We start from the raw sequence: 144,179 nt of genomic DNA, 5'->3' as shown, positions 1-144,179 counted from the left end.
GAACATCCTGGAGGGAACGAGGCTTGAAGCCCTGTGGGGGAAAGTACACCAGCCTAACTAGAGGAGGGAAAAAATAAAAGGGAAGTTATGGACACGATTCTCTCTCTCCAACACCTTACAAAGGTGTACCAGCTGACAGAGCAGGCGCCGTTTTGGACATATGTAATAGCTGTGCCAGCTTGGAGCTGTATCTGGCAATCTGCTGAGCAGAAAAACCTGACTCTGGTGGGGAGTAATAACAGGATACTGAGACCTAGTGAATGTGTGGCGCTTATGAACTGGGACCGTGAAAAAAAAAATAATGAGGGTGTGTGGGAGAACTCACGGTGTGGCTGAGACATGAGTAGTCTTGGTGGGAGACACCACAAGCTCAGGCGGCCCTGGCTACCTGGTGAGAGACATTGCAGGGAATCTGATCTTACACTGAGGACTGCACAGAACCCTGTGGTCCTTGGCACAGAGCAGACGAATATTATACCTGTTAGGGCTAGCACTCAGGCACTGATAGCCATCAAGGAGAAGAGCTCAGCTGAGCGGAATTACTTCCCTTCTGATTAAAAACAAAGAGAAAGAGAAGATTTACCATGCCAAACCTGGGTGTGTCACCTTAGGCACACCCTTAACCCTGAAGAACTGAACAGAGCTCTCTGGACACACCCACCACAAACCTCTAGAGATTCACTGAAAGTAGACAGTCCACTTATATACAGAGTCACAGTTATATACAGAGCCACAGTGGTGGTGGGGAATAAAAAAAAAGAAACCAACAAGTGTCTCCACAAATGACAAACAACAAACTCAACAACCAAGGAAACAAGAACAAGGAAGACAACATGATGCTCCCAAAAGAACACGACACTCCAATACAAGATTATAAAGATGATGATATGGAAGGAATGCAAGAAATTGACCTCAAAAAATTTATGATAAGAATATTTAGAAGTGGGGGCTGGCACTGTGGCACAGTGCGTTAAAGCCCTGGCCTGAAGCTCCGGCATCCCATATGGGCACTGGTTCGGGTCACTCCACTTCTGATCCAGCTTTCTGCTATTGCCTGGGAAAGCAGTGTAGGATGGCCCTAGTCCTTGGGTCCCTGCACCCGCATGGGAGACCAGGAATAAGCTCCTGGCTCCTGGCTTCAGATCTGCACAGCTCCAGCCACTGCAGCCAATTTCGGAGTGAACCAGCAGATGTAAGACCCCTCTCTCTCTCTTCCTCTCCTCTCTTTCTGTGTAACTCTGACTCTCAACTGAATAAATAAATCTTTAAAAAAAGAATATTTAGAAGTAATCTAAAACAAATGCATGAACTACTGAAATCCATGCAGGACATGAAAGAAAATATCTCTCATGAAAATGAAATCTTAAGGAAGAATCAAAATGAAATGCAGAATTTAATAGAACATGAAATTGAGATATTGAAGAGAAATCAAAATGAAATGAAGCATTCAATAGAACAAATAAAAAACACAGTTGAGAGCCTTCAAAACAGAATCAGCTAGGCAAAAGAGAGAATGTCGGACTTAGAAGACAGAGCACAGGAAAGTATACAGTCAAACCAAAGACAAAAGAGGAAATTAGAAATCTAAAAAATATTGTTGAGAATCTACAGGATACTATTAAAAAACCCAACATTCAGATTCTATGAGTTCCTGAAGGCATGGAGAGAGAGAAAGGATTAGAAGACCGTTTTAGTGAGATACCAGCAGAACACTTCCTGGGTTTGGAGAAGGAAAGAGACATCCAAGTATGGGAAGCACACAGAACACCCGATAAACATGACCAGAAAAGAACCTCACCGTGACACATTGTAATCAAACTCACCACAGTGACACATAAAGAAAAGATTCTAAAATGTTCAAGAGAGAAATGCCAGATTATTCTCAGAGGATCTCCAATTAGACTCACAGCAGACTTCTCATCAGAAACCCTACAGGCTAGGAGGGAATGGAGAGATATAGCCCAAGTACTAAGAGAAAAAAACTACCATCCAGAATATTATATCCTGCAAAACTCTCATTTGTGAATGAATGTGAAATGAAGACCTTTCATAGCAAACAGAAATTGAAAGAATTTGTCACCACTCATCAGCTCTGCAAAGATGCTTAAATATGTGTTACACACAGAAACACAGAAAGATGGTCATCAATATGAAAGAAGGTAAAGGAAGAAAATCTCCCAAAAAGATCAGAGCAAGTTCAAATTATATATTACAAATATCTTTGGAAAAATGGCTGGGCAAAGTCACTTCTTATCAATAGTCACATTGAATGTAAATGGCCTCAACTCTCAGTTAAAAGGCATGGACTGGCTGAATGGGTTAAAAAGCAAAACCCATCTATTTGCTGCTTACAAGAAACACATCTTTCCAACAAAGGTGCATGCAGACTGAAAGTGAAAGGTTGGAAAAAGATATTCCATGCCAACAGAAACCAAAAAAGAGCTGGTGTAGCCATCTTAATATCAGACAAAATGAACTTTAATACAAAAGCTGTTAAGAGAGACAAAGAGGGACACTATATAATGATTAAGGGATCAATTCAACAGGAAGATGTAACTATTATAAACATATATGCACCTAATTACAGGGCACTGGGCTATTTAAAAGATATGTTAAGGTAAGCCGGCGCCGCGGCTCACTAGGCTAATCCTCCGCCTTGCGGTGCTGGCACACCGGGTTCTAGTCCCGGTCGGGGCGCCGGATTCTGTCCAAGTTGCCCCTCTTCCAGTCCAGCTTTCTGCTGTGGCCAGGGAGTGCAGTGGAGGATGGCCCAGGTGCTTGGGCCCTGCACCCCATGGGAGACCAGGAAAAGCATCTGGCTCCTGGCTCCTGCCATTGGATCAATGCGGTGCACCAGCCGCAGCGCGCTGGCCGCGGCGGCCATTGGAGGGTGAACCAATGGCCAAGGAAGACCTTTCTCTCTGTCTCTCTCTCACTGTCCACTCTGCCTGTCAAAAAATAAAAAAAAAAGATATGTTAAGGGACTTAAAGGGAGACTTAGACACCAATACAATAGTATTGGGAGATTTCAATACTCTGCTTTCATCAATGGATAGATCAACCAGACAGAAAATCAACAAGGAAGCAGCAGATTTATTTGACACTATAGCCCAAAGGGATCTAACAGATATCTACAGAACTTTTCATCCTAGACTTAAAGAATACACATTCTTCTCAGCAGTACATGGAACCTACTCTAGGACTGACCACATACTAGGCCATAAAGCAAGTCTCAGCAAATTCAAAAGAATCGAAATCATACCATGCATCTTCTCAGACCACAGTGGAATGAAGCTGGAAATTATCAACTCAAAAATTCCTAGAGCATATGCAAACATATGGAGACTAAACATATGAATGAACAGTGTGACATAGAAGAAATCAAAAAGTGAAATCAAAAACTTTCTGGAAGCAAATGAAGATAATAGCACAACATATCAAAACTTATGGGATACAGCAAAAGCAGTGTTAAGAGGAAAGTTTTTAGCAATAGGTGCCTACATCAAGAAATTGGAAAGGCACCAAATAAATGAGCTTTCAATGCATCTCAAGGATCTAGAAAAACTACAGCAAACCAAAACTCAATGCTAGTAGGAGAAGATAAATAATTAAAATCAGAGAAGAAATCAACAGGATTGAATCCAGAAACAATTACAAAAAATCAGCCAAAGAGCTGGTTTTTTGAAAAAATAAACAAAATTGACACACCATTGGACCAACTAACTAAAAAAAGAAGAGAGAAGACCCAAATCAATAAAATTAGAGATGAAAAAGGGAATGTAACAACAGACACCACAGAAATAAAAAGAGTCATCAGAAATTACTACAAAGAGTTCTATGCCAGGAAACTGGGAAATTTATCAGAAATGGATATATTCCTAGACATATACAATATACCTAAATGGAACCATGAAGACATAGAAAACCTAAACAGACCCATAACCGAGTCAGAAATTGAATCATTAACAATAATAAAGGCCCTCCTGACAAAGAAAAGCCCAGGACCAGATGGATTCACTGCTGAATTCTACCAGACATTTAAGGAAAAACTAACGCTAATTCTTCTCAAACTATTCAGAAATCAAAAAAGAGGGAATCCTCCTAAATTCTTTCTATGAAGCCACCATCACCTTAATTCCTAAACCTGAAAAAGATGCAGCACAGAAAGAGAATTGCAGACCAATTTCCCTAAGGAACATAGACACAAAAATCCTCAATAAAATTCTGGCCAATGGAATGCAACAACACATCAGAAAGATCCACCCAGACCAAGTGGGATTTATCCCTGGCATGCAGGGATGGTTCAACGTTTGCAAATCAATCAATGTGATACACCATATTAACAAACTGCAGAAGAAAAACCATATGATTATCTCAATAGATGCAGAGAAAGCATTCAATAAAATATAACACCCTTTCATGATGAAAACTCTAAGAAAATTTGGTTTACAAGGAACATTCCTCAACACAATCAAGGCAATTTATGAAAAACCCAGGGCCAGCATCCTATTGAATGGGGAAAAGTTGGAAGCATTTCCACTGAAATCTGGTATCAGACAGGGATGCCCACTCTCACCACTGCTATTCAATATAGTTCTGGAAGTTTTAGCCAGAGCCATTAGGCAAGAAAAAAAATTAAAGGGATACAAATTGGGAAGGAAGAAGTCAAACTATCCCTCTTTGCAAATACTATGATTCTTTAGTTAGGGGATCCAAAGAACTCTACTAAGAGACTGTTGGAACTCATAGAAGAGTTTGGCAAAGTAGCAGGATATAAAATCAATGCACAAAAATCAACAGCCTTTGTATACACAGGTAATTCCATGACTGGGAAAGAACTTCTAAGATCAATCCCATTCATGATAGCTACAAAAACAATCAAATACCTTGGAATAAACTTAACCAAGGATGTCAAAAATCTCTAAGATGAGAATTACAAAACCTTAAAGAAACAAATAGAACAGGATGCCAAAAAAATGCAAAAATCTTCCATGTTCATGGATTGGAAGAATCAATATCATCAAAATGTCCATTCCCCCAAAAGCAATTTTTAGATTCAATGTGATACCAATCAAAATACCAAAGACATTCTTCTCAGACCTGGAAAAATGAATCTGAAATTCAAATGGAGGCACAAGAGTCCTCGAATAGCTAAAGCAATCTTGTACAACAAAAACATAGCCGGAGGCATCACAATACCAGATTTCAAGACTTACTACAGGGCAGTTACAATCAAAACAGCATGGTACTGGTATAGAAACTGACAGATAGACCAATGGAACAGAATAGAAACACCAGAAATCAATCCAAACATCTACAGCCAACTCATATTTGATCAAGGATCTAAAACCAATTCCTGGAGCAAGGACAGTCTATTCAATAAATGGTGCTGGGAAAACTGGATTTCCACGTGCAGAAGCATGAAGCAAGACCCCTACTTTACACCTTACACAAAAATCCACTCAACATGAATTAAAGATCTAAATATATGGCCTGACATCATCAAACTACTAGAGAACATTGGAGAAACCCTGCAAATATAGACACAGGCAAAGATTTCTTGGAAAAGACCTCAGAGGCACAGGCAGTCAAAGCCAGAATTAACAATTGGGATTACATCAAATTGGGACGTTTCTGTATTGCAAAAGAAACAGTCAGGAAAGTGAAGAGGCAATCGACAGAATAGGAGAAAATATTTGCAAACTATGCAATTGATAAAGGGTTAATAACCAGAATCTACAAAGAGATCAAGAAACTCCACAACGACAAAACACACAACCCACTTAAGAGATGGGCCAAGGACCTCAATAGACATTTTTCAAAAGAGGAAATCCAGATGGCAAACAGACACATGAAAAAATATTCAGGATCACTAGCCATCAGGGAAATGCAAATCAAAACCACAGTGAGGTTCACCTCACCCTGGTTAGAATGGCTCACATATAGAAATCAACTAACAACAGATGCTGCTGAGGATGTGGGGAAAAAGGCACACCAATCCACTTTTGGTGGGAATGCAAATTGGTAAAGCCACTATGGAAGTCAGTTTGGAGATTCTTCAGAAACCTGAATATAACCCTACCATACAACCCAGCCATCCCACTCCTTGGAATTTACCCAAAGGAAATTAAATTGACAAATAAAAGAGCTGTCTGCACCTCAGTGTTTATTGTAGCTCAATTCATAATAGCTAAGACATGGAAGCAACCTAAATGCCCATTAACAGAAGACTGGATAAAGAAATTATGGGATATGTACTCCATAAAATATTATACAGCAGTAAAAAAAATGAAATCTGGTCATGTGCAACAAAATGGAGGAATCTGGAAAACATCGTGCTGAGTGAAATAAGCCAGTCCCAAAGGGGCAAATAGCACATGTTCTCCCTGATCTGTGACAACTACCTGAGCACCTAAAAGGAAACCTGTTGAAGTACCTTTCTCTGAAGGGAGGAGAGAACTTCCACTTTGACTATGACCCTGTTGGAATAAGATTGAAGTTGGCGAACTCAAAAGGCTTCCATAGCCTTGGCAACTCATGACTACTGACGTCATAAACAAGAGTGTCAAATTGTTAAGTCAACAATAGAAGTCACTGTGTACTTACTTCTCATGTGGGATCTGTCCTTAATGTGTTGTCCAATGTGAAGTAATGTGATAACTAGTACTGAAACATTATTTTACACTTTGTGTTTCTGTGTGGGTGCAAACTGATGAAATCTTTACTTAATATATACTAAGTTGATCTTCTGTATATAAAGATAATTGAAAATGAATCTTGATGTGAATGGAATGGGAGAGAGAGTGGGAGATGGGAGGGGTGAGAGTGGGAGGGAAATTACGGAGGGGAAGCCATTGTAATCCATAAACTGTACTTTGGAAATTTATATTTACTAAATAAAAGTTAAAAAAAGGAAACCTGTTGAAGTGAAATGGACACTATGAGAAACAATGACTTGATCAGTTCTTGACCTGACTGTCAAGGAACAGCTTACTATTTTATTCCTTTTAGTATTTTTTTGTTCTACTTAATACCATTGGTTGAACTCTTTAACTAACACACAATTATTCTTAGGCACTTAAATTTAACTGAAAATTGATCCCTGGTAAATAGAAGAGTGGGAATAAAAGAGGGAGGATATGTACAGTTTGGCACATGCTCACTCAGACTTATCCCTAATGGTAGAGCCATGGGATTCCAAATCAATCCCATTAAGGTGACATGTACCAATGCCATCTTACTAGTCAAAGTGATTGGTTTAAGCTCATAATCAATTATAAAGATAGGATTAAGTGTCAAAGGGATCACATAAACAAGACTAGTGTCTGCTAATAATAACTGATAGAATTAAAAATGAGAGAAAAAGAAGAATTAAAAATGAGAGAACGATCCAACATGTGAAGTGGGATACATAGCAGACTGATAGAATGGCAGATACCCTCAACAGCACTCTGGCCTCAGAATCAGCCCTTAACGCATTTGGATCTGGCTAAAAAGCCCATGAGAGTTTCTCAGGCATGGAAAGCCAAGACACTGTCGCAAAAAATGACCAAAATGAAAGATCTCTGTGAGTGAGATCCCAGCAGAAAGAATGGGCCATCAAAAAGGAGGTACCTTTCTCTGAAGCGAGGAGAGAACTTCCACTTTGACTATGGCCTTGACTAAATAAGGTCAGAGTTTGTGAACTCAAGAGGCTTCCATAAGCCTTGGCAGCTCATGTAAAGGGCCTTGGGTGATTACTGACGTCATAAATAGGAGTGTTGTTAAATCAACAATGGGAGTTACTGTGCACTTATTCCCTATGTATAATCTCTGTCCTTAATGTGTTGTACTATCTGAATTAATGGTAAAACTAATCTTAAAACAATACTTTATACTTTGTGTATTTGTGTGGGTGTAATCTGTTGAAATCTTTACTTAGTAAATACTAAGTTGATCTTCTGTATATAAAGATTAGTAAAAATGAACTTTAATGAAGAATGGGATGAGAGAGGGAGTAGGAGGTGGGATGGTTGCAGGTGGGAGGGAGGTTATGGGCAGAAAAACCGCTATAATCCCAAAGTTGTACTTTCAAAATTTATATTCATTAAATAAAAGTTCAAAAAGATTAGGTTTATTTGGGTGCAAAATGTTTTAAAAGCTGTGCATAGTTCTTTCGTAATACACATTTTCTATGAACATTTTGAAGACCCCTTGTAACTTTCTGGAATGAATAAAAGCACAGTAAATGCATACAGTGTCAGAAAGAATATTTTTCTCTTGCCTCAGCAGTTTCGTCCAGGGCTAAATGGAGTGGACTGAGTTGCTAGATGATGACTGTCTGGCACTGAGGAAATCCAAGTAGTCTTATTACAGGTAGGGATCAAAGAGTGGGCATTCATTGTGGCTTGCTGTGGGGAGGGGTGTAAGAGGGCTCCACACTGGGGGTAGCATAAAGGAGAAAGCAGGACAAGTTGAATGATTGTCAGTGGTTCCTATAAACATGTCACCACCAACCCCACTGAGTGTCTTCAGTGGTTCTGCTGATGACCACAGGAAGTCACACTTGGCTAAGCGTTCACTATGTCCAACTCTGGGCATGCAAATCCTCATGCTAACCTTCTGAGACACGTTTTGTAGACACGTAAGTTGAACTTCAGAAAATTTAAATACCTTTCCCTAATACCCCATAATATTTGGACCCAAGGCTGGCTGACCACAAAATTCAATGCTTCCACTTACCTCCAGGTGATGATTTCTCTCCTACTACAGCTATTCCCAGAGAATGTGTAGGTTCTGGTGGACTACGCTTTGGGTCCCCAATGTGTTTGCCTATCTTCCTTGGATTTCATTAGGAAACTCTTTGTCTGTGACTCTTGAGGGCCATGATGAGGTGGTCAATTCTGATGCTTACCTAGAGTTTGAAAGTAACTGTATAATACAGGAGAGGAAAAAAGGAAAAATGCTCTCTCTCTCCTATCTCTCGATGTAGATTGTACATTGTAGGTTTGCTGGTAGCAAGCTTGCCTTCCACAAGGCTGGAACTCGCCCACATCAAGAAAAGGTCATGCCAGAAATGAAGAGCTACAGAGATAAGCAGAATCAGAGAAGGAGAGAGACCAAGGGAAAGTGAGACTGTGACATTGTTTGAGTCACTGAATCCTGATGTGGCTGAATTCCCTTGGAAGTCTCACTTCTAGGTGTTGGATAGTCCTTGTTTCTGCTTACATTGAGTTTCTGTTTCTTGCAATTGAGAAACTCAGGCTAGGTAGAATCTGAGATGTATGTGAGAAGCCCTCATGGTGCTTCAAGACACAACAACTTCTCTCACAGGAGTAAGGCAAGCAACCACAAAAATGGGGGCAAGCACAGCCACATTCTGGTTTGAGGCGGATGATTGACATTGCAAGCCCCCTCCCCAGCATCTTTGTCTGCCTGGAAGAGGGATGTTCCGAGCACAGCCTAGTCCATGTTGGTCCAGGCTGGGGTCTTTGGGGGATGCATAGAGCTTTTCCTTTTCATATCTGACACATCCTAATGTAGAGCTGAGGTCTCTTTCTCCCCTCCCCGAGAACCGCACTTGGTACACAGGTGACTTACACACAACATTAGGCAGTAACAGTGTCTCCTCTACTGCAAATCAGATTCTGCTCATGGGGGTGATTTGCTGGGCTGGCTTGACCACTGGTTGAATGAAGGAGGGCAGCTTATTGGAGTGGCCTTCTGGACAGCTGTAAGAATTGTGTCTTTTCTTCTAATTGGAACTATGTCCTAGCATTACTAGACCATGGAGTCTTTCCTTCCTTCTTTGTTCCCTTCTCTCCCTCCATCCCTTGCTTTCTTTCCTTTTCTCTTTCTCCCCCTTCCTTCATCTCCTTCCCTCAGTTTTCCTCCCCCACCCCAGCTTTCTTTCATTGTTGCCTAAGACACAGAGTATATTTTATCCAGGTGGATGCTCAGCCCCCTGAGAAAGCTGTCACTTGGGACGTCTGCAACTCCACATCAGGGTGCCTAGGTTCAAGTTCTGGCTCTTTCATCTAGGCCAGCTTCCTGCTAATGCACACCCTGGGAGGCAGTACATGATGGCTCAAGGTGGCTGGTTCCCTGCCACTGATCTCCTGGCTTTAGCCTGGCCCAGCCCTGGCTATTGTAGGCATTTGGGGAGTAACCAGCACACGGAAGATATCTCTCTGTCTCTCTCTTTCTCTCTCTCCACCTCTCTACCTCTCTCTGTCACTCTGCCTTTAACATAAATAAATATTTTTAGAAAGTTTAAAAATTCTGCTAATAATATGCACTTGTTTCTCCTGGGCAGGAAGCCCTGATTTGTTTATCCCCTTACAGCCATTCCCAAGTGTGAATTCACATGTGAAAAGGCGGCTTTGTTTACTCCCAGTTATACCCAGACAGGAAGCTGATATATATATTTTTTCCACTCCCTTAGCTTATAACAGCTGAGTTGACTAAAAGATGCCTGCCTTTAAAATGGGGTGGGGGCAATGCATTTCAGATGGGGAGATAAAGCCACCAAAAAACTTCTGTAGGGGAAAAAGAAGAACCATGAGGTACCCACTGGGGAAGTTTGAAAGGAAACCGTTGTAATCTGAAAACTCAGAAGATTTGGAAGCTCAAGATAAGCAGAGCTGCCCGGGGGCACGTGGGGGCTTTTCCGAAGGTGTTTTAAAGGAAGAAACAGCAGAATGTAGTGAGGGCCCCTACAAGGGCACTGTTCTGTGCTGGTGACCTCCATGGGAGGCCTTACTCATGAATACTTTTACACCTTCCAATGTTCTAAGTGTCTTTATTGTAGTTTTCAAACAGATCACCAACTGTGTTTCTAAAGTATTTTGAGTTGAGACTAATAAAGTGGTTTTGCATCTAAGTTGTCAAATATAGGTAAAGCCCTGAATCTTGAAACTAGCCCGATTGAGAAGTTAGAACAGATTTCAACACAAGACAATAAAATATACACCATCTTCAGTCTAAGGCTGCGTTGCCCTCATCAAGGTTCTTTCCTTCATGTAACCGTCTTACAGTGCAGGGTGTGTGAAGAGGACAGGGCACAGGTCAGAGAGGACTTGCTGGAGAGCGTTGCTCCTGAACAGTCCAGGGGCAGGTGGAGATGGCAGGTAAAATGAGGGGCGCTTGGAGAGGGAAGAAGCTCAAAGCCATGGGAAGCATTTGGAGCCCCACCAGCAGTTTAGCTTTCTTGGGTGCTGGTTCGAATCCCGGTTGCTCCACTTCTGATCCAGCTCCCTGCTTATGGCCTGAGAAAGCAGTAGAATATGACCCAAGTACTTGGGCACCAGCACCCATGTGGGACACCCAGAAAAAGCTCTTGGCTTCAGATCAGCTCAGCTCCGGCCGTTGTGACCATTTGGGGAGTGAACCAGCAGATGGAAGACCTCTCTCTTTGTCTCTCCTTCTTTCTGTCTGTAACTCTACCTGTCAAACAAATAAATTAAAAATCTAAAAAAAGAAAAAAAAAAAGAAAGGTGGGCCTGGGGTTGGGAAGGGGTCAAGGAACGGGACAGGGAGGGGACCCATGGGAGCCTGGAACAGAGTAGGACACAGATGAAGGAAACTCCAGATTTTTGATATGTATTACATTTTGATGAACATTTGGTGAATATATATACATTTTATCAATATATTATCATGAAAGGTTTTCAAAAGCTCATGAAAATGTGTAGTGAAAAAATACATAAGGATTTAAAAAATTTTTGTACCAAAATCAATTTATTATATTTATTATTCCATTTCCTGTGAAATTTTTGAAGTACTTTTTATACATATTGAATTATATATTTAATACATTTTCTGACTATAAATAGTTTGGGCTGGTGCTGTGGCACGGTGGGTTAATGCCCTGGCCTGAGGTGCCAGTATCCCATATGGGCACTGGTTCAAGTCCCGGCTGCTCCTCTTCCAATGCAGCTCTCTGCTATGGCCTGGGAAAGCAGTAGAAGACGGCCCAACTCCTTGGGCCCCTGCACCCATGTGGGAGACCCGGAAGAAGTTCCTGGCTCCTGTCTTCGGATTGGTACAGCTCCGGGCACTGCAGCCATTTGGGGAGTGAACCATCAGATGGAAGACCTCTCTCTCTCTCTCTCTCTCTGCCTCTCCTTCTCTCTCTGTATAACTCTGACTTTCAAATAAAATAATAAATCTTTAAAAAAATAGTTGACAAACATTTTTAATAAGCACAAAATAACAACGCTTTGCTATCGATGTAAACAATATTTTATGCTCTATAATGTGCTTTAACATCTGGCAATATAAACCACTGCTTATAATATTTTTAAAACACTTTTCTGATTCATTTTATTAATTAGTTTCTTATGTTTCAAAATTTCCATTGATATTTTAATTTAAAAGTTTTCTGAATTTATGTTAATTTATAATATTTTACCTGTTTAAAAACATGTAATAACTTTTTTTTTAAAGTTTTTATTTATATGAAAGGCAGAGTTAGAGAGAAAGAGAAACAGAGGGAGAAGTCCTCCATGGCTGATTCACTCCCCACATGACTACAATGACCAAGGCTGGGCCAGGCCAAAGCCAGGAACCAGGAGTTTCATCCAGGTCTCCTACATGGTTGCGGGGACCCAAGCCCTTGGGCCATCTTCTGCTGCTTTCCCAGTCACATTAGCAGGGAGCTAGATTGGAAGAGGAGTAGCCAAGCCATGAACCAGTGCCCATATGGGATGCTGGAGCCTTAGGCGGTGACTTTACCTGATATACCTCAATGCCGGCTCCTAACATATTTTTAAATGTCTCAATACAATTTGATATTTTTTTCTCCATATGGATCCTGGCCTAGGCTTCTTAAAGGAATTATTTTGCTGGGATTTCTATTTCCTGATTTTTCCTAGCACAATCAGGCATCACTTAATGACGGGATGAGTTCTGTGAGGTGTGTGTCATGTGATTCCACAAGGTGCACTTTACATATGTGCACTTACATATGTGTACATATGTGTAGTTGGTAGAAGTTAATCGCTCTGCCTGTCTCTTGATGTCATGCAGAATATAGCATTGTTTATTCTTTTTTTTTTTTTTTTAGCCTTTCATTTGAAAGGCAGAGAGAGAGAGACAGAGAGAGAGACAGAGATCTTCCATCTGATGTTTCACTCTCCAAATGCCTGTCTCCAAAAGCTAACGTTAGGTCAGGCAGAAATAGGAAGCCCTCCACAGTGGCTGGCAGGAACCCAGGGATGTGAGCCAGCACCTGCTGCCTCCCAGGGTGTGCATTAGCAGGAAGCTGAATCAGAAGTTGAGTAGCTGGGACTTGAACCAGGGACTCCACTAGGGGACAAAGGAGCCCCAAGCAGAGTCTTCCCTGCTGCGCCAAATACACACCCCTCTACATATGGTTTTATAGTCAGCCCCCTTTTTTTTGAAGTAGGAATACATTCTAAAACAATGACAAAAAGTATAATATGATTAATACATACAGCAGTAACCTAGGCATTTGTCATTGAGGATTATGTGCTGTGTAGTTTTGTGTGCTCTAATGATGTGCAGTAGGAGTGTTGACACCAGCATCATCACACCATGATGGCACAATGGCTATGATGTTACCAAGTGAGAGGGTTTTTTTGGCTCCATTCTAATCTTATAGAACCACTGTCATATACCTGTTGTTGACCAAAATGTCACAATGTGGTACATGACTATATTTAATTCCTGGCTGATATGATACTGCCGACTTTTGTATTTTTATTTTACAATTAGCCAACTGGTATGTCTTATTTTTTTTCATAGATTCAATTATTTTTTCTACATAGATCATCAAAACTGAAAATAAAAATAAATTTGTTTTTCTTTACCAGCTATTGTGATTTCTTCTTTTTGGTGTTTGTTAGAATTTCTATGAATTTCTTTAATAGATGTGAGAGTTGAGTTGAGTAGTCTCTGAGTTTCTACTCTTAGTTATGATGTTGGCTATTATCCATACAATTTTATTTTAAATTTAAATTGTTTAAAATTAAACTAACCTTTAGAGCTGGTTTACTAAAAGTTTTTATCAGAATAAACATTGAACTTTGTCAAGAGTCATCTATGATAATAATTACATACTTTTTGATGTGATAAAATATGGCAATGTAGTTTTGAAAACACATTAAAACATCTTTGTATTCTTGTGCTAATATTTGTAAATATATCTCATTTGTCTAATTTTACTTAGGATTTTATATTTACAAAGGAAACTCTTCTTTTTTTCCCTAGTTTTGTCCTGTAGAAATTATACTGGTCTTATAAGATGAATTATGAAGTTTTCTATCTTTTAATAGCTGAAACTCTTTCTTATAGATTTGAAGATTTTGCCCATGAACTGGTCTCAGTCAAGTACCATTTTGGGGGTGATTCTTAAATTACATTTGTTGTGTTTAATCACAGTTATTGATTCATTGCTTTCTTTTAAAAATTTCTTTCTTTAATCTAGGGGCTGGTGTTGTGGCAGCAGGTAAAGCCATAGTCTGCAACACTAACACCCACTATGGGCTCTGATTCTTGTCCTGGCTTCTCCAATTCTGATTTAGCTCCCTGCTAATGGCCTGGGTAAGCAGTGGAAATGATCCAAGTGTTAGGGCCCCGCAGAGCAGACCCTGATGAATCTCCTAGCTCCTGTCTTCAGCCTGGCCCAGCCCCAACTGTTGCAGCCATTTGGGGAGTGAACCAGCAGGTGGAAGATCTCTCTCTCTCTCTTTTTTTTTTTTTTTTTTTTTTTTTTGCAGGCAGAGTGGACAGTGAGAGAGAGAGACAGAGAGAAAGGTCTTCCTTTGCCATTGGTTCACCCCTGAATAGCTGCTGCGGCCGGCGCACCGCGCTGATCCGATGGCAGGAGCCAGGTACTTCTCCTGGTCTCCCATGGGGTGCAGGGCCCAAGCACTTGGGCCATCCTCCACTGCACTCCCTGGCCATAGCAGAGAGCTGGCCTGGAAGAGGGGCAACTGGGACAGAATCTGGCGCCCCGACTGGGACAAGAACCCAGTGTGCCGGCGCCGCAAGGCGGAGGATTAGCCTAGTGAGCCGCGGCGCCGGCAGATCTCTCTCTTTAATTCTTTTTAAAAAAATTAACAAATCTTCAAAAACAATAACATTAATCTAGTTTGGTAATTCATAATCATCCAGAATTGTGCATACACCATGATTTTTAAATTAATTACTGCAGACAGACATAATGTTGTCCTTCTTAAAGCATTTAATGTTCCAAATGTACACACCATTATTTCCTGTTCACCTCTGTCTTTGTCTACTTTCACTTTCGCCTTTGCCTCCTGGGACTTAACTGGCTGGAGATGTCTGTTTCACCTTCCATTCTCTTGGCCACTTGGATTTCTTAATGCGGACATCTTCTAAACCAGTAATTTTTTTTTATCTTTAAGTCCTTTTGACTGATCTTTTTAAAATTTTTTTTGTAATTGTTTTCCTTCATCCCAATGATCAAGGTAAGTACTTAATAACTTCCTTCAAATAGTACTTTGGTTTTTAAAGAATTAGTAGAATTTTGCCCATTCCAAAATGAGTTAGAAGACGGTGCCTTGGGTTTCAAAAGCCAGTTCATCCTGGCTCTTCAGATCCTTTCTAATGTGAGCCCATTGTGCCTTATCTTGCTCAAAATCCCACTGTGCATCTTTAGTTCTGTTGCTTGTCATGCAGTAGGAAGCGTATTGATGATCTGTGTTCAGATCCCAACTTGGTGACATAGTAACTGGTGGCCTTTAAAATACTGCTTCACCTTTGTTTCTTGATCTGTAAGATGTAGGAATGTCCTCTTGAAGATAAAAATAAGAGCCTGGGGCACGGTGGACTCTGCAGCTGCAGCTGTTCTGGCTGATCCCAGCCAACCTGGACCCCTTCTGGTGCTGCAGACAATACAGGATGCTCCCTCTCTGGTCTATTTATTTGTTCATGCTGATGCATCATCTTTAACGCTTTTCTCACCCACCTGCGCACTCTCTCTTCCAGACCAGCCCCCTGTTCCAGAACAGTGGTTCTCAACTGGGGTTTCTAGGGTACACAGGGACCTCCGGCAAGGTCTGGAGGGCTTTTTCTTTATCATAGCTGGGGAGGAAGTGCCACTGGCCTCTGGAGGTTGGGATGGTGTTGAACATCCTCCGATGTCCACACTGAGGAAACTCCAGGTCCCGATGCCAATGGCATCCACAGTGAGGAAAGGAAGCAGTCTCAAAACCAGTAAGGGAGTTCCACCAGATGATACTGATGTGCCCTGGTTCAGGTTGAGCGTAACTGTCCCAGACCACTCACCTCCTGAATACAGGTGCTCTGGCTCCTCCACACAACTGGTCACGCTTTTCCTTGGGCCTGATGGTTGCACAGGCAGATCATTTGTCTTTGGTTGTCTCCTACGCAAACCCTGTCTGCCTGGGAGCCCTCTCTTGAGAAGATTATGGGACTTGAGAAGCTTATAAAGTGCTGGCCTCATCATATTTCCCTCTCTGTGTTCTAAGCTAGTGGGTGCAAGGCCAGTCTGCACAGCTCACAACAGTGCAGGTAGAGCCCATCTACAGAGTCAACCATCCATGGATGATACTGAAGAATTAACTCTTCATTGCAATGTTGCAAGTGGTTGGGTGGATTTAGTGACAGATGATCAAAACTCTCAAAACCACAAGTAGCATATCTCCTGAGAATAGAAAACAGTAAAGTGAAAATCTTTGCTTTCTGAGAAGAAAAAGGTGTGAAAATCACTTTTTCTTGTAAAGTGGTAACTGGAAGGCAGCACTTTTTTAAACTGCTAATTCAGCTGCTCTCTAAATGATATTTCATCTTAGACATGACTCTTCAGCATCTCCACCTCCTCCCCACCACACACACTCACACTCACACACATAATTGTTCAAGCACAAGCCAGTAGCAATGACACATCACACAAGTTTACACTTTTTCTTCCAACTGCAATGAGTGCAGCCTAAAATAAATACAAAACCCAATAGTGTTTTACTGTTGTTCACTGAAAACTCTTAGAGCCATGGAGTTAGAGCATTCTGTTGCTACTGGAAAATATTTTTTTAATTTTTTTATTTGACAGGTAGAGTTATAGACAGTGTGAGAGAGAAACAGAGAGAAAGGTCTTCCTTCCATTGGTTCACTCCCCAAATGGCCACCACGGCCGGCGTTGCTCTGATTCGAAGCCAGGAGCCAGGTGCTTCCACCTGGTTTCCCATGCGGGGGCAGGTCCCAAGCACTTGGGCCATCCTCCACTGCCCTCCTGGGCCACAGCGGAGAGCTGGACTGGAAGAGGAGCAACTGGGACTAGAACCCCATAGGGGATTTGGGTGCCGCAGACGGAGGATTAACCAAGTGAGCCACAGTGCTGGCCCCTATAAAATATGTTAATTTACAATTGTACATTTTTCCCAATAATGAAACAGATTCTTGTACCATCAGGGTTGACTTTGTTTTGGAATAAGAAGGTTGGTACAGTGATTCTGAGGGCCAGTTTATTAATAGGTATCAAAAAAAAAAAAAAAACCTTAAGTAAGAGCCTAGCCTTTGATTGATGAGTTCTATTTGTTGACATTTATTCTTTGGTGACAATTACAGTTAGCCCTCCCATCTATGAATTCAACCAATCATAGGTCAAAATATTCAGGAAAAATATCACATCTGCTGAGCTCATATGGACTTCTTTACTTGTCATCATTCCCTAACAATACAGCAAAATAATTATTTTATATAGCACTTTCATTGTATTACTTATTTAGGAACTATAAGTAATCTAGAGGTGATTTAAAGCACAGAAGTGGATGTGTCTGGGTTACATGCAAATACTTCGCCATTTTATATAAAGAACTGGAGCATCTGCAGATTTTAATATCCACAGGAGACCCTGGAACCAACCTCCCGTGGATACTGGATGCTAAAGGATAATTGTAATGTTGTCCAAAATACTTGGTTTCAATGATGTTGACTCCAGGATTCTATAAACTAGAGGAAAAAAAATGAAAATTGGGTACTGTTTCAACAAATTTTGGTGTAACCGTCTAATGCAATAATATGTGAAAACAAAATAATGATGCCATAGAAAAACAGTTTATACCATATTAAAATGCTTATTGTATATCAAATGAAAAGTAGGTAATGAAATACTTTAATTTTTGATGAAAATCATGCATACAAGCATTTGTTGGGTTATAAAGCAAAATGATGACTCTGGTTATCTGCAAGTAGTAGAATTTGGAGTAATTTTAATTTCTTTTTGCTTATCTATATTCTTCTATGGCCATTGTGTATTACTGCATTTAATTGGGGTTATTTTAAAATTCTCTAACCTGGCTCCTTCCAGATATACATATTAACTCCTTAGACTCATCTCTTGGCTGTAACCCTTTGTTTACCAACTGCTTAGAGTGCTTAGCTACAAATATGGGTTTACCAGAAGTACTGAGTTCAAATCAACAAAAATGAGTGGGCTCCACTCTGTATCCTGCCCTCAGGTTAGTCTAAGTAAATGGAGAAGGCAGATTAAAATGGAGGAGATACAATTAAAACCAAAATAACCTGTGCTCAATAAACACGGAACCAGGATGTGGTGTTCAAGGGGAACTTCTGAGCTGAGGAGGGATGCACAGACCTGCCGAGCAAAGAACACTGAGAGGTGAGAGGGTTTTTCCCTGATGGAAAATGGGAGTTGTCTGCTGCAGAGACAATGGGGACATGAGCATTGAGTTATGAATGTATGTGGTATGTGTAAGGGAAAATAAATTGTAGTTGAGTGCCAAGTGTTGGGAATGATATGAATGTGTCAAAGAAGAAGCCTCAGCCCTGGGAAGTCTCACCCCTCCCTGTACCTTTCTGTGAAGTAGGGCAGACTCAGACTCTCCAAGGCCGTGGAACTGAGAGTGTTTGGAGGATGGGTTAGATTTGAACTTCCGCTTGCTCCATTGTCTTGGACACCTCTGTCCAACTGTTACCATGAAAGTACTGGGAGCCAAGGATCTAAGAGCTCAAGAAGGTAAACAACTTGTCCAAAGTCCCATTGCTCATTTGGAGCAGGGGTGTGCGAACAGAGTAAAAACTCCCTAGCAGTGATTTGGACCACATTCTATGGACTGAGTAATCCATCGCTAGTTTTTAAAGAGGGAACTCAATTCAGTGCACGGAGGCAAGCATAGTCAGTACCTAGAAAAGTACTGTTGTCATCCTGGTGAGAGATGGTAGAGCCCTAGCTGGCGCTGAGTAATGAAAGGAGTGGATGGTACAACGGGTGTGTGTAGGTCACCTGAGTGAATTTGCAAGTGGGGTGATGTGTGGAGGGGTCAGAAAAACAATTTTGATGTGGATTTCAAAGCCAACAGTGATGCTGGTTGAAGCTGTGAGAATCCAAGAAAGCAAAGGCAGAGCTTTAGGAAACGTTTACATTTATGAGGAATCAGTGTAGCGCAGAGAAGCCCACAGAGGGAAATGAGAGTGACGGGAGGGAAACCAAGAATGGACCCGAGTGTTATGGAGGCCACTAGTGGTGTATTGAAGAGGAAGTGGTCACAGTCTCAAACAGTGCTGATGGAGAATTAATGAAAATAGAGAGGATTGCTTTAGCAAGTCCGTCAAAGGCGTTTGGTTAACTTCAGTGAGCAGTTCAGTAGTCCCATAGGACTTGGAACTTAAGGGTCCAAGGTGTAGGTTTGTGGTGGGGTGGTGAAGACTGGAGAAGAGCTCTTTTGTAAGAACATAGGAGAGGAGCCGGCGCTGTGGGCTAGTGGGTTAAACCTCTGCCTCTAGTGCTGGTTTGAGTCCAGCTGCTTCACTTCTGATCCAGCTCCATGCTACTGGCCTGGGAATGCACTGGAAGGTGGCCCACATGTTTGGGCCCCTGCAACCATGTGGGAGACTTGAAGAAGCACCTGGATCCACCCAGTTCTGGCTGTTGCAGCCATTTGGGGAGTGAACCAGCAGATGGAAGCTCTTTCTCTTTTGTCTCTCCATCTCTCTGTCTGTAACTACTTCTCAAATAAATAAATAAATCTTTACAAGGAAAATATGGGTGAAGATCCTTGAAAATGTTGGATTGGGAAAAAAGAGCTAGTGATGGCACATTAGATAATCAGTTTCTCACGGCCAAGGGGTTGATGATGAGTTTTCTGATTGGAGCCAAGCAGAATATCTGAATATCAGAAAGGATGGGAAAGGACAGGAATTGAATTTTGGATAAGTGGGAGGGTGAGTCAGGAGTATGTAGGTCCTCCAACTGCGGTTGAAAGAGTCGAATTTGTTAGTTCATGAGAAGAGAGCCTGTTTATCTTGTTTTTCATTCCATTGCCATCGCATGACAGAGCTAGAACAGAGTGCCGGGCCAAAAGAGTATTTGCTCAATGAACACACTCTGTAATCATGCTGATGGGTAAAGCTAGCATTTATTTATGAGTCACTAGAGAAAACAGAGTTAGGGACAGGGAAAACACAGGGTCAAACAGGAACCTCACCCTGAGTCCTTCACCCAATGTCAGGCCCCTTTGTGATCATGCTGGTTAACTTCTCATTGTCTCTGAAGTGAGAGAAACAGACATACCTCATCCTGGGACCATAAACATTTTCCATAGCCTTAGTAACAACATATTGAGACTCCTGTTTTGACCTCTCCCTCTACCTCTTAAGGACATTATCCATCTACTGGTCCAGCTGACAATGATCCCTGGTTCTAGAAGCTTGAGTGTTATCACCAGTCTTCCTGCTAATGTCAAGGAGACCAGCAGAATGCCTGAGGGGCTAGCAACTAAAGCACACATAAAGGACTGTTGTAAAACACGTTCCTATTCCACATACACACCGGATTTGTAAATTCCCTGTGTGCTGCCCTGGATGGAAAAAAAAAATCTTGCTGAAGCTTGCGACTGCATTGTCTGTCCATTCAAGTCTGGGGTCCTGTTTGCTAGTTGTGTAGATAAACTCTTTATTCTCCTATGGAGTTTTTTCTCCATCCGATGTTGTCAGGATTCCCTCAGTTTATGTGTATCAATGACTCTTAGGGACCATTTTTCCTTTTCATCAGTTTTTTATTCTCAAACCTATTTATTTAGCTTGCTGCAGGCCATCATATGACAGATGATGCCTGTACTCTGGAGGTGTGGGCTGGTGCATGACTAGAACTGGTCAACTCGGGCAGGGCTGGGTCCCGGACAGAAGACTTCCTATTAGTGCAGCACAAGTGTGAAGCCATCGGGAACCTCTATCCTGGGACTGGACTTCATGAGTGGCTGCAGACCCTTCCTCTTTGCTAATAAGATTTCCCCCTTTTAGCTTTTCCTTTGTCTTTCATTTCTATCCTATCATTCTATGCCAATCTGTTCTCTTTGCCTCCATCACTTCTCCTTACTGCATACTTCCTCCATTTATTTTCTGATCTTTGAAGCATGAGGATCTCTTCCCTCTCTGGGAATCTATGTCTTACTGTCTTTGGCTTCTGGATACAACTTGTGTTCCGGGGACTTGTGACATCATGAATCAGGCTCATGCTCCCCATGAACTCATTTTACATGAAAATTTGCAAATTGCGTTTCCAGTAAGGAGCGTTCTCACTGTTTCTCATGTTCCCGGTGCTGGGTCACACATTTCCAAGACCCCTTCTGGGGTGTGATCTTCCTAGTGGAGTGTCCTGGGAGGCTCCTCCCCTCTAAGACTTGTCGGGTTCTTTCAGTCGCTTTTCCAGCTGTGTCTGAATCACATTTCCATCCCCAGCCCTCTCCACCTTTGGAAGTCCTCGAAAGGCAGTCGGCTTCCTTGGCTCATCTTGGAGCCTGCATTTTTGAATGTGCCTTAGAGTAAAAAAATTGGAGAAATTTTTATAATTGTTTTTACTGAAAATCAAAAACTTCACTATTAATGATGGCACCAACAAGTGCCATTGTGAAACATGGAGAAATATAGCAGACTTTCCTTCTAGGGGTGGGAGCTTACTTTTCAGGCTGTGGCACCTCCTCTGGGGGCTTTGCTCCTCTCTGAGTGCTCCGAAGCAGCAGGCTGAAGGCAGACGGTTCACACATGCTGAGTTTCTGAGCAAGGTTGCAGAAGGTGGGAATGCCCCAGGAAACCCCTGCTGTGCAGGACACTGTAATGCTGTGCTCATGGAAACTCATACTTTGAAATGTCTTCCATTGCCCGTCCTCAGGGCGAGCTTACAACCCACATCCCTGTCTGCATGATACACAAAGGTAGACTTCAGCAACCCCCAGCCTCCAAAGCTGCAATTGGGAGAAGCCAGTGTGAGAGCTCAGTTCTTCCCTGGAGAGACGCGAGCAGCCCTGTCTATGTCAGCTGGCGAGGGCTGCTGAAACGAAAGACCACAGAGGGGTAGCTTTGCCCGCAGAAATTTATTTGCTTATGGTTCTGGAGACTGAAGTCCAAGATACAGGTGTGGGCAGAGTTGATTTGGTCTTGTAGATGGTCACCTTCTCACTGCATCCTCCCAGATTCTTTCCTCTATGTGTTCATATCCCCAGCATCCCTCTCTGTTAGAGGGACAGCTGTTCAAGGGCCAGCCATATGGCAGTAGGGCCCCCTTTTCCTGTGGGATACAACTCAAGACTCCAGTGGTTGTGTAAAACCATGGTTTGTACAACATCCTGTATACAGTACATTTTCTTTCCTGTACACCCACACCTAAGTTAACGGTTAGGAGAAGTTTCAGTGTGGGGAGATGAAAACCTTCAGGAGATGGGTGGTGGGGATGGTTGCATATCAGTGGGAGTGTTCTTAGTACTGTTGTCCACTTAAAAGTGGCTAAAGTGGTTAAAATGGTGCATTTTATGTTGCATGTATGTGTGTTACCATAAGAATAAAAAAAGAGAGTGTAGGCTGTGATGTCAGATCTGAGTTTAAGACTCTTGTCCTCCCCTACAACACACACACACAGCCTTATTTCAATGTACAAGTTGAGCACCCCTAATCCAAAAATCCTACACACTACAAAGTGTGAAATGTTTTAAGTGTCAAACTGAGGCCACAAATGGAAAATTCCACTCCTGCCCCCATGAGCTGAGTGGCAGTCAAAGTGTGGGCACACTGGAAATAATGTATAAAATTACCTCAAGTTGGAGCCCGCGCTGTGTGCGGTGGGTTAAAAGTCCTGGCCTGCAGCATCAGCGTCCCATATGAGCGCTGGTTCGAGTTCCAGCTACTGCACTTCCAATCCAGCTTCCTGCTATTGCACCAGGGAAAGCATCAGAGGATGACCCAAGTCCTTGGGCCCCTGGACCCACATGGGAGACTTAGAGGAAGCTCCTGGATCTTGGCTCCTGGCTTCAGATCAGCTCAGCTCTGGCTGTTGCAGCCAAAAGGGAGTGAACTAGCAGATGGAAGACCCCTCTCTTTCTCTGTCTCTAACTCTGCCTTTCAAATAAATAAAAGAAATTTTAATAAATGAATTTTTAAAAAATCAGCTGAAGTTATGTATATAAAACATAAATAAATTTTGTGTTGATAGATTCCCATCTCTGAAATAACTCATTGTGGATGTGAAAATAATCTCAAATCTGAAAACATTCAAAAATCCAAAATACTTCTGATCACCCCAAGACATTCAGAAAAGGGATATTCAGCTTGTTTCATTCTACAGGTTTTTTTTATTTTTTATTATTTTATATTTATTTGAGAGGTGTTGCAGGGGAGTGGAGGAGAGACAAAGAGAGCTCCCCAGATGGCTGCAACAGCTGGGGCTGGACCGCAGCTGCAGCCTGGAGTTGGGAATGCAACTCAAGATTCTCATGGGGGAGAGACCCAGGTGGGTTGAGTCATCACTGCTGCACATACTCTCATCATGAAACCATCTGCCATCCTATGACACAGCTTGAAGGCCCTCACCGGAAACTCAAGCTGGTGCCAAGCTCTTGAACCTCCAGAACTGTGAGCTACGCAAACCCCTTTTTTATGTCACCCAGTTTCAGGTAGTTTCATATAACAACACAAAACAGACCAAGAGGAGTTGTTTCTATGGCATAAACAATTCAATGACATAAAAATCTGCATTTGTGGTGCAGTTACTATGAGGGGTTTTTACGAAGATTTCCTCATGTATCATTGCGATAATTAAGTGAAGTTGTATAGTAGATCTCTGCTGTGGAGACAAGGAAACTGAAGTTCAGAGATGCTATCTAATTTACCCAGGGCTGATGCTTCTGGTAAGCAATGGGGTGGTTCCTGCACAGGTGGTCTGGCCTCTTAACCACTGTGCTCATCTGCGTTCAGGCTCCTGCTGAGGCTGACAAAAGCTGTGAACCCCTGAAGACTTTTGCTGCTAGATTCTGCAAGAAGTCTTTGGAGGTGACTCATGAAATAGGTCAGGGAGCTGACTGTACAGGACATGTGATGTAATAGAATTAGCATAGGTGATGGGCAGCTTAAAAAAGAGAGAGAGAAAAGGGAAGAAAGAGAGTTCTCTGAAGAGCTTGCAGGAGAAGTCATGATCTGCATACGTCAAACAGCCACTTGGGTCCCTGAAACAACAGAAAATATCACTGTGTGTGCTTTGGGACTGCATCTAGTGTCTTGGTACCAAGGAGTCCTCTGAAGTTAAGAGCAATCCCAGATTATAAGAGGACATTTTAGAGGTAAGAGGGCTTTAATTCCTTTCTGGCATTCATTAATGGAGTGTAAATCACTCTCAGGTGAGATCAACCCCTCAACCCTTCCCCAGTAGGGATGGAAAAAAAGCCTTCCTTTTATTAAAAAAAAATCATGGTCTTTATCTGCCTCATGTTAAATCAAATAGTCCCCGTGGGGTTGGAGGCTCTTGTTTTATTTTTGGAGTGCATGCATCATGGAATTTCTCTACTTAAAGGAACCAACAGTATAACCCAAGGAGTTTCAGGCTATGTGTGTTGTGTTTTTGATGAAAGTATTAGGCTAACACTTACTGCCTTCCTGTAATTACCTGTGGGTGCATCTTTCAGAGACAGCGGCCATCTGTGGGGTGTGCTCCGCTGGCTCCTTGGGATTCATCTTTTCATCCTGAGATCTTCACCAGAAGATTCCTACCCACAAATGTCTGGGCAGATCCCCCCAGAGCACCTGCCAGGAGATTTTGGTGGTCTCTGCTACCACTTCATAATATTTACAAGATTCTACTCTAGATCTGTCAAAATTGTCATAAACCGCCTCTTACATATTTCAGGGAGGATTCTCCAGACATACTGACCTCAGTATTGTATCTTTCCCATCTTGAGTTTAGGAGAGTACCACCTGTGGTTCTGGGCTCTGAGATCCCTCCAGGATGTTGATCATCCCATTCTACCCTTTAAACACACACAAATCTACACATACATTATTATTAACTGACACATAAAATTGTACATATTTATGGGATAGCATATGATGCTTTGAGACATGTATCCATTGTTCAGTGTCCATTCGGGGTTAACCTAGCTATCTCCTCAAATGATTATCATTTCTTTAAGGTGAAAATATTCAATGTTTTCTTCTAATTTTTTCTTCTGAAAAATATACAGTATATTATCACTATCTATAGTCACACTGATATGGGCTAGGCAGGGAATTAGTGAGGGAAAAGGGAGCTGAGAAGTTTCCAACAGTCTTATGCCTTAGCCCTGCACAGTGAAAAAAATTCTATCCCCTTCCATGACAATTCAGTACACCCACTTTCCCACAATGCACCTGAACCTACTCTATCACGGAGGAAACTCCATGATCAACATGACTATTCTGAGCTCCACGTGGAGACGCCATAAAACCTTACCAGCAATCATTATGTGCACTGAACCATGCCAAACTCTGCTCCATCTGTATATTCAATTAGTGTCCCATGCCCTACATGATAAAGGGCATGGCCAAACCTGGGTGCTGGTGACTCTCCTCAGGGGGCTGCCCACAGTCACGTCTGAGTGTCTAGTATCTCTTTAATCTCTTGAAATGAATCCTTTATTACTTTATCCATGCCTCTGCCTTGAGTTCATCTCTCATGTTAAGAGAGTTCTGCCTTGAGTTCATCTCTTATGTTCTTATCTCAAGATAAGAACCTTGGGATAAATACACCTGGGGGACCCTCTTCCCACAACACTACTGTGTAATAGAACACCAGAACTCTTACTCCTATCTAATTATAATTCATTACCTGCTGAATACATTTCTCCATCCTTTCCTCCACCCCCTCCCCTACTCTGGTAACCACCATTATACTCTTAACTTTGATGAGAGCACCATTTTTACTTTATACACCTGAGTGAGGTCATGCAGTACTTTCTAAGCCTGGTTTATTTCACTTACCATCCACAGATCTACTTGAATTCCTGTTGTTGCAAGTACAAGATTCCATTCTTCTTTAGGGCTGAATAGTATTTCATTGTACACACACACATATATGTATATAGTGTATATATATATATATATATCACATTTTCTTATGTTCTTGGCCCATTTATTAGCTGAGGGACACTAGTTTGTTTTCTTAGCTGGGCAATTGTGAATAGTGCTTCAGTGAACATGGGAGTGAAGATGTCTCCTTGACAGACTGATTTCTTCTCTCTTGGGTGTATACCCTGTGGTGAGAGAGTTGAATTGCATAGCTCCATTTCAGCTTTTGGAGAATTTTCCTCAGTGGCTGTACTGCATACTATCTTCCATATTGCATTTTCCTCCTCTTCATTGTCTTTAGGAATAGTTGGGGCAATGCATCTTCATATCCCTTTTGTAAAGGTCTATGCTGTCTTCTGTGACCACCACCTTCTGTTCTAATATTGTCCCTCTCTTTCTCTAAATATGCATGTCTCCTTCATTTAAAAAGTAAAGTCCTAGCACTGCATCTGTTCTGATCCCAGAACTGACAATTCCTTTTCTCTGATTTGTTTTCTAGGAATACCATGTCTTTTTTTAATAATGATTTATTCATTTATTTGAAAGGCAGAGTTACAGAGAAGCAGAGGCAGTGAGAGAGAGAGAGAGAGAGAGAGAGAGAGAGATCTTCCACCTACTGGTTCACTCCCTAAATGGCTACAATGGCAGGAACTAGGTTGATCTAAAGCCAGAAGCCAGGAGCCAGGAGCTTCTTCCAGGTCTCCCACAGAGGTACAGGGGCCTGAGGGCTTGGGCCATCTTCTACTGCTTTCCCAGGCCATAGCAGAGAGCTGGATCAGAAGTGGAGCAGCCGGGGCTTGAACTGGCCCCCCTATGGGATGCTGGCACTGAAGGCGGCACCTTTACCCACTACGCCACAGTGCCGGCCCCATTATATCTTCTTTAGTGCCCAAGTAAGCAGCATTCTTAGGAACAGTGCAAATTCTTGGACTCTTGTTTGGGTTTCTTTGCTGAATTTTCTTGTTGTGCTTGTTTTTTTTTTTTTAATCACCCTAAAAGATAGCTGACCTACCACATGATAGAGCCTTCCTTCCCCCTTATTTTTTGTGTGATAAAAATCAGCCACCATTGCTGGGTGAACCCACAGGTTGGGTTGTTATGCAATTAGTGATCCAGAGTTACCATAAAGCTTCGAAGCAGAGAAGGTGCCAATCTGCTCAAGGACTGTGTTCAGAAAACCTTAGCCCACCAGGTAAGCACTGCAATAATACAGTCTTCAGTGCAGCATAAGGAGCAACTGAACGTGGACAGCCCCACCTTTGATGGCCCCAGAGGAAATCTCATATACAGGAGCTCTGCAGGTTTTGCAATTATTTCTTGATGAGAAATAGAACGAAGGGCAGAAAAATAGATGATGGGGGCGGAGGTTCAGCCTAAAGTCTCACACATTAGAAGTGGCTTCCAGCTTTTGCTTCCTATGCCCCAAAAAGAGCAGTGGGCTACAGATTTGAAGGCACTTAAAGACTCCCCCCACACCATTCTCTTGTTCATGAATCCTGCAGACTCCCAGCTGAAGTTTAGAAGCAAGGTCTCTATGGGATGGATTCCCAATCATCTACTCACCCAGAGCCCAGAGCACACCCCGCTGAGAGTCTACGAGCCTGGGAGCTGCTGTTGTCACTGGCCTGGCAGTTTCCCCCACCTAACACAGTATGTGTTGGACAGTTGGGAGTGGTATCCCACAGCCCTCCATCTGGCTAGCTGGTCAGGTGATAGGATAACACTATAGACTTGGAGTATTTTAGAAAAATAGGGTGCACAAAGGACAGAACTGGATGAGATGAACTGTAGGAGACCTCTGGTGAAAGGAGTGAGCTGATGTTGACGGAAGCCAGGGCTCTTCTGGCTGAGAATCAGAATGAAAAAGTGGAGAGAAAGTCATGTAGACCTGTGACCTTTAATTCAAGGTGGGTGGCCTGGGAACTGTAATTTCTCCTTGAGATTTTGATGATGGAGGGCAATTTAATTAGGGGACATTTTTGTTATTGTAGCTGAAACTGGATTATCCCCTTATTGTTGTTTTTTCTAATTTAAAATTTTATTTGTTTATTTGAAAGGTACAGTGTAGGAGAAAGAGAAGAAGAGACAGAGTGAGATCTTCCACTTGCTTATTCACTGCCCAAATGCCTGCAACATGGTTCCACCAGGCTGAAGCCGGAAGCCAGGAGCCAGGGAAGCAGAGGTGCGACTCAGTCCCAGGGACTCTGCTACGGCATGTGGGCACCCCAAGTAGAGGCTTAACCTACTGCACCACAGCATTGCCCCCCTGGGAGATCCTATTTTCTTTAGTCACTTGGGTTTGCTGTTCAATTTCTGCTGCTTATTTGAATACTGTAGTTGTATATAATTTGAGATTAGAAGGAGATGAGCTCTTTGGTTGCAGAAATGCATTTAATATCCTGCTTTGATCCACTGCAGAATGATTTGAGAGCTCAAGCTGGGTCTCTGTCCCCTGGCCCAGAGCAGTGGGAAGGACCTCAAAGCATGGGCCAGGGCTCCCCTAGTCTTTTCTCCCAATGATGTAGGCATGGAGAGAAGACCTGGCTGTTAAGCTCCATGGGTGAAGCCAACCAGAAGCAGGAAAATGCTATACAGCATCTTCTTCCCTCTTCCTTGTGTGTCTCTGGGGGGTCTTCTCTTCTGTTATTGATGAGACTGTGTGAGGTCCACCATTCAAGCATCCTCTTGTTTTTTTATGTGAACATTGAATCAGGCCAAAATGAGGAGTTGGGAACTCAAATCAGGTCCCCCAGGTAGATGGCAGGAACCCAACTACTTGAGCCATGCCCTGCAGCTTTCCAGGGTGCACAGTAGCGGGAAGCTGGAATCAGGAGTTGGAGGCAGGAATGGCACCCAGGCACGCCCATATGGGCCATGGAGGTCTCAAGCAGTGTCTTAACCTCTGCGTCAAGTGCCCCTTCTTCTCCACACCTCCCTGTCTCAACAGCACCTTACTGAGGGGGTTATGACCCTGGAATTCTGCCACAATAGGGCACACCCCTTCTCTCCCTCCTGTCCCACCCTCTTTTCCCCCAAGTCTCTCCAGGTTTTAACGTAACAGAGATAGGGCAACCTTGTGCCTATAATCAGAAAGGTAAATCGAGGTAAATGAAGGCTTGTGTTCAAGGAGCGAGCCAGGGCGCTCTGCTTCCGTCTCCAATCCAGCTTAACAGTAAACGCTGATTTTGTGTTTGATCCACAGCAGGTGTCCTGAGTGCATTCAATGGCCAGTACCCACAGAAAATTAGCACCCTGGCACTCGCGTGGAGATGGAACATGATGCTGCATTGGGCCAGAACGGTGACATCAGGGAAGGACTCTGAAGCTAGTCTGAGGAGACCAGGGTGAAGGGCAAACTCAAGTTCAGGCTGCACATGGTTTCAAGCACAAGGAATCTGATCGGAACAGGAAGCTTCAACATTTCTGAGCTGCTGCTGGAACTTCTTCGCATGTGCATCTGGTTGAGTGAGTTGTGGATATCTGAGAAATAAGACCCACCCCTGGAGAAAGGGGAAGACAGCCTGAGGTGTGGTCAGCACCCCACAGCCTCACGAGGGGGTTGAGCGGGGACCCCTGGAGGGGTGAAGCTGCGGTTTGGCAGGGCTCTGCTGGGGACTTAACTTGATGCTCACTTGCCTACCCGTGGAGCTGGTTGCATCTACAAGCTTACTATGCATGGAGACAGGAGGAATTTCTAGCTCTGCCTTTGTTAGAGAAGAGGGGGCTCTTCAAAAAACAAAGCCCTCACCGTCTCAGTTCCTCTTTGGTGCTGAGCCTGTGCGTGACAGACCTCTGAGTGTTAGCAGAGGCTGAGCTGGGCCAGATACATCGATTTCACCTTCAAGCTGTTCTCATTGGCTGAAACAGGGCAGAATGACTGGGCATTTTTATTTCTTCTTTGCATTTTCCATCCCTTGTCTTAAATTTGCAGGGCCAGAAGTGCTTCAGATTTCATTTTTTTTTTCTTTTTGGACTTTGAAATATTTACATGGACTTAAGTCTTAAATCCATAATCCAAAAACTCCAAATCGCAGGGCAGACATTTGGTGTAGCAGTTACACTGCCACTTGGGGATGCCCACATCCTATATTGGAGTGCCTGGGTTTGAGTCCTGGCTCTGCCTTTTGTTTCAGATTACTGCTAATGCCCACCCTGAGAGAAGCAGGTGACAGTCCAAGAAGTTGAGTCCCTGCTGGCCACGTGGGAGATATGAATGAAATTCCCTGCTCTCAATTTCAGATTGGCCCAGTGTAGGCCTTTGCAGGCATCTGGATAGTTAATCGGCCGATGGGAGATCTCTGTCTGTTGCTCTCTTTCTCTGTCTTTCAAATACATAAAAGAAATAAACAAATTTTAAAAAGGATTGAAAGAGCAGAAGTTAAGCCATATCACTTTCCAATAAATGTTAGTGAATTACATACTTCAAAACAGTCTACCAGAATGTGCATGCAGGCCTTTTCCTTGGGTTCAAACTACAGGCCTATTGATGTTCAACCTGATCCTATCACCAAGAATTGCATTGACCCAGTATTTGACTGACAGTTCTACCCTGTACCCTGCAGCCCTTGTGACTCTAGCACCAGATCTGGATGAACATTTGGAATGTTTCTTAACATGGCGCTCCAGGGCGCCATTGCCAAAGACCTGGAGTTGGAGACAAGTTGGAATCTATTAGTAATCCCTTATTTTCCTTAGAATTCCCCTTTCTGTATTAATCAACTGACCGCATTGTGGCATGGTCACATATTAAGAGACAGCTTTGATAAGCCTGGTGAGTGGTTCTGAGGGTCATACCTGGGTGACCCTGGCTCTGGGTCATTCCCATGACTCTAGAGCCCACTGGGGATCCAGGAGAATGCAGGAGGCTGGCCTGGGTGTGTGTGCTCAGGAGAGACAGGAAGAAAGGGTAAGTGCAGGAAGTAGGAAAGTGGCAACAAGTGGAAGATGACATCAGACTTTGAGCTTTAGAGAACAGAAACAGAGAAGAAGAACAGCAAGGCAAGTGAATAGGAATGGTTTAATTTAACTTTGGCTTCAGCAAGAAACTCATCTGTATCCAGCCTTCAAAACATCCAGAAATAAAAGGCTGGGGAGAGGAAGGAGCGCCTGCGATGCTGCTGTGCACCTGGGAGCCACCTCAAGTGCACTGTGCAGTCTCAAGGTGCGTGAGACTGTGGGAAGGAGAGGAGTGCGCTGACTGAGTAATGTTGGATACCCACAGGTAAGTGGTGGCCGTAGGAAGCCAGGCAACAAAACCAAACAGGTGAGTTTTCTGAAGAGTATGTGGATACTAAGAAACATAAAATGTAGAAGTGGAGTTACTTCTTTGATTTGTCAAGGGAGATTAGGGAGGCAGAGTGACTCAAAGTGACCACAGCAGCAACATCAGAAGAGAGAGGTTGAATTTGGTGAAGTCCAGGCCATTGGTGACCACAGAATGGGCTCTTTCCACCTCCTACTCAGATAAGCTTCCTCCATTTTCCCATTTTCCATTATGCACCTGTGAACTGTACAGAAACAACCTCAGGGTAGGTGGGAATCACCTCCTTGTCTCAGAATCCCAGATCTCCTCTCCTCTAGCCTTTCTCAGCATGTCATACCATGCATGCGCCTTTCTGGAACCTTTCTCTTTTTTTTGGTTTTGCACGTGGAAGCCACCCCATGACTTTCTGTTCCCTGACTACATTTCCAGGTACCTGTAGCCTCCTTTCCCTTGCCTTGACAGTTACATGTTAAAATTCTCCAAAGCTTTATTCTCATCTTCCTGTTCTTCCCACTTTGTATTCTCTCTCTGTCCCACCTGCATCTGCATTACCACTTAAGTACTAATAATTTCTATTTTTATGTCTCTACCTCCAAACTCAAAATTTTTTGAGTACATAGATTCAGCTACCCACTTGACTTGTTGTGTGAATGTCTCAAAGCATCTTCCTATTCTACACTTCAAAAGCCAAATTTAAGTTATCCTCCTCATTCAACCCATCAAGCAAATAAGGGTCCTCTCCTTCTGATCTGTAGCTCCGCACCATCCATTCAGAGGCAGAGAACCTGGAAGTAACCCTTAGTACTTCTGCTTTCCCCAGTATCTGTTTTATCAGAAAACCCTGCTAATTTCACCTCTTACATATCTTTCCTTTACCTCTACCACAGATTTGATAACCCTTATCTAAAATCCTTGGGACTAAAAGTGATACTGGAATTTAAAAAAAAAAAAATTTGGAGTATTTGCACATATGTAATAGGAAATTGTGGGGATGGGACCCCAGTCTAAATATGAAATTCACTTATCTTTCATATTCACCTAGACATATGACCTGAATATAATTTTGTACAATATTTTTAATAATTTTGTTCGTGAATGACTGAAGTAAAAAACAAATAACCATGCATTGTAAGATTTCAACATATACTAGGTTATTTCAAGTATTTTATAGAAAAATGAAATTAAAAGATAAGTTTATTTTGGTGCAAAAAGATTGAAATCCATTTATAGTTTTCTCACTACATGCATTTTCCCATGAACTTTTTGAGGAGTACTTGGAAGAGAGAACTTCCACTTTGGCTATGATCTTGTCTAAATAAGATTGGAGCTGGTGAACTCAAAAGGCTTTCATAGCCTTGGCAACTCATGACAAGAGCCTAGGGTGATTACTGATGCCATAAACAAGAGTGTCAATTTGTTAAGCCAACAACAGGAATCACTGTGCACTTGCTCCCCATGTAGGATCTCTGTCCTTAATGTGTTGTACAATGTGAATTAATGCTATAGCTAGTACTCTAACAGTACTTTACACTTTGTGTTTCTGTGTGGGTGCAAACTGTTGAAATCTTTACTTAATATACACTAAATTGATCTTCTGCATATAAAGATAATTGAAAATAAATCTTGATGTGAATGGAATGGGAGAGGGAGCGGGAGATGGGAGGGTTGCGGGTGGGAGGGAAGTTATGAGGGGGGGGGAAGCCACTATAATCCAAAAGCTGTACTTTGGAAATTTATATTTATAAATAAAAGTTAAAATAAAGAAATAACATGTATGATGGTAACAACACAAATGGAAGAGGGGTATAAATTATATTGTGCTAGTCTTTGTTCATCTTATTTATATGTACAATAATATTTGAAGGTAAAAAATGCATATTGTAAACCCTAGAAACCTGTGCAACAATAAAAATAAAAGGTTTAAATAATAAGAAAATAGAGAAGAAAATAATTAAATAAAAATTTTCCCAAAAGAAGTCATGAAATGATGAATAGAAAACAACGGGGCTGGTATAGTGGAATAGTGGGTAAAACCTCTACCAGAAATGCCAGAATTGGTGCCAGTTCACATCCAAGCTACTCTACTTCCTATCCAGCTTCCTGCTAATGGCCTGAGGAAAGTGGTGGAAGATGACCCAAGTGCTTGGGCCCCAGCCATCCAGGTGGGTGGCCTGGATGAAGCTTTTGGCACCTGTCTTTGGCTTGGTTCAGCCCTGGCAAGTACATCCATATGGGGAGTGAACCAGCAGATGGAAGATCTCTCTCTCTTTCTCTGTCTCTCCCTCTCTCTGGGTCTTTCCCTCTTGCTCTGTAACTCTGACCTTCAAATAAATATGTAAATATTTTTTAAATTAAACAACATCAATAAAAAGAAATAGGAGACAAACGGGGAAAAAAGCAAAATGGTAGACAAAAGCCAATAATATAGTTACATTAAAAATAAATGGACTAAAATATTCAGTTAAAGACAGAAATTATGATACTAGATAATTTGAGAAAATCGCAACTATATTCTGTTTATGAGACAAGCATTCAATAAAAAAGGTTGAAAAAAATAGAATGGAAAAAATACACCACGTGTACAATGCAAATTCTATTTATTACCCTGGAGTTGTTATATGAATACATTTTTTAAAGCTTTGTTTATCTATTTGAAAGGCAGAGAGTTACAGAGTGGCAGAGGCAGAGAGAGAGAGAGATAAAGAGAGAGAGGTGCATTCCATCTGCTGGTTCACTCCCCAAATATTCACAACAACTGGAGCTGGGCCAAGCTGAAGTCAATGAAAATGCTCTATATCATAATGGAGGCATCAGTTACACATACATCTGTGAATTTTGCAGTATGTAACTGTAACTAAAAACAAATTATGCTGTATGTAAAAAACATTTAGATTTGAAAGTTTCACCCAATGGAAGAGTACATGAAGAAATTACTATTGGTTTCTTAGGGACAAATTTGTGTAAAGTTTTCCATATTTCAGAATGTTCCAGAATGATGTATGAGTGGTTTCTCAAAAAATGCAGATGGGGTATTTGTGTGTAAGAATCCAACAGGCAACACTTGAGGGAAGTCCATAAAATGTGATTTTAAATGGACCAAAGAGGAAAAATCTTAGTAGGTGATTGATCCTCTAAGTGGCAGCTGTAATTGACTCCCATGTCTAGTGCTATACTCTGTAACGTGTGAGCAAATGCTTCAGTTCTATTTTCTAGCTGTTAGGTGGAGGAAAGAGAAATGTTTCTGAGATCCAGTAAACAATGTGAAAGCATAATTCTCAAACTGTGAAACTTCTAATTCTAATATAATAGCACATGTCAAAGTTTAATGAGGGGCCAGTGCAGTGGTGTAGTGGGTAAAGTTTGCTGCCTGCAGTGCTGGCATCCCATAGGGGCACTGGTTTGAGTCCCAGCTGCTCCACTTCTGATCCAGCTCTCTGCTATGGCCTGGGAAGGCAGTGGAAGATGGCCCAAGTCCTTGGGCCCCTGCAGCCATGTGGGAGACCCGGAGGAAGCTCCTGGCTTTGGATCATCACAGCTACAGCCTTTGCGGCCACTTGGGGAGTGAACCAGCAGATGGAAGACCTCTCTCTGGCTCTACCTCTCCTTCTCTCTCTGTGTAACTCTGAATTTCAAATAAATAAATAAATCTTTAAAAAAAAAGTTTAATGAAGGAAGTAATAGAGTGCCAGGACTGGTTCCATAAGAATATGAGAAACTGAGATTTATCTGGGATGGTGAAATAGTGCTTACATTGATAAGTTAGATACAAAATTTGCTTACTATCCTACAATGTAATAATGGTTAAGCCACTTCTGTACCACATAGGAATAAAACTTTATCTTATTTATCATTTTTCAGTACAATAACCTCTAACTTTACAGAATTCTAAAATAACCAGGCCTGCATCAATTATGAGTTAAAATTACATTTTTTGAGAGAAAATGTTGATCTTCAGATTGGCTGGTTAAGGAATGTTTTTGGAATTCATTTTTTGCCTTATTTTCAATATTTCCCAAGCATGGGTATACTTTATGCCTATTCAACATGGGAAATAATCTTACTCAAATTGACGATCCATAACTCACATTTGTCTGTGATGTTCCGTAGAATGAATTTGTTGGGGAAACTGAGTGCATTCCCTAGAGGGTGTACAGGAAGGGTGGGACCACTGACAGCACCTGCCAATGAGGATTAAGAGAAGCAGGCATACGAGGAAGATATGCATTGTTAAAATCAACAGGACTTGGCACTTGGTTGAATGTGAGGGTAAGGAAGAGGATTCCAGTGTGTTGAGTTAGGGAGTTGGGTTATATTAATGAAAGTAGAAACCTACATTTAGGGGCAGGGAGATGGAGTAGAATCAGAGTGGAGACATCAGTGAGGTACAAGGAGAGCCAGGAAAAGTTAGTAACATGACTTAGAGAGCCTTTGTCTAATGATTCAAAGCATGGGCTGTGCAGTCATAAAGATTGGGACTTGAAATCTCAGCTTAGCTGTGTTACATAATCTCTCCAAGCTTCACTGTCCTCTCTTTAAAAGTGGGAAGCAATAGCTTTCATCCAGAATCATCAAGAATGTTAAACTAAGATAGGACATGTCAATGTCCTAACATCACCTGCTACAGCAATAATGTAGATGTTACAGTGGCTGCAACTAGTATCTGAGTCCTGAGGACTGTAGCTGCTGTTACCAGGATCTGAGTAGCATGTACTGTTGCTATGGTGACAGCATCCTGAGTAAAACAACACTGCTATGGTGACCGCATCCTGGAAATCTAAACATGGACAGGGTGGGCCAGAGGTAGAGATGGCAAAGACAGGTGAAGGAGGGGAGAGACTGACAAGAGCCCACTGCAGTTGTCACAATGTTCACTGAGAAGAATTTTCAGAGAGTGGCAGATGGGATAATCAGATTTCAGGGTCAAGAAAAATGGCAACAGTGAATAGGGAAGAGAACCAGGATCCAACTGGTTAGGGAAGGGGGTGGGCAGGTGGACGAACGTTTTTCATGGCTGCATTTCTGAGAGCAGCAGAGACTGCAGACTGAGAGAGGCTTGTAGACTGAGGAGAAGAGTGGCATGAGGGAAAACCTGAAGATGGTACAGCAGAGGGGCAGTGAAAGGAGAAATAAGATTCTGAGAAGATGACAGAAGGATGGATTTGGAGAAATTTATTTTTAATAGAAGACGGGAAGGAGAAAACGGAATAAGACACAGAGCTTCTGGGCTGAGGGAACATGCAGTGAAATGCGTATTTCTTTGATGGCACAGTAAAGTGGCGGCACTCTTGTCTGCAGAGACTGGTGGTGTGCATGCTGGCTCAGGGTACGAGCATGGTGGCATTGCACAGGGGACATTGTGGCAGGGAGGCCATTAGAGGTGAGTGGACAGACGGAGCAGCAGGCACAGTGGCTTGTCAGCAAGGAGAGGAGGTGAGTGACTTGTGGGAACAGGGACAGACTGAGGAAGGGATGGTCAGGAGAAGCAGCAGCTGCAGGAAGAGTGAGCCAGTCAGAGGCCACAAAGACAGGAGGGACAGAGTTGGGTCAGCAAGCCCAGAGGCTCGGTCCCTAACTCAGCAGAGAGGAGGCTGCTCACACTCCAGGTGGGAACCAGTAGCACAAGCGGCTACCTCACACCAAACCTGCCTCCAATTCCACCCCTGAGGCTGCACACAGAACGGCTCCTTGAGGTCCGAGGAGGGCACAGGCCATGTTGGTCCCGGAGCCAGGAAAGACTGAGACTCCCTTCTGGGTTAGCTCCACTCAGGGTCAAGTTGCAGGGCAGCTAACACTGGCCAGAAAGAGATCTGTTGTGCCTGTAGCATCCCAGAACCTCCAAGCCCAGGGGGGAAGCACCACTCCCCCTTGAAGGTACCTTCCCATTATTCAACCTGGGTAGAGGACTGCCCATTGTTAAAGAGAGGAAGTCGATGTAGCCTCCGAGCTGTCTTCAAAACAGCGATGCAGTGCCAAGGTCACGAGTTTCCATTTGTATCTTGCAGGACTGCTTCCATCCTAGCAATGTGAGTATGCAACAAGCCTGAGAGCCTGCTAGGATGGAGAAGTGAGCCAGGAGTCTCCTTTTCACAGATGGACCCGGGGAGGGAGCTTTGGTTAATGTGGTCAGGGACTCACAGTGTGAAGAAATCCTGCTCTAGGAGCCCATTCTAGCTGATTCGTCGCTCACTTAAATATTAGGCAAGGAAATGAATGTGTCTGTATAGTAATTCATACTAGATCAGGAGTGACTAATAAGAAAAAATCGTGTTTAGCCTCTACTTTCCAGCTCCATTTTAGCAAGGACATATACTTCACCCAAAGTCATGATGGTGGCTGTGGGGCATCTTCCCAGGTCCTTGCAAATTACGTTGCATGGTAGAGGCATGTGAAGGGGTGAGCATTTGGGGCAGTGGGTTAAACATCCCATATTGGAGTACCTTGTTAAGGTCCTGGCTACTGTACTTTCTTCCAATCAAACTTCCTGCGAATGTGCACCTAGGGAGGTGGCAAATGAGGGCTCAAGTATTTGAATTCCTTTCGCCTATTTGGGAAACTTGAATGGAGCATCAAGTTCCTGGCTTTGGACTTGCCTAACCTTGGCTGTTGTGGGGATTTGGGGAATTAACCAGCAGATGGAAGATGGATCTCCCTCTCTCTCTCCCTCTCTCTCTCTCTTTCTCTCTCACTCTCTCTCTCTCTCTCTGGAGCTCTGCCTTTCCAAAATAAATAAATAAAATAAATAAACATTATAAAAAAGGGCTTGTGAAGAACATGATGTGTTTTGTAAGAGAGGAATGAACAAATGTTCTCTTGAACATGAGGAGTTTCTATTTGTAAAAGCTTCTCTATTCTACCCATGCGTCACAATATTTTTGTTGGTTTAGGGCGCTTTAGGTCAATGAGATCGGATTACTTAACTCCCAAGGGTTAAAGTGCTCTTCCTACAGAATCTCACTCAGCCCCTCCACAGGCCATTCGCAAATGGAGCTTCACAAAGCCCACTTTGCAGCCAAGACCCCAGGATCCGCCCTCACCAAGTCCTGGGGAACTCTGACTGGCACCTACAGAACACAGGTGGGATCACACCCAGGCCCTGTCTGCAGAGCAATAGCCACGAGGAGCTCTGGTTCTCAGAGGAGACTGTGAGCCTATCGGGTTTACACAGGCTAAGTGATGGAGTCAGTACCCAAACTCAAGTTATCTCATTTCCCAGTTCTTCCTCCTGCCTCTGACTTCAGAGCTCACCTTGCAAAGCCACTGCAGACCCCAACTCCAGTAGCATGGCCTGAGGACAGCAGCTTGGTCCAGGCGCCAAGCACCAGGCATCAGGCACCAGGCACTTCCTGCTCTGTGGGAGACAGCATTCCCCGAGCTTGTACATTGGTAGCAGATGTCTGGTTTCAAGGTGAGAAAGGATTTCTTTTTCCATTGGGAAAAATATTATTGTAACAGCAGTTTTTCCCATCTAGGAAAAGAGAGCGACACTTGAAGATGCAAAGCCAAACAGTGCCCTTGGCGAGTGGGCCGATGGATAGAAGGGATGTAGAGACAGGTCAAGAGGGAAGAGAGGCAACTGCTCAGAAAAAGGAGTGTGCGCAGAAGGGGTCAAAGGGGAAGGAAGAGAGGCTGGCAGGAAGAACGATTTCTTTCTGGATAAGAGAGTTAGGGCGGGGTACTGTAATCCTCAGATGGCGGGTGTCAAGTTTCTGATCTCAAGGACTCTGCAGAACTTAACCAGGGGGAAGTAGTGACATGGGGAGGGTAACACATTGCACCTTCCCAACTGTGATATGCACAGAGAGAGGCACTTCCTCACAAAGAGGTTTCAAACCCCTGTTTGTGAGGACCCAGAGAGAATCCATTATCCAGGCAGAGTAGAACATCAAGACCCTCTACTGAGAGTGCTGGTGGATGGGCTTCAAAAAGTACCTTTAAGGGCAGTTTTATGAGCAGAAAAGACTACTTAGGGATTTATTTTAGCTTTAAAATTAATATCCAATTTGTCACAGTTAGCAATTAAAAGATCACGGGGCCGGTGCTGTGGCATAGCGGGTAAAGACACCGACTGCAGTGCCAGCATCCCCTATGGGCACCAGTTTGAGTCCTGGATGCTCCACTTCTGATCCAGCTCTCTGCTATGGCCCGGGAAAGCAGTGGAATATGGCCAAGTCCTTGGGCCCCTGCACCCGTGTGGGAGACACGGAAGAAGCTCCTGGCTCCTGGCTTCAGATTGGTGCAGCTCCGGCCATTGTGGCCAATTGGGGAGTGAACCATCAGATGGAAGACCTCTCTCTCTCTCTCTCTCTCTCTCTCTCTCTCTCTCTGCCTCTCCTCTCTCTGTGTAACTCTAACTTTCAAATAAGTGAATCTTAAAAAAAAAAAGAAATTAAAGATCCCCTTCATTGTGGGTTGAAGGTAAAATCATATTATACCATTCAAATAAGCCAGTACAATTTAACAAACAGGTAAGTCCATTTACAAGTTGAGCAAACTAAATACATCCACATATTTTAAACTGCATTTGTAAGCCAATATATTTGATTTCTCTTCTTAAGTATTTTGACTGAAATCTTCCCAGGTAATGAATTAATTCTTAGAAATTAAGTTCTCTTAGGAATCCCAAATGCTACATATAAACTTAAATGCTGTATATTAACTCCATTTAAAACTGGAAGCCTAAATCAATGACTCAATTATAACTTTTCATAAAGAATTGAAGGACTGTTAGAAGTCAATGTTTTAGGCCCTCCAAGTACATAGTTTCAAAGATACAGATGCCTTAGGAAACACACAATATACATGTTAATTGTCTAAAGACTATTAATGGATATGAAAAGTGACCCAGTTTCTTACGGGAATCATTGATTTGCCTTGGTATTTGGTCACAGCTCCAAGGTGGCTCTCCCGGAAGATTGTATAAAAACATGCAAAATAAATGGAAGTACTTCTCATTTCAGCATATGTCCAGACTTTTTTAACAAATGTGTTTGAGGGCTGCAGCATCATCTGAGTTACAGAAGCCACGACCACTGTATAAAGAAACTGAGTTCATCATAGTCACGTATCTGCTGGATTCCTGTCTTCCAAGTGTCCCACAGTGATCACCAGGCTGGAACCCAGAGCACAAGGTGTTCCAAGCCAAAGAACCGCTCATGCTTTTATAGTGAGGGTTCAGTGAGATAATCTGTCAAGATGTCTCACAGAGGTTCTGTTAAGTAACAGTTGTTTTTGAAAAAACTTAGCTGAAAAAGGGGAATGAGAAGTAATGGAGAAAGAGAAGAAAAAATGAAAAGATCAAAAACAGTTTCAATTCCCTGTATGATCATTTCCTTAATCTCTGTCCTTCCCTTTACTCTTGCAAGGCTTATAAACATTCCCTAGGCAAACCCTACTTCGTAGTGCTAGTCTTGTTGACATCTCTTAGTCCTGGGATGCACAGGATACCTTATGCATTGGTTAAGGTTGGACTAAAAATACAGCATCTCAGACAAGACCCGAGTTTATTCCTCCTTCACGTAATAGTGTGTGGGGTGGCAGGTACACAAGGATGGTGGTTGGATCTGCTTCACGACGGCACACAGGACCCCTGGTGCCTGTAGCTTGCTGCTCTGTCCTTCCCTGGGGTGTAGTGCTCATCTGCGTGGTGGTAGTGGGTTCACCACTGATTCATATGGTGGCTCACCTGGAGAAAAACACATATGGCAACCTAGATGCCAAACTTGTGCTGCCGATACTGATGCTTGTATTAGATAGATTAGCCGAGAACCTTGGCATTTCTTTTGCAGGCCATATAATGCCTCTTTCTATAGAACTATGTAGTTTAAAATTGCACTGTGCCATAGTAAAAGCGTTAGGATAAAGGCTCAGATTGCAGAAACAGAAATTCTCCTAAGCTTAGGCCAAGTGTGCTGTTCATACACCCTGACTGCAGAAGACACCAGGAAGCAACCCTTAATGATCCTCTCCATATAAATTTTGACCGCTATCCTTTCTCTTCCAATTTTTCTTATTTCTCTGATAGAGAGTGTACATATAAGTACTAGGTTAACCAGTATAATCTACATTCCTAGATGATTAGTGCACAGGAGCTGTGCATGAGGTCTTTGAGGTTGGAAAGGAAATGAGTAGTTATTAAGGAGCTGTTACTGTCACTATGCTAGCTTCCTTCATCTTATAATTAATACCACCCAACAACTTGACAATACGCAATTTTTCAAAAACAAATAACATCTGTGACTTATATAGAACACAGGTGATTTTTCTAAAGGTTAACCAGTGGAAAGTCTTTTGGGTACAACAGAGATCCTAAGCCAGAAAAAAAGTCTAAAGACAAATCGGCTCCTCTGGCTTAGCAACGGCTGTCCCTGACTTTGTCACAAATCAGCAGCGTGGGTTTGGCTTATCCTGCCCCGTGATCAGGACTCAGTGTCAGCATTGATAAAGGGAGGGAGTTGGATGTAGATAGCCTTTAAATTATCTTTTGTTCAGAGTTTCTGCTGCTCAGGCCTCTCAGTGCTGACTTCTGAAAATTTGGGGTAAATACTGACTGATACAATGCATTTTACCAAGAAGACTATCTTTAGCTGAGTTTCTAGAAGGACCAGGAAGCCTTTTTGAACCAGTGCACAATCTCCTGTTGCATTTCCCCAGCTGACTTTTGAGCATCAAAAGTCGAGGTAGCTGTTCTGAGAAGCTCCGAATCTCTTAGCTGATGTCCTGGCGTCAGTTAAATCTCTGACTTGACCCTGCAACCAACTATTCATCCTGGAAAAACAGCTCATTTTTTTTTTTCAGAAGCCATACATTAGGATTTTTACCAACCTGGTACATTTTCATTTTTCTTATGTAATCTGTTGGCTTTATCAATTTTTAAAAGATTTTTAACAAAATTTTGGTATGGTCCCTTAATGTATTAAAGATAATAAAGACTGACCGGCAATGGATCCTTTCTTTGTTTCCAGTTTCCATATGCCTTTTAATTTGTTGAAGTATTTCTTACCTATTTTTTTCAGTACTTATTTATGTATTTGAAAGGCAGAATTATGGGGGCAGGGAGAGGGAGAGACATGAAGAGAGATCTTTCATCCACTGGTTCACTCCTCAGATGGCCTCAACATGCAGGGTGGGGCAGATTGAAGCCAGGAGCTCCGAACTCCTTCTTTTTGAGAGGGGCCCAAGCACACGCCATCTTCCCCTGCTCTCCCAAGTGCATTAGCAGGGATCTGAATCGTAAGTGGAGCCATCAGGACTTGAACTGACACTCATACGGAGTGCCAGCATTGCAGGTGGAGGCTTAACCCCCTGTGCCAAGATTTTGGCCCCAAATTGTTCTTTATTTAGGTTATACAATTTCATGTATTTCATATATACAGATTTAGGAGTGTAGTGATGCTCCTGCCCAACCTCACTCCTGCCCACACTCCAACCCTTCCCCCTCCTCCCTCCATTCCCACTCTCCTAATTTTTACAAAGATCTACTTTCAGTTTACTTAATGATTCTATAGTTAGCCCTGCACTAAGAGTTCAACAAATAGTATGTAGAAAAAAATCTCTTTTCCTCAACAGAAGAGACAAGGACTGTAAACAATCATCGAATCTCAAAATGTCCATTTCACTCCAATATATTACAATTTAGGTATTCTCTTAGTTACCTTGGATCAGGGACAACATACGATATCTATCATTTTGGGACTGGCTTATTTCACTAAATATAATAGTTTACAGTTGCATCCATCTTGTTGCAAAAGACAAGATTTCATTTTTTTCTTACAGCTGAGTGGTCCTACATAGTGTATATATACCACTCAATTGTTCTTTTGATTTAGACTGAAAGTGAGAAATAGATTTTTCATTCTTCCCAAATCTCAGATATCTAGTAGATATCTAGGAATCTACTATTGCTAAAGTTTTGATGGCATTGAAAGTTAAAAAAATTCCATATGACTAGAGATACATATTTCTTTGTGCTCTTGCATGTGTTGCCATGGTTATTAGTGTAGATAGCTGTCTGTTTCCATGATGATATATATTGTCTGTTATTCCATCTTATTCTAATACCTAACATATGATGTGAGATACAGAACCAGCATGGTAAACGTCTCTCAAATAAATAAATAAAAGCTGTGTGAGAAAGAAGTGTGCTGTTTGCAGGTTCCCTGGATCACCTTAGCACTGACTGAGTGATGAGCACATGTGTTCTTCCCTGCCCTTGGAGAAAGTAGCCTTGGACAACTTGGTGTAGAGATAGCTGACAGTTGGGAATAAATTATAAATGATTATAATTGATTACAGTAGGTTGCTAGGGGAAGAATTCCCCACAACGAGAGACTGCAGACCTCACAAGCTCTCACGGAGCTAAATATCATGTCATTGCTGTGTTATTGATGTTTGTCCTTGACAGAGGTTGTGTGCTGGGAGACTGGTCGCTAGGGTAGTGGTATTGGGAGATGGTAGGGACCTTTAAGACGTGGGCCTTGCTGCGGAGCATTGAGGGATTAAAGTGGTTCTCACGGAATCCCTTGGTCGTGCTCCCAGGAGTGCTGTTACCTGGGCCCACTCTGTCTGTGACCACCCAGTGTGTCTCTGGCTTCCTGTTTCAGAATCTCATCTTCCCTCCCACACACGCCTCCACCATGGGGCCCTTACAAGAGCCTGGGCCGTGATGCTTGGACATTCAGCCTCCAAGACTATGAGTTAAATAAACCTCTTTTCTCTGTAAAGTTAACTTGCTCGGGCATTTCAGTACAGTGATGAAAAACTAATACAACCATAACTCCCTTTCTTGCAACTTTAAAATAAGAGGATTCGGGGCCAGTGCTGCAGCTCAATAGGCTAATCCTCCGCCTTGCGCCGCTAGCACACTGGGTTCTTGTCCTGGTCGGGGCGCCAGATTCTGTCCCAGTTGCCTCTCTTCCAGGCCAGCTCTCTGCTATGGCCCAGGAGTGCAGTGGAGGATGGCCCAAGTGCTTGGGCCCTGCACCCCATGGGAGACCAGGAGAAGCACCTGGTTCCTGGCTTAGGATCAGCGCGGTGCACCGGCCGCGGAGGCCATTGGAGGGTGAAACAATGGCAAAAGGAAGACCCTTTCTCTCTGTCTCTCTCTCTCACTGTCCATTCTGCCTGTCAAAAAAAAAAAAAAAAAAAAAAAAAAAAAAGAGGATTCAATGTCTAAATTAAGTTAGATGTCATATTGCCTAGAATTAGAAGAAAGATTGCATGGCCTCTTATATTTATCTGGAATATGTCTTTCTGTGCACCTTACAAATCTCAGAGCCAAAATTCAGAGCCTTGCCAATGCCTTCTCATAGAGAATATATTAAAAGTGTGTGTGTGTGTGTGTGTGAGAGAGAGAGAGAGAGAGAAAGAGAGAGAGAGAGACACTCACAGAGAGAGAGAAGGCTTGAAAGAGGGAACACCGGCCGGCGCCACGGCTCACTAGGCTAATCCCCCGCCTAGCGGCGCCGGCACACCGGGTTCTAGTCCTGGTCGGGGCGCCGGATTCTGTCCCGGTTGCCCCTCTTCCAGGCCAGCTCTCTGCTGTGGCCCGGGAGTGCAGTGGAGGATGGCCCAGGTGCTTGGGCCCTGCACCCCATGGGAGACCAGGAAAAAGCACCTGGCTCCTGGCTCCTGCCATCAGATCAGTGCAGTGCGCCGGCTGCAGTGCGCCGGCCGCAGCAGCCATTGGAGGGTGAACCAACAGCAAAGGAAGACCTTTCTCTCTGTCTCTCTCTCTCTCACTGTCCACTCTGCCTGTCAAAAAGAAAAAAAAAAAAGAAAAAAAAAGAAAAAGGGAACACCGTGCAATAAACAGAGATATCTGAGGCTCATCTTTTGCCTCCCGGCATTTGTCTTGAACCACATTTTAAGTCTGTGCTATCCTTGCAGGGCTGTATCTGACTTTTGAGCAGCCTAGACTTTTGAGTTTTTATGCTCTAGGTTCTTTCTTTGCAGGAATAGATATTTTTTCCCCACACTGGGGACTGGTGTGTTTATCATCACTATCATGTAGACCTAATACAGAAATATAAACCAATATAAAAGAAATACTGAACAATAAAAGAAAGAAACATGTTATATATGTTCACAAGTAGTACCTTCATTGTAGGAAATTCAGAAGAACCAAAAGAAAGAAAAAAGATTATTTGCAATCCTACTCAGGCAGAAAACTATTGATGCAAATTACTAATGGGGTTATTGTTTCTGGAACATTTTTCCTATGTCTCTGTGCGTTGTGTATATGCATGTGAGTGTGTACATGTGCATTTGCAGGTGTGAATATTTGCCCTCATACATTCAGATCATAACACACACTTTAAATCTGCTGTTTCTTGTAGATTTATTAAGGAATAGTTGAAATATGAAACATTGTAAATTATACATTGTACATTCTGGGAAGTGTTGACATAGTACATGTCTGTGAGTTTATAATCACAACCAGCATATATCCATAACCACCAAGAATTTCCAAATGCCTTTTTCAATGCCCTCCTCACTTCTTTTTTTTCCCAAAGAAACCGTTCATTTAACAAGTGCAAATTTCATAAGTACAACTTCAGGAATATAGTGATTCTTCTCATCATACCTGCCCTCCCACCCCCACTCCCACTCACCTCCTCTTCCCTCTCCCATTCACCGTCCATTCTCCATTATGGAAAAAACAAACAAACAAACAAACAAACAAAAAAAACTGTTCCTTGACAGTCAAGACAAGGCCTCCTCACTTCTTCCAGCTGCTCCACAAGCTTCCACTGGTCTGCTTTGTGTCCCTGCAAATTAGTTTGCATTCTGCAGAACTCCATATAAATGGAATCATAAAGCATGTATTCTTTTCTGTCTGGCTTTTGTCACTTGACATGATTATTTTGAAATGTATCTGTGATTATATGTGTCAAGAAATCATTTTTTATTGTTCATAATATTATTCTCTTTTTAGTATCTATAGAAACCTAGTGGTGTCAACTCCCTTATTCCTGCTGTTGGTAATTTGTGTCTTCTTTCTTGTTTTCCTTAGTCAATGTGGCTATTTATCTACTTGGCTGATCATCTCAACAACCTGCTTTGGGTGTCAGTGAGTTTTTTTTATTGTTTTTCTGTGTTCTGTTTAACTGTTATCTGCATTGATTCATGTCATTTCCTTTCTTCTACTGCCACATTGTCTTTGCTTTTCTTTTCCTAGAATCTAAGGTGATAGCCAAAGAGCATTGATTTGTAACTTTTATTCTTTTTTAATACAGGAATTTAATGTTATTAATTTCTCTGTTTATAACATCTCCCAAATTTTGACTTGTTGTGTTTTTGTTTTGATTCAATTCAACACTTCCTTACTTTCCTTTTGATTTCTTCTACTTATTTAGAGATGTGCTCCTTAGTTTCCAAATATTTCTAAAGTTTCTAGATATCTTTCTGTTATTTATATTATAAGCTTAATCCCATTATTGTCTTATAACATCTTTTATTCACTGAGTCCGTCTAAACTTACATCAACAACTTTGTTTTAGGGACTGGAATGTGGTCTACCACAGCAATGACCTTTGCAAGCTTGAGAATATTCTGGTACTGTTGTGTGAATTCTGAAAGTGTCAATTAGGTTGACAATGGTTTTCAAGTCTTCTGTATCCTCCATGATTTTCCATTATTCTTCCAGTTACTGAAAGAGGGATACTGAAATCTTTGACAGTAATTTCAACTTTCTCTATTTCTCCTTGTAATTTTATCAGTTTTCCCTTGTTGTTATCTTGAAACTCCCTTAGTAGAAGCATAAATATCTACAATGTTATAGTCTGTAGATCAATTGACCTTTTATTATATGGAAAGACTCTATTCTTGACAATATTTTTTGTTCTAAAATATTTATCTAATATTAATATAAGCACTCTGTGCTTTGGTTGTCAATTATATGGAATACCTTTTTGCTTCATTTTCTTTTAACTATTTGCATCTTTGTAAGGCTGTATTCTTGTTGACAGTATGTTGTTGGGCTTTGCTTCATAAATTCAATCTGAAAATACCTTTTAGTTGAAGTGTTCAGAGTCCATTTACAATTAACATGATTGTTGATATGGTAGGGATTAAACCATTAATCATTTGTTTCTATTTGACTCATCCTTTCTTTTTTCCCTCATTTCTCTTTTTGTGTCTTCTTTTCAATTCATCATATTTTTTACTATATATTTGATCTCCACTGTAAGCTCATTCATAGTAACTCTTTGTTGTGCTATTTTACTGATTCCTTTATGGCTCATAGTATATATCTATAAATAGTGTAGTGTATCTTCAAGTGATATTTTAACAACTCATTTTATAAGAGCTAAACAGAAACTTCCATTTCTTCTCTACTGTCTTTTGTGCTATTGCTATACATTTTACTTTTATATATTAAAAATTTCCCATTACAGTCTCATTACTGCTTTAATCCATCATCTTTGAAGTGCTTTAATTGGTGAATTATACTTTCCCACATAACTAGGCTCAGCCTTCCAGTGTTTGGCTTCAGTTTTGTATCTGGTATCCTTTCTTTCTGCTTGAAGGACTTTCTTTAAAATGCCTTTTAATCCTTGTCTGTTGCTACGTTCTTTTGGCTGTTGTAAATCTGTAAAAGTCTTTATTTTATCTTCATCCTTTTATGATATTTTATAGAGTAAATATAGACAAGACAGAAGATTTTGGTCTTTAAAATGTTTTTGTTTGTTTATTTTTATTACTAGAGGGGGAGAAAGAGAGAGAGAGAATCTCATCCATGGTTCAGTCCCTAAATGCCTGAAATGGCAATGGCAGGGATGAAGCCAGATTTAATCCCGGAGCTTGAAACTCAATCTGAGTCTCCAACGTCATGGCAAGGACCCAAATACTGAGCTAGTATCTGCTTCTGCTAAGGGCATTTGGAAGCAGAGCTGAGACTCAGCCAGGCAGTCCAGTCTGGAGTGACTATCTCAACTGGTGTCTTAATTGCTGGGCCAGTCACCTACCCCGTTTATTCCCTCATCCTCTTCCTTGAGTTGTTTTTTTCTTCCATGAGAAATATGATGATGTCATTGAGATATTTGTTCCTCAAGTAGCGGTATGTCTTTTCTCTTCTGAGTGTTAAGAATATTTCGTTATGACTGTTCTTGAACAATTTGGATAATTTCCTTTCTGTTTTCAGTGTTTGAGTTTCAGTTCCTTTCTTGGGCTGGTGAATTTTCACCAGATCTGTGACATTTTTGGTCATTGTTTCTTCTTCAGGAATTCCAATTACACTTATTTTGATCAATTGAAGTTTTCCAATTCACTGATGTTTTATTTCATTCCCTGGCCTTTTTTTTTTTCTGTGTTTCATTTTGTATAGGTCCTATCCCTTACTAAGTGTTCTGCATTTGAAATATTGAAATGTTTGTCTGTTGTATCTCTATTTGGGCCTTTTTTATACTACCGCCACTTTGCTTACTGCAATTTTTTTTTTTCACAGCAGAGTGGACAGTGAGAGAGAGAGAGACAGAGAGAAAAGTCTTCCTTTTGCCGTTGGTTTACCCTCCAATGGCTGCTGCGGCCGGCGCACTGCAGCCGGCGCACCGCGCTGATCCGAAGCCAGGAGCCAGATGCTTCTCCTGGTCTCCCATACGGGTGTAGGGCCCAAGGACCTGGGCCATCCTCCACTGCACTCCCTGGCCATAGCAGAGAGCTGGCCTGGAAGAGGGGCAACCGGGACAGAATCCGGCGCCCCGACCGGGACTAGAACCCGGTGTGCTGGCGCCGCAAGGCAGAGGATTAGCCTAGTGAGCCGCGGCGCCGGCCAACTTACTCCAATTTTTCATCTGGTTTTTTAACATATGGAATTCAGAAACAATAGCTGCTTTAATGTCCTTTCCCACTGGTTCCATCATCTATGGCAGTTCTGGGTGGGATTTGGTTGACTGACTTCTCTCTTTATTAGGGGTAGCATAGGTTAGTAAGCCTGACAATGTGAATTTGAACTTGCTGAGTGCTGCGTATGTTTGTATTTTTGTAAATACGCTTTGGTTTTGCTCTGAAACACTAATTCACCCTGAAATAATTTGGTCTGTTGGGGTCTTCTAGTTTTCTTACATGTAAACACAGCAGCATTTAGTCTAAGGTTAACTCACACTCTTATTGAGACAAAGCATTTCTAAGTACTGACACGGATCATGTCACTCTCCATTCTGGAGAGAGAAAATAGGTTCTATTCTGGCCTTGTGTGAACTGTGGTGGTCGATCTCTCCATCATATTTTGTGGGATGCTCCCTCCCTAACCTCAGATTTTCTCATAAGCCTGTGATGAGTCTCTCTCAGGTGAAGGAACTGAGGAAGACGGTCTACAGATCTCTGAGCGCGCAGTGCTTTCCTCCTCGGTACTCTGCCCTGGGCTCCCAGCTCAGATTCCGCAACTCAGGGAGACTTCTATGATTCAAGTGTCCCCTCTCCCTTTCCCACACCCCAGAAGCTGTTTGGGCTGGAAGCTGGGACAGTTGCGAAGACTCTTCTTATTTGTGTCCCATCTCTCAGAGAACACATCGATGTCTCAAGTGCCATTGACTCCTCCATTTTTTCTAGTTTCTCACTGACGTGGGGACAGGATGGTAAATCCGGTTCCTGCACTCCAACTTGATTGGAAGTGGAAATTGCAAAACTCACTCTTTAAACACTTAACGTGCATCACGAATGTTTCCTGTTTATTTAACTATTATTACTTTGCACTATTTGCTGCCACAGAATATTCTATTATTTGTAAGTGCATAGACTAATCAGCTCTTTATTTTATATGTTTAGTTTTTTCCCCGTAATTTTTGATGATATTGTCAATGAGCAGGTAAGTAATTTTGAACAGTTATAATTCCTTCAAATGTATTAGAAGAGAAATTGCTAAATTAAGAGATATTTTGACTCAGACTTTCAAATTATCCTTTAAAAAGGTTATATCAGATTATATATTAACATTCTCCCTGCATTTCAGGACAGTAGTGGATATCATAACTCAAAGAATTTTTTTTCAAAATTTTTTTTTCAAATTTTATGAATAAAAATTATATTTTACTCATTTTAATTTGTATCCCTGGATTAGTTTGGACACATAGTATTTTCTGCTTGTTTACTGAAAATTTCTCTCCTTCCTTTTTCACTGCACACACACTTTCTACGCAAATATATAGGTGGTCCCCAGCTCAGGATGGTTTGACTTACAGCTTCTTGATTTTACAAGGAGGTCAAATTGAAATGCATTCAGCTGGAACTGTACTTTAAATACTAAGTGTGGGTCTGTCCTGGGCTAGCCCCATGCAGCATGGTCCCCTGTTGTGATGCTGGCCAGCAGCAGCTACACATCCATGTCCACCCACATTTGTTAGGGAGAACAACATTTGCTGCACAGTGTGCTGTGCTGCTAAGCTACAGAGGTGTTTTAAATGCATTTTTTTTTTGACAGGCAGAGTGGACAGTGAGAGAGAGAGACAGAGAGAAAGGTCTTCCTTTTTGCAGTTGGTTCACCTTCCAATGGCCGCCGCGGCCAGCGTGCTACAGCTGGCGCACCGCGCTGATCCGAAGCCAGGAGCCAGGTACTTATCCTGGTCTCCCATGCGGGTGCAGGGCCCAAGCACTTGGGCCATCCTCCACTGCACTCCCGGGCCACAGTAGAAAACTGGCCTGGAAGAGGGGCAACCGGGACAGAATTCGGCGCCCCGACCGGGACTAGAACCCGGTGTGCTGGCCCCGCAAGGCGGAGGATTAGCCTAGTGAGCCGCGGCGCCGGCCGTAAATGCATTTTCAACTTAACTATGTCTTTAATTTATGCTGGATGGTTGGGATAAAATCTCATTGTCGGCCAAGCAACATCTGTGTGTTGTGTGTGTGTGTGTGTGTTGTAACATTTTCTCCAGCCGTTTGCTTACACTCTGTGTGGGGTATCTTCAGATGTCTTAATTTAAATTGTCTTAGTCTTTGCCTGTGTGAGTTGTACCTTTATCACTATGCTTAGAAAACCGAGATTATTTCCACTTTATTACAGTTATAGTCACACACACACACACACACACACTTAGAAATTGGGCTGGCAGAAAATTGTGTGATCACGTTAGAAAATGATTATCTCTAAGTACTTGAATATCTCAAAATATTAGGTAGCTATTAGGGCCTCTGTCTCTGATTAGAGGCAGACTGCAGATTGCAAGGGCAGCCTAACAAAAAGTGCTCTCTGGGAAAGCATGAAGTTATTTCCACCTGCTACATCTGTTGGGCATTTACTATGAAGAGTACGGTAAGAATTCCATGATATGAAGTGAAAATGGGTAAACAAACAAGCAAAATGGACCTCATGCCGCACTTCCCATCATGCCTGGCTGTGGAAACTCCATGTTGCGTGACAGAGTGACTCAATAGAAAGTTGCCAGCCATGTAGCAAGTACTCAGTAAGCATTGGGTTCCCGTTTCCCATTGATTCTGGCTGCTGTTTAGATGCAGGGACATCTATTGAGTACTGACCCTAATGCTTAGAGTATGTTTACGATTTTGTATACATTTACAATTCTCTTTTCACTAAACATTACTTATACAGTCAGAATACATGATGTTAAAATGACTGTGGTTCCTCAACATTCCAGTGCTTTGTGCGTCAGACCAGTCCCTATTAGATATTATGTGCTGTGTATTACACAAGTTACGTTGACAAATAAACTGCTGTTTTTAAAAAGATGTGTCATCTGTTGGAAAACTTGATTTCAAGAGAACAGAACAGATCTTGAAACAAAACAATTTTAAGTGGATGACCACAATGGCTTCCCAAAATTTCAGCTGTCTGGGCTCTGTGGATTCCAAACCCTACCCCCTCCTTTTTTTAATTTCCTCTTTCCACAATAATTTTTTTTCTTTTTAAGTAAAAATTTTCTTAGAATGTGTCAAAATAGCTGGACTTAAACTCATGGGGAAATCTGTCATGCATATTTATAGGATTGGGTAATTTCAGTAAATTAATTACATCTTTAAATTTTATCAGTCACAGATGGAAGTTTTAGGATCTCTAGGTTTTAGAAGACTTTGAACCATGATGGAAAATGTTGACATGTACTTAAATAGCAGGAAAGAATGAGAGAAAACACGATCCACAAACCAACCTTTTCTCTCCTGCTCTTACATTGTTAGAAGGCAGCAGAGAACAAAAGCCACCCCCCAGGGCAGATACGGGAAATATGACCTACAGATCACATTTTCCCCTTATGCCTTCGCTGTCTTATAAGGCAAAGGGTTTGAGATTTCAGGAAGCCAAGGTCGCTAAAACAGGAAGCTATCCATCACAGGAGCATTTCTGATGAAGTAGAAGAGCATTGTTCACCAAAGTCACAGCCCCTGCCCAAGGCCTAGCTCTGCCCTTGCCTCTGCCATCCCAAGCCCTTGCTTCTCCTACCCCAACCTCTGCTGCCTTCTCACTGCACTCCTGGCAGCCCTGGGGTTTCTTCACTACCTGCAAAGACCTGTCCCCTTGGAATCTTCCAGATACCACTGGTGACCACACTGAATGGGAGCACACCCATATTTCAGGGGCAGTCTGATAAGATGTGCTCTCCATGATAACATGACTTTGCTTCTTCTGATCGATGTATTGATCTAGAATACATACATAGAAGGCCATATGCTTTATCTGATTAGACTAGGGAAGAAGTGCTCTTAAGGGCTATGGGAACAGTCTGTAACACCAGAAGTTTCCTCTGATAATAGAAACCCCACAGTTATAGCAGCAATGGCTTCCCAATGACACAAACCCCAAAAGACCCACTGAGTAGAAGTTGAATTTTTGGCAGCCTTGTAAGAGAAATGTGAATATGATTCAATAACAATGATGAGCTCATCATTTCATACCAGGAACTACTCATGACTTCTACTTTCTTGGTGTTAGATCCAAAAGGAAAATAGTTATAGGCCTGTGTTTAGGTATCTGTTGTTGTGTAACAAATTACGCCTATTATATAGCAGTTTATACAAGGAACACCTGTTTCCTCACTCAGTCTCCAAAGGTCAGGAAACTGGGTGACTTTGTTGGGTGCTTCTGCCTCGGGGTCTCTCAGGAAGCTGTGGTCAAGTTGTTGACCATCACTGGTTATTTCTGAAGACTTGATTGAACCAGGAGGATTTCTTTCTAAACTCACTCATTTGGCTGTGGGCAGGAGGTATTTGTTGTTGTTGTTTTGTTTTAAGATTTTATTTATTTGAGAAGTAGAGGTACAGAGAGAAAGGTGTTCCACCAACTAGTTCACTCCCCAAGTGGCCACAACAGCTGGAGATGGGCCAATCTGAAGCCAGGAGCCAGGATTTCTTTCTGATCTTCCACATGGGTGCAGGGGCCCAAGCACTTGGGCCATCTTCTACTTCTTTCCCAGGCACATTAGCAGGGAGCTGGATAGGAAGACAAGCAGCTGGGATATGAATCCACACTCATATGGGATGCTGGCACCACAGGTGGAGAACGGTTATTATGCCACAGCGCCGGCCCTCCCAGGAGGTTTTACTCCATAGGTTTGCTCATGATTGGTCTTCTATTGGGGTGGGTGATTCAAGAGAGGCAGACCTAGGTAGATACTGGGTGCCTTTTATAACCTAACTTGGAAATGGCATGCAATCTCTTAGTTTTACATTACATTGTATTAGGGTTTCAACAGGATTTGGCTCCCCCAGATCACATATTTAAATCCCAAAGTCTCTTGTTAGTGGTCACTGCACTAATGTTAGTGGAGTAAGAGTGGAGACCCGATCTAATTAGAGCATCTTAGAGGTGGGCCTAATAGATTTTCAGCTCACTGGGGGCCATGTCCTCAGAAAGTTGTTCTTTTATTAGATGGTGGGTTCTACCAGCCTCTTCCTGTCTCTCTGGTTCACCATGCAACCCTTTGTCAGCACCTTCTCTGCCAGCTGCCTCCACCAAATCCCAGACTAATGGGGCCACCTGACTTTAGACTTTGGACCTCCAAACTGCAGGCCAAAGCTCTTCCCTCTTAAGTGGCTCCTCTCTGGAATTTTAGTTAAGCTTATGAAAAGTAAGCACACACACACTGCCATGGCACAGTGTCTGAGCAGACAACTCAAGGGTTTGAACACCAGCAGGTGGAGCTCACTGGGGCCCATCTTGGAGGCTGGCTGCCACACCTACTCAAGGTACCGTTTACTGAGAGCTCACAATTTCTAGCCACACAATTGCTCATTCTTTTGCTTAAACAACCCAAGGCTGACGGAAAACTTGTGGAGCTTGTGAAAATGTTGGGAGATGGAAATGTGTCTTATAGAAACCACTCTTTTCTTTTAGAGAAGGAAGAGATAAATGTGTTTGTGTGTGTGTGTGTGTGTGTGTGAATGAGAGAGAGAGAGAGAGAAGGAGAGAGAGAGAGAGAAAGAAAGAGAGAGAAGAAATCTGGCTTTTCAGGTCAAAATTATTTTTCTTCCAGGCTAACATATGGTCTGGACATAATTCTTATTTCCACAAATCCCAAATTCACTCTCAGGTGAATGAGAATCCTCCCTGAACTTGGGCATAGAAGTGAGAGTAAGACTGAAACACTAGCTTTTAGGCCTGGTTATAATTTTTCTTTTTTTTTTTTTTTTTTAGTTTGCAAAGAAAGGGAGAGAAACCACTGTAATTATAAGCCAAAGGCTTTGATCTTTATAGATCATATCAAAGTGTGTAAGAGTCCATTATGAAGGCTTTAGCAAAACCAAGAACAGCCAAGTGAACTCCTGAATATGAGAAGAGTTTGTATCCAGTATGGAATCATGTAAGATCTGAATGAACTTATTATCATATAGCCATACATGTACTTTAGATAAATAAAAACAAATAACCTTAAAAAAACACTCTAGGCCTAAGGAGATACCTCAGAAGGGGCAAAGGCCTAGGCTCTCCTCTCTGAGTGGGTCTCTGAGAGTCTCTGCCATTGCACATTTTGGACAGCCCTTGCAGACGGAAGGATTATTCAGGAGAAATTCCATGAGACTACTCGTGACTGCTCAGGCCCCAGATGTGAGCTTCTTTGTTACTTTCTGAAGGACTGTGATGGATGCTGGCTTTAGATTTTACAAGTGTTGGTGAGAACATTCAAAATGTTGTTGTGATTCATTCTAACCTCAGTCAAGTACATAGGTGTCTTTGAAAGATCAGTGCACAGCAGAGATGGTTCAAGTTCTACTACTGCTGTCATTATACTCATGATGGTAAAGGATATCAAGAGACAGAGAACTAGGGCACAGTTACAGCTCAAGCATGCAAGACAGATGAAGTACTGTTCCACGCTTGCATAAAGACTACAGTCCCTCAAATAACTCACTCTAACTTTAAAATAGACTTATTCATTTAGTTGGAAGACAGAATGACAGAGACAGAGACAGAGGGAGAGGGAAAGGGAGAGGGAGAGGGAGAGGGAGAGGGAGAGGGAGAGGGAGAGGGAGAGGGAGAGGGAGAGGGAGAGGGAGAGGGAGAGAAATTTTCCATTCGTTGGTTCATTCCCCAAACATCTTCATCAGTCATGGATGGGTCAGGCCAAAACCAGGATTCTGAAATTCCACATGAGTGGCAGGGATTCTAGTACTTGAGCCATCATCTGTTGTTTTCTCAAGCTCATTAGCAGAGAGTTGGCTCAGAAGCGCAGTAATTGGGACTCCAATCAGGCACTCCAATGTGAGATGCTGTTATGCCTGCCCCAGCTCACCATAACTAAAACCAAGTAAATGAATGAACAAACTAGAACAAATGTGATTGTTGCAAATTTCTGTCTAATTACAGATTTGGCACTATGAAATCGCCATCTTTCTCCTCTTCTCTTTGCCCTCCCCCATTTTAAGCTCCTTGAGATCGGGAACGGGTCTCACCCTCTTCTGCATCTTTCTTAGTGTCCAATGTTGGAAACATAAATAAGGACTTTTGGACTTATTGCTTAGGTGTATTTTCTCCAGTTCTCTAGCAGTGGAAGATAAATGATAGATGACATCATATTTCGAAATCATGGTCCCTAGAGATGGTCTACTGTGTAATTGTATTCCACCATTGTTTCTTTGCCGTGGGTTTTTATTTTTTATGTATGATGACTATATGTAAAGAGAAGAGGTTATTTGCTTCCCTTTGCGGCACTAAGGTCTTAATAAAAATACAAAAGAAAAGGACCAAGATTATTAAGGTCAAGTGCTACGCAAATTGTATTCTTGACTTGACATAGATGTGACATTTAGATATAGCACATGTTATCGCTAGTTCCATCTTTCGAAGTACGGTTTGAAGGTTTGTTTTCATGTTAAACACAGTTGTGCTGGGTGAAATAAGATGAGCATATGTGAAGGCAAAGAGCACTAGAATTCATTAACACAGAATACACATGACACCTCAACCATACCTTTTGCACAAGAGACTTAGAGAGGTAAGAGAATTTGCCACAGCCACACAGCTGGTGAAAGGAAACAGGCTGTGCCTAAACCAGGCTGTGCCTAAAGCTCATGGCTCTAGCTCCTTGATTTGGGAGGACTTTGGCAGATGGTACTTCCACATTATTTGAAAGCCATCAAAAATTTGAAAAAAATAATTGCATGTATAAAGTTGTTTTATCTGAAATTCCAACAATGCAACACGTGTCCTTGAATCTCTATTACAAGCATCTGCAAAAAAAAAAAAAAAAAGTGAGATGTGGGACAGGTGTAGCATCATCTCCATAGATGACACAATAATTCTCCTACCAAATTCTGAGGCCAAACTATTCATACGCCATTGCCCCAGAAATCTCATTATGAATACTCTTAATTCAATTTCGCTACTACACATATAGGATTTGAGACAGAAACCTCTGGATTTCTGTAGACCTGCATTTAGTCCCTATTCTTTCTTGTATTTGCTGCAGCTTATCTAGCTTTTGTCACTAGGGGCTCGTGGAAAGAGTCCATGGATTGGGGGGGGGGGGGTGTTGGAGTCTGGCTTTCCCTTGTACCAGCCGCTGCTTTGGGTTAGGTAATTAGCCTCTGTGGTGCTCCTGTCAGCCTCTGCAGATTGCGGGGCACAATGTGTGCAGAATCCATGCATGAGAGCTCAGTGGACACTCCCGCAGCCAGTTTTCAAAACACTGATGTTGAAACACGGACAGCAAAACTTGTTGCAAAATTGTGCACCTGCTGCTGTTAGGGAGCTGCAGCGAGAGGGAAGCTTGAGCTGCCCAGCTGCTCCTGTGCATCGAAGCAGCTGCCACCTAGATGACATGCCCTCCACGCCTGGCAAAGTCACCCTCGAGGAAGGCAAAGCACAGTGGAGATGAAATTCTGTCATTTCTGGAGGCAGTGCCACAGTTGGAACCAGAATTTCGGCAAGGGTTTTTCTAACAGAGAACAATGTAGTGAAGGCTGCAATTGACATTTGTGAACTGCACAATTTGTCAGTTCCAGTTTATCAGTAACTCAGTTCCTGTGTAACTGATAAGGAAAACTAGAGATTTTTTTAAGTGAGGGTGGCATTTAGAATTAATAAACTCTGTTGGTAGGAAGCTGAGGAAGAAAGAGCTCCAGTTCCACTCGCTGGCTGGATCAGGGTAAGTGTCTCTGGGGTATCTTTCAAAAATACTTTTAACAAAGGAAAGAAAATTCTAAAATACAAGTTTAACTTAAAAATCATAATTTATATTACTTTTTGCTTGTAAGAAAACTAGTATTACCAATGGCTAAACCAAATTCCAGGTTGATGAAGGCCCTTGAATTTGTCTGTGGGTTATGGAATGTGAACTTTAATATATTGGAGAAAAGTCAGCTGAGGGTGGGAAAGAATGGGGGCTTATCCCTCAATTATGTTTTCTGGAACCCACTAAAATGCAGAAGTAGAATATACTCAGGTGATGAAGAGGGAAAGACAATGGAGCCAGGAGCTGCTGGCCAAGCAGGTTGACGGTGATTTGTGTGGTAGAGAAACGGGATCAGAACCATCCCTCAGCAAGCACACACAAGGGGACATCAAAAAGTTTGTGGGAAGAATGAAAGTGAAAAATAAGTTTTGGGGGTCCAAAATATTCAAAGCCCTAGCATCGTTTTTACCCTGATACTCATTTTCCTTGAACAACTTGGAGACTCCCTGTAGCAGAGGGAGATGGGAGTGGTGGAGAGGAGGCATTGGATTAGCGCGGACAAGTCTGTTTGGAGGGTAGGGAGTGACAAGCTGGTCCAAGGTCACCTCCGTCTCTGTTGCCTGTTTTGAACCTCTGGTGTGTGGCTTCATTCTTTTTCTCTTGGAAAAGGCTGCCCAGTGGAGTGTGTCAAGCCAAAGGTGGCAGAACTGGACCCACAGGCTTTAGCCACTGAGTATCAGTTTTTCTTTCCAGCTTCGTTTGGGCCTAGAGAAATGGGAGTCATGTTTCTCTCTAGCTGCTGCAGCTCTCCTACTAGATTCAGAGGCTGGACCACTCTATGCCATTCTCCCAAATCCCATTATGGATATAGTGATCACACTTGGTTTTCCGAGAAGGATTTGAGATGGAAAACTACAGACTTCTTTGCACCTGCAGTCAGTCCCTGCCCTTATCTTTACTTGTTGCGTGCCTCTAGAAAACTATCCAACTTCTTTAACTTATGGGTTATTTTTCTATAAAATGAGCATAGTAGCACTACCACTGTTGAGGCTGATTCGTTCTGAGAGGAGGAGCATGGTGGGGGCAAGAGGTGCTGCGTCACCACACAGACCCCAGGAGTCGGGTGAAAGCGACTAAAGCTTAGTAGCGTGTAAAGTACTTACTGTGGTTCCTAGCTAACAGGGAACACAGTGACATTGGACTTCAACATTGTTATTTTTATTTTCTTTCCTGCTACAAGAACTTCTGTTTCTGTGCCCTACAGAGAGGCTCCTGTGGCTGCTTATTTGAATGTTACAGGATCTCCAGTGGGACATAGGGTTCTTACTGTTCTTAGATAGGTTGTTTAGGTGAGGAGGTTAGAGATGTGGCCTCATAGCTCAAGCATATCTGGGATATCTTTGGCTTTCAGATGCCTGCTTTTTCTGCAGGAGAACTCTCTTCATCTATATCCATTTTTGGTCCCATGATTACCAGGGTCTGTATTTCTCTGCCCACACTTCTATGCATCTTGGTTTTCTGGGAATACAGAGGCAAACGACTGCAAAGGAAAGGACCTCCAAGGCTTTGGGTGACTTGGACCCTGGCTGACATCAATGAGTGGGATGCAATGCAGGTGCTTCCCAGCTGAAGTGATGCTAAAATTGTTCAAGTATCTGTGTGTGCAAGTAGGACCTGATGCAACATGGAGGGAAGGTTCCATCTGGACTGGAACAAAACTGTAGCAGCAATCAGGAGTCCAGTTTCCAGGAAGAGGAAGGGAAAGGACTTGGCAACTTGGCTGGATTCTGCATAGGAGCTGAGGACAGGACTCAGACACAGGGGCGAATGGAGAAATGGGGATATGATGGGAATCTGGGCACGGAGTGAAGAGGCTCCAACAGGTCTGGGACACATGTGTGCCCAGCAGACCTAATAGTGTAGCAGCAGCAACAGTGATAATCATTTATAGAGACTCTGCTGTTTGCCAGACCCTGAGCCAAGCATGTTCCTCATTACCACATCCTGCAACTCATATGTTAATTCTGTCAGTAAGGATGTAACCAAGACCCGAGTTGCCCGAAATCTTGGGCATTCAACTCATGAGGGTGAGGGTCTTGGACTCCCTTCAGCAAGACTGAACATGCATGGTGGCATCAAAGATGTGGGATTAGCTCTGGAGCCAGGTGTGACCGAGCCTCAGATGAAACTAGATGGTGCTTTGATGGAAAACCAGAATAAAGATGGTGTCTGCTAAAGTGCAGCAGAGATTTGGACACTAGTTTAAACTTGGTCTCAATGAAGAGGGATAGTTCCGAGTTTCAACTGCTACAGAACCTACCCAAGCCACTTATGTCTTTTGAGAACGTCTGTAACTATTATTTCAGTGTGAGTGTTAGGTGCCCATTTTGAGACCATTTCAAGGTGAAACTAGATCCCCCCATGGCCCTTCTAGCAAAGCCTGGAGGGACTGAGGGCCGAGTCATGGCACAGGAGCCCCAGCTTCAAATCCCAAGTGCATCCCGATGGAGGTTTATGACCAAGGACAAGGAATGGGGTCGTAAGGATGCATCGAGGGTTCCTGGTTGCTCTTGCTCTTGAACCTCAGAACACCCAGTTCTACTTGCTTGACATGCAGCAAGCTAATCACTGTCATCGGGGTCGTGGAAGAAACTGTTGATTTTATAATGCACAGAACAAGGTAGCTAGAGCTGAATTCCCAGACTCCCCAATGGATTCAGAGTGGTGGATCTTACTGAGTGATACAGATTGAGCAGTGCGTGATCAGCTCATGCATGGATCTCTGGTTTTGGTGCACAGAGCTCATGGCCTTCCTTTGGTCAGTGAAGGGATTCTTGAGTATTTTATGATAGCAAAATGGGCTCCCGTCAGTCTAGGGTCCATGGGTAGATTTGTGTGATCTGGGCCTCAGGTTCTGGGGAATTGTTTTAGAATAGAGTAGCACTGAGATGTTAACTCTAGAGGTGATCATTGAATCTTTGTGATTTGGGGTTTTGTGGGGCCTGCCTGACTCTTATGCACTCTGTTAATTTAGTGAGTTAGTCTTTATCAAAAGTTGATTTGCCAGTATCAAAGAGAAGACAGTGAACAACAAGCTGAGGGATAGACACTGGGGTCTGATGAATTCCACATTGGTGGCATTAGAGGTATGGGCGCAGTTTCATTCTCCCCATACCACAGCCTTCCTGCCTGGGGCCAGTCACTACTTTCTAAAACTCCTATTTGTCCTGGATCCTTGGTTACTCAGAAAACACCACCCATCTTTGGGTGCATGATTGGCTAAAGGAACCCAGGCTGCATCAGAATAGTATCTGAATGTCTTGTATTCACCCTCTGAGTAGCCACCTCGAAAAACTAAAGAAAATCAAAGCTGCAACATCCGTGTTCAGGACAAGTTTCCTCAACAATGTGGGAATTGTGAGTGTGAGAGGTAAACTGAGCATTCAGTTGTGAATTTGTCTTTTTTCTCTCCTCGAGCAGAACATTGAGAGAATTGGGGTCGTGATGCTCAAAATTGCTATATCTTCATTTTGACTTCATGTTTTTCTTGAGAAATGGTTCTTGGACATTTGAGCTGTGTTTTCTCCAACAGACCTCTGTTAGATCACTTACATAGACAACAGTTCATAAAAGATACCAGGAAAATTACACATTAGAGGCATCCTGTAGCTAACTAGTCCCCATGCAAAGCCAATGATCTATTCAATATGTGAGTCACATTAAGATGTTTAAAACTGAGACAAATAAATGACTTTAGAGTGGGGTTGGCTCGTACTTTCATTAAGGAAGTGTTTTGGGCAAATGGTATGTTCAATGTAACCATGCTCCTTTTAGTTTTTCCATTTCTTTTGTCCCTCAGCTCCTTGTGTTTGTTGCCACCCTAAACCTCCTCTCCATTCAGTCTGCCAGCAATGCTTTGCCCCTCCAATCTCTGGTTCAAATCCAGAGCTAATTTACCCACTTCTTATTTCTATGCCCATCTCTGTAATGCAATCATTCTTGAATCTGACATTCACGTAAAAAAAAGGGTTCAATTCCAGTGAACAAATACCTAAAAGGATAATTAATCTTAGTGCTCATCCAAAAATAAACCCTCCATTCATTTTTTTCATTCAAAATGTATTTATTGAAGGCTGATTTGGATCAGAAGTGGAGCAACTGAGACCCAAACTACCACTCCAATGTAGAATGTTAGAGTTGCAGGCAGCGGCTTAGCCCACTGTGTCATGCAACCCCTTCATGAACTTTTAGAAGACCCTCTCACATAATATTTTTACTTGTACCTATAGATAAAAGTACAAAAATTTTTTAAAAAGTTTTTTAAAGATTTTATATATTTATTTGAGAGCTGGAATTACAGAGAGAGGGAGAGACAGAGAGAAAGGTCTTGCATGTACTGGTTCTCTCCCCAAATGGCCACAATGGCTGGAGCTGTGCCGATCTGAAGTTAGGAGTCAGGAGCTTCCCACCCCCTTGCCCCGGTCTCCCACATGGGTGCAGGGGCCCAAGCACTTGGGCCATCTTCCATTGCCTTTCCAGGCCATGGTAGAAAGCTGGATCTGAAGAGGAGCAGCTGGGACTAGAACCAGCGCCCAGATGGGATGCCAGTGCAGCAGGTGGAGGATTAACCTACTGCGCCATGGAACCAGCCCCAAAAATCTAAAATTTAATTTAGGAATTAGGCACAGTAAGACATTACAAACAATAGCTAAACAAATGGAACAATTGCAACACTGTACTGTGATAAAAGTTATGTGAATGCAATCTCCCTTCAGCTGAACAAACGGACAATTCAATGTCCAAGGCAGGACATGTCACTCAAAATTGTGCACAATTTAAAACTTATAAATTGTTTATTTCTAGAATTTTCCATTTTTAGGCCATGATTGAATATGGATAACTCAAATCATGGAAAGCAAAACTATGGATAAGGGGGAAACTAGTGTAAGGCAAAGTTCCCAAAGTGAGTTCAAACCTAAAGGCTACATGCAGACAGACAAGTAAAAAAAGAAAAATAAAGAAAACAATCTAAGACAAAATAATTGAAAGAAATAACAATTCAGGAAACTCAGCTTGATGTGTCTTCATGGTGATCAGAAGTATCAATGTATTAAAAGTTCTCAGAATTCCTTTGGAAACAGAACTTACTGCCATTCCTTTGGCTATATGTTTCTTTTTTTTTAAATTTATTTACTCATTTGAAAGTCAGAGTTACACAGAGAGAGGAGAGGCAGAGAAGAGAAGTCTTCCATCAGATGGTTTACTCCCCAACTGGCCGCAATGGCCAGAGCTGTGCCGATCCGAAGCCAGGAGCCAGGAGCTTCCTCCAGGTCTTCCACGTGGGTGCAGGGGCCCAAGGACTTGGACCACCCTCTGCTGCTCTCCCAGGCCACAGCAGAGAGCTGGATCAGAAGTGGAGCAGCTGGGCCTTGAACCGACGCACACATGGGATGCCAGCGCTTCAGGCCAAGGCATTAACCCGCTGCACCACAGCGCCGGCCTGGGCTGTATGTTTCTTAATATTTTTTAAAACTCGAGAGCCAACTGAAATCTCTTGAAATTGCTGTTCTGTAGAATTCACTTTGGAAACACAGAGGCCATATAATCAAAGGTGTCTCCTTTTCCTTTGCTACCGATGGAAACCCAATGCTTCAGCTAGCTGGACCACACCTTTTTCTTCTAACAAACATGCTTTGATAGAGCAAATTTTTAAACATGAATACTGTCAATGAGGACAGTTGCTGCTATACAATGCAGTCAAAGAAGAAAATCAGTTTAAAAGGAAAGGGAAATGCAACACAATGGAAGAGAATTTGTCAAACTTCAGCTTTCACATTTATTTGTTTATTTTTTAAAGACATAATTTCTCTTTGTTTTTGTTCTGTTATCTGTATTCTTATTAAATTTAAGAGGAAAGTTTTTCAAAAAAAAAGTGCCTTATGAAGTGTCAGTTAACTGGGTATGATTCTACACTCATTTCTTTGGCCCCAGGGTCATCTTTAGGCTGCAGGAGACTGTGCAACCAGGATGGATCATAAGCCTGGATTGCTTTGTGTTAGATCCTCAGTACCTCTGCAGAAGTTTCTCTATTATGCCCTCACTGTTTACCCCTGAATCCTCCCCACCATCCAGAAACTATAGTGCTTATTATAGTTGAAGTTGCTCTTCTTCTCTACTGACTCTCCATCTTGTAACTTTTTTTTAAAAAAGACATTTATTTATTTATTTAAGAGGCTGAGTTACAGAAGGAGAGAGGGAAAAGACAGAGAGGTCTTCCATCCGCTGATTCACCCCCCAAATGGCAGCAATGGCCAGAGCTGGGTCGATCGGAAGCCAGGAGCGAGGGGCTTCAACCAGGTCTCCCAAGTGGGTGCGGGGGCCAAGCACTTGGGTCATTTCCACAGCTTCCCTAGGCCATAGCAAAGAGCTGGATTGGAAGAGGAGCAGCTGGACCTAGAACCGGTGCCCATAAGGGATGCCAGCACAGCAGACAGAATCTTAGGCTACAATGCCACAGTGCCAGCCCCCATCTTGCAACTTTTATTTGAGCCCATTTTAGCCCCAAGTTTGTGGAAGCATGTATATCAGTGCTCTTTTCCATTCAGTGTTGATCGGGGATACGGCAATGCACAATCTCTGGAGTTTTGGAAAGCAACAGTTTTGTACAATGTGTTTCTGTCTCAGGAAATGAGCCACTACTTTCTGGTCAAAATAATTACTTGATGATTGTGTTCTTGAGGCTATAAACAATATGAGTTAAGTTTTTGAAGCATGATTGTGGTGGATAATCCAGTCTCTCTCTCAAGCCAACTAAACCACCAAGGAATCGTGAATCTGCTTCTCTGTGCATTTTTCATACAAAGGAAATTTCCAGTAAGTGTATTCCACAGAAATATCAAGTATACATAGCAAATAAGATCCTCTGCTTTGAATGGACAAAGCTTGGACACAATAGAGATTAAGAGAAAAATTAAATCACTCTCATGTAGTCAAAGTAAAAATATTGTGTGGTTTATTGTAGGGACACTAATAACAGTCTTAATTCAGACAGCTCCATTCCAATTAATCTTGTCATTGATTCAGATACTTCAAAAATTTTTAGAAAATTGAGTTAAAAGATGACTTTATGGGGCCAGCACTGTGGCATAGAGGGTAAAGCCGCCACCTGCAGGGGCGGCATTCCACATGGGCACCGGTTCAAAACTGGCCTGCTCTACTTCCAATCCAGCTCTCTGCCAATGGCCTGAGAAAGTAGTAGAAGATGGTCCAAGTGTTTGGGCCCCTGTACCTGTGTGGGAGACCCGGAAGAAGCTCAAGGCTCCTGCTACAGATTGGCCCAGCTCCAGCTGTTGTGGCCCTTTGGGGAGTGAACCAGTGAATGGAAGACCTCTCTCTCTGCCTCTCTGTCACTCTTTCAAATAAATAAATATTTTTTAAAAAGATGAGTTTATTTGTATGTAAAACGATTTTGAAATCCATGCATATTGTTTTTCATAATATTAATTTTCCATGAACTTTTAAGAAATTTCTATATTTTATTTATTAAAGAAAGAAAAAGAGAGAGAGAGAGAGAGAGAGAAAGAAAGATATGTTCCATTGCTGACTCACTCCTTGAATGTCAGCAGCATCCGGAACTGGACCAGACTAAAGCCAGGAACCTGGAACTCAATCTGGGTCTCCTCTTGGATGACTAGGATTTAAATACTTAAGCCATCACCTCAGTGCTGTGCTCCCAGAGTGTGCTTTAGCTAGAAGCTGTAATCTGAAGTGGAGCTGGGACACAGGCTCCAATACTTCAATACAGGATGTGGGCATCCCAAGTGGGGTCTTAAGCACTGTGCCAAAAGCCCATTCCATCCATTAATTTTTTGAAGTAGCCTTGGATATTCTGATCAGCTAGGATTCTCCGGAGAATCAGAACCAGTTGGGTTTCTGTCTCTCAATCTCTCTCTCTCTCTCTCTCGCTTGCTCGCTCTATCATACCTCCCTTCATGTCTACTCATCAATCCATCAATAGAGTTGCTTTCTGTAATTTGCTCATGGGATTGCAAGTGATGGCAAGTTTGAACTACACTAGGCAGTCTGGCAGCCTGGAAATTCAGGTGGGAGTGGATGTGCCGTGCTGAGTCAGAATTCCACAGGAGAGCAGTTTGGAAATTCAGACAGGGTTTCTGTGTTGCAGTCTTGGAGCACAGTTTCTTCTTTGGGAAGCCTCGATCTCTGCTGAAATGCTCAGCTGATTGAGGGCCATCCATATTATGTGGGTTGTCCTGGCTGCCCAGTGCCTATGTGCTGCCCCTGTCAAAATACTTTGAACACCATCTTTACTCTCACCCAAGAAACCAGAAATAAGCCTCGTTGATTGCCCTTAATTGTAAGTAGAAAAATGGAAGTAAACTCTAAGGCGGAACCTCTCTTAAAGTTATGAGTGGGAAAAACAACTACAGGGCTATTTGCAGGACAGCTTGTTCTTGGGATAATTTTCAAAAATGAATCAACCCTTCCCTCCACATATTACTTGTTATGAGAAGTTCGGTGGTAAAATATTGGTGAGGCCTCTAGAGGAGACTTTGCTTGGCAGATCCCAGCATGAATCTGTGTCACCTATTTTAGCACCGTGCTCTTCCAAGAACATGTGTGGAAGGATGTGACTTCTCTTCTCCTTTTTGTTGAGAAATACTTGGCACTCAATGAAATGTACTGATCTTAAATATTCAGCTGAGTGAGATTTGACAATCAATGTTATCTATCCACATGATCACCATCCCAAACAGCACAGAAAATAGGTAGTTTTCCGGAAATCGCACCCCCCCCCCCACTGACAAAATTTCTACTTACTTCCTGGTTTTCAGCACACATAGATTAAAATTTGCTTATTGTTAGATTTCATATAAGAGTAACATTTATACGTCCTATGCATGCTTCGGCTTTGGTTTATTTTATTTAGCAGAATTTGGGAGAAGGAACTATTCTTTATTTTTTTTTTTGACAGGCAGAGTGGACAGTGAGAGAGAGAGACAGAGAGAAAGGTCTTCCTTTGCCGTTGGTTCACCCTCCAATGGCCGCCGCGGCCGACAGCGCTGCGGCCGGCACACCATGCTGATCCAACGGCAGGAGCCAGGAGCCAGGTGCTTTTCCTGGTCTCCCATGGGGTGCAGGGCCCAAGCACCTGGGCCATCCTCCACTGCACTCCCTGGCCACAGCAGAGAGCTGGCCTGGAAGAGGGGCAACCGGGACAGAATCCGGCGCCCCGACCGGGACTAGAACCCGGTGTGCTGGTGCCACAAGATGGAGGATTAGCCTAGTGAGCCGCGGCGCCGGCTATGGAACTATTCTTTTTAAACAAACTCAAAGTCACAGAACTTTCTGGTTTAGAGATTCATTGTGTTGTTATGTCAGTAGTTCCCTTGTTCTGCTTGTTGAGTGGTTCCTACTCCTTTTTCTTTATCTGCTCCTCTGTTGGTAGACATTTGGATGATACTCAGGTCTTGGCAATATGAATGTGGCATTTCTGAACATTATTTTCTAAGTGTTTTGTGGAAATGTGTTTCTCATTCTCCTGAGTAGATGCTGGGACTGGCATTATTGTCATACGGTAGCTGTTCTTTAACTTTTAGTTTATTATCTTATCAATAGTTTTCTACATATAGTAAAATATACAAAATATAAAAGTTCCAGGGGAGGTGACAAATTTATATGCTATGAAATTGTCATCTCAGTTAAGAAATCCTCCCACCACTTTCTCTCATGTTTCTTTGTAGTTGATTTCCCCACACCCTACCCCTCACACACATACCTTCCGTCCTAGGTAATTACTCCTTAGCTTTGCAGTTTGGGAATGTTATATAAATGGAATCATCTGTGGACTAATACAGTGTGCACTTTTTAAAACCTGGCCTCCTTAATTGAGCATACATATTCTATGCTCTGAAATTCATTCATATGGTGTGACTCAATTGTTTCTTTATATATATTTACATATATATATATTTACATATATATATGTAAATATATATATATATATGTGAGTAGTGTTCCATTGTATGATTACAAAATAGTTTTCTTTCTATTTATGTGTTGTTGGACATAGGTATAGTTTTCAGTATTTGGCTACTTTGAATGAAGCTGCTGTTGTCATTTTTATATAAATCTTTTTATATACATTTAAAAAAATTTCTCTTAGATAAAATCCTGGGGGAATTCCTGGGTCACATGGTATGATCAGAAATTACCAATCTTGTCATTTTATCATTTGGCATTCCCATGTGAGAGTTCTGGTCATACTATATCCTTGCCAACTCTAGATATTTTCAGTATTCATCTTAGCCATGAAATCTCATTAAGGCTTCTTTAATCATTTTTTTAAATGATTATTTATTTGAAAGGGAGATGAAGTGGGGGAGAGAGAGAGAGAGAGAGAGAGGAATAGAAAGGGATCATTCCCATTTCCTGATGCACTCCTCAAATATCCAGTGGTTGGGATTGGGCTGGGTGGAAGCAAGCAGCCAGGAGCCAGCAGCTGGGAGAACTCAAACCCGGCCTCCCACATAGATGGCAGGAACTCAGTTACCTGAGGCTTCACCAGTGCCTTCCAGGGTCTGCCTTAGCAGGAAGCTGGAATCAAGAGCTAGAGCTGGATGTTAAACCCAGGTACCCTGACGTGGGGCACAGACAACCTACCTGCCATCTTAACTCCAGGCCAAGTGCCTGACTCTCCCTGAGGTTTTAATTATTTACATTTATCTAATGATCAATGACTTTGAATATCCTTTTCATGTGTTTATTGGCCATTGATAAGTTTTTCTTTTGTGAAATCTTAGTTCAAGTCTTTTTCTCATTTTTAAAATTGGGTTATTTTGTCTTCTTCATGTTAAGTTATAAAAGCTACTTATGGATTATAGATGTAAGTCTTTCCTTAGATACATAAATTTGAAATATTTTCTGTGAATCTGTGAGTTATCTATTCAAATTTTAATGATGTCTTTTGAAGAATGAAAGTTCTTAATTTTGAAAGTCAAAGTTAATAATTTTTCTTTCATGGTTAGTGAGTTTTATAACCAGTTTGAAAAATATTGTTCTTATGCCAAGTTACAGAGATTTTCTGCAATGGAATTTTATTTTGTGTGCAGTATGAGGTAGAGATTTTTCCCTGTAGGTAGCCAGTTTCTCCATTATCATGTGTTGAAAACACGGTTTTCCCTATAGACTAATATATGTGTTTCTTTCAAACATCAATTTTCTGAATATGTTTGAGCCTATATCTGGACATTCTTTTTCTTTTGATAGCTAGGTCGATCTGTAGGCCAATGACACCCTATTTTCTTATTGTAGCTTTTTATTGTCTGAAAGTTAAGATGTGTAAATTTTCTAACTTTGTTTTTATTTTGTAAGAATATTTTGAACATTTTAAGTATTTTAATTTTCCTTGTAAAATTTTTAGATTTCCATAGAAAATACAGAAACTGAGTCTGATGTTGTGACAATAAAGGCCACAGTGATCTCAAGACAAACAAAGATGTATATGAGGGGCCAGAATTGTGGTGCAGTGGGTTAAGGTGCCACTTGTAATGCTGGCCTCCTATATCAGAGGGCTGGTTTGAGTCTCAGCTGCTCTGCTTCTGATCCAGCTCCTTGCTAATGTGCCTGGGAAAGTAACAGAAGATGGCCCAAGTATTTTTGTTCCTGAAACCCACGTTGAAGACCCAAATTCCTGGCTTTGGCCTAGACCAGCCCCAGGCGTTGCAGCCATTTGGGGTAGTAAACCAGCAGATAGAATTCTCTCTCTTGCTCTCACCCTCTTTATCTCTGTCACTTTCAAATACATAATAAAAAAAGGTATATATGAACTCCCAAAAAGATGACAAATGTACACTGCAGGAATAATATGATAGTATATGATAAATTGCATTATGGTCTAAAACATTAGTCTCAAAGGGACCTTAGTTATGGTTTAGTCATTTCTCATAAGCAAACACTGAAGCTTTCTGGTTGTTTTTCATATTGTCACCACCCCCATGTCCTGTCCTTGGTCCACAGACTTTCTTTTTGGTGACTTTGCTTCACCTGGGATAAAGGAGAGAGTTTAGGGGAGAGGTGTCAAATCATGGTACAAGATCCATTACTCCTGTTCAGATTAATAAATAAATGCTTGATTTTTCTATGACCTAGTTGGCTCTATTGGCTCATTCAATGGAAATGTTTAGGTGCCTGCTTTGTTCTGGGCAGTGTCCAGGAACATGACCTGTACCAGTGGACAGAACCAGCAGGAGAAACAGGAAATAAACAATAAGCTGACCCAGTTGATGGAGCTGGGGTCAGAGAATTTTCTGGAGGCCACATCAGACAACCTTACTCCACATAGGTTCTGCCTTTATTCATTGGAAGTACTACATGCATTTTTGTCATTAAAAAAAAAAAAGGAGGCCGGTGCCGCAGCTCACTAGGCTAATCCTCCGCCTGCGGCGCCGGCACACCAGGTTCTAGTCCCGGTCGGGGCGCCGGATTCTGTCCCGGTTGCCCCTCTTCCAGGCCAGCTCTCTGCTGTGGCCTGGGAGTGCAGTGGAGGATGGCCCAGGTACTTGGGCCCTGCACCCGATGGGAGACCAGGAGGAAGCACCTGGCTCCTGGCTTCAGATCAGCCCAGCGCACGTGCCGTGGCGGCCATTTGGGGGGTGAACCAATGGAAAAGGAAGACTTTTCTCTCTGTTTCTCTCTCACTGTCTAACTCTGCCTGAAAAAAAAAAAAAAAAAGTCACCTAAAATGCTTCTAATGAAATGAGGCAAATGAAAAACAAACAACTGCTCTGTTTATTTTTGTGGCAATTCTTGTGAATTACTGAAAATCATGGAGTGAAGCCTGACTCAATTGCCTTCATGTAAGGCATGTAATGTGATAAAGGTTTCCCGGCTTCTGAGATGGATTTATAGTAAGACAAGACACAGATGGCCAGCTCTGTGGTGTGTGTTGCCATCTGTATCTTACATTTAGCCACATTTGCCCAGTCAATGAATAAGCCTCACATGGTATCTCTTAAATGAGTGAAAATTTGAGTGCCCCATTCCAAAGCCAAGCAACTAGCTGTAACAGTAAATGCTTTAATTGCTTGTTTTTATTTGTGGAAATTTCAGAGAAGCAGATTGTGAATTGCTACATAAGAGATTTCAAAACTGTGATTCAAAATCAGGGTTAGAAAATGGTCAAATTTGATTCGATTTTATTAGATGAATTTTGAAAATGAGCAATAGTTATGACAAGTCTTAAAAATATTGTTTTCCGGAGAAACACTCCCCAAATGACCACAATGGCCAGAGCTGAGCTGATCCAAAGCCAGGAGCCAGAGGCTTCTTCCGGGTCTCCCATGTGGGTGCAGGGGCCCAAGGAGTTGGGCCATCTTCTATGGCTTTCCCAGGCCACAGCAGAGAGCTGGATCAGAAGAGGGGCAGCTGGGACTAGAACTGGCACTCATATGGGATGCCAGCACTGCAGGCTGGGGCTTTAACTCTCTGAGGCACAGCGCCGGTCCCACTATTTTGTCTTAAATTGTTATAAACTACACGTGTCTTGTGCCCATGCAGAATGAGAACACAGACAATGAAGAGCAAGTAAAGTTTATTCAAACAAAGGCAAAGCTCTTAGAGCACAGCCAGAGGAGCCCCAGAACAGGAAGGCCAAGGACAGGAGGTAGGTCTGGGATCTTAAATCCTTCAGGGCTAAGGAGAAGTTTTGCACAGTCTTCAAAGCAAGTTATGTAGTGTCCAGGTAGTGTCCAGGCGTTCTCCCATCCCACAGCGATTCTCATCCTGTCTTATCTCTAATTCCTCCCACTTGTTAGTCTTCAGTCTTAGGTCCTTCTCTCCAGTTCTCTTATCTTGCTAACTTCCAGTCCCCCTGCCTCCTTGTCTTCCTCAGACAAGTCTTTTTGTATGTGGTCCCCTTTGTCCCTGGCTACCTACCTCCCAAATGAACAGTCTCCTGCCTCTATCACAATCTGAATAATAAGACTTGAAGATAGCATTGTTGTGGGCTAGCTTGGGCCCACATTCCTATTCCAGGCTCTTGCCTCTTACTTAGAGAAGCATTCTAAGTACAGGCACAGACACAACGTACAAAAGTGAGGAACACACACACACACACACATACACAAGGCATTGTTCAGGAAGAGTGGGCCAGGATGGGGAAAGAGAGAGAGATGTGCATATCCTGCTGACTCTGGATCCACGGTGAAGAGAGAGAGAGAAAGAGAGAGACCCACTCTTTTGCCAGGCTTCTTGTGAACTTAGAAAGGGGAGTGGTTACATGGTCTCCAGTAAGGGGAGGTACATCCCGGGGAAGGGGTCGTTTGATTGACAGGAGGGCAGATAGGATTACTTGGCCAGGGGCCCCGGGGAGGTGTGGCTTCCAGCTGGTGACCCTAATCTAGCTATCTGCCTTATCCCATATCAGAATGAGCAGACCTAATATCTAGAATTTATGCCAAACACCCCATAGTCTATCTGGTAGCAAAGGACTTTGTAGCTTTGTTGCGGGGTTGCGGGGTGCACCAAGCAAAGGACCACTCTAACGATTAAATCGAACTGCCACATCTTTATTAGCCAGCTGGTGGCTCCCCTGCTCCCAGAACAAGTCTGGAGAAGACATCTCCGGGTTGCAGCTGTGGGGAGTTTTTGAAGACAGAAAACACTACTTGGTGGCCTTGGCCGTTATCAAGCATGCAAGCAAGCAGAAGTACAGAAGCCAGAAATATGCTGGTTAGAGCCGGAGGAGCAGACCAATATCTATAACTTCTTTATTTCAAAGGAACAGCTCCTGACTTGAAGCAAGCAAGCGAGTTAACCTATAACCATGCCTGGGTATTTTATATCCTGTGGGAAACTGTATGTTTCGAGTCATCCTGTTACAGCTTTACCTCTCAGAGCCATTCCCTGTGTCCCCTGGCAGGCAAAGACTTTGGGGCTGGCAACAGTCCTGCTGGAGACTATGGCCAGCCACAAAGGAGCAAAAGATGCTGCAGGAAACCAGCTCCAGATATCTATTCAGAACTCCTTGTTGGTAGCCCCTCCTTGCTCAGTCTTCCACATCTGGGGGTAGTATGAGCCAGCAGATTCTCGAGTCTTTGGAGCCAGCCTGCTTGGGTTTCAGGCTCTATCTCTTAGTGCTCTGTGATTTTGGCAGGTGGCTTAATTTCTGAGTGATTCAGTGTTCTTGTCTGTGAATGGAAACACAAACAATAGCCTCATTGGGTGATTGCAAGAATGAAGAAGTTAGGCCGGCGCCGCGGCTCACTAGGCTAATCCTCCGCCTAGCGGCGCCAGCACACCGGGTTCTAGTCCCGGTCAGGGTGCCGGATTCTGTCCCGGTTGCCCCTCTTCCAGGCCAGCTCTCTGCTGTGGCCAGGGAGTGCAGTGGAGGATGGCCCAGGTGCTTGGGCCCTGCACCCCATGGGAGACCAGGAAAAGCACCTGGCTCCTGGCTCCTGCCATTGGATCAGCGCGGTGCGCCGGCTGCAGCGTGCTGGCCGCAGCGGCCATTGGAGGGTGAACCAACTGCAAAAAGGAAGACCTCTCTGTCTCTCTCTCTCACTGTCCACTCTGCCTGTCAAAAAAAAAAAAAATGAAGAAGTTAATCCACTTAAGTCACAAACTGATGTTGAGAAAGTGCTAGATAAAAGTAACCTGTTCTCATTCTATTTGTGCTGGTCTGCAGTCAATTCCTTAATTCTTCTAAGGTGAGGTGGCTTTTTTTTTTTTAAGATTTATTTGTTTATTTGCAATTCAGAGTTACAGAGAGAGAGGGAGAGACAGAGAGAAGGAGAGGGACACCACCCAGATGCTGATTCACTTCCCAAATGGCCACAATAGCCAAGGCTGGGCCAGGCCAAAGCCAAGAGTCAGGAGCTTCGTCTAGGTTTCTCCTATGGGTGGTAGGGACCCAAACACCTGGGCCATCATCCACTGCTTTTCCCAGGTGCATTAGCAGGGAGTTGGATTGGGAGTGGAGCAGCAGGGATATGAACTGGTGCCCATACGGGATGCTGGTGCTTCAGGCTGTGGCTTAACCTGCTTTGCCACAACGCTGGCTGCAAACTGACTTTTAAAAGTATGTTGAGGGGGCAGCACTGTGGCACAGCAGGTTAAAGCCCTGGCCTGAAACACTGGCATCCCATATGGGCACCAGTTTGAGTCCTGGCTGCTCCTCTTCTGACACAGCTCTCTGCTATGGCCTGGGAAACCAGTATAAGATGGCCCAAGTCCTTGGAACCCTGCACCCATGTGGGAGACCTGGAAGAAGCTCCTGGCTCCTGATTTTGGATTGGCCCAGCTCCAGCCATTGCTGCCATTTGGAGAGTGAACCAGCAGATGGAAAACCTCTCTCTCTCTCTCTCTCTCTCTCTGCTTCTGCCTCTCTGTAACTCTTTCAAATAAATAAATCTTAAAAAAAAAAGAAAACAGTAAGTTGAGTTTATGCATAATAAAGTCACGACGAGTATGTGTTAGGTTTTAGGTTTTAGGATTTTAGGATTGGTAGAAGGAGAGGAGGTGGCTAAAGTAGGGAGTACTTTATCTTAAAGGGGGACAGCATGGGGGGCAGTGTAAAGAGAGTGGAGGCTGAGCTTGCCCAGACAGGGGGCAGGGGATTTGAAGCCAGGCTTCTTTCTGTTAGAGCAGCAGGCTAAGTTTCTTCTTACGCTGCTTGTTGGGAGAGGTGCAGAGTGTCGAATGGACCTTGATAAGCGTGCAGATAGGCTCTCACAGGGTCTTAGCAGTTTGCAATCTCCCCAGGTGCAGGGCTTTCTGAGCAGTAAACATTCCACTGGCCTTTCCATCACCTACCTGCACCCCGTTTCATCAGACCTGGGGGTTCAGGCCCAGTGTTCTCACACGATGATGCATCAGTAAACTCAAGTTTTGCTCAGTCTACACGGAATCCAAGAGCTGAGAGTTATGGTTTGCTTTGTCATCAGTCTTGAAGTACACTTAGTTACAGGCTCACTCTATTTCTCTGTGCTTCTTAGAACAATTTTGTTGTTGTTGTTGTTGTTGTTCATCCAAGCTGAGAGCCCTACTTTGACTTAATGGCTGAGGAACCTGAATCTGCTTTTGCACATGTTCTGCCCCCACCTTAGACAGAATATGTCATCATTACTTACTCCCTCTGTTTGCTTTTGAGACTCTATGCACCAAAGTCACTCGAACTGCCTGAGCCTTCCTTCTACCAAATGAGATGCCAAAGTACAATCGGGAAGGGTAGCCTCAAGGCCCTGTGATGGCCAGATCATTTAGAACCAACACTGGTAGAGTGTCAGGCAGATGAACAATAAGCACTGCTCATTATGTAGCTTGAGAAATGGATGCACAAACAGGGAAGTGAAATGATCACTTCCTCTGAAGGGATTATTCACTGTTGTTCTGAAGTTTATTTGTATACTGAAGTCAAGGATTATTAGTACAGGATACACTAAGATTTTTGACCAAGTCACGGATTTTGGCTAAAAATCAGATTTCAGGGTGGGTGGAGTGGCAAACTGAGTGCCTTCCCTTTCAAATAGAGCAGAGGATGTGTCCCAGTGAGTAATCCACACAGAAGGAAGCAGGAGGGCTGGAGACTCAACTCAGCCATCGTCTTGGAGCTCTTGTCTTCTCCCCTTCGGTTGGGTAGGTGTCCAGCACTTGTCTAAAGTTTGTCATTAGTATCAGCAACTGGTGCTTAAGTGGAATGTGCTTGCTTTCCCTGGGAATAGATTATGTCTGTATCGGTTCTATCCTTCCTCTGACTTTTTTTTTTTTTTTTAAGATAGCAAATGGATCTTTTGCTGACAGAACAAGAGGTAGTTAATTGTTTGCAGAAGTTCAACTTGTCTTACTAAAGTGTGGTAGCTCTTGGGAACCAGCTGAAGCAGGGAGAGTGTCTGAGGCTTAGGGATGGAGGCTGCAATGATTCCCTGGCTGATTCTCTAGCTCTCATGTTCCTTTATTCCTGGTGGCTCTGTGCTGAGGGTTTGCGTGTGTGCCTGAAATGAGCTATGCATGTGCGCACAATGCCTCCAGCCAGACAAGAGGTCTGTGGTTTTATGTAATATTGCATTTGTTAGAATCTGCTGAGTTTTGTGGTCTTATTTTTTTTTCAAGAACTCTTTTTCTTTCCTGTTTATTTTGCTTCTTTCCAGGCATTTTCATGAGACTGGTAAAATACAACTGCAAAATAGCATGATCCTTAAGAGGGTTATGTGGATGGCCCCAAGATTCAGTAGGAATCAATGCAAAGTTGCCTGGCTGGAACCCGCTGCGTCTGCTATTTGACCTTAATGAATATGTGCTAAGGTTCTCCACGATTGCTTTTCCCCAGGGACATTGACCACTCTTCCCAACTTGAAGTCATCCGGAGCGCCATCTGCTGCTTAGTGGGGACTTCACATCACGTGTACTGATTCCTCTCCAGTAATCTCAACATTGCTCTTAATTGATAAAAAATGACACCGTGGATCTTGGCATTTCTAACAGTTCCCATATATTTCACATCAGCTATAGATAGTAAGTATTGTTTTTCAACTAAAATTTAAATTCTTAAAAATTAAGTTATGGGCCCAGTGTTGAGGCCTTAACAGGTTAAACCGTCTCCTCCAAAGCAAGCATCCCATATGTTTGCCTGTTCCAGTCTGGATTGCTCCGGATCCCGCTCTCTGTTAATGTGCCTGGCAAAGCAGCAGAGGATGGCTCAAATGCTTGGGCCCCTGCACCTACACGGGAGACCTGGAAGAAGTTCCTGGCTCCCGGCTTTGGCCTGGCCCAGCCCTGGCCGTTGTGGCCATTTGGGGAGTGAACCAGTGGATGGAAGATCTCTCTATCTCTCCTTCTAACTCTCTATAACTCTGCCTTTCAGATAAATAAAGTAAATCTTTTAAAAAAGTTAAGACATTCCAAGAATGCTTGCCTTGTTTCCTGCTACTTGCTTCTCATTCATCCAACTGAATTGTGAACTGGAAAAATTGTTTTTCCCTTCAGACATTTTTGTCACAAATCTATCATAGCAAATATATCTAAATTTTACTTTTATATGTTCAGATACACCAGACTTTAACATGAGGCTTGTATGTAGAAGGTGTTGAAGGCATTTGTTAATTCAAGAGATGGCTGATTTTCCATTGGAGCAGCATGGGGAATTTAGGTCCAAATTAAAGCATTAATCTATAGAACCCAGAGATAATTTCATAAAAGATCTTAATCTTTACTTACTTCTTGTCAAAGTATCACAATGTATGACCCATTTGTAAATTTAACCCTTGAAGGAATTATTAAGAATATGGGAATTACAGTCTTCAGATGACTATTTCTGATTATTTATTTATTTGCAGGTGAACCATCTTGGGGCCTGGAAAATGAGGCTTTAATTGTGAAATGTCCAAATAACGTGCAATCTCATTACCCTGTGGAATGGTATCACTCAACAACAAACCAAAGAATTTCTACCCAGAAAGGAAATCGTGTATTTGCCTCAGGGGAACTTCTTAAGTTCCTACCAGCGAAAGTCAACGATTCTGGAATTTATGCTTGCATTATCAGAAGGTATCCTGGAAGCCACCATGATCTTCGAAACTGCTCCTCTTTCTCTAGTGGCTTATAGTCTGAGCTGCCTTCATTTTCCTTCCTGTTCTAGACCTTTATGGAATGGTTAAATTTCTAAATTGATTTGAAAAAAAAAATACATCTAGGGACATTATAAGGTTAATGTTTATGTGATTATGAGCTAAATATTTTGATTTAGAATATAGGAATTAATGTATAGATTAATTAGAAAAAGGTTTAGCTTTCTTAGTGTCCAACAGAACAGAGAATAATTGTGATTGTTCACTTTTAATTGGAAGTAAAAACAAGCTAGCAAAAAATCCAGTAGCCTAGATGCTTCTGGTGGGTTAAAAGGGCAGTGACCAACCAGTGCCTTATAACTTAGTGTCAACCTGTAGAAGATGACATGGGATTATATGTCTACAGATTACTTATTCTGCATAGAAAGTATTAATGTCTTGATTTTCTGCTCGTATTTGGCCCATCCAAAATGATAGAAGAACTCCATTAACAGGAAGGGTGGTTACAGTGAAGTGCCTGGGTTCTGAGTCCATATAGCTCCTAATTCATGCTGTGCCACAAGTTAGCTGTGTAATGCCAGCAAACTACTCCTCTGTCCTGAAGTTTCTTCTGAAAAATACATACTAGAGCATTTCAAAAGTTCATGGAAAATGGAATTGAGATATTAGTTTATTTTGGTGCAAAATATTTCAAAATCAATGCATGTTTTTTTGTTTTGTTTTTGTTTTTGTTTTACAATAGAAATTTTCTTGAAATTTTTGGAGATCCTTCATCTTATAGTATTATTTACCTCAAAGCACTCTGGTGGGAATAAAATGAAAAGTGCTTACTGGCATAACTGGTACACAGCAAATTCTCAATACCAATTCTCTTTATCATATAAGACAGTGATGCTATATTAGATGTAGTATGTGAAGAAATGGCTTATGTAGTTGCATAAGAGTAACAAAACCTTATTTGAAACTCTAGGTCTCAATGGTTATTTTTAAATAATAAAGAAACACTATGTATCAAATATTTTAGGAGAAAAGTGATTTAAGAAAAGGTTGGATGAACCTATTTCAAAATGCTGAATTACTCTTTTTAATGGTTTTATTTATCTTAATAGTCCCACCCTCAGTAATATTAGATATGCTAATGTCACCATATATGAAAGACAACCAGATTGCAGGATTCCAGATGATTTCATATATTCAACAGTACATGGATCAGAAAAAAATGCCAAAATACATTGTCCTAAAGTTGAATTCTACAATTGGACAGCACCTCTTGTGTGGTTTAAGGTAAAGGGGAATTTGAAGGGGAACCGATGAAGATTACACAATGAAGGAGATGCCAGTGGAGAATTACTGAACAGGGACTGGATTTTTTTTTTTCATTTCAGGGTTGTAAGGCCCTGCAAGGACCAAGATACATGACACACAGGGCGTATTTGGCCATTGACAACGTGACAAGTGATGATGCAGGGGATTATACATGTAAATTAGTACACAGTGAAAATGGAGTCCATTACCCTGTGACAGCAACCAGATCGTTGATAGTCAAAGGTATGCATGCAGCCAGAATAGACGAATGAATCAAGATAAAGTGGGGGAGAGTTGTGCCCTCTGGTTGCATTTCCCTCCTTGAAGCTTCTTCCTATGCCATCTTATCTTCCACATTCTCTATTCTGATGCAAAGAAATTTCGGTATGCAATGTCAAATTTTAAGAAATTTAAGGGACAGATTGCATGTCCAGTCCAAAGATACATGTATTCTTCCTTTTGCAACTTAATCTTCTCAAGATATAGCAGTCTGAATACTAATTTTTTTTAATGAAAATAAAGCAATTTGTGGTGGATTTGGCTCCAGGATCCTGCACGGATACCAAAATATGTGGATGCTCAATACCTCGTTTAAAAAATGGCATAATATTGGCCTAAGACCCATGCACATCCTTTTTATACTTTAAATCATCTCTAGATTATTTATAATATCTAATACAATGCAAAAATGCTATGTACTGTTTGAGAACAATAGGGAAGTGTCTGTACTTGTTCAGTAAAGACACAACTTGTTTTTCCTGAATATTTTTGAACTGTGATTGGCTGAATCTGTGGATGCAGAACTGAGGGGACCGAGGGCTGACTGTAATGGGCTACAATGTGGGACATCGATGTTGAGTGGTTTGCAATCCTGGTATGCAACACTTTCAGCATTGTCAATAACCTCAAGTAGGTCATTAATTCTAAAACAAAGAAAACTTTTTTTAAAGTCTATTTAAGGGAAAGACTTGACAACCATTGTTTAGCAAATCCACAAAGAGTTGGGTCTCCTTAATATACTTGACCTATAGATGTAAATAAGAAAGCACCTCCAATGTGGCAGTTGTCTTAGGGCAAAGTAACCTGGAGACCAATTTTTGTCCAGAGTTCTCCAGTGCTTGCTTGCTGTAAGACAAGCCTCATAGGCAGCCAGTGTGTCAGTGCCCCTCATTGTTCAGTAGTTACTGCTGCAGTGGTCCCTAGTCACTCTTGTCCTGAGACACACTCATCAAGGGGAGAGGAATACAGCAGTGCTTTGAAAAATCCCTCACTTTTAAATCTCTTGGCCTCAGTGGGCCACAGTAAGAGACTGCTCTATGCAGGAGCCTGCTGACAGATGCATGAGTCATTTCCAGTAATATGTTGACATCTTTTTTTTGTACCTAGAGCATACATTTTGTGCTTATTCTGTGGAATTGTGGTTTTCTAACAATTAATAGATTCTGCAGTTACTTTAATGGCTTGGACTTGCATTTTTTTAGTGAAACAGAAAAGAATAAAACGTGTCCAAGGACATCACATTGGCTTTGAATAGCTCTTGTCTTGACTGTTGAGGAACAATATTTTTTTTTTCATACAATTTGTGGAACTCTTTACTTAGCATGGAGTTAATCGTATGTGTATAAAATAGTTCTGAGTGGAAAACAAGAATGGGAATAAGAGAGGGAGGAGGAGGAGTGGTGGGAGTGCGGGTGGGAGAGTGGGTACATTGGAAGAATCACTATATTCCTCAAGTTATATTTACGAAAAAAAATGAATTGTTATACATCCAAAACAAAAAGAACATTACAGGTAGTAAGGGTTCATCACTAAGTTCATGGAAAAATGAGGTTATTTTGGTGCAAAAGATTTTTAAACCCATCTATAGTTTTCCATAAAAGGTATTTCCCACAAACTTTTTTTGAAGATTCTTTGTTTATATAAATGTTGTTTAACTCATGTGTGTGCTTAATGACAAGGGTTATTGCCAGAGTAATTTGGGCACATTGCTATGAAATAGGATAGACATATGAAAATACAACTTTATAGGGAGGGCCATCCAATACACTCTTAATATTTATATTCTCTTTTTGTCTTTAACTCTAGAGAAGCAAGGCTTTTCCATGTTCCCAGTAATTTTAGCTCCTCCACCAAATGAAACAAAAGAAGTCAAAATAGGTAAGGCATCTTTAAGAATGTTGTGTTACCTGGAAAGTCCTTCCACATGTCACTTGTCCTGAATTCCCCTGGTGTAGGGTCAGCCAAGTAACAGCACAGACCCTGAACCTTGAACAAGATGCCAGAGAGAAGCACCTGCCTCAGGCACTCCGTATTAACTAGGAAGCCCCATCACGGCAACACACAGCCCTTCTATTTGCATAGCACTTTGGAACTCATGGGCCTTTCCTGTAAGCATCTCACTTCATTGTCACTTCTAACCAGTGGTTCTGCTTTGATGTTAAGAAAACATAGGCTCAGAAAAGCCCAACGATACATCCAAAGTCATGGATTATAAATGACAGAACAAAGATGAGAACATAGACTTACTGGCTTTTTTGTGTCTGTGTTTCCTGGTTCTCACTAGAAGTTGGACACAATGCAAAGCTCTTAGCTTCTAGAACAAGTGACCCTATCATGGGGCCTTTCCTTCCCTCCTTGCCCATCTGTAGCCGTTAGCGCCACTCACTGACTTCCGGCCTCACTTTTTGTTCACTGATAAGCAATGTTAGTCACATTCTTCCCTATTTTTGCCCATGTTGTTTCTCCTTCTCTTTTCTTAAGACTAAGCTCAAATATCCCCACCTTGGAGCTGGCCCTCCATACCCTACTAGAGAGCATGATTCAAGCTACCCGTGATCAAACTCAGGGCACCATTTGCATGTGCAGTCTGACAGGCTACACTCCCTGCCATTTCTCCTGTGGCCTCCTATGCCATTTGCCAAATTTTTTAAGATTTATTTTATTGATTTGAAATACAGAGTTACAGAGAGGGAGAGAGAGAGAGAGAGAAAGAGAGGTCTTCCATCCACTGGTTCACTCCCTAGATGGCTGCAAGGTCCAGAGCTGTGCCAATCTGAAGCTAGGAGCCAGGAGCTTCTTCCACGTCTCCCACATGGGTTTAGGGGCCCAAGGACTTGGGCCATCTTCTACTGCTTCCCCAGGCCATAGCAGAGAGCTGGATCAGAAGTGGAGCAGCTGGGACTAGAACCGGCGCCCATATGGGATGCCGGCACTTCAGGCCAGGGCTTTAACCTGCTGCGCCACAGCGCCAGCAGTTTTTATTAGAGCACCAGAGTACCTTGAGTTCCACTCTGCCTAAATCATTGCGAGCTCTCCAGAGACTCTGAGCTCATCATTCCTCTTGATATACCAAATTCTTAACACAGCTTCCAGCTTCTGAAGGGACCCAGGACCTTGAGAAGGGACGGTTAACTGTGTGTGTGTGGGAAAGCTGCCACTAGGCTTTCAGTTCTGGAAGGAGGAAGTCTCAGGTTCAAGAAGCTGGGATGGAATTCTGGATGCCGAAGTCCTGGGATGGGTTGGATAAACACGTTTGGTTGGGTAAAACACAATTGTGCCTCCGTGGATAACTAGTGGAGAGATGAACACAGTGCAGCAGGAGGAGAAAGCTACGGAAGTTCAAATGCATTCCAATTTCTAGTAAAGGGAAATCCTATATGATAATGTGAGGCTGGGGAACCAGTCCCCGCCTGTGTTTCCCCTCACCTGGTGGGAGGTGAGCTTCCAACTTAACAGTGAGTGAAACAGAGACACTACCGAAGGCAGGGGAGGCAGAATGAGGACACAGAGAGATGAAGGTGCCAGGGATGAGAAAGGGAAATGGAAATCTTTGCAAAGCACACACTGGGTGTTCATTAAACTCTTCTCACATTAAATCAATTAAGTACAACTTGCACAATGTGATTTTATTAGTGAATATCTTTCCTGCCCATCCAGGGGAAACAGCAAACCTAATGTGCTACGCTTGCTTTGGAAAAGGCCCTCAGTTCCTTGTTCATGTCCTGTGGAAAGTTAATGGAAGTAACGTAAGAGACTTTGGTGATGCAAGAATCCAAGAGGAGGAAGGACCCAATGAAAGGTGGGCTTCTCTTGAAGGTAAAACAATCTCTTCCCTACCCACGCATTGCACTTGCAAAGGTAACATTAAAATAACAAGTTGCCTTCTCAGTTCTAGCAATGAAATGACTTGTCGCCACAAACTCTTAAGGATAACTGACGTGAATGAGACGGATTTATCTCTGCAGTTCGACTGTGTGGCCCTGAATCATTATGTTATGAAAAGGCACACCACGAGACTAAGTCGGAAAAAGCCAAGTAAGAAATGTTTCTCAGGCGTGGGTCGCTGGAGCGTGCTGTGACACTTGTAAGCTGAAATCATTTTCTTAGATGACCCATGCTGGCGTTTAGTTCCAAGGGACCCATGAAGACAATGGAAGTGCACTTCTCTTCATGAGGACACCAATTATTTGCAATGTGCTCTTCCCTGATTTTTTTGTTTGCTTCTCTACTATTTGACTTCCTTTTCTTCTCTCTCTCCCTCCTCTTCCTCTTGTCTCTCCTCCTCTTCCTCTATGGCTTTCTCTTCAACAATCCACTGCCTCCTGAGTCATTCTCCTACTTTCTAACCTCACTAGCTCCCTGTTCACTGTATGTGAAATAAAACATAACAGTAGGAAAATAAATATGTTCTTCTGTTCCCTTGTATAACTTTTAAGACAAGACACATTATAAGCATATTTCCTTTTATGTATTTATATATGTATATTATATATATATATTGCTATAATGAAAGCATACTTCCTTGGTGAAGACCGTAAAGTGGACAAAAAAGGGACATACTTAACCACTGCCCATTTCAGAACATCTTAGCTGCTTCCTTATAAGAAGACATGCACTGTCGCCGTTCACTGTTACAAATCATTCCACTTAGAGGGAACTCAGAAGTCTGGTAGCTCAGCCCGTTGCTGACAGTATGTTAGTCAACATTTCAGGATCCACCTTTTCTGGGGAGCCTTCTTTGAGCGCTAGTTTGGGGTAAATACAGCTGCAGCATCCTGTCTGTTAGGCCATCACATTGCCTTGCAAAATCCATCCAGCAATCGGTCCAAAAAGGCTGCACACTCCTTGAGGGCAGGGATAGCAAATTACACACATTTGTGTCATCAGCGTGTACTTCAGTGCCTTTCCTAGCCTGTGCTCAATACTTGTTGAGTGAATAAATGAACACACCACAACGTTATTAATGAGAACTGTTTTGATCCACTTCTCCAAGTATAAGGCTTAATTATACTATTCAGTGCTTATGCTTCATAAATTTAATGCCTTTCCACATAAATTCAAAAGCTTCTATATGGTTTCATGTGAATTTAGCATGCTTTTAATGACATCATTAATTTGACACAATTCAATCAAAAAATATGAAACCGATACACTTCAATGAATCCATTTCGGATGTTCTGTGTGGTCTTTTAAAGTGTGCATTCTCTTTCACCAATAATCAAAAATATCACACACAAGAGAAACAGAGTGGAGCGAGTCATTCCTTTCCTGGTGTAGGCAATAATGGGATTTATTGTCTATACCGGGTTCAAAAACAACAATAAGACCGTCTGCCTGTCACTGTGATTTTTATTATCACCACACTTACACAAGGGTCCCTGCAAGGACAGTCTGTCTCTCCCCCATCCCTGGCTGTATCTCTGCAGACAGTGTTGTTGTGGAAAGCAGTTTTTCCAGTATTTTGTTCCTCAGTCCTTGTCCATTTCCTGGCTTGTTCTTTGCATTTCCAGGCAATGTCACCCTGTTTGGTATATGAAGCATGTGATCACATCTACAAGGGTGGAGAGGGATGGCATTTTTTGTTGTTGTTTCACACTCATTGCTCCTTTAGTGGCTGCACCACTCACCACTCTGTAGAAATTATTCCACATGCTTACCAAGATGCCAAAAAGGATACTCTGAGTTCCTATCCATATGTGAGGCAGGGCCCAGCTTCATTTGCATGAACACAGTGAGGCACAGAATGGTGATCAAGGACTGAGAGGTTAAGAAAAGCAGATCCGCAGTTTGGTAGGGTCGGGGAAGATCTCTGCCTGAGGTGCTACTCGGCATTTTTCTTGTTTCAATTTCAACGTGAACCTCTGGTTTGTAATTTTGGTTTATAAAACACACAGAGTCATGACTCATGTGGATAACTTTAAGTGCCTCCAGCAGGTTTCTGGCAGTGCTAAATGAGTCACCCCAGATGGCCATGGATGTTGCATCAGGGCTACCTTTGGGGTGGTGGTGGGCATAGTGGATACGACAGGGAAGGGGAAGCCATTGTCCTTATTCATGGCCAGGAACCAATTTTGTGTCCTTATCCCAAAGTTTTATTTACGTTATCACTTATAAATGTTCCCTGGTTGCCTGCGTATTGGAATTAACTGTGTATTTCCATGTTACATGTATTTCGTGATATTGGTCCTTCCCATTTATTTGTGTTTCACCTCTTTTGTTGTTGTTGTTCAAGTTCAACCTGTTCACACTCTGTTAAAACAACTGTATAAATTAAACAATTACTGCTGTTGAATTGTCACAGTGAGTTCCTTCATTTCTAAAATTATAACTTTTCTTGAATTTAAGAAGCAGAATCTTAGAAAGCTATGTCCACATTTTATCAAGTAAATATTTGATGCTGACTTTACTAATAGTAAACGTTTATACATTGTTTCCTACATACCATGCCCTGTCTGATTATTTTCCACTTAATTACTCATTTCTCAATAATCCATGAAAGAGAGACTGTTATACTCATCTGATTTTATAAGTGAAGAAATGAAGTTAAAGAGAGTTGAATGACTGAAGTACTGTGTAGTTACAGAGCCAACATTTGAACGTTTTCTTGTTTGCAAACACATACAGGGTATGTTTAGTGTGTAGTCATCGCACACAAATAATACCAACACATTTATAAAATCAACAACACCTGGGAAGATATCGAAATTCAACTTCCTTTGACATCTTGGATCCACTTATTTTCTTCAGCTGAAAATGGCCGGCCACTAGCATAGCTACTTCCCAACAATCCCCGTAAGAAATGTATGTTCCAGTGTGGACCTACACAGGGCTTTATTTTAATTTATCTTACTTTTAAGATTTATTATTATTATTTTATGGCCGGCGCCGCGGCTCAATAGGCTAATCCTCTGCTTTGTGGCCCCGGCACACCAGGTTCTAGTCCCGGTCAGGGCGCCGGATTCTGTCCCGGTTGCCCCTCTTCCAGTCCAGCTCTCTGCTGTGGCCCGGGAGTGCAGTGGAGGATGGCCCAAGTGCTTGGGCCGTGCACCTGCATGGGAGACCAGGAGAAGCACCTGGCTCCTGCCTTCGGATCAGCACGACGCGCCAGCTGCAGCGCGCCAGCTGCGGTGGCCATTGGAGGGTGAACCAACAGCAAAAAGGAAGACCTTTCTCTCTGTCTCTCTCTCACTGTCCACTCTGCCTGTCAAAAATAAAATACAATAAAAGATTTATTGTTATTATTTTAAATATTTATTTATTTGAAAGTCAGAGTTACCCACAGAGAGAAGGAGAGGGGGAGAGAGAGAGAGAGAGAAGAGAGAAAGAGAGAGATGTGCCTTCTGTCCGCAGGTTCACTCCGTAGTTGGCTGCAATGACCAGAGCTGGGCCGATCTGAAGCCGGGAGCCAGGAGCTTCCTCTGGGTCTCCCTTGCCAGTGGAGGGGCCCCAGGACTTGGAGCATCTTCCACTGCTTTCCCAGGTCATAGCAGAGAGCTGGATGGGAAGTGGAGCAGCTGGGACTTGAACTGGTACCCATATGGTATGCTGGAACTGCTAGGCGGTGTCTTTATCTGCTACGCCACAGTGCCAGCCTATTATTATTATTTATTTGAAAAACAGAGAGACAGAAAGTCAGAGAGACAGGGACAGACAAACGGAAGAGTTCCCACTTGCTGATTCCCTCTCCAAGTGCCTGCACAGACTGAAGTTAGGAGACAGGCTTCCCATCTGGTTCTCCCACAGAGACCCAACTACTTGACTCATCATGTGTTGCCTTCCAGTGTACTCATTAGTAGGAAGCTGGGATCCGGAATGGAGCCAGAGCTGAAACCCAGATGCTTTGAAGTGGAATGCAGGCATCCCAAGGGGTGTCTTAACCTCTGAACCAAATGATCACCCCAGATAAGACTTTTAGGATAATCTAGTAAAGAATTTTATTGAAATGCTTTATTTAGTTTTTATAATTTAAACTGATGATAGTATAGACAGTAAGTTCTTCATCAATTTTCGGATTTCCTCCCATCTTTGGATCACTTAATCGTTCTTGATCTCATAACGTAGGACACTCAGAGAACCAATGAACTACCAGAAATGCTGGAGGAATTCGCAAATATGAGCCTGTGATTTTCTGTGAAAACTGGGAGCCCAAGTATTAAGAATTAAGATGCAAATGAAAAAGAACCATGTAACTAATTCTCATTTGAGATTCTTCTCACATTTGTCTTTAATTGAGGCTATTTCTAAGACAAGACAGTTAATTCTAAAGAGGGATCTAAACCTGAAACACCTAAGACACCATAAAGAAGCACAGTTCAACTAGCACAAATCTGTTGCAAGTCCTTTAAGATGGGAACAGGTAGATGAGCATTTTGTGAAGCAAGGAGACCTGCAATAAAGTTCAGAGATGGCTAAACAATGGTCACTATAAGAAAAGCAAGAGACATATACAAGACCTAGAACCCAATCATTTGATTTTTTTCCCATCAAATATAGAGACTTCTGTGGCTCTTGCTCTTTCTTTGCTTCCTACATTATCACCCCTTCCGAAGCAATAAGTCCCTGGATCTGTTGAGTCAGTCCTTTTAATGACCCCAGCAAGAGCCTTGTCCATTCTTTCTCAGTATTACATGCATTAGAATCCTCCTTATCTCGCATCTCAGATACTGAACCCCATCCTAATATGCCTTGAGCTATGATCAAACTAACTAGGTGAAAACCACGTTTGTTGTTATTCCCTATTCTCCCATGGTTCTTTTTTTTTTTTTAAGATTTATTTATTTATTTGAAAGGCAGAGTTACAGAGAGGCAGAGGCAGAGAGAAAGAGAGAGAGAGAGAGGGAGAGATATCTTCCATCCACCAGTTCACGCCCCCAAATTGCTTCAATGGCCAGAGCTGGGCTGACCTGAAGCCAGGAACCAGGAGCTTCTTCCAGGTCTCCCACGTGGGTGCAGGGACCCAAGGACTTGGATCGCCTTCCACTGCTTTCCCAGGCCTAGCAGAGCCCTGGATAGTAGAGCAGCCTGGACTTGAACTGGCGCCCACATGGGATGCCGGCATGGCAGGTGGTGGCTATACCTGCTATGCCACTGCACCAGCCCCCTCCCCCATGGCTCTCATAACCTTTAGAATAAGGCAAAATGCCTTAGCTGGAGTTCAAACCTTGGCTAGAGGCCAACCCTTACTCACACGTCTCTTCATACCTTGCCCAAACTGAGTTACTCCAGTTTCTTAGAAAACACACTCCTATCTCTGCACTTGGGTCCACAGTCAAGAGGAGGATGCACTTTTGTAAAACCCAGCCATACCTTAGGGACCTCTTCCTGCAGGAAGGCTTCTGTGCTCAGTCCAGCATGGAGTGAGTTCTCCTTTTAAACTTCTCTGCCAGCTGTAATTATGCTTTTATATCCCACCTTAGCTTAAATTCACATGTGTCTCTGTTGCGTTTGTCCCTGAGAATCCCCTATCATGCCTCGCCTGGTGCCTTGTACAGAGTAGGGGTTCAATAAATGTTAATTTACTGATTCTTAAAGAAACCACAAAAATTCCATGTGGGTATCTTTTGGATGAGTTTTTCCAATCCCAGTGTGGGGCTGATATCCTTGTATTTGTTCATTTTGTCTTGGTTTAGTAATAACAATGCTCATTTTTCTGCTCCTTCCCTTATCTTTTGAATAGTTAATTATCAGAGCACCTACCACCTAGTTGCTGGAGGTAGTATATTGTTAGTGTTAATCACTGTCTTGGTGATCATCCTAAAAGTGTTCTGGATTGAGGTGATTCTGCTCTGGAGAGACACAGTTCGACCTTACAAAACTAGGAATGGTAAGTGGCAAGATTCAAACTTTTCTTCTAAAGAAAAGGTCCCATTAATGAGTGTCAGTTACTCAACAGCATAACAGCTATGAGGTTAAATCTAGATTCCATTTTTTTTAAGATTATCTATTTACCTGAAAGTCAGAGTTATACAGAGAGAGAAGGAGAAGCAGAGAAAGAGAGGGAGGGAGGTCTTCCATCCACTGGTTCACTCCTCAGTTGGCAACAAAGGCTGGAGCCGTGCCGACCTGAAGCCAGAAGTTTCTTCCAGGTCTTCCACATGGGTGCAGGGGCCCAAGGACTTGGGCCATCTTCCACCGCTTTCCCAGGCTATAGCAGAGAGCTGGATTGTAAGCGGAGCAGCCGGGGCCTGAACTGGTGCCCATATGGGATATTGGCACTGCAGGCGGCAGCCTTACCCACTATGCCACAGCGCCGGCTCCACGATTGGTTTTTTGAGTCTATTTAGAGGTCATTTTCCACCCTGCTGTGTAGCTCCTCATGGTCTTGGGATTCATCTCAATAACTCAGATTTTCTTCCCATTGGGATATCATGCCATCTAAATCTTCAAGAAGATATTCTGCCCCAAGCCCAGAAAAGCTTAACTGTTTTGGAAAAACTTTATTAAATTAAGCACAGTAATAAAATTTCTCCTGCCTTCCAGATGTGAACAGATTAGACAGGTTCATCAGAATGCAGGTGCAATTTACCTGAAACCCAGGACCAGACCTTTGCATCTGTGCATACAAATTCATGAATTAAAACGTTAATTAAAACGTTAATTGCAAGGCAGTTGTATGTTAGATTTTTCCATATAGTTAATTTGTGACTGATGTGTGGAAAATAGAGACCCCTTAAGAAATTCTACCCCTTGACAGTTTCAACCTTTAGCATTGTCACTTTCTCAGGGGAAGTTCAGGGACCCTGCCTTACCCCTTACCCATAGATTTGCTTTTCAGTTTCAGTTGCCTGTGTTCATCTGCAGTCTCAAACTATTATATTTTTAAAGATTCAATTATTTGAAAGTCAGAGTTACACACAGAGAGAAGGAGAGGTAGAGAGAGAGGGAGAAAGAGAGAGAGAGAGATGAAGAGAGAGAGAGAGAGAGAGAGAGAGAGAGAGAGAGAGGTCTTCCATCTTCGGGTTCACTTCCCAATTGGCTGCAATGACCGGAGCTGTGTCTATCCGAAGCCAGGAGCCAAAAGCTTCTTCCAGGTCTCCCACGTGGGTGCAGGGGCCCAAGGACTCAGGCCATCTTCTACTGCTTCCCCAGGCCATAGCAGAGAGCTGGATTGGAAGACAAGAAGCTGGGACTCGAACCGGCTCCCATATGGGATGCTGGCACTACAGGTGGTGGCTCTACCTGCTTTGCCACAGTTCTGGCCCCCAATCTCAAATTATTAATGGAGAATTTCCAAAATAGTGCCTGCCTGTGAAGGGAATCACCCCTGTGTGTGGCATATCTGTGCTATGGACACTACAGTCACTTTGGTGCTGTCTCAGTTCTCAGACTGAATATGGTGATATTGCAATGCTTGCTGTGTTCATGTAACCTCTATTTTACTCAATAATGGTCCCCAAACATGTGAATAGTGATGATGGGAAGGTTATTGCCATCTATTTTTATAACTGTTCTACACTACTGTTATTGTTGTTAATCTCTTACTGTGCCTAATTTGTATGTATGGATAGGGAAAAAACATAATAAATACAGGGTTTGGAACAGTTTTGGGCATCCCTGAGGGTCTTGGAATGCATCCCCTACAGACAAGGGAGGAACTACTGTGTGGGGAAAGTGGAAGATGAAACTGACGCCTGTTGAGCCTAGAAGAAGGCCCCTGTCTACTGTAAACACAGACTGATAGAGGGGTAACCAAGCTGAACAATATAGCTGGAACTGTACTGGACAGGCTCTTGCTTACTATTGTTCAGCTTGACAGAACGAAAAGGAAGAAAACTTTGGGACTGAGAGTGTTACCTTCTGATCATGTTTTGTGGCAATGGATGGTTGTCATCATCCCTTGATTCTAGAATATTCTGGGAGATGAGATACCTTCACTTCAACCATAAAGCTTGACAAGGAATATCTATTAGGCCTCAAGTGAGAATTTTTAAAATCAAGTAATGGAGTTGTACATCTTGTTTTCATTTTCAGATGGAAAGCTCTATGATGCTTATGTTATATATCCACACGATTACCAACAGAGTTCAGAGGAGATCAGTTCTGTGGAATATTTTGTTCATCAGATTATGCCCAATGTCCTTGAAGATAAGTGTGGATATAAATTATGCATTTATGGGAGAGATCTGCTACCTGGAGAAGGTAAAGCTCCCAACATACCCCAGCGACAGAAATTCATGTCTAGGTGAACCGAGCCCTACAGCAGATAAGGAACTGCACTTACTACGAAAGGCCTTCAGACCAAAGATCTTAAAGTAGACACTTGTCCTTTGCTGTTCTCACGTCATCATTGTCCTTGGTCAGTGACATGCAGTCCTTCGCTCTATGCATTTAGCTACATTGCTGAATGGCCAACTTTATTTCCTGTGCTCTCCATCAGGATAATTGACTGTCTTCTTAATTCCCTTGGGAAGGTCTGAAAGCCGACTTAAAAATGGAGAATTTTGCTCTGATATACAGAGGTATTGGCTGAAACATTTTAGAGGATTTTGTGTCTTTATTCATGTAAGTGAAACACTTGCCAATTCGTATTCGCAACAGAACAGGTGGACTTGTGGCTTCTATTTCTTTAATAGTCCTAGCCCATTTCATGTGTCTGGTCAGTTTGCTAGTAATTTCAGTAGTTGTTGTTCTCTTTCCTACATATATTTACATCAAATACCTTTGACTGCTTGTGAACTTTTCTCTAATTCCCCAGAGATCAGGAAGGTTTTGGCATGTGAATGGGGCCAGGACATCATGAGCATAAACCTAAAATTTACTTATTTGAGAGGGAGGGTGGAAGACATAGAGTTAGATGATAGATAGATAGATAGATAGATAGATAATCTAAGAATTCCCTAGAGACTTGGTCAGTTGAGAAGGGTAAGGCTTCCTGGATTAGTATTCTTTTGAGTAGCAAGGCCTTTTAATGTAAGAAAGCAAATATTCTACAAAGATAATATTCTAGGAAGATACATCCCTGTGAACTTGAATTCTAAGTCTTCCATGAAACGGTAGCCTAAATACCTCTACCCTCCTTTGAGCTGGACTGTCTGTCTTAGGACTGACCTATGTGGGGAAAAGAGGGTACTGAGGCTGATATTCTCGTGATGAAGGGAGGAAAAACAAATCAAGTCCTTTCTCCATGTACATGTCTACCATTCTGAATCAGAGAATTGGTCAGTGTCAGAATCTCATAAAAGAGTTTACCAATATAACTTGCTTATATTATCTATAATCTATATGTATATATTCCTAGTATAACAATAGCACTTATGTTTAAACAAAGATTTATTTATGCATTTGAGAGGCAGAGTTACAGGGAAAGAGAGGAGGAGGAGGAGGAGGAGGAGAGAGAGAGAGAGAGAGAATCTTCCATCCACTAATTTATTCCCTGAACAACTGCAACTGCCGAAGCTGGGCCGATCCAAAGTCAGGAGCCTGGAGCTTCTTCTGGGTCTCCCACATGGGTACAGGGGCCCATACTTGGGTCATTCTCCACTGCTCTCCCAGGCACATTAGCAGGGAGCTGGATCAGAAGTAGAGCAGCCGGGAATCCAACTGGTGCCTGTATGGGATGCCAGCACTGCAGGCAGAGGCTTAACCTTCTGTGCCACAGAGCCAACCCCAACAATAACACATGATCAAAGCATTAGACTTTAAAAAAAACAATGACAGGAAATCTTTATCCATTTTCTTGAATGACTAGATGCGGTCACCGCGGTGGAATCCAGCATATGCAAGAGCAGGCGGCACATTTTCATCCTGTCTCCTGTCATCGTGCACAGCAAAGAGTTTGCCTACGAGCAGGAGATCGCCCTGCACAGCACCCTCATCCAGAATGACTCCAAGGCGATCCTGATTGAGATGGAGGCTCTGAGCGAGCCAGACGCTCTGCAGGATTCTCTCAAGCACCTGATGGAAGTGCAGGGCACCATCAAGTGGAGGGAAGACAATGTTGCCAACAAATGGTCCCTGAAGTCCAAGTTCTGGAAGCACGTGAGATACCAAATGCCTGTGCCGCACAAACTGCCCAGATAGACTCCCAGTGTGGCTTCCTGGGAGGGCAACAGCGCTTGGTTTTATGGACGAATGCATCCGAGTTTGTATCTCAGTCTGTGTTGCTCTGCTTTTAAAGTAAATAAATAAACTTAAAACAATGAGAGATCTCCTGGTTCCTCCTTGCTGAATTGTGCTCTGTATCACATTCAGGGACCTGAGGTCTGAGGAGTAGGAGCGTCAAGGGGACCCAAGGTTGAGTTAGGGTTTCATCACGTAAGTTTACTTTATTTGCCCCAATCTGGCTGGATGCACAAGGCCCAGAAATGTGTACCCTCAATCCTTCACCCTGCTCTTTCTCAACATGAAGCGAAATGTTTTTTTTTATTTCAATTATCTTTATATACAGAAGATCAATTTAGTATATACTGTAAAGATTTTAACAGTTTGCACCCGCACAGATACACAAAGTGTATAGTACTGTTTGAGTACTAGTTATACCGTTAATTCACATAGTACAACACATGAAGGACAGAGATCCAACATGGGGAGTAAGTGCACAGTGACTCCTGTTGTTGATTTAATAATTGACACTCTTCTTTATGATGTCAGTAATCGCCCAAGGCTCTTGTCATGAGCTGCCAAGGCTATGGAAGCCTCTTGAGTTCACCAACTCCGATCTTATTTAGACAGGGACATAGTCAAAGTGGAAGTTCTCTTCTCCCTTCAGAGAAAGATACCTCCTTCTTTAATGGTCCGTTGTTTCCGCTGGGATCTCACTCACAGAGATCTTTCATTTAGGTCTTTCTTTTTTGCCACAGTGTCTTGGAAGCTAAATGTTTTACAGTTAGATTGTCATGTCATCTTGAAGAGCATTCTGGGGGCCGGGGTTGCAATACCCTAATATCCCATGGTTTGCGTCCTGGCTACTCCACTTCCCATTCAGCTCCCTGCTGAATGGCCTGGGAAAGCCAACAGAAAGTGGCCCAAGTATTTGGACCCCTGCCATCCAGGTGGGAGACCCAGAAGAAATTCCTGGCCCCTGGCTTCAGCCTGGCACAGTGCTAGCCTTTGTGGCCATCTGGGGAGTGAACCAGCAGATGGATCTCTCACAGTCTCTCCGTCACTCTCTGTAACTCTGACTTTCAAAATAAATAAATATTGTTTTAAAGAGTATTCTGAGCCCATTGGGCAAATTATTGGTATAAATCTTGTTTCCAACATTTTATTTTATTTTGTATGATTGAATGCTCAGTTTTATCATCTCAATGCTGCTGACCTTATTTAACTATCTTATTTCAGTTGCCTTTATGAGTTTTTTCAAATTCTAGATTTTCTTTCATTGTTATTCACTTTAGTAATAGTATTCTCCCAGTATTAAAGTGACAGAAGCATATTATAGAAGACCTGAAAGTAAAAAAGCACAATTAAAAAAAATCATTCAAATATCCATGACCTTAAGATTAAGTTGGTAAATTTTCTTCTATTTCAAAACATTTTAATTTATAGTTACATATGCTGTTTGTATAAATGAGATTATGCTGTATGAAATTTTTCATTTTTTTCTACCTAACATCATAATAGAAACATTTGGCATGTCATTGAAAAATTTCTGAACATTTAGAAAATACTTATGCTCCATCTCATGGCTGTGTTATGGAGGACACAATTTAAATCCTCTTAATTAGTATAATTCTCCAATGGCCTATCAGTATATATAACATCTCTCAAAAATGTACTTCGAGTTAACTTTGGTTGTTACTACTTTTCATGAAATGTTGGCAAGATAGAATTAATTTACACATCGGGGCTGATCCGGTCAGTCCCCTTGAAGGAGGCGACATAGTGGGACGCCAGGAGCCCAGCAGTAGAACATGAGTGTCCCCAGGGAGTCCTGTTGGGACCTCACGCTTGCCAAGGGCGCGGAGCTGTTCCCCATAGCGTATGGCTGCTGCATTTAATGGGCAAGAGAACATGGAACTGCAGTCTTGACCCAACTGTCAGTGGATACCTTTCAGAATCCTGATTGAAACTACGTTTCTAGAAGGTTGTCCGCGGGATCCACAGGTGCCCTTCTTCTGGGTTAATCTGTGTCCCTAGATTGGCTTGCTCGTCCCACCCCAACCCTTTCCCGGGTCGGCGGGGCGCAGGTGTCACCCCCGGTCTCAGTGCTCGCGTTCCTGGCGCCCGCTGGCCTGAAGGGTGCGCGCTACAGCCTTCGTGCTCCCAAGCGCCACTTCCAGGTCCTGCAGGTCACACGGCCGCCGCCGGGGGTTCAGGGGGCCAGCGCCCCGTCTTGCAGCTGGGGCGGAAGGTCCCGACAGCGTAGGGACGAGGGGTGGGGTTTTCCAGCCGCGGCCCAGCGCCCCCGCGATCCTGCGACTCGGGAGCAGGCGGGCGGGGCCTCGGGTGGAGGAACCGGTGCTCGGGCCGGGCTCGCGGGCAGGAGCGCACGGCGCACCTCGCACTCTGGAACACTCCCGACTGGGAGCACCCCGGTACCCCGCATCGCGAGACTCCATCCCCGGCGGGGAACAGCGCCCACCTGCAGCCTGCAGTAGCCAGATTCTTCTGTGCCTTGGCTTTTTGCAAACCCTCGCCTTATCGCTTTAATCGCACCCCTCTGCCCACTCCCCCGCCCTCGCGGCTCCCTTCCTTCCTGCCCTATTTCACAGCTGTCTGAGGCCGGGATCTCCCCTTATCACCTGCTTTCTCAGCTCTGCCTCCCCGTAGCCGCGACCTGGTGTGCAGCAAGGGACGACCATCCCTGCCCCAGCCTCGGGGACGCCCCTCGAAAGGTAAGGACAAGCTCTGAGACCATTCGAGCCCCCTGCTCACTGCGAGGAGCCTGGGACCACGCAGCCTCAGGAGCAGGGATCGTGAAAAAAAAAAAAAGATAAATATGTATACCTGTGTGTGTGTGTGTGTGCGCGCGCGCGCTCCCCGTGTGCGTGTGAATACAGAGGAGCAATTGACAGGAAAGCATCATTAACTTTTCCCAGTTTTTTTCTGGAAAGGTGGGAACAGCTGGGATAAATGACAATAGTGATCATTTATTAAGCACTTACTGTGTGTCCCACACTATGTAGAAAGCTTATATTCTTTTAATCAAAGTAGGTACTTGATTCAAGCTTAATAAAAGGGAGAAGGACTAACTCACCTGTATCACCGATTTTTATTCACCCCAGGGCTTCTAGCTTGCGAGGACTAGATCCCAGATCGGCACCTGGATTTTCCCCAGCCCAAGGTCTTTGTCTTTGATCTGAGGTCTTCCATAAGTTAAAATGCCCCCCTGTATCACACATACCAGACACACCTACCAGAGATAGGGGTCTGAAGCTACTGTGGCAGTGTCACATCTTTCTCCTGCTCCGGTCTCAGGGCATCCGGAAACACTTGCTGTGGCTTACGCAGCGCTGGGAACTGGGCAGGCCTCTCAACCCAAGGTCCTTGGATGAGCTGGGAAGGGTGCACTTGGGAACTGGGTCTGTACATGTGCTGGGGACAGCATGCCTGGTGTCGCTGAGCACAGATAAAGGCAGAGTTTTCTGGTTTGGCAATGCGTGGTGCTGGGCTGGGAAGCAGGGGCTGGTTCTGGAGTGGTGGAGACACCTTGTGGTGCAGGCTTGGACAGTTCTGCCCTGCCTGGGCAGCAGCAGTTGAAGAGCAGAAACCAGGCAACCACATTGGAAGGACTGCAGGAGCCTGGGGCAGGGCCAGAGGGGAGGGTGTCGGGTGGCAGAATAAGCACATGCAGGGTGGGATTTGGGAAAATCATGAGGATGACAGTGACAGATGCTTCTGTGACCAAGGCCATGAAGTAGCAGTGACTTTCCTGGTCCGGCAGTTGGAAAGCCAAATCCCACAGATTCTTTGATCCTTAATGTGGAAGTGTGTGTGCACGTGTGCACGTGCACGGGTGGGAGAGATAATTTTCTATCGTTTCATAGACTGCATGCGATGCTGTAAAGAATACATTTACATTACTCAAATTTGCTGCTGTTGTGATTTCCATCAAATCAGTTTATCTGAGGAGGTGCGCAATTGCATGTTTTGCTAATGGTACGATTTGTATCTAGGCAATTTACATTGATTTGTGGTGCCAGTTGATGACATCAGCTGTAATCTGGGCTGGACCATTTGTGAAACTAGCTTGGGGCCGGCGCCATGGCTCACTAGGCTAATCCTCCGCATGAGGTGCCGGCACCCCGGTTTCTAGTCCCGGTTGGGGCGCCGGATTCTGTCCCGCTTGCTCCTCTTCCAGTCCAGCTCTCTGCTGTGCCCCGGGAAGGCAGTGGAGGATGGCCCAAGTGCTTGGGCCCTGCACCCACATGGGAGACCAGGAGGAAGCACCTGGCTCCTGGCTTCGGATCAGTGCAGCGTGCCTGCGTAGCGTCCATTTTGGGGGTGAACCAACGGAAGGAAGAGCTTTGTCTCTGTCTCTCTCTCTCTCTCACTGTCTAACTCTGCCTCCCCCCCAAAAGAAAGAAAGAAAGAAAGAAAGAAAGAAAGAAAGAAAGAAAGAAAGAAAGAAAGAAAGAAAGAAAAGAAAGAAAGAAACTAGCTTGGCTGTTTCTCTTTCTTGAGTATCAGTTTCCAGCAAATAATAAACCAACAAGTAGATAAGAAGTGGAAATATGTCAATTAGTTATAAGTGCTATGAACAGATGAACGAAGCTAGGTGAAGAGGAAAGGGGTGTGTGTGTGTGTGTGTGTATTTGCACTTGGGCTAGCAGCTCTGCTACATTTTCCATAGAGTGCTCAGGGAGGACCTGTACGTGAGGAATTGGTACCAACAAATTTTAAAGGAAAGACAAGACTATGTACTTAAGAGTAGAAAAGAATTTAGTAACTATTTGGGAAAAGTAAGTTTAATTAGATTCTATCTTCAGTCCAAACAAGTAAATAAATTGTTGGTGGGTGAAATAGTTAAATATTGGCCAGCTCTGTGGCTCACTAGGCTAATCCTCCACCTAGAGGCGGTGGCACACCTGGTTCTAGTCCTGGTCGGGGCTCCGGATTCTGTCCCGGTTGCCCCTCCTGGGAGACCAGGAGAAGCACCTGGCTTCGGATCAGCACGGTGCGCCGGCCACAGCGCGCCAGCCGTGGTGGCCATTGGAGGGTGAACCAACGGCAAAAGGAAGACCTTTTTCTCTGTCTCTCTCTCTCACTGTCTACTCTGTTTGTCAAAAAATTTAAAAATAAAAAAATCCGAGAATCGGACAAAGATATTATTAAATGGTGTATAAACATGAAAATAAAGGCCGGCGCTGCGGCTCACTAGACTAATCCTCCACCTAGCGGCGCCCGCACACCGGGGTCTAGTCCTGGTCGGGGCTCCGGATTCTGTCCCGGTTGCCCCTCTTCCAGGCCAGCTCTCTGCTGTGGCCAGAGAGTTCAGTGGAGGATGGCCCAAGTGCTTGGGTCCTGCACCCCATGGGAGACCAGGAGAAGCACCTGGCTCCTGCCATTGGATCAGCGTGGTGTGCCGGCCGCAGCGCGCCAGCCGCCGTGGCAATTGGAGGGTGAACCAACAGCAAGGGAAGACCTTTCTCTCTGTCTCTCTCACTGTCCACTCTGCCTGTCAAAAAAAAAAAAAATAATAATAAAATGGTTACTAATAAATGATTAGTGTGTTCCTCATTTATACCAAAAGAGATGCAGATTCTGAAAATAATGAGGGGCAGGTGTTTGATCTAGTAGTTAAGGTGCTGGCTAAGATGCCCGAATGCCAGATCAAAGTGTATCAGTTCCATTTCTAGCTTTGACTCCTGACTCCAGGTTCCTGTTGATGCAGATCCTAGTCCACAGCAGTGGTGGCTCAGGTAATTGGGTTCCTGCCACACATGTGAGAGACCTGGATGTAGTACCTGGCTCCAGTCTTCAGCAAGCCTTGCATTCTAGGCATTTGGGGGGAGTTAACCAACACATGGGAGTTACCTCTGCCTCTCTCTCTCTCTCTCTCTCTCTCTCTCTCTCTCACACACACACACACATATATTTGTATACAAATGTGTATATATAATTTAAAAATTTTTGCTTACCTGATTAGGCTTTGAAAATGAAAATGCTAATTTTCTGGGTGCAGTAGCAAGGTGCTATTCTGTACTACTGAGGGAGGGAGTATGAATTATTGCAACACTTCTGGGATGTGATTTGGCAGTATTCATTTATCATGTTCCAAATGTGTTCTTCAATGCATTTCACTGTACTGCCATGTAGTCGTCCAAGAAATATAAGCAAATAATAGTAATAGAAATGTAAGCATATTATAATAATAGCCAGCATTTATTCACCAGATACTTCACAAAAGTAACTTTCCCATCAGCTTTGGGAGTTTGTTCTCTTATAGCCTTCTGTGGAAAAAGAAATTGATGTTCAGAGGGTAAAGCTCAAAATCGTGCAGCTGGTAAAGGGTAGAATGAATAGTTCATCACTCAGCCAGGGTGACACCAGAGGCCATGGCCCCCAAACTGGGCCATTCCCTGCTACACATGAAAATGGTTGTTGGGGGAATTCATAATATAATTCATCTTGGAAATGCTAATAGAGCCACATGAAGGAGTGTTAGCTGGCAATTAAGACGGTGTTACAGAGAGTTTTGTGACACAGGAAAATATTCATCATTTACTATTAAGTGGAAAGGAGGGGCATGGAATTATTTAACTGCCATTTTAATTATATGAAAACATATAGAAAAAGTAAGAGAAAACATACTAAAATACTATATATGTTGACATCATTTTCCTCTTTCCACTTTCATTTTATAAGTGTTCTACATTGGACATATATTGCTTTAGAAAACAGAAAAAGACTTTAAAAAGAAAGAAATGTAAAAGTTACAGAAAACAAAACCACAAAGTTATCAACATCACACATAACACTAAGAAATACACCCCCAAATTTCTACATGCAAGAAATTTAGTATATATGTTCTCTTACATCTGCTTCATTTGTTTTAATTTTTTTTTTTGACAGGCAGAGTGGACAGTGAGAGAGGGAGAGACAGAGAGAAAGGTCTTCCTTTTGCCGTTGGTTCACCCTCCAATGGCCGCCGCGGCCGGCGTGCTGCAGCTGGCACACCGCGCTGATCCGAAGGCAGGAGCCAGGTACTTCTCCTGGTCTCCCATTTGTACTTGTTAGGGTGATTATGAGACGACTCAGAAGAGTTCTCTTTCTTTTTTTTGGAAATGAATTCATCATTTAATAAAATCTCAAATTCACTCATGATAATTAACAAATGCATTAAAATTTTTGTATACATAGAGACAAATATGAGGGTTTTTTGGTCTACTGGGATCTTAACATGTTTCATATTGAAACTCAGAGTTGACTTATCAGACTACTGAATAGTATCATCATCCTTAGATCTTGAAAATTAAAAAAAAAGATTATGCTCTTTTAAGGCTATGTAATCCAGAGAAATGATATAAAAAAAAAGGGTTTTCACTATAAGTAACATAAAAGAATAGACAGCATTAATAACAAAATGTGTGTTGGGGTGTAGGGACGGGGGACATTTTACATCTTAACGCTGTTCTAATTTGATTATGTGCAGTTGGTACTTTCCATACATATATCCTCATTGCCTTTACATTACGGATTATTATCTCCTGGAAATTCCATCAAATGTTTGATGATGTAATTCATAAGACTAGCGTAACCGATTTGGAAGCTGAGTCACTGAACTTTTTCTAGGATTCAGGCATGAGTAATCTCTTTTCAAGGATGGGAGATGAGTGGCAGTTGGTGAGAGTGGAATTATCCTGGCTGGGGAGGTTATCATGTACCCAGAAATTTTCATAAATATCCGATGCTTTTATCACTCAGTGACTTGGGCAGTAGGCCTTGTTTTCATCTTTGTGTTGGTAATGAGCAAGTGGGCTCTGAGACTTTTAAGTAACTTGCCCAAGGTTGCACAGCTTCTGAGGGCTCAAATTGCCAGCTCCAGTGTGCATATCCCTGAAACCAAGCTCTTTCCATCCTTCTGTGTGCCCTCCGTCCAGAGACAGAGAGGTGTGCGGTAAACAAGGAAGGTAGGATTGTTTGTAAAATGTTCTGTCCTGGGGTGGCAGCAGTGAGCAACATCTCCATTTTGAGTGGATCCTGTGCCAAGAAGGAGCTATACTTGTGCAGGACATTGAGTATGGTGCAAACCAAAGTGCTGTGTGCTGAGAATGAACCACCTCCCCCCACCCAATGAAAAGCCCTGCCCAGTTTTCCTCATGAGACAGTCCATAGAACTTCTTCTGGCCATGCTGTCTCTCTTGAGCTTCAGCACAAGCCCCCAATAAACCTTGTCTGGGTTGCACCTTGGCCTCCTGTTAATTTCTGTTTGCAAGTGAGCCAAACAACGTGGGGTTGGTAACATCCTGAGCAGAATCCTTCCTCCATTCTACTCCCTGAAATTGTAATTACGAAGATAAAGTTTGGGTTGAAATGGGATAAAATTTCAATGCAGATCTCTGTTCCCCAAGGTCATGGTCAATGTGGAGGATGGTGCTGAAGTGCAGGAAACTGGCACTTGTCTCTCCATTTCCCCAAAATAAACACACGTGGTGGCTGTGCATCATGGCTCAGCTGGAAGCGACCTCTTGGGACATTGCATTCCAAATGAGAGTTCCACTTTAATTTCTGGGTCCTCTGCATTTTTTAAAAAAAGATTTATTTATTTGAAAGGCAGAGTTAGAGAGACAGAGAGAGCGAGAGAGAATCTTCCACCCACTGGTTTACTCCCCAAATGGCCACAATAACCAGGGTGGGGCCAAGCTAATGTCAGGAACCAGAAGCTTCTCCTGGGTCTTCTTGGGTGGCAGGAGCCCATGTACTTGGGCCATCTTCCACTGCTCTCCCAGGCATGTTATCAGGGGTTAGATTGGAAGTGGAGCATCCAGGACTCAAATGGGCACCCATAAGGGATTCCGGCACTGCAGGCAGTAGCTTATCCCAGCCCCCACCCCTCCTTCGCTTTTAATTCAGCTTCCGGTACTGCACATCCTCAGAGGCAGCAGATGCTGGTTCAAGTTCTTGGATTCCTATGTGGGTACATAGGAAACCTGGGTGTAATTCCTGGCTCCTGCCTTCAGTCTGGCGCAGTCCTTGCTATTGCAAACATTTGAGGAGTGAGGCAGCAGTTGGAAGAGCTCTTTCCTTCTCTCTTCTTCTCTCTCTGCCTTTCAAATAATTCATAAATAAAACTAAGAAAAACACATATGAACATGTGAGTGCACACCTACACAAATGTATACAACTGTTTTTCATTGACAAAATCATAGTGCTTGCTACGTGCAAGGCGTTGTGCTGGATTTTGGTGTTATACTCATGAGCAAAATAGACTTACTTCCTAGACTTATAAAACTCCTTCTCTGCAGAAAGAACATGGATTTCTAAAAATTCAACTAAAAATGAAGATCTAATTACAAATCATGATGAGCATGTGCACACACACACACACACACACTCCTACATGGGCAGAACTGTTGTGCATATCTTGGTGTATCACAGGCTTTTATAGATAGAATAAGAGATTTTCTAGAATTATCATGGCCCTCGACTTTGACCTCGGAGACACAATTTAATAGGCCAGGCCTAAAACTTATCAGGCTCCACTGTATTAGGAAATCACATTATTAGAAATTTCCTCTGGAAGGTGAAATTTACTGTTGTATCAATTTTATCAATTCTTTTATTTATTTATTTTTTTTTGACAGGCAGAGTGGACAGTGAGAGAAAGATACAGAGAGAAAGGTCTTCCTTTGCCGTTGGTTCACCCTCCAATGGCTGCTGCGGCCGGCGTGCTGCCCCCGGTGCGCTGTAGCTGGTGCACCGTGCTGATCCGGAGCCAGGAGCCAGGTGCTTCTCCTGGTCTCCCATGAGGTGCAGGGCCCAAGCACTTGGGCCATCCTCCACTGCACTCCCTGGCCATAGCAGAGGGCTGGCCTAGAAGAGGGGCAACCGGGACAGAATCCTGCACCCTGACCGGGACTAGAACCCAGTGTGCCGGCGCCGCAAGGCAGAGGATTAGCCTAGTGAGCTGTGGCACTGGCCCAATTTTATCAATTCTTTATGGCTGAAAGTTTTAACAATTGATGCCAGTATAAGGAATAGGAGAATCCTGTGGGCTGGCTTTTAAAGTCTGTATTCCAGAAGCTTGTTTAAGTTGGGTATGCTTTTGTGAGAAAGCTCTGCCTGTACTAGTGTTATTCTGTTTTCCAGAGACATCATTTGAAGCTAAATCCTACCCAAGCATGCGTCAGAGAGAATTACCCCTGACAATTTTGGTGCTTGTACTTGTACACACAGCAGGTAAGTGATAATAATTATTCACCAACATTTTCCATTAGGAATCTAGCAGGAAAATCAGGCTTTGGTTTTTCTTTGGAGGAAGCTACTTGGTGCTGAATTTATTAAAGTTGGTGATTTAAAGTTTTACTTTATAGAGTTGAGGCACAGGAAGTTGAGCTGCCACTTGCAATGCTGGCATTCCACATGGATGTGCCAGTTCAAGTCTCAGCTGCTCCACTTGCTATCCAGTTCCCTGCTAATCTACCTGGGAAGGCAGTGAAAGATGGTCCTAGGTCGTGGGACCCTGCCACCCATGTGGGAGACCAGGGCGGAGTTCTTGGCTCCTGGCTTCAGCCTGGCCCAGACCCAGCTGTTGTGGTCAGTTTAGGAGTGAACCAGAAGAGGGAAGCTATCTCTCTCTTTCCTTCTCTGCCTCTCCTTCTCTTTTTTAATTCTGCCTTTCATATAAATGATATATATCTTAATCACTTGATGAATGAATCTTTCACATGAGTGGGATTAAATAGAGAAGACATGTATGGTACAACTGGAAAAGATTTAGCTCTCTGAGTTTATGTAGAGAGAGCAAGATATAAACACCTGTGCCAGGAAATAAATCACATTTGTCTGAAATGAAAATTTGCTTTGTGTTATATGAAATTGAGGAGCAAACAGACACCTTCACTGTTGGTTTTTAGAAAGTTTTGTGCAAATTCTCCTTCCTGAAGGAGAAGGCAAAGCTTCATCTCATTATTTAGGTTATAATAAGAACAGAGAGTGGGAAAGTCCCTTACAGATCTTCAACACATGTTAGTGTTATCAATGATACACCAGAAAGACTGGTTAGACTGGGGAGCTCAGGTAGACTTCACAGCAGGTGTCAGATACCAGTTTTAATGTATTGACAATGACTGCCTTGATGCCTTTTCCCCCTAAATTGGAAGGAGTCTGAATGCTCATTGTTTGGAGAAGAGTTCCATAATAGGATAGGAAGATTTTTCATTAACTTTGGAAGAGAACAGGGGAGCACAGATGTAATTTTTGTTGATTTATAGAGAGAAACACATGGGCCCATCACCACTATTTAGAGAATTACTGCTGAAGAGAAAGCAGAATTAACTTTGTGTTGTCTTCAAATAGTACAACTCCAATCTAGGGGTGTAGTTACTTAAATGGTTTGTGTATTGTGCGGATTCATATGATGCTGTACTGCCCACATGTTAGAGAGGTGAGGTTGACCCTCTCTTCTTGATGTGGGATGATCTGTTCAAAACTACTAAGTGAAAAGCAAGGTGCAGGAAAATGTGTCATGAGCCCGGGGCTCTGTGGACACACACTGATAACCTCACTCCCAGGTAACACCAGGACAAGTTTCAGATGCAGAAAGCAATTCTACAGCCTGTGGTATATGATCACTGAGATCCCAGCTCCTTGTCCTTTTAGATGCTTGGAGCACACCTTTCGTGAATAGACTACACTTAGGATAAGGCTCATTTAATCCATTTGAAATTAGGTGATGGCATCCTATCATTTTCCAAAGTCAAGACAATTCCAAACACAGGCTTCATTCTAAAGGATGCAGGTTCTGGGCCCTGCTGGGTTCATGGAAGAGAGGAAGTGCCTATTGTGGCACTTTGGACTCCACACAAATTGAATTTCACTCATTCTTTATTCTATAACTCTGCAGCGTATAAATTCTTCATTCTACAAATCTACAATTGTTGTACTACCATTTCCAACAAACATTATGTTAATTAACAAAGCCTCCAGTGTTAAAAATGTAAAATTAGATGTCGAACACCATTTGCTGCTCTTTCTTTCTTTTTTTTTTTTTATTTTTTGACAGGCAGAGTGGACAGTGAGAGAGAGGCAGAGAGAAAGGTCTTCCTTTACCGTTAGTTCACCCTCCAATGGCCGCTGCGGCCGGTGCACTGCCCCCGGTGCGCTGCGGCCGGTGCACCGTGCTGATCCGAAGCCAGGAGCCAGGTGCTTCTCCTGGTCTCCCATGGGGTGCAGGGCCCAAGCACTTGGGCCATCCTCCACTGCCTTCCGGGGCCACAGCAGAGAGCTGGCCTGGAAGAGGGGCAACCAGGACAGAATCCGGCACCCTGGCTGGGACTAGAACCCGGTGTGCTGGCACCGCAGGTGGAGAATTAGCCTAGTGAGCCACAGCGCCAGCAGTTTGCTGCTCTTTCAACTGCCAGCCACCCACCCCTGCAGAATATGTATTTCATGCTAGGTTCTTTAAATGATAATTACCTCCAAAGACAAATGAGTGTCTAAGTCCCTCAAAATACACAGTATATGCTTATGGAAACTTTTTTATATATTACCAAAACATGGAAATCTGGAAATAACTTAAATATCTACCAGATACTTGCCCAATAACCCAAATGCCCAAAATTCATTAATTAATAGAATGGATAAGTTGTCAGATACTCAAAGGAACACATTTGGATATTACATAACAATGAGAGAAGAACACATGACTGCTGTATGCAGCAGCATGGTTGCCTGTCAAAGACATGATGACACACAAAATATTCCAGACACAAAAGATCAGATGGCCGTGATTCATGCACTTTATTATATTATCTCTAAAAGCCAAAAATAATTTGCTAATGACTTGCCATAGTTTTGAATGTCAGTTAAAACTAATATCCACAACTTCTCTGCTGAAGTATTGAAAGGTAGACTAGAGATTGTTTAGCACCAACTAAGCGTTAGCTCTTGTACCTATGATGGACTCGACATTCATGGTTTCAAAGAGCGACTGTCATTTGAGCCACTTCCTCCTTTTGTTGTGGTTAAGAACACTGAGTTAAAACCAGACTGTTGCTTTGTGAAAGAAGCCCTAACTCTAAGGAGGGCATTTTGTTTATGTCCTCAGGGAAATGTTTCATCCAAATAAAAGATTCCTATTCTCCAGATACAGGTAAAACACATCCTTCAGCCACAGGAGGACGGGCTATGAGAAAAACCCACTGAGGATGCCTTTGAACTCACAGAAGTGTGAAAGGAGGAGACTCAGCGCCTACTCTGTGTAGATGAAAGGATCTGATAAAATTTCAAAGCTACAGAAACTGGGTTAATTGAGAAAGAGGGAGGGAGGAGGAGGAGGAGAGAGAGTTCAAAGAAGGGAAGTGAGATTATATGAATCAGTTCTGGATTATCCCTTACAGTAATGACAAATATACAAAGACCATAAGCTACTCATGCATACTTTAGCTAGCTCCACTCCTGCCTGGGAAATGGTTAGGTCGACTGCCTGGACACAAGCTGGAAGGGACATCTGATGACACAGATGAAAAACACCGAGGTCTCTAGGTTATTGTCTTCTGTTTCATGCAGACGCAGCCTTAGTTGGGGGTGTGTGGAGTAAACAATACTTGCATGACAATACTTCTCTAGTTTTCTTTCTTCCAGTTGTGATGTGTAATATTTCCTTTTAAAGGATGACACAATGCTTACCAAACATCTAGCTATGCTGGGTCAAGTTTTGACACCTTCCTATTCGGGAAAAGCTGTTGGGAGTTTTGCCTTCACCAATGTTCTGAAAGTGTCTTATCCTGTCTAGTTTTGGAAAAAAAATGATGCTTAGATAACAGAATGTACAGGAACGTGTTGCTGAGATTTTGCAGGGATTTCTTAACTAACCTTGCTTCTTCACATAATGCATTATGTGAAGAAAAAGAATTACCTGTACATTTTTATTTTTTCCTTTTTCCTTTGCTTATCTTTTGAAGAAACTTGCACTTCACGACCTCACATTACTGCAGTGGAAGGGGAACCCTTCTATTTGAAATTTTGCTTATCTTCATCTGAGCAAAAGAGCAAACCAAGCACTATAAGATGGTACAAAAGTGGCGAGTCACATGGACGTGTTGGGCTAAACCCAAGCAGTTCACCCAGAATTTCTGTGCATGATTTTTCTTTGGAGTTTTGGCCAATTGAGTTGGATGACAGAGGAACTTATATTTTCCAGATGGGGTGAGTGTACTTTTTTCTTTGTTTTATGTCATTGTACTCTTTGTCCTTTGTTCAGCAACTCAAGTCTATAGTAAGCTGAGAGGATAGATCTTCTCTTATTTGCCCTACTACGTGAAAGAAATACTTCATTATTGAAAAAATAAATGAAATAATCTTTGATGTTTATTTTCTTAGCAACCCTAGTGAAAGTTGAATACCCTCACAGGATTTCCACTTGGGGATTCTTGTCAATGATAAGCAAAGATCAAATGAAAGTTGGATTTTAATTTTTTTTTCCTGTATTTTTTTTAAACTTTTATTTAATGCATATAAATTTCCAAAGTACGACTTATGGATTACAATGGCTTCCCCCCCATACCGTCCCTCCCACCCACAACCCTCCCCTTTCCCACTCCCTCTCCCCTTCCATTCACATCAAGATTCATTTTTGATTATCTTAATATACAGAAGATCAGCTTAGTATACATCAAGTATGGATTTCAACAGTTTGCTCCCACACAGAAACATAAAGTGAAAAATAATAGATGATTTTTTTTTAAATAATGATGAAATCAGAGCAGACCTATTGTCATGTTTAATCCCAGTGAGAGTCAAGTTGGGAATTGATAATTTCTTTTTTTTTTTTTTTTTTTTTTTACAGAGGATCAGTTTAGTATGCATTAAGTAAGGATTTCAACAGTTTGCACCCCCATAGAAACACAAAGTGAAATATATTGTTTGAGTACTCGTTATAGCATTAAATCTCAATGTACAGCACATTAAGGATAGAGATCCTACATGAGGAGTAAGTGCACAGTGACTCCTGTTGTTGACTTTACCAATTGACACTCCTGTCTATGGCATCAGTAATCTCCCTATGCTCCAGTCATGAGTTTCCAAGGCTATGGAAGCCCTCTGAGTTCTCCGACTCTTATCTTGTTTAGACAAGGTCATAGTCAAAGTGGAGGTTCTCTCCTCCCTTCAGAGAAAGGTACCTCCTTCTTTGATGACCTGTTCTTTCCACTGGGATCTCACTCGCAGAGATCTTTTGCCAGAGTGTCTTGGCTTTCCATGCCTGAAATACTCTCATGAGCTTTTCAGCCAGCTCCGAATGCCTTTAGGGCTGATTCTGAGGCCAGAGTGCTATTTAGGACATCTGCCATTCTATGAGTCTGCTGAGTATCTCACTTCCCATGTTGGATCACTCTCCCCTTTATTTACTCCATCGGTTAGCGTTAGCAGGTACTAGACTTGTCTATGTGCTCCCTTTGACTCCCAGTCCCTCCACCATGACCAACTGTGAACTGAAACTGATCACCTGGAACAGTGAGATGGCATTGGTACATGCCACCTCGATGGGATTGAATTGGAATCCCCTGGTATGCTTCCAACTCCACCACTTGCTGCTCCTATTGTTTAAGATGTCCCCGTTGAATGAAATCAACAGCTGGTACCTCACACTGATATTTACATGTAGAGAGAGGGGCACAGGGTCTGCTTCCTGGGTGGTATCTTCAGTCTAGAGGGGGCAATTGGGTTTGGTGTAGACACATACTTGTCTACATCAGCAGGAGTCAGGTCACCATGGTAGTGAAGGAGCTCTTTTTTTGGTAGCCACTCACAAACTCATAGCCAGGGGCAGCAAATGAAGAGGGCATTGGAGGTGTTTGGCCAGCTGTTCATGGCATGGTCCTAGATCCTGCCAGGGTCCTCATCATGGAGGAGCATAACGTCTATGAGATGGGAGTAGCCAACCAAATGCATCAGCCACTATCACTGAACTTGCTTCTCTTTGTGGGTATATACTAGGGTACTTTAAAAGTTTTTTGAAAAAAGTGGAATTAAATGCTACATTTATTTTAGTGCAAATGCTTTGAAGTCCTTGCATTTTTTTCACCGTTAACATTTTCAGTGAAACTTTGAATAGCCCTCATATGTAATTTTATAGAGTTGAGACTGGCCTGTAGACAGTAGCTCAGGGTCAGCTGAGTGGTGGTGGTGAGTTGTAGATGTCGCAGATTTCTTGCAGGAGTGCCTCTAGAATGAGTCCCGATCTCTATCAACCAAAGTGAGATGTCACACTGAAACCTTGATAGCACCCTTGTGGTTTTGCACAAAGTGAGGTCATTTTTGTTTGTATATGTAGGATCTCTGAGGAGTCAGAAAGAAATTAAAGAGCTCAAAAAATTCACCTATTTCATATGAAGTTTAAAGGGAGATTACAGAAATGAGTTACAACGAGCTAACACGTTAGGAAGTTAAGGAAGCCAAGGGAGAATCAATTTTCATAATTGGGGTAGATAAAAAAACATGAATATCCCCACTTCCAAATCATGGTTAAATAAAAACGTGATTTAAAAGAGTGGATCATTCTGTACAGAGCATCCAAGGGAAGATTCCATCAGCTCGAACCATCTCTTGGAGATGATAGAGGCGGGAAACATTCATCATCTCTCTGATATGAAATGGGGAGTCCACTGCCTGGGTTAGGGAGAGAAAGTGGAATCATCAGACAGAAGTTGGGAGTCAGTAAGGCATGGAGGGATGGGATGACAGAGAGGAGAGGTGGCTAAGACTGGCCTTTGTGATAAATCCTTAAAAGTGTTGGAGACTGATGAGTAATAGGAGAGTTAAGCAATGATAGGAGAAGCAGCTTTGACCTTGGCTGTGACAATACATGGGATTCTACATGGGAGTTGTTTGTTGTGGATGTCTGAGAGCACAGAGGATACAAACATCTTCAAATATAATATATGTCTGAAGGCAGCAATGTTAATAACTTCATCTGATCAATACTTCTTGTATACATATTTTGAACTATCACATCATACCCCAGAAATATGTACCATTATTGTGTGTTAATCAGACATTATTTAGAAGTTGTGTAAAGAGATGGAAATGTTTACTAAAATAATCAATCATCACACATTGTATACATGCAACATTGTACTGTCCTCCACTAAAAGGACAAATAAACTAAAATTATATAGTGTGTGTGATTGCTAAGTGGTGTTCTGTTTACTGAAGATCTGTACATGTGTGTTTATGTGCATATGTGTGTATGACTATATGCATGAATGTGTGTGTGTAAGTACATGCATGTATGTATGTGTGCTTGTGTGTATGCCCAGGGTGGATTTGCTGGTCACAGGGAATTGGTGCTTGCAGCTTTGGGTCAGTTGCCTCTGCTTCATGCCAGCCTTTTAACTCTTTGACAGTTGGTGTAGGCTGTTAATTGTTCAGCACTCCCAGTGCAGTGATGAGTACCGGGGGCGGGGTGGGATACTCAGGCTCTCAGTATCTGTTGACCATGAAAGATTGAGAAGTTCAAGGTAGAGAACAAAGAAATCTGACACAATGGAAACAGGCATGCACCTTATGGCTTGTAAGCAACAAGACCAGAGAGATACAGAAATCTCTCCCTCTCTGGCTCAGTGAGGCTGAACTTGGGAAATCTTCACAATAGAGGAGAGGATGCTGCCGGTGGAATTCCGAGTCCTTACCACATTCAGGTAGCTCTCATGTTCCGTGGCCTCTGGCCCACTGCTTTTAGTAATGGAGACGGCTCAACACCCTCTCCAGGAGTGGCTGATCTTGCATAAATTCATGTCCAAGGTGAAAAGACCACTCACATGCATTGTGAAGACAAAGGATCAAACAAAAGTGTGCTTGCATTCTGGCCCTCATACTGAGACAGGTGTGTGAACCTGGGCAAGCTGTTTAATGTCTCTTGAGATTTAGTTTTCTCATTTGAACACAAGGAAAATAGTCATCTCCCTTGCACACGAGTGCTATCATACCTGAACCTCAGCAAGTGCTGATCTTGTCTTCACCCTATTGCATACTAAAAAGGGAATTGGAAGAGCCAAAATGGGTGAAAATTTGTGAGATACATGGGACAACTTAGCAGCCCCTGTTACTGTCTTTAGCAGTGTGAAGAAATATCAGATTGCAAATATTTTCCCTTTTAAGAGCTCCTTTTAAAATTACTTTTAATTATTTTGTTTTTCTAGATAACTAATTTCTGTTCAGAAAGAGCAATAACTGTAAACTCTGTTCAAACTCACTTTTGTTCAGTAAGGCATTTACAGTGCCAATACAATAGGACTTCAATTTACTCAACAGTAATAGGAGGGGGTTGCAAACTGCCCTGAGAAATATAAAACCTGATGCAGATATGAGGGCACTTCAGAGAGTTCATAGAAAATGACATTAAAAAGATGTTAAGGGTCCAGGGGCCAGCATCGCGGCATAGCGGGTTGAGCTGCCACCTCTGATACCTGTATCCCATATGGGCACCAGCTCAAGATCCAGCTGCTCCGCTTCTGATCCAGCTCCTGCTAATGTACCTGGGAAGGCAGCAGAAGATGGCCCAAGTGCTTGGGACCCTGTCACTCATGTGGGAGACCCAGAAGTTGTTCATGGCTTCTAGAAACTTCCAGCACTGGTTGTTGAGGACATTTGGGGAGTGAACCAGCAAGTGGATGTTCTTTCTCTTTTTCTCTCTCCCTCTGTAACTTTGACTTTCAAGTAAATAAATAAATCTTTAAAAAGAGATTAAGTTTATTTGGGTTTAAATTATTGTGAAATCCATATATAGTTTTTATAAAATGAATTTTCATGAACTTTTTGAAGATGTCTTCTTGTGAAACCAAGGCTACTCTCTCATCCTGGGTGAAGAATCTCTGAACTTGTCAATCCTCGAATGTCATTAACAGCCCAAACACTAGCTGCTGTGACAGCTATAATGCATGTCTTGCAGCAGGATGTCAGTGAGTGTGTATACTTGCATGTGTGTGTACCTAGATGTCTGTGTACCTATATGAATGTATTCCTGCATGCATGTGTATACTTGCATGTGTGTATTCTTGCATGTGAGTATACCTGCATATGGATATGCCTATGTGTGTGTACATGCACGTCTGTATACCTGTATGTGTGTACCTACATGTGTGTACCTAAATATGTGTATGCCTGCTTGTGTACTCGCATCTGTATGTGTACCTGCGTGTGTGTATGTATTATCCTCATGTTTGTGTGTACCTGCATGTGTATACCTGCATGTGTGTATACCTGCATGTGTGTATATATACTTGCATGTGTGTGTGTGTACCTGCATGTGTGTGTACCACATGTGCACATGTAGTGCACTTAGACTTATCTTTTAACCTCATCCCACCCCATGAACAGTTGCTAAATTTTTTACTGCTCTGAACCATGGGAAGGTGGGGCAGGGTTTGAATACCAATAAGTCTCTTTAAACAAAAAGAAGGAAAAGCAATTGGATGGGTTGGTCACTAAAAGGAAGAGAAATGACACTTGTGAAGTCTCTGGTAATTACAAAATACCTTTACACCTTTGTTTTATAGAAATGATACTCGGCAATGGACATTAAACGTCATCAGAAGAAATAAGAACAGCTGCTTTACTGAAAAACAAGTAACTAGTAAAAGTATAGAAGTTCAAAAGGTTTTGACTATACCCTGTACAAACAGTTACTATCAAAGACTCATCAACAGAACAACACTGTATAAGGTAATGCAGAATATTTTAACTTAAGACTTAGTAGAAAAGATGAAACTCCAAAACGAGGATCTGATGGCTGTGGACAGCTAGTGGTCTCCTAATAAACTGAGCCTATGCAGTTGATGTGGCCTGAGTAAAGTGTCCTCATGAGATTGTTGCAAAGAGCTGACAGCCACAATGTGTGTGTGTGTGTGTGTGTGTGTGTCGCCCAGAAGCGTCCCTGTGTTGGGTGTTCAATCTTTTTCCTTCAATCAACTTTTAGGAACGCTAGATTAAGATTTTTCATTTCCTTCTGTCTCATATACTTAGAAATTTAAAACTCTATTGTATAAATTTTCTGTGACTATGTGAGTTCATTTTATAAAATTGGAATATTGAAAAAGAGATAATGAAGAAAGCAAAAATTACTCAGGACTCCCACCAACCAGACTTTCGGTATTTGGGTGAAAAACTCCTTTGAAAAAGTGGTAGGCCAGCGCCGCGGCTCACTAGGCTAATCTTCCACCTGCAGCGCCGGTACTCTGGGTTCTAGTCCTGGTTAGGGTGCCGGTTCTGTCCCTGTTGCTCCTATTCCAGTCCAGTTCTCTGCTGTGGCCCGGGAAGGCAGTGGACGATGGCCCAAGTGCTTGGGCCCTGCACCCGCATGGGAGACCAGGAAGAAGCACCTGGCTCCTGGCTCGGATTGGCGCAGCGCACCGGCCGTAGCGGCCATTTGGGGGGTGAACCAACGGAAGGAAGACCTTTCTCTTTGTCTCTCTCTCTCTCTCACTGTCTTATTCTGACTGTGAAAGAAAGAAAGAAAGAAAGGTTTCTCTATTGTGATCATTCTTCCACATCTTTAAGTATTCTTCCAAACATGGGGTTCTATTTTGCATATGACATGTTACATCTAAATAATTCCCTTGTTATTGTACATTTGTGAGTTTCCTTCTTTTCAGTAGCAAATAACACTTCCATAGCTCTTTGGGTGTATATATGATTTGCCCTTCAACCAAATCCCTGAAAGTAGAATGAGTAGATCCAAGGCTATGAGCATGACTGATGACCCCCATTACCAAATAGTCTCCAGAGAACTCTTGTCAGTTTTAAATTTCATCCCTGGTAAAACAAGCTCACATCTCCACATAGTGGGAAGCAATATTTTTAAAAGGTTTAAAAATCTGACATGGGAAATTGTTGAAACTCTTAGTGTTTTCCTTTTCCTTTACTTTTGGCCACCCCCCCCCAATGGCCACTGCAGCCAGCGCACTGCGCTGATCCGAAGCCAGGAGCCAGGTGCTTCCTCCTGGTCTCCCATGGGGTGCAGGGCCCAAGCACTTAGGCCATCCTCCACTGCACTCCCGGGCCACAGCAGAGAGCTGGACTGGAAGAGGGGCAACTAGGACAGAATCCGGCGCCCCAACCGGGACTAGAACCCAGTGTGCCGGTGCTTCAAGGCAGAGGATTAGCCTAGTGAGCTGCGGCGCTGGCCGTAAATTAAGCTTTTAAAGTTACTTATGGCTTCTTACTGTTACTGCTTTTGTGGACTGCCTGATTATTTTCTTCAGTATGTGTGCCTTCTGCTTGCTGAATTGCAGGAGCTCTTTTAGACTGCTCTGGAGCATATATGAGAATACTTAAAAAGTTTAAGGTGGGGCAGGCCTTTTTCTTAGTGTTTAAGATGCCTTCATCCTTCAATGGAGTGCCTGGGTTTGCTACTTGGCTCCAGCTCCTGTGTTGATCTTCCTGCTAATGCAGACCCTGACAGGAAGTGGTGATTGCACAAGTAATTGAATTTCTACTACCTATCTGGGAGACTGAATTGCATTCCTGGTTCCAGACTTGGGTACCCTTTGCAACTCTGGACACTTGGAGAGTGAACCAGCAGATGTGAGCCCTCTCTGTCTGTCTATGTCTGCACCTCTCCACTAAATAAATAAATAATTTAAAATAAAATTTAAAATTTTCTGTAAAATGTAATTAAAAGAGAATGTATATTTTCATGACCCTCCCCCCAACACACTTTTGCAATTTTGTAACTTTAATCAGCAGTTATTTCTCATCCACATTGACTATCTGTAGATTTTTGAAAGTGGTGACAGGATACATAGGTAACTGAAGTGTAGAGCTTGTTTGGCGAATCTTCATTAGATTTTCTTGACAATTCCAGGTGGATGAGATATGGGACTATCCTTATTCCTTCGATCCAGATGGCTTTGTTGAGCCTGGTATCAGTATGCTCATCCGGAGTCCCCATCTCCTTCATGGAGTTTGATTTTCCCAAAGAGCACACTTCTTGAAGCCTGCACCAAGGCCACACTTGTCAATGTTGACGGTGTACCTCTGGTCACCACTGTGTTGATCTGAGAAGGGCCCTTCTTCTTGCCACCCTTCTTTGTGGGAGCCATTCTGCAAGGCCCAAGTTGGAAAGGAAACTTCATGAACCTTTTAAAGACCACTTGTGCTTGTATACACACCTACAAAGGGCCTTCAAGATGACCTTGAAAATTTTGTTTGTATCATTTGCTCAAATACGTTTTACTTGTGTCTTTTCAAGGAGAGCTCTTATCTGAAATGTCTTCTAAACATTTGCATCAGTCCTGAGTTGATTTGGCTCTCTTTCTTGTCAGAGGTTTGACTATTTTATAGTACCTGGACATTAGTGAGATTCCATATGCTGGGTTTTAAAAAATCTCAATATGAAGATGTTTAAATTTAGAAAACAGATACACTGAGAGTTTTGTTTTTGTTTTCTTTTTTTAAAGGTTTATTTTATTTATTTGAAAGACATAGTTACAGAGAGAGGTAGAAACAGAGAGAGAGAGAGAGAGAGAGGGAGAGAGAGAGAGAGAGAGAGAGGGAGAGAGAGAGAGAGAGAGAAAGAGATTGATTTTCCATCCACTAATTCATTCCCCAAATGGCTGCTAAGGCGGGAGCTGAGCTGTTTCAATGCCAGGAGCTAGGAGCTTCTTCCAGGTCTCTCACATGGGCGCAGGTGCCCAAGGACTTGGGCCATTTTCTGCTGCTTTCCCAGGCACATTAGTGGGAAGCTGGATCAGAAGTGGAGCAGCTGGGATTCAGCTGACACCCATATGAGATGCCAGTGCTGTAAACCAGGGCTTTTAACTTACTGCACCATAGTTGTAGGCCTCTGTTTTTGTTTTCTTATGGGCAGGGCAGCGGGGGAGGGAGATGGGAAGGGGGAGGAGGAGGGGAAGGGAGAGGGGGAAGGGGGAGGGAGAGGGAGAGGGAAAGGGAGAGTTCCCATCTACTAGTTTGCTTCCCAAAATGCCAGGTCTGAGCCAATAGCTGAGAACTCAATCCAGGTCTCCGCTATGGGTGGTAGGAGATCCATTACTTGAGTCATCACTGGTAACTCCCAAGGTCTGCAGGAAGATAGAGTCAGGAGCTAGAGGCTAAACTCAAACTCAGGTACTGATAGGGCATACGAGTGTCTTAACAGCATCTCAACACCAAGGTCTAATGTTCTCCCACCAAGGATATTTTAGGCTAAACAACTGGTCATACACCTAAGTATTTCAAATCTGTTCACTGGGTCAGAGTGCCAGAAAGAGTCTCTTATGTTTTACATATTTTGAGAAAAAAAAAAATTTGAGTTTATAAAAATTTGACTTACACAGATACAGTTTATTGATGGGAGGTGCACACATGGGTACCGCACAAACCCATGGTGCCATTTCTCTCTGGTTCTACCTCCAATGTGCACACCCAGGCCAACTTTGAGGGAGAAGTCTGTGGGCAATAGGTTCTCATGGTTTGGTATTTGTAGAAACAGTGTTGAATAGTCAAGGTCAACCATGCAGTTTCCATTCTCTCCATCTGTTCCTGGGTTATTTCAGGAACTACCTATGGGTGACTGACAACTACATTGAAGAAGGTGGCTTTTTAATTATTGCTTCCTATAACACATATGGGAATTATAATAGATAGGTGGATGTGTGAATGTGCCTATGGGGTTGACTATTCCTGATGCATTTCTAGTCCTCCTCTGTCTTCTAGTGGGAAGCATCAAAGTGGCTTCTAGGTACTCAGTTCTCTGACTAATTCTGCACCAACCTCCACTAGCCATTTCCAGGATGAGTAGTCCTGAGCACATAAAATTGGATTTAAAAATGTTGTAGAGTTGTGCAGAAAGTTTTGACTCTAGCAAAAATTTTCGTTGTTGTTGTAGCATATCTCTCTCTCTCTTTCTCTCTCTCTCTCTCTCCCAGATTAAAAGAAAATGATGAGAAAAGCTACAATGCCTTTATGTTGCATACCCCAACATGTATTAATAATGATAATGACCATAACAGCCATCGGACTTGGTTCCAATAGAAGCAATGCCAAGTCATAGAACATTCACTCAGCAGTTGTGTGTTTCATTCTGTCTCCTTTCCTCTAAAGATCTTTAATTTTAACAACTTTGAACTGTTGTTATTTCAATACTTCTCTCACTAACAAAGTATTTCAACTTGCTCTTTAAAAACAGGACTGTGAAAAGATAGCTGAGGGAGATACAAACCCATTGCTACAGAAGAATGCTGAGTTTAAAGATCAGGGTTATTACTCCTGTGTGTTTTCCATTCATCATAACGGAAAAGAATTTAACATCATCAAGACCTTCAATATAACAATAGTTGGAGGTAAGAGAAATCTTAGAATTGGCACAACCATATGTTGGTCAAGTGAATTTTTTTCCCCTTTCTTCTATGACCACCTAGGAATTGAGGTACCACTTAATTAGGCGTGTGAACACACCACTATTTAAAATATGAGGTTCAAACCTTCTACTTGGAGTTCATCCACCTGGCAGAAAAAAAAATATTTTGACAGCAAACGAATGTACATTTGGGTGAACCTCACATGAGTCAGCTCTCTCTTTCTCTTTGGAATTTAAGTAAGTTGTAGAATCTTTGTTGTTAAACATATGTTTTCACTCAACAAATATTTGTTGGAGATGCCTATACACTATAAACTGTAATTAGTGCTAGGAGGCAAAGGAAGCAGGAGAACATGGGATAAAGTGAGGAGTGCACTATTCTCAAGGGATTTGATTCTATCAGGAGAGGCAGTGAGCCAGAGGGTGCCATCATTTTGAGAAAGTGTCAGCTCTGAGGCTGCAAGAGAGCAGTGGAGTGAAGGAGGCTCCATTTGATCTGGGTCTTGGAGGGACAGGCTCAGGAATGAGCAGTGAGACATGAGGGGAAAGGACTCCAGGGCAGAGAACACGTGTGGGGAGGGAGGGAGGACAGCACCAAGTCTAGTTCCTTGTGAAGCTAGATAGTGTATAATGGAAAAACAGAAGCCTGGAATTTTGTATCTATTTATTGGGGAGGGAAAGGGAGGGAGAGAGAGAGAGAGAGAGAGAGGAGAGAGAGAGAAGGAAGAGCTTGCTCCCATCTGCTGATTTGCTGGGCTAGGAGCTGAGGACTCAATCTAGGTCTCTCCATGTGGGTGGCAGGGACCCAGCTACTTGAACCATCACCACTGCCTCCCAGGGTCTATAGTAGCAGGAAACTAGAGCCAAGTATTAATTCCAGGTACTCCAAAGTGGGACACAGGCATCTTAACTGGGGTATTATCACTGCTCCAAACACCTACCTAGAAGCCTGGAAATTGAGAGAGCAGGGACCCTACCAGAAATGTAATTAAACCTTACCCAGTGAAGAAATCCTTCACATGGCCCAACAAATAATCGAACGTGTTGTTTTTTGGAAATTATTCTTGCTTAATGAATCTGCCTAAATTTTCCAGGAATATATTGAATATCAAAAGGTGAAAGCAGGCACCCTTGTCTAGTTTTGGATCTTAGTGGAAATACTTCCAACTTTTACCCATTCAGTATGATGCTGGCTGTGGGTTTGTCACATATTGCCTTGATTGTGATGAGAAATGTTCCTTTTATACCCAGTTTGTTTAAGGATTTTATCATGAAAGTCTGTTGTATTTTATCAAGTGTTTTCTGTACATCTATTGAGATAATCGTATGGTTTTTATTCTATAATTTGTTAATGTGATATATTATATTTATTGATTTGTGTATGTTGAATCATCCCTTCATACCAGAGATAAATCCCACTTAGGCCAGGTGAATGACCATTCTAATGGATCATTGGATTTGATTAGGTAGTATTTTGTTGAGGATTTTTGTGTCTATGTGCATCAGTGATATTGCTCTATAGTTTTCTTTCTTTATGGTATCTTTTCCTTGCTTTGGAATTAAGGTGATTCTGGTCTCATAGAAGGGATTTGGGAAGATTCCCTCCCTTTCAGTGGTTTTGAATAATTTGAGAAGAACTGGAATTAGTTCTTTAAAAGTCTGTTAGAGGGGCTGGCACTGTGGTGTAGCAGGTAGAGCCCCCGCTTGTGTTGCTGGCATCCCATATGGGTGCTGGTTTGAGTCCCGGCTGCTGCACTTCCATTACAGCTCTCTGCTGTGGCCTGAGAAACCAGTGGAGGATGACCCAAGTCCTTGGGCTCCTGCACCTGTGTGGGAGACCCAAAGGAGGCTCCTGCCTCTCGGCTTCGGATTGGCACAGATTTGGCCATCTGGGGAGTGGACCAGCAGATGGAAGACTTCTCTCTCTCTCTCTTTGTCGCTGCCTCTCTGTGACTTTGCCTTTCAAATAAATAAATAAATAAATCTTGGGAAAAAAAAGTCTGTTAGAATTCAGAAGTGGAGTCATCCAGTCCTGGGCTTTGCTTTGTTGAGAGGTTCTTTATTAATTTCATCTTGGTCTTGGATATTGATCTGTTTAGGTTTAGGTTTTCTATATCTTCATGGCTCAATTTTGGTAATTTGTATATGTCCAGGAATTTATCCATTTCTTCTGGATTTTCTAATTTGTTGACATACATACAGCTCTTTGTAGTAATTTCTGATAACTTTTTTTTTTTTATTTCTGTGGTGTCCAATTTTACATCTCCTTTTTCATCTCTGATTTTATTGATTTGTGTCTCCTCCCTCTTTGTTTTAGTTAGTTGGACCAATGGTGTATCAATTTTGTTTATTTTTTCAAAAGAGGATATGTGTTTCTTGTAGGCAGCAAATAGATGGGTCTTGTTTTTTAATTCATTCAGCTAGTCTATATTTTTTAATGGGAGAATTTAGGCCAATTACATTCAAGGTTGCTATTGATAAGTAATAACGTTGTCTTGTGATTTTTCCGTAAGTATTCCTATTGTTTGCTTTGGATTTCCTTTATATTTTTACTAGTAGATTTTCTGCCTTTACATTCTTTCCTAATTATGGCTGTCTTTCTGTATTTCTGTGTATAACACATCCTTAAGCATCAATTGTAAGGCTGGATGAGTGGTGACAAATTCTTTCAATTTCTGTTTGTTGTGGAAGGTCTTCATTTCACCTTCATTCATAAATGTACAGTATTCCAGGTTGATAGATTTTTTTCTGTTAAGACTTGGTTAGCCCACAGGGGTATAACCCCACTAAGTGCTGACACATGAACCACACAAAAGATCTGTATTGTCTTCAGCGTGAGCAAGGAACTCTGCAACGGCCCACCCTAGGCTGTCGGGGAGCTCTCAGCCTCTGATGCCAGACACAGTAATTGACCATAGACACAGCTACACCCCACACCCTGTCATGCAGTCACAGAATTCCCACAGTCACAGTGCACAAGGCCGCCACAGTCATGGGGTGCAGAAGATCTGCTCAGCCCCATGAGCATGTCCCATCCACAGAGAGAGCAGGGACGTTTCCAGAGCCAGCTGCCTGCGGGTGCTCCATCTTGGCAGTTTGAACCCCAGAGCCTGTGCTAGGTTGAGGGGATGGGGGCACCCCACAATGCTACATGGGTTCCTAGCCCCCTGTCAGATTCAAAGTCAGCAGGAAACATTTTTCCTCTGGTAAAATCCCCAGTCTACACATGCACACAAGAGCTACCATAGCTTCTACTGTGTCAAGATGGTGCCTTCTGTTCTCCAGCCGCCAGTTTCTGGGCACCCTAGTCAGGGGACAGGGAGAAAAAAATGAGCATTGTTTTTGCTGGATTAGTTGGCTACGTTTCCCTCTGCTTGAGCTCCAGGCTGGTCTCAAAGTAAATGTGAGGCCGGCGCCACGGCTCAATAGGCTAATCCTCCACCTAGAGGTGCCGGCACACCAGGTTCTAGTCCCGGTCAGGGCGCCGGATTCTTTCCTGGTTGCCCCTCTTCCAGTCCAGCTCTCTGCTGTGGCCTGGGAAGGCAGTGGAGGATGGCCCAAGTCCTTGGGCCCTGCACCCCATGGGAGACCAGGAGAAGCACCTGGCTCCTGCCTTCGGATCAGCTCAGTGCGCCGGCCGCAGCACACCAGCCGCGGCGGCCATTGGAGGGTGAACCAACGGCAAAAGGAAGACCTTTCTCTCTGTCTCTCTCTCTCACTATCCACTCTACCTGTCCAAAAAAAAAGTCAATAAAAAAAAAAAAAGTAAGTGTGTTCCTTCAGGCAATATCACCAGTTGCACGGGCTGCCATGCTCCATTCTGCTCTCACCTCTGTCTCGGATGGTGTCATGTGTGGTGTCCCCGTTTGCTGCTGTGTGTCTGGACCTTCCATGCTGCTCCATGAGGTCCCTCTTCTTTCTGTAGAATTTTTCACTGCAAGCTTCTCTCCAACTCTCCTCTGGGGATGCACTTACTCTGCTTTTTCTTCTATTTTTCCCTAGTTAAAAGCAGTGTGTGGTTTCCCTATTCAACCATCTTGGAACTATGTAGGAATTAAATTTCAACATGAGTTTTGAGGAACATTCGAACCATAGCACCATGTAGCACAACATAGTCACGGGATCTAGGAAGTAGGATATGGAAATTTTGGAGAGAGGCTATTATTCTGCCACTTCTGATCCATCCATGGCCCAGAAATCTAATACCTGAAACCTTAAACTTAAAAATCTTAAATTCTATGTAAAATCATATGCCCTAAATTCTTCAAGTTTATGTATATGTATATATAATCTCGTAGAAATCTCCTGTCTTTGATGTTCCACCCTCTCCCTCCATGCATCTCTGCTTTTCAGGCCCTGGGCATACTTGTCCTTATTTGATGAAGCAGTAATCATGCTTTATCCAAGAAGCAGTTACTGTGGGCCAAGGATGGTGCTACATGCTTTAGTTGAGTCATCTTGTACAGTCCTCACAGCTCTGTGAGGTTATGACCTTGAATGAGTTAAATATTATAGCTTATCTCTGCCTCAAATTACTCATCAGTAAAGTGTGACAGCAAGGGTTCTCAGAATTCGGCTGTTATCAACTGCCTTAAGCTGTATCCTAACATTGAATAGGAAGCTGCCAAGTGGTGATTTACTTCCCAAACGTCACTAGATGGGGGAGGGGGGGTGTTGGGGAGAATATTATACACTTTCAGTTGGGGTCAAAAGTCATTCAGGAACAGAAGTAGAATTTGACCTACAAGTGTGGATACCACTGCAGAGCCTGGACTGAGCTGAACCAAGTGAGGCAGCCAGAGCATGGCATTAAATGGGTAATTCTCTCAATGTTCTGCAAGGAAAGGATTGGCACCTCAAAGTGAGTTCCTTGTTTGTCAAAAAATCAGAGCTACAACCTTGAATTAATCAAAATATAACTCAAGATGTTGTAAAGGGAAGATGACAGCAGTTTGCCTTGGTCTGTGGGGGAGGTGATAGCTGAAATCATGGATAATGCTGAAGTCCACACACAAGCACATTGCTATCAACATCCCCACATCCATCTCATATCAGAGACAGCTACTGAGTAACTAATAGGTGGGTAGTGCATATAGTGTGAAAACACTGGACAAAGGTAGGGTCTGTGTCTCAGGTGGGATGGGGCAGGGTATTGTCAGATTTCATCAAGCTACTCTGAATGACATACAGTTTAAAACGGATGAACTGTCTGTTTCTGGAATTTCTAATTTAATATTTTTGGGCCACAGCTGACCATGGGTAATGAAAATGCAGAAAATGAAATTTCAGATGCAGGGTAGGGGGACTACTGTATTGAAATCTTTGCTGCATGAAAGGAAATGAACCTACAATAACAGATGCTTTTCTCAAAGAAACTCAAGGCAATACTGACCCATTTTCTTTTCCTTTTTCACTTTTAGATAACAATAATATAATTCCAGCTCTTCTTGGACCAAAGCTTAACCATGTTGAAGTGGAATTAGGTATGTTTTGACATAAATATATTGTGCATTTTTAAATAGGGGTCACAATTGAGTATTCCAAGGGTAAATTTGATTCATTATTGATCAACATTGTGTGCACAACACATTCTATATTTAGTGAAGAACATTACAAACCCAGAAGAAGCTAATTACTGTTAATTACTGTTCTACTGGTGCCATGTGATCAAAGGGTGGAGCTGCCTGTGGCTTGGAGACTGGGTTTTTTCCTCGAATTGCCTCCAAAGTAATTTCTAAGTAAAAATTCAGTGAGACCACTCTGCAGCAATGACTCAAAGTAACTTTATGATTTGAATATTGATTAAGTGATTCACTTTTAGTCAATGGATTGAATTGACTAAACATTTAGGATTCCTCTAGCCAAGTCTTATGAATCAATATGACCAATTGAGTAATTCCTTTCAAAAGGGAAGGGAAAGAAGAAAGAAATTCACACATGCTAAATATGCTAAACTAGGTATTGTGCTAGGTGTTTGGAATATACTCTTGAACTAAATCCTCCAAACAACCCTGAGGGTTTTACCCCATGTTATAGATGAAATAACTGAAGTGAAGGATGGCCACGTAACTTGTCTACAGTTACACTGTTGAAAATGGCAGTTTGGCATTGAGTCTGTTGACTGCCCCCAAAGTCCACACCCTCTGTCTACCTCTGAAGTCACAGTGGTTTACACAACGGCACATGCTCAGCACTGCTCAGATAGCAGACTCTCTGTATTTGTGTTTTGCTTGCTTTTTAACTTTTATTGTTTTCTGCCCTTATGTCTATTATTTATTCTCTTCTACTCATTTTGGATTCAATCTACACTTATTTTTTTTCTGGTTTCTTGATGTGGAGAGTTAGAGAAGCTCCAATATTCCTTCCTAAGCAGTGTTTAAGGTATTTCCAACATGTATTAGTATACCATGTTTTTGTATTATTCAGTTCAAAGTTTTTTTTTTTTTTTAAGCCCTTATTATTTCTGCTGTCACTCATGGATTACTTGTATTCCTTGATTTCAAAATATTTGGAGAGTATTCTAGTGGTTTTTGTTATTGTTTTTTTAGATTAACTTCATTTTGTTCCAAGGTTACACGCTGTTATCAAAGCATATTCTGAAATTTGTTGTGAGTTGATTCCGGCCTAGAATATGGTAGAGCATGTTAATGTTCCAAATGTATTTGAGGTAACACTGAATTCTTAAGGTTTTGGTTTTACCATTCTTTGTATGTCAACCAGCTTAAGCTGACTAATAGTATTCCTCAAATCATTTATAAACTTACTAATCTTTTTTTTTTTTTTTTTTTTTTTGACAGGCAGAGTAGACAGTGAGAGAGAGAGAGAGAGAGAGGTCTTCCTTTTTGCCGTTGGTTCACCCTCCAATGGCCGCCGCGGCTGGCACACTGCGGCCAGCGCACCACGCTGATCCGAAGCCAGGAGCCAGGTGCTTCTCCTGGTCTCCCATGCGGGTGCAGGGCCCAAGCACTTGGGCCATCCTCCACTGCACTCCCGGGCCATAGCAGAGGGCTGGCCTGGAAGAGGGGAAACCGGGACAGAATCCGGCGCCCCGACCGGGACTAGAACCCAGTGTGCCGGCACCGCAAGGCAGAGGATTAGCCTATTGAGCCGCGGCGCCGGCCAAACTTACTAATCTTTTGTGTCCTTGTTCTCCCTGTTGCCATGAGAGTTATATTTATGTCTCTAAGATGATCCATGTGTTTATATATCCTTTAGTTCTGGTTTTGCTTTATATATGATGGGGCAAAATAATAGGTGCATATGAATTTATGCCTGTTGAATTAGTACTTTCATCATCATGAAATATCTGTCATAACACTCCTTTCCTCAAAGACTATACACTTTGTTATATATTTCTGTTAGCCGTCACAGAGCACACTGGACACCGGAGTAAGGGAAAGAGTTTATTGGGGAAAACCCAGCAGACTGGAAGGAAAGGGCGAAGAGGGAAATGGGAGAGGAGAGTATGAGAGAGAGAGAGAGAGAGAGAGAGGAGAGGAGATCCAAGAGAGGGGCCAAGACAGAGAGCAAAGAGAGAGGAGAGAGCAGAGCCAAGAGAGAGGAGCCAAGAGGGCCACGTGTTCAGGAACAGGCCCTTTTAAAACTTTGCCTGAGGGTGGGCAGGGAAGCAGGAGCAGCGAATCCCATTAGGTTGGGGGTGGAGCTTGGCCAGGTAGTTTGGGCCATGTGGCTACCTGGCTTTCAGTAATGGCAGCGGGAACCGGGGTATAGAATGTAAATCAAGGTGCAGATCGCGCCACAGATAAGACTGTGCCAGTTTCCTAACAAACTTTAATATGAAATAGTCACACCAATTTCCTTTTATTTGGGATTGGCATGTTTTATCTTTTTTAACATCCTTTTATTAATAAGATTTGTTTGTCTTTGTAAGTAAAGTGTGACTCATATAGATTTGCATGTATTTGGGTATTTGTTGAAATATAGTCAGTGTAGTGTTTAGTCCATTATATTTATTTTTTCCAATTTTATAAAGATCTATTTTCAGTTAACTTTTTTAAAAAGATTTTATTTATTTATTTGAGAGGCAGAGTTACAGACAGTGAGAGGGAGAGACAGAGAGAGAAGTCTTCCATCCATTGGTTCACTCCCCAGATGGCCGCAACGGCTGGAGGAGCCAAGAGCTTCTCCTGGTCTCCCATGTGGATACAGGGGCCCAAGGACTCGGGCCATCTTCTGCTGCTTTCCCAGGCCACAGCAGGGGGCAGTGGAGCAGCTGGGACTAGAACCGGCACCCATAACGGATGCCAGTGCTTCAGGCGAAGGATTAACGTATTGCGCCATGGCGCCAGCCCCTATTTTCAGTTAACTTTATACTCATAAGATTAATCCTCAAGTAAAGAATTCAACAAATAGTACAAAGAAAAAAAAAACACACTGTTTCTCAACAGCTGAGACAAGGGCTGCTAAAAATCATCTAATCTCAAAATGTCAATTTCACTACTATAGAGTACCTTTTTGGTAGTCTCTTTGCTATCACAGATCTGGGAAAATATTGTATTTGGCTTTTGGAGACTGTCTTATTTTTACTATATTTAATAAACTACTGATACAGTTTATCTTATACACATGATATAAAACATTCATTTTAAATATATTGTTCCTCATTGTTGATAATGCCCACCTTTTCATTGACTTATTCAACTTATTTATTGTCTTTCAAATAGTAATTCAAAGTCATTATCTGTTTTTTTTTTATTTTGATTTTATTTTTTATATTTTTTTGAAAGGCGGAGTGGACAGTGAGAGAGACAGAGAGAAAGGTCTTCCTTTGCTGTTGGTTCACCCTCCAATGGCCGCCGCGGCTGGCACGCTGTGGCCGGCGCACCGTGCTGATCGGATGGCAGGAGCCAGGTGCTTCTCCTGGTCTCCCATGGGGTGCAGGGCCCAAGCACTTGGGCCATCCTCCACTGCACTCCCTGGCCACAGCAGAGAGCTGGCCTGGAAGAGGGGCAACCGGGACAGAATCCGGCGCCCTGACCGGGACTAGAACCCGGTGTGCCGGCGCCGCAAGGAGGAGGATTAGCCTAGTGAGCTGCGGCACCGGCCTAGTCATTATCTGTTAAATCTAGAACAATCTCTGGTTCTGCTTATATTGTGTATTTTTCTATTGATTATTGTCCACATTTTCTGCGTATATCTTAAGTTTTTAATTTTATTGATATTTTTTGACTTATCCATTTTGTTTTTCTGGAAGTTGTAGTAAGAATATTGGCCTGACACTACCTGTTAGTTGTATACTAAAAAGGAAATAAACCCTAAGTTTTAATAATGGATATAAAAATTAACATTTAAAGAGAAATAAAATAGCTCCTAATTCTTCCATTTTATTATTATTTTTAAATAAAATTAAGGCCTTCCTCTTCTCTTTATGGGATGCAACCCTATGTTTTATATTAGGTTAACATGGAATGATTATATTAATTTAAGCCTTTTGGGAAATCTGGATTTCTATAAAGTCACAACTTTGGTTGTCAACTTTTACCCAGGAAAAGATGTACAGCTCAACTGCTCCGCTCTGCTGAATGAAAAGGATCAGCTTTACTGGAACTTCTGGAGAGAAAATGGATCAGACCCCAATGTACATGAAGAGGAAGGAATGAGAACTAGGTATGCCTATGCGCAATATGGTAGATATCATGGAATGTTTTTCATAACATGTATACATGGTTTTCATATCCTATGCATATGTGGTAATGTGTATGGGGTTCTGAGTCACTGATGTGGTGTTTTAGGTTTTTTTAATTATGATTATAATCTATGTATTTTATTAGCATAATTGCCATACCCTAGGTTGATGCAGAAAACTTTGCCAGGATCTGAGTTAGAGATAGAGGACCCATGAGAAAATCAATGAGAGTTCATCTTGCAAAAGTAGCTTCTGGCCAGTAAGGATCTGAGGTGATGGGGGATTTTATTTTGCTTCTTATATATGAGAAATCACTTAAGCCATATTTTTGGGGGGAGGTTTTTTTTTTTTTTTTTTTTTCTTGAGAGGCAAGAGACGGACAGAGCTCCCATCATCTGCTTACTCCTCAAATGTTGTATAATGTCTGGGACTGGGCTGCCTGGGCTGAAACCAGGAGCTGGGGAAGCAGTCTTTATCTGCCACATTAGTGGCATAACCTCACTTAGCTGAGTCATTATTGCTGCCTCCCAAGGTGCACATTAGCAGGAAACTGGAGTCAGGAGCCAGACCTGGGACTGGAACCCATGCACTCTGATATGGAATGTGTCCATCCCAATTGGTGTCTTAGCCATTACACTAATTGCCTATTCTAGTATTTTGGATTTTTATAAATGTTGTGGATTTTTTCCCTGCTAAGGGCCAAAAGAAGTTCCAAATGACACATGTGTATTTACATTTTGATAGCTTGTATTCTTCTATTAAGGAATGACCAGACTTCTTAAAGCAAAACATACAAAACAAATGGCCATTCAAACTTCTCTGAATGATATTGGATCATACTGTAATTATTAATAATTATCCAATAGCACTACTCATGGTCTAGTGAGTATATATCACTGTAGCTTCACTGTTGAGGTTTTCTTCCTACTTTCCACATATTTTGGGTACATTCTTTGTCACCAACATGCTGGAATGTCTCAGTTCTTGCAGGCATTTGTCTATAAGCTCTTTACACTGTTAGGTCTGCTCCTTGGGAAGGAGCAAACATGTGATTCATGCCCAGTAAATGTTGAATTCAGGGCATTGTGTTGCTCTCCTGGAAGTGTATCTCATTCCCAAGAACTGTCCTCCATTGAAGTTTTTCATTTCCCCTTCCAGGGGTCTATTTATAATATTTGGAAAGATAGAAGACAAACTCACCAAAATTGTTTATTTGTTTATAGAGAGAGAAAGAGAGAGGGTGCCCCCTTCCTCTGGCTCACTCCCCAAATGCCCACAATGGCTGGCCATGGGTGTAACTGAAGCCAGGAGCCCTGAGTTTAATACAATCACCCAAGTCAAACTTCTTAGAAAAGAATGAAAGCTATGGGAGCAGGGAGATAGGTCTTTGGAGTTGGGTATGTAAAGTCTATATGCCATCAGTTTTAGCTTCTCGGTAGCTTTTGTGTCTTATTCTGGATTTTCATTTGTGCTAGATGGCATTTTTGGATGACTATTTCTGATATATGAACAGAATTACGTTCTATGATATATTTGAGACTTTGAGTGCTACCGTGTGGTTTCATGTCCCAGGCACTGGAGAAACCTATTGTTAGGAGATATATATGTAAGCAGACATATGGGAACCAGAGCTAGCTGTGCTGATAACCACAGACTCTCAGAGTCTGTCACTCACAGGCTAAGTGGACACCATGAGCGTTGCCTCCTACAAATGATTGGATGGCTCAGATCCTTTGAGAAGAGAGCTTGATGTAGTGGTTATATCAAGTCCATTTCTCACTCTCCTGAATAGCCTAACTGGTATTTCCCATGTGCTGGAGGTGTCAATTTTTTATTTATTTATTTATTTATTTATTTATTTATTTTTGACAGGCAGAGTGGACAGTGAGAGAGAGAGACAGAGAGAAAGGTCTTCCTTTGCCATTGGTTCACCCTCCAATGGCCGCTGCGGCTGGCGCGCTGTGGCCGGCTCACCGTGCTGATCCGATGGCAGGAGCCAGGTACTTATCCTGGTCACCCATGGGGTGCAGGGCCCAAGGACTTGGGCCATCCTCCTCTGCATTCCCTGGCCACAGCAGAGAGCTGGCCTGGAAGAGGAGCAACCGGGACAGAATCCGGCGCCCTGACCGGGACTAGAACCCGGTGTGCCGGCGCCGCAAGGCAGAGGATTAGCCTAGTGAGCCGCGGCGCTGGCCCAATTATGTTTTCTTTTTAAGGCTTAACAAAATAAGAGTGATATTTAGAATTGCGTGGACAGAATCGATGTGAATCTGTATCTACGCTTAACAATTTACAGTTTTGTCACAGTTAGTGAAAATTGCATTCTGGGAAGAACTTCGAGGAGTGAGATGGGAAGTATTGTGGAAAAAAAAAATTCAAGAAGGACCAGCATTGTGTTGCAGGCACTCCCATATCGGAGTGAACCAGTGGATGGACATCTCTGTCTCTCTTTCTCTCACTCTCTGTGACTCTGCCTTTCAAATAAATAAAATAAATCTTTTAAAAACAGAAACATAATTAGGGGAGGATATTTTCTTTCACCCAGCATCATTCTCCTCCTTGGTCATTGATAGCCCTGTCCTCCAGGTAGTCTCAGGAGGACTCTTTCTGTCTATTCTGTTGTCTCAGAGATGCACGAATCTCATTGAAGACTCTACTTTGAAAATTCCTACAGAAAGGGAATACCTGATGTGGTCAACATGGTGGAAGCCTTTGAGTATTTAAACACACGATTGCCCTTTTGTGAGTACCTTTGCTGGCAATGAACACAGCCTGTTGCTAAATTATTTTCCTCTCTTATAGGACTTCAGAAGGCAAATGGTACGCTTCAAAGATATTGAGAATTGAGAATGTCAACGAAAACAATCTAAATTTCTCATATAATTGCACTGCGGTCAGCGAAGGAGGCATAGACACAAACAGCTACATCTTGTTGAAAAAAGGTGCACAAGTTTTATTTGTAGGCAATTGTGGAAACTTAGCATGTTGCTGCTGTGGGGTCCCATGAAATCATTGTTTCCTCCTCTCCTACACCAAGACCAAGCTCTGCAGAGGTGAAGCAATGCGCCTTGTGCCACAGCATTCAGCGGCAGAGCTGGTGTTCAGCCTTTGCTGGACTCCTGTGTCGCGATCCCTGGTGGAGAATGAAAGCACAGAGTTGATGCATTTGCTGTCACAGTCATGATCCAATCCCAGATAGAGACCAGAATATCAGAGCATGAGGCAGGCTAGGCTCAGGGATGCAGCTGACTGTGGGTGAGGGCTGTGGGGAGGCACTCAGAGCATTCCTTGCATACTCAACCTTTCACACCCAGAACACACTGGAGAAAGTCTGCAGGCCAGTATAGGATTGGGTTTAATTGAACTTCCAGCCTATCTTAGCAGGGCCCTGGGGTCAAGGGACCTTTTGGTGTGGCCATTGATTCAACAAAGATTACTGAGGGCTCCAGCCCTGGGCAGCCCCTGTATAGTGCAGATACACAACTAATGGTTCTGACCCATAGGTTCTTGATGTTTTTCAGTGCACAATTAATGGGGGTGTTCCAAGTATACCCAACCCATCCTCTACCAAAAAACAATGCAGTTCATAGCTGTTGACTTTTGTGGCTTTGTCTGGAGCCAAAAAACTCTTTTTTCCCATTGTCACTGCTCATTACCAGGCTTGGATATCAATTCCCTGGATATAGAAGGAAAAGTTGGGATCTAAGAGATGGAAAGGAAGGGAGATAGATAAACACACTTGGAAACAGACAGAGAGAAACACATACATAGGATAGAGACATATGTACATAGAGACAGAGACAGAAATAAAGAGAGAAAGGGAGAGAGACAAACATACCTGGAGACAGATATAGAAACACAGAGACAAAAGAGAGACATGTGTATGCAGAGAAAGGCAGAGAACAAGAGACTGAAATAGAGATAGAGACTGAGAGAGAAAATGAGAGCGAGAGAGAGAGAAGAGACAGAGGGAGAAATGTATAGAGACAGGCAAAGACACAAAGCAATGCGGACAGAGAGGGCTGATAAAGACTGGATGGAGATAGACACAGAGAGACAGAGACACACACTGACCTACAAAGGGACACACAGAGATGACGGTGTCTTAACTTTGGTTGAGAAATAAAGAGAGAGAGGCCAAGGAATTACAACCAGGTGCCTCCTACGTGCTGTCCTGGTGTCCATTTGCAGTTCACCCAGAACACCTGGTTTAATGTCTTTGGACTCCTGCAACTTTAATAACCACAAATTAGCCGGCGCCACAGCTCACTAGGCTAATCCTCTGCCTTGCGGCGCCGGCACACCGGGTTCTAGTCCCAGTCGGGGTGCTGGATTCTGTCCCTGTTGCCCCTCTTCCAGGCCAGCTCTCTGCTGTGGCCCGGGAAGGCAGTGGAGGATGGCCCAAGTCCATGGGCCCTGCACCCGCATGGGAGACCAGGAGAAGCACCTGGCTCCTGGCTTCGGATCAGCGCAATGCGCCGGCCGTAGCGCACCGGCCGTGACGGCCATTGGAGGGTGAACCAACGGCAAAAAGGAAGACCTTTCTCTCTGTCTCTCTCTCTCACTGTCCACTCTGCCTGTACAAAAAAAAAAAAAAAAAAAAAAAAAAACCAAAAACCACAAATCACACTCATGACATATGGATTATGAGTGAGTATATGATAGGCTTGGTGCTAAGCTCTTTTCCTGACTTCATCAGCCTTATCAAGCAGCTTTCACAGTGAAGAAAAATGCCCAAGCTCACACTTGCATCCTAAGCATTAATTTTGCTGGAAAAAATCATTGCTAAACCTTGTGCTAGCTAAGCTGGCAAAGGCTTATTTTTTTAAAAAAAGATTTATTTATTTATTTGAAAGTCAGAGTTACACAGAGAGAGGAGAAGCCGAGACAGAGAGAGGTCTTCCATCTACTTGCTCACTCACTCCCCAGATGGCCCCAATGGCCGGAGCTGGGCAGATCCAAAGCCAGGAGCCAAAAGTTTCCTCTGGGTCTCCCATGTGGGTGCAGGGTCCCAAGGACTTGGGCCATCCTCTACTGCTTTCCCAGGCCAGAGCAGAGAGCTGGATTGGAAGTGGAGCAGCTGGGTCTCGACCCAGTGCCCATATGGGATGCCAGTGCTTCAGACCAGGGTGTTAAACTGCTATGCCACAGCACTGGCCCCAGCAAGGGCTTTAAACTTGTCTGCTTTGACCTGGAAATATTCCTATCCTCAAATCTATTCAGAAGTATGGATAAATGTGTATGCATATTTTTTATTGCAATACAGTGTGTATGTCAAAAAATCATTCAATTTAAATACTGGGATATTATGAATTCTAATTTAATGATGTGGTGAAGTGCTCATAATATAATGTGAAAAGACAAAGAGTGATTCCCACGTGATCTCAGTTAAGCAAAAACTTGCAGGAACAAAATGCAAACCCAGAAGGAAATGTACTACTTCATCAGCATTGCTGTTACCACATCATGGTATGGTTGTGAAAAATTAACTATCTCTTGACACTCCTTTGTATTATTTCATGTTGTTGGAAATATGCATACAAAGAATCAGTCTAGGAAGTAACTTTTTTTCCCAAAGGACACTTTTCTACAAAGTTTTGCTGAACTGAGAGCTGTGTGCCAGGCACTTTGTTCACGACTTTATATGGAACCTCTTTTACTCAATCCCCCAAGTAGAAACTGTGTAAGTGAAGCAGGGATTCTCTCTCTCTTTTTAAGATTTATTTATTTGAGAGGTAGAGTTACAGGCAGAGAGAGGGAGAGACAGAGAGGTCTTCCATCTGTTGGTTCACTCCCAAGGTGGCTCCAATGGCTGGAGTTGTGCCAATCCGAAGCCATCAGTTTCTTCTGAGTCTCCCACATGGGTGCAGGGGCCAAGCACTTGGGCCATCTTCTACTGCTTTTCCTAGGCCACAGCAGAGAGCTGAATCGGAAGAGGAGCAGCCGGGACTCGAACCGGCACTCACGTGGGATGCCAGCACTGCAGGCGGAGGCTTAGCCTACTTTGCCACAGAGCCAGCCCTGAAGTCCCTGAAGCAGGGACTCTTCCGGTCTTCATTTGACAGATGAAGATATCAAGGTTCAAGGACATCCATGGTTTTCACTTTGATAGAAAATAATAGATGAAGCTGGCTGCAAGCCTAGGCAATCTCAGTCAGTCAAAGCTCCTGTTTCTGTTCTCAACCCAGTACCTGAGATGGATGTTTGGGTCCTCCGTGCTACACACAGAAATCTGATTTCCCACGGGTGCTGATGGAACACAATACAGTGTTTGCCCTGCAGGTCTCAGACATTCCCTGGGTACATGTTTATTCTTTAAAAGTTGGGGGAGAAAGATCACGGCTCCAGACTAAAGGCAGGAAGGCCAAGTAATGTTGTGCAAGGTAGAAGCAGTTGGAGTGACAGCTGCATTGGTGTGAAGGAGGGAAACTGACTATTGCAACATGACCATGGGAGACACTGGGACCATTTCTTTGATTCATCGCTTTCTTTTCCTTTTTCTCTTTCTTTGCTAGCACCTGGGGCAGATATCCCGGGCCATGTCTTCACTGGAGGAATGATCATAGCCGTTTCAACCTCAGTAGTAGTCGTGTGCCTTGTGATCGTGGGTGTCATTTATAGAGTGGACTTGGTTCTGCTTTATAGACGTTTCATGGGAAGAGATGAAACATTAACAGGTAACAGTTACCGAAATGCTGGGACTTCTTATTTTATGCTCTCGTTAAGAAACCCAATAAAGAAGTGTTAATCTTCCTCTTAGTTTGATCACAGGAACGTTACTGCTTAATCTAGGGGAGAGGTTTTCCATGGAAGAATTGCTCTATGTGTAGCATCCATTGTGAACAGTGTTTGTGAAACCTCTCCTTGTGCTTACCTCTGTGTTGTGGAAAGTTACTCTCTAGCTGTTTCGGTTTTGTTTGTCCTGTCCTCCTAAGTGCCTGTGGAATGGTTGAGCCCAGTGACTGTCCATGTGGTTGTCCTTGTATGTACTTTATCTAGGTGTTGAATATGATGCATACACTCAATAAAGTCTGTCTAAATGGAACTGAATTGTTTTATGACTCATTATTTTGGCCTAGGAAGCTGAATGATATGTCAGAAAGAACCTTAAGCTATAAGACTTAGCTACATTAGACTAGGTTCTGGTCTCCTAGACCTCCTAGTTTTTATCTACTACTATGTCTTTCTGGTGACTCTGTGCCTCAGTTTCCCTATATTTAAAGGGGACTGGAAGCCCTCAAGTTTCAAGAAAATTACTGAAACAAACAAATAAATTTAATTCATTGCTCTTGCTTTGTTTTTCTCTATGTGTGTGCATATGTCTGTGTTTATATGTGCACGCATGTGTGTAGGAAAACGCCTTCACACGGTTCAAAACCCAAATGTCTAGGAAATTATAGAGTAGAAAGTTACCCTGCCAGCCTTGTCTCACGTCTGAAATTCTCACTGTACCCCCTTGTTGATAGCATGTCTGCCTAAATAATGTAGAGTCCTTTTCCACCCCTCCTTTTTAAAAGTAAATTTTACCTTATTATGTAGACAATTTCAACTTTGCTATACTTTAGACAGCCTTCCGCATTACTTTATAAAGAATTCCTTTAATTTTTAGGGTTCAACATTCTATTTCTGTCAAAGTAGTGCTTTTTATTTAGCCTCATGTCCGTGGATGTCAGGTTTCTTTCCAATATGTTGTTATCATAGAAATGCTGTGATATATATCTTTATGCATTCATTGTTTCATGTGTGCACAATATATCCCCAAAGTAGAATGTCCAGAAATACAAAGAGCATACCCAGCTATTATTTTGATAGACGCTGTTGATTTTCCCACCTCACAACCATACTGACTACTGCCCTCGAGGAATGGGAGTCAGTTTTGTTCTCCAGTCTCACCCACAGCCTTTTGGATAATTGCCAGTCTGATAAGTGAAAGTTGTTATCTCAAAGTAGTTTTAATTTGCATTTTTCTTATTGTATAAGAACACTGGTAACTTTTCATTTGCTTAAGATGTGCTTGAATTTCTTTTCTCCACCTACTTCTTCATGCCAGTCGCCTATTATTCCATTGGGCTGATGGCTTTTAGTTTTTTTCTTTACGTACTTGTTTCTAGGGGCTATTTACATTTTAAGGCGGTAAATATATTGTTTATAATATGAAATGCCAATATTGCCAGATTGTGGCTGTCTTTTAGCATTGCTTCTAGTGCTATACTGTGTGGAAGACTTTTTTAAAAATCTACTCAAATGTATCTTTGCTTTTATGCTTTTTGGATTTGGAATCATAAATACTTACAAAGGCTCTCTGATCATCAAGTTGTAAAGGACTTATTATATAGATCCTCTGGTATTTTTATAGATGCATTTTTTACACTTAAAACTTTCTATCTAATAATGTAAAATTAACAAAGCTAATGAATTTAGTTTTGAGCCAGTGTGTGCGTGTGTGTGTGTGTGTGTGTGTGTGTGACTCTCTATGGAGAGATGCTCCACAAACCAGGACATCTATAACTGAAGTTTTCTGAATGATCTCTGTTTGCAAAGATCAACATTTGTCTTAAAATGGACATTGACTAATCATTTTCCTTCTGATTTTCAGCTAAGGTACTTTTCCTCTCCGGCAGTGTTTGACCTGATTCACAGATAATTTTTGCAGCTCATATTTCCTAATTCTCAGCAGGGCAAGTGCACAGATGTTTAAAGACACACTCTAAATCATTTCCATTAGAAGCGTGCTCCATGAGCATGTGCAGTCCATGTAAAGGACAGGAGTAAGCTATATAGACAAAACTGAACACTTATTCAGCAATTCGACCTTGCTGCAATATCCAAGAGTGTGTTCACTTTTGCTTTGTGAAAGATTGGAAATGAAATAATAAAAAAAATTAAATTTTAATTTAAGTAGTTTAATTTAAAAAATTAAAAGCAGATCATGGTCAACACACATAGTGGAAGCATTGGTCTGATGGACTCTTTCTTTTCCCAAATATAGACCCCTGTGGTGGCTTCACTTCTGCACAACCAGAAGAATAAATATCATTTGATTTCAGATTCCTTGAACACTTTATGTTGTCAGTTTTCAAAGTCACTAAGCCTTTCATGGTCTACATTTAAAATAAATGGTGATTCAAAATGAGCAGATTTCTGGTGCAGCAGGTTAAGCTGTCTCTTGGGACCCCTATGTCCCGTATTGGAGTGTGGCTTTGAGTCCCAGCTTCTCCATACTCCCCATCCAGCTTCCTGCTGATGTACCTGAGAGGCAGTAGATGCTGGTCTAGTGCTTGGGCCCCTGAGACCCATGTGGGAGACCTAGATGGAGTTCCTGGCTTCAGCCTTGGTTAGCCCTGGCTGTTGTGGGCATTTGGGGAGTAAACCAGCAAATGGAAGACCCCTCTCTGTCTCTGTCTCTGTCTCTCTCCTTCTCTCCCTCTCTGTAATTCTGCCTCTCAGCAGACAAATAAATCTTTAAAAAATAAACAGATTTGCACCACAAGAAGAGAATTGAGGGAAATAAAGTATTTGAAAGCAATTAATCAAATTTTTCATGGCTAAGATCAAAGCTATTTCATATATAGTATAAATTAATATTTGAACTGTCTTGCTCATTTATTGCAATTGGTTTTATGCTGATTATGAGAAAAATGTGTCTTTTTAAAAAATTTGCCTATACATTTGCCATACATCTTGGTGTCTGAGTTCATCACGGTCACAAAGACCATACTAATCGAAGTACTAGCTTTTACTGTAACTAGTAGATAGCTATAGTTCACAGAAATCTAACAGGATTATCCAACAGACCTACTTACTGGTCTAACTGGTCTTACTTTTTACTAACTTTCACTATCTCCAATATGCAAATAATTAGCCCATTTTTACCAAAATGCCCTTTCCTTGTTGTGCATGCAATTCTGAAGAGTAATTGCTATACATAACACTAGGTTCTGACTTGACCTGCTGAACCAGCAAACTGTAGAAAGAACTGAAGAAGTTTGGTTATCTTGTGAGCCTGAATGCTGTTGAGGATGTTGAGTTTGGCAGTTGGGCATAAATGATGTGGCTAGTACAAAGGACATAAATTTAGAATGGTTTCATGCCACTCGATATTAATAAAGGCTCCAAAACACCCAGTAGCAAAGTCATCAACTCCAATAATACACTCGAGCATGAAGCTAACTCCTTTGCTGTCTGACCAATTGTCACAGGATAAAGAGAGATCATTCCTCTAACTTTCCTTTTTCTTCTACAGACCCCAATGCTCCTAGCATCACTTCTATATTTAGGACCTGACTCAAAATTTCCTTCTTTCAGAAAGCATGGAATAACTCACTGTCCTCTGGCCAAGATTTGTTGTTTGCTAGTTTTGTTATTTCTGCTTGTATTATGCTGTTTTTGTCTGTAAATGTGGTACTACTTTTCTCAAGTTGTTGCATTTATTTGTGTTGTTTTCTCAAACATTTCCAATGAAGCTAGAAGGCAGAATTTTGGGAGCTGGTGCTGTGGTGTAGTGGGTTAAGCCTCTCTCTGTGGTGCTTGCATCCCATATGGGTGCCAGGTCATGTCCCGCTGGCTGCTCCGCTTTGGATCCAGCTCTCTGCTATGGCCTGGGAAGGCACTGGAAGATGGACCAAGTGCTTGGGTCACTGCACCCGTGTGGGAGACCCGGAGGAAGCTCCCGGCTCCTGGATTCAGATTGGCCCAGCTCAGGCCGTTACGGCCATTTGGGTGTGAACCAGAGGAAGGAAGACCTCTCTCTCTCTTTCTCCCTCTCTCTCTAACTCTTCCTCTTGATAAATAAATAAAAAAAGACATAATTTTCTTAGTTACCCAAGAAAATGATCTTTATTATTTAGGTAATGTTTCAATATTGGTTAATTTTTAGGAATTAAATTGGAGCAATCATAATCAGTGAAAATTTCCTTTTGACATACAATATCCTATAAAATGTAAAAGTATCATAGCAGGGTTCTAACAGCACAGAGGTTTCCATCACCTCTACTGCTTCTTCTTGCTCTTCAGTGGAAACATTCAATTTTGTGTCTGCCTTCACTTGCTAGAGGGTTCTTTTAGGGGTAGTAATTGGAATGGTGGCAGAACTGAGTGATGAGTAAACCAAGGTGAGATTTGCTTCCCACTGCTGGAGTGAGGGCCTAATTGTGCTCCTTCGGCTTTTATTTTCTTTAAATTCCATTACCTGATTGTATGTGTGTGTGTGTGTGTGTGTGTGTGTTTTATCGCTTTGCAGTGTCAAACAATGGGAGTCTTAAAGGAAATGCTCAAAAACACATTTGGCTAACTAGTTCTTTCGCTTAGCATCTGAGGTTTAACAATGCTGTATCTAACCTTTCTTTTTCAAAGATTCTATACTCACTGTTTATGACTTTCACTGACATTTTCACCTAAACTGTTATTCACACACTAATTAAAACAGTCAACCTTATCTCCTAGATGGAAAAACATACGATGCTTTTGTGTCTTACCTAAAAGAATGTCGACCCGAAGATGGAGAGGAATACACATTTGCTGTGGAGATTTTGCCCAGGGTGTTGGAGAAACATTTTGGGTATAAGTTATGTATATTTGAAAGGGATGTCATGCCTGGAGGAGGTAAGAAAAGGAGTACCAGGGTAAAATCAGGGGAGATGTTTTGCTTTTAACAAAGGAATTGGTTAACCATTTAGATGGCTATCCTTAAAAATAAACAAACCTTAAACCAGCAGTAACCAGGCAAGGCAACAAATTCAGTAGTGAGAAAATACATTTAGAATGGTGCTTCAAATAATCTCTTCTCTTGGTCTACTTCAAGGTTCTCTGAAATTTTGGGAAAGGGAGAGGGTATTTCTTTTTTTTTTAAGATTTATTTATTTATTTATTTGAAAGAGTAACACAGAGAGAGGAGAGGCAGAGAGAGAGAAAGAGAGAGAGAGAGAGAGAGAGAGAGAGAGAGGTCTTCCGTCCGATGGCTCACTCCCCAATTGGCCACAATGGCCGGAGCTGCGCCAATCCGAAGCCAGGAGCCAGGAGCTTCCTCTGGGTCTCCCATGTGGGTGCAGGGGCCCAAGGACTCGGGCCATCCTCTACTGTTCTCCCAGGCCATAGCAGAGAGTTAGATCCGAAGTGGAGCATCCAGGTTTTGAACCGGTGCCCACATGGGATGCTGGCACTGCAGACCAGGACATTAACCCACTGCGCTACAGCACTGGCCCAAACAGGGTATTTCTATTCAAGAACCTGTTGCAATAATCTGCAGCATTTATCTAGAAATGACTGCAGTAAGCAGAATTGTACTGTGGATTTAAAATGTGATGTTCACACTATAAATACAGGATAATTCCAAGTAGAAAGTGCTTCTTTATTGTATGAATACAGGTGAGAAGATTAAGTAGAAAATAGGAGAATTAGGGGCCAGTGTTACCACATGGCTGTTTGAGCCGCCACCTGCATCACCAGCATCACATCTGAGTGCTTGTTTGAGTGTCAGGCTGTTGCATTTCTCATCAAGCTCTTTGCTAATGTGCCTGGGAAAGAAGCAGAAGGTGGCTCAAGTGCCTGGGTCCCTGCCACCCACATGGGAGGCCCAGATGGAGTTCCAGGCTCCTGGCTTCCAACTGGAAGCTTTCTCTCTCTCTCTCTCTCTCTCCCCCTTTCTCTCTCTTCCTCTCTCTTCCTCTCTCTCTGTAACTCTGCCTTTCAGATAAATAAATAAATCTTAAAAAAAAGAAAATAGGGAAATTAGAAAGAATAAATAAGAGGAAGTTGGTGATTCTTACCAAATTATACTTGTATAATTCAGTGGTTTCTGTTAATACTTACATATGAGTATAAACAACTATGATACACAAATTGAAGTAAATTACAGTTGCAATCAAATTTAGTGATATTTCTGTGTTTTCTCTGATGTCTTCCAGAGAAAACATTTGAAATCTGATTCCAAGCTAAGTTTTGGACACTGATGCTAACGAAAAATACAAATAGTGTCATTGTTACATCACTCATTCATTCAATATTTATTAAATTCCATTTCTGTGTCAATTTTTGAAGATACAGCAATAAATAAGTAGTTGTACGTTCTTTCCTATATTATAAATCGGAAGGGGAAAATATTACTAATTAGACAAAATATACTACAGTCTATTAATAAATGGTGTTTCATAGGGAATAATGTGCTAGATTGTCAAATGCATGCAATGATCAATTTTTATGCTATCTCAGATTGCATATTGTTATGTGCAAAGCATTTGTGTTTGACTCTACATCAATTGAACTGTTTTCGCCTTATTTTGTAGGAGTGATTTTGAAAGTATATATCATTGTAGTTATTACACAAACAGAAAGAGTGTATGTATGGTTGTAGTTAGGTTTGACTGATAGCTCTCTCTGTGAAGGCCCAGAGCTTTAGAACAGGGGCTGGTGAGCAGTCATCCAGAGGTGCGACCTGGGCCCCTGACAGCAACACACCACCGGCATTTGTTTGCGTGTCCTCTATGGCTGCTTTTGAGCAACAATGTAAGAGTGAAGTATCAGTGACAAACACTGTATGGCCCAGAAAGCAAAACTAGTTTTTACCTGATATTTTGAAGAAAAATGTTATTTTGTGTGTTAATTTTTGCATGCTCTTCCATGCAGATGGAGAGCAGGACTGTATACTGGTTAGGACAACGTACTCTGTTTGGGCTCAGGTGCTGGTGCTGCCATGTGTTAGCTGTGCAACTCTGAGAACATTCCTTAACCACTCTGTACTTCAGCTTCCTTGTCTGCATATTGGGAGCGATAATAGGGTCTTTATGATGATTAAATGAATTAAACAAAAAGTATTCAGGAGGAGGTGTGATATGCATAAGCGCTAAGATCATTATTATTGTTATGTAGGAATGTGTCTTTAGTAGGTATATAAAATTGAGAGTAAATAGTTTATCTTGACAAGAAACTTATCAGTGAGGTCAAGAGTTAAATAATATAAAATAGGAGACTGCAGAATGACTTATCTCCCATGCTTAGCCTTTCAATTCTCTTAAAGTAATATGACATGTCTTGCATTTTCAGCTGTTGTTGACGAAATCCACTCATTGATAGAAAAGAGCCGAAGACTCATCATTGTCTTAAGTAAAAGATACATGTGTAATAGAGTGAGATATGAACTTGAAAGTGGACTCCACGAAGCATTGGTGGAAAGGAAAATTAAAATAATCTTAATCGAATTTACACCTGTTAGTGACTTGACATTCTTGCCTCAGTCACTAACGCTTTTGAAATCTCACAGATTTCTGAAGTGGAAGGCTGATAAGTCTCTTTCTTATAACTCAAGATTCTGGAAAAATCTTCTTTACTTAATGCCTGCAAAAACGGTCAAGCCAGCTGCAGGTGACTCAGAAATCACGCCTGTTCTCTCAGCACCTTGACCTTCAGAAAAGCTGCAAGTCAGAAAGAACTCTATTTTAGGAATTGAATGTGTCATCCAATTGATCACAAAGGCCATTGTTCAAAATATTGAACTCTGTGAAAATCCTGCTCATGGTTTGGAAGAAGAAATTGCGATTAGGTTATCAGGATTAAGACTATGTGTTGAACTGTGGGCATGTGCTCCCTGAAGACTCTGAAATTCAAACAACATGGAGGTGCTCTTTCTTCCACTTCCACAATTGGATGCAGCTGCTTATAGCTGCTCTCGTATACAATGCAAGTATGAGGCCAGGCTTGATGCACAAGAACTTATACCTTAAAAAAGGACACATCTTTAAGATTTTTTGATGCTCATGGTTAATTTGAGTTAGAAGATGTTAAGTGCACGAAGAGGCATTTTCCTTGAACCAGTAGGAAACAGAGTAATGGGCAATGCTGCGTTTATCCTTCAACTAGAACCCAAACACTGTGGAATCTGCAGGGGGCGTGGATGGAAAGAACCGTACACCTGCAGGGCTGTCTGTCAATCAGGAGGGTGGGGCGGGAATGTGATGCCAGTAGGGTCTGGGCTTTGAGTGCATTGATGTACACTGCTGCATAGTTGCAAGACAATCGTTCTTGGAATCCTAGCAAGATACCGCAGAGGGCGTGCGTATTTAGACCATTTACCAGGGGTGGGCAGACAATTTATGACAAGGGCCATTTGGATATTTATAGCATCATTCACCAGCCATACACAATTATTAACTTAAAAATTAGCCTGCTATAGTTTTATTGAGTTTAGAGTTCACCTCCATGTGCCTTGCCAGGGCCAGATCAAATAATTTAATGGGCCTTACATAGCCCCGGCCTGGAAGCTCCCCACCATACCTCAAACACCTTTTATCTTTCATGAGAATCACACATGTTAGTTCAGATAATTCTCTGGATCGTTCACTTTTAATGACCTAAACTACAGCCTTGATGTAAATGCTTTTCTCCAGGATGGGTGTCAGAATACATTAGTTATTAAACTGGAAAACAAAAGCTATTTGCTTGAATTTTTAAAGTTACATATTGAAATTGCCTGGAGCATGGAGGTAACAAGGCGTGGTGGTTGAGAGTGTGGGCTGTGCAGCCAATCCATAGCTCTAATCCTGTGTTTGCTCATGTCTGTCATCTCTGGAATCGTGTCTAGTCTCTCTGTGCCTCAGTCTCCCCATATGTAAAATAACAGACCTACCTCACCGGGGAACTGAAGAAATAAATGCGAGGAAAGTACTTAGAGCCATTCTTCCTAGAGGCTTAACATTACAGAAGGATTGGTATTGCTATTGCTAAGTGGAATTAAGATAAAGTTATTTTGGTATAAAATAGTTTGACTTCCATTTACATGAGGGATCTTCAAAGAGTTCATGGGAAATATGCATGATTCAAGATTCCACACAGTTTTAAAATTTTTTGCATCAAAATAAACTTGTCTTTTAATTTCATTTTCTACAAACTTCTAAGTTTCCTGGCACATCCATCTCCCTAAAGGAGCACAGCACAGTGAGCCTTTCTGATGGTCTTAGAAATAATGGCTGTCCACGAAATCAAGGACTGGTGCATTTCAGCCTTAAAGAGAAAGGAAAGAGTCGGACAAGTGAAACAATTAGCTTGGGAGGCTGGCTCGAACATGTGTACACCGTGAATGTTCCAGAAAAGTTTAAAACAATGACTTCAAAATAGATGTGGTAGATATTGCTGAAAAACAAAGGAGAATGATATTTTCTGTGTAAGAAAGTTATTTTTGTAGTGCTTATAATTTTTATTGCTAATTGGATGGCAAAAAAGGTAAAATAATTTATGCATTGTATATGAAAATACATAATCCATAGAAATTCTATTGCTATAATCAGTCTCTAAAACAGATTTTGCTTTTAAATGTATTTCTTATTCAATAGATTACATATATACATTATATTTGTGCTTTAACAGTTGTAAAATACACTGAGATATATTAATGAATCATTGGGCTCCTGCCTCTATTTTTCAAATGACTTTTGATGTCTGTTTCAATTGTGTTCAGATTCCTACATTTCTCAAAAGAACCAAAAGCCAGTAAGTACATAAAAAATTGCTCAGCAGCCTTCTCATCAGGAAAATGCAAATCAAAAACCACAGTGAAATATCATCTTACCATCTCACCTCAGAATTGTTGTTATCAAGAAGACAAAAATAAATGCTGTGAAAGGATGTAGAGAAAGAGGAAGTCTTATATACTATGGGAATGTAAATTAGTACAGTTATTATGGAAACAGTATGGGAGTGCATCAAAAAACTACAAAAAAGAATACCATACAACCAAGCAAATCCCACTGCTGGGTATATACTCAAAGGAAATGAAATTAACATGTTGAAAAGACATTTGCACTCTCATGTCTATTGCAGCACTATTCACAATAACTGAGCTATGAACTCAATCTAAATG

At 42.5% G+C, this 144,179-nt stretch overlaps 2 protein-coding genes across 7 annotated transcripts; both read left to right on the top strand.

Moving 5' to 3' along the window:
• The first annotated feature begins 31,329 nt into the window (after window positions 1-31,329).
• Window positions 31,330-93,430, top strand: IL1RL1 (interleukin 1 receptor like 1). Of its 5 annotated transcripts, none has more exons than XM_070069681.1 (11): window positions 31,330-31,531; window positions 76,469-76,653; window positions 77,475-77,685; window positions 78,815-78,989; window positions 79,091-79,253; window positions 81,096-81,167; window positions 82,947-83,088; window positions 83,179-83,324; window positions 88,966-89,112; window positions 91,260-91,427; window positions 92,977-93,430. In XM_070069681.1, the coding sequence occupies exons 2-11, from the start codon at window positions 76,593-76,595 to the stop codon at window positions 93,306-93,308; spliced, it is 1,617 nt and encodes a 538-aa protein (XP_069925782.1). In that variant the 5' UTR covers window positions 31,330-31,531; window positions 76,469-76,592; the 3' UTR covers window positions 93,309-93,430. The 5 variants fall into 5 exon arrangements, with proteins under 5 accessions (XP_069925782.1, XP_069925781.1, XP_069925783.1 ...); XM_070069680.1 differs by lacking the exon at window positions 31,330-31,531 and adding an exon at window positions 57,967-58,098; XM_051835087.2 differs by lacking the exon at window positions 31,330-31,531 and adding an exon at window positions 75,670-75,777.
• A 2,250-nt stretch (window positions 93,431-95,680) lies between these two features.
• IL18R1 (interleukin 18 receptor 1) lies at window positions 95,681-143,716 on the top strand. Of its 2 annotated transcripts, XM_008252716.4 has the most exons (11): window positions 95,681-96,064; window positions 103,482-103,571; window positions 107,297-107,540; window positions 112,889-113,054; window positions 117,517-117,670; window positions 123,108-123,170; window positions 127,194-127,314; window positions 130,136-130,275; window positions 133,849-134,010; window positions 138,776-138,934; window positions 141,371-143,716. In XM_008252716.4, exons 2-11 carry the CDS (start codon window positions 103,514-103,516, stop codon window positions 141,724-141,726), a joined length of 1,623 nt encoding a protein of 540 aa, XP_008250938.2. In that variant the 5' UTR covers window positions 95,681-96,064; window positions 103,482-103,513; the 3' UTR covers window positions 141,727-143,716.
• The last annotated feature ends 463 nt before the right edge of the window (window positions 143,717-144,179 follow it).

The sequence above is a fragment of the Oryctolagus cuniculus genome, chromosome 2 (genome assembly GCF_964237555.1).
Source record: "Oryctolagus cuniculus chromosome 2, mOryCun1.1, whole genome shotgun sequence".
Taxonomy (NCBI): Eukaryota; Metazoa; Chordata; class Mammalia; order Lagomorpha; family Leporidae; genus Oryctolagus; species Oryctolagus cuniculus.
Note: the sequence above shows the minus strand (reverse complement) of the source record. Positions and strands in the feature narration are given on the sequence as shown.

What these genes read in the sequence shown, in the direction of transcription:
- IL18R1 (XM_008252716.4), top strand. Translation starts at nt 103,514, where the DNA reads ATGCGTCAGAGAGAATTACCCCTGACAATTTTGGTGCTTGTACTTGTA. An exon ending in ACAGAACAACACTGTATAAG is followed by an intron (nt 113,055 to 117,516) that starts GTAATGCAGAAT and finishes CTTTAAAAACAG; the next exon opens with GACTGTGAAAAGATAGCTGA. An exon ending in CCATGTTGAAGTGGAATTAG is followed by an intron (nt 123,171 to 127,193) that starts GTATGTTTTGAC and finishes ACTTTTACCCAG; the next exon opens with GAAAAGATGTACAGCTCAAC.
- IL1RL1 (XM_070069681.1), top strand. Translation starts at nt 76,593, where the DNA reads ATGACACCGTGGATCTTGGCATTTCTAACAGTTCCCATATATTTCACA. An exon ending in CACCTCTTGTGTGGTTTAAG is followed by an intron (nt 78,990 to 79,090) that starts GTAAAGGGGAAT and finishes TTTTCATTTCAG; the next exon opens with GGTTGTAAGGCCCTGCAAGG. An exon ending in GAGGAAGGACCCAATGAAAG is followed by an intron (nt 83,089 to 83,178) that starts GTGGGCTTCTCT and finishes TTGCCTTCTCAG; the next exon opens with TTCTAGCAATGAAATGACTT.